This window comes from Mobula hypostoma, chromosome 8 (assembly GCF_963921235.1).
Source record: "Mobula hypostoma chromosome 8, sMobHyp1.1, whole genome shotgun sequence".
In the NCBI taxonomy this organism is placed as follows: Eukaryota; Metazoa; Chordata; class Chondrichthyes; order Myliobatiformes; family Myliobatidae; genus Mobula; species Mobula hypostoma.
Window position 1 is genome coordinate 147969611 of NC_086104.1, and position 105462 is coordinate 148075072.

Here is a 105462-nt window from a genome sequence, read left to right on the forward strand (position 1 = left end):
TGCACTTCATGGTTTTGTATGCTTGAAGCATGTTGTCAACCACCTGCATATAGTTTGGTGCTCTGTAGTTGCCAAGAAAAAAACTCAACAACCTTGAATGTCTTCCATGTGATTTTCTCCGGTCCCAGTGGAAATACTTCAGATTTCCTGTCATTGATAACCTGTTTGATTTGTGGACCAACAAAAAATGCTTTCCTTAATCTTGGCATCAGTTATTTTGGGAAACATCTGTCTCAAATATTGAAATTCTTCACGGAAATTTATAGCCTTTCTAAAAACCTGCCCTGTCATGCAGCATCTGCCCTCTTTAAGCATGCCCTAGACAAGATAGAAAACTTTTCAACTTATGTTGTGGACAACATTTTAATTGACTTGAATTATGAATTGAAATAACAAATAGAGGCAATTTTTTAAAAATGGTGCGTGATAGGGAAATTTCATAGTGATTTTCATGATCAGGAGCCCAAAATCCATAAGATACATCCGAGAATTCAGTAAGCAAAATCTTTATATTGTCCAGTGTAATTAAACTAATGAAACATACTGTATTCAATCAAATATCACAAAATATTGTAGTTATTGCCATTTTCAAATTTTTAAAAACTTATGGGAGATTTTGTGCAAAATCAAATTTCTGTAAATCCGTCCATTCATAATCCAAGCAGCTCCAATATTGAACTAAATTATTCTTCTTAACAAGACAGATGCACTATATGGACGCCTATTGATGGGCATAAGCTAAATGGAACATGTTACTTGAGTTCATTATAACAGGGACTGAAATTGCTTTACCTACTACAGTTAACAGGGCAGTGAAACAGGAGAAAAACCCTTATTCATCTTTTCCCCCTCAGATTTTTTTCTTGCACATGAATACATCATCCCGTTGCTGGGGAAATCACAAATTACGACAGTGTAGGTGGTTTTAAATCCAAATAGAAATTTACATTAACAGAGTAAAAAATCATCAAACCAGTAAATTCTTTGGGGGAGCATTCTGTCCTCTTTTGGCTCAAAAATGAAATTTAAGATCCAAGAACACTCTAATTTCTAAACAATGTTCTTCCCACCCCTTTACCAAATTACAGTGCCTTGACAACTTTTAGAAGTGCTAAATTTTATTCAGGCTGAAATCCTAGGCATCAGTGATAGTAGTGTTCCAAATTGTTGCTCCACGGTAATCAGCTGGGTCATGTTGTACCTTGCTCTAGATTAACCCAGTTACAAACATTTCAAAATCGAGATACACAAAGAAAAACTGGAAATATTTCACTTTGGAAATTAGATAAAACCATGAATGCCATTTTGCGGAACTCTTGGATAAACACCAAGTACCTTTGAAGGTGTAAAGAATTTATATAACAGCTTTTCTCTTGGGATATCTGAATAACTTTAGTCATGGGAAAAAAGGCGATCACACATAGAACAGTATAGGTACAGGCCTTTTGGCCCACAATATGTGTACTGACGATCATGCCAACCTGAATTAATCCCACCTGCCTGCATATGGTCCATTCCTCTTCTCCCTGCCTGTTCATGTGCCAGTACAAATGCTTAAGTTGTGATTTTATTTTTGTTATACAATTTCTCCAGTGCACTTCAAGCGCCTACTATTCCTGTAAATATACAAACTATTGCTTGTAATCTTAATTTTCCTGCTCTTGCCTTAAATTTACATCCTTAAGTACTGATATTTCTTTCTGGGGCAAAAAGACCATATGTACCATTTGTGGCTACAGGGGTCAGGGGGTATGGAGGGAAGGCTGGGTTCTGAGTTGGATGATCAGCCATGATCATAATAAATGGCGGTGCAGGCTCGAAGGGCCGAATGGCCTACTCCTGCACCTATTTTCTATGTACCAAGCATGAAGTCTCTCAGCTTTATACACTTCTATCAAGTTGCTTCTCAGCCTACTATACTCCAAAATTCCAAATCTATCCTCCTTCTCCTTATGGCAAATACCTTATTTCAAGTAACATCCTACTGAACCTTTTCTGCACCCTCTACACCTGTCCAATAATATGGTGACCGAAACTGAACTTGGGGCCCCAGATGATGCCTAACCAGAGTTTAATATTCAGTAGCCAACATGACTTAATTTTATACCCAATGCCCTCATTGATTTCACCATCATGCTGTTCTTCACTGTAGCTTTAAGGAGCCCAGCAAGCTTAAAGTGGGATTTACACACCCTTATCTATACAGGGCAGGAGGTGCTTGATAGGTTGGTTGGAAGGATTGCATGGAAGAACAACGATGTAAATTTAATCTCTCAAACAGCAAAGACATAGGACCGTAATATATAGGAGCAGAGTTATGTCATTAGCTCATCGAATCTGCTCTGCTATTCCATCATTGCTGATTCATTATCCCTCTTAATCACATTCTCCTGCCTTCTTCCCGCAACATTTGACAATAATCTGTTTAATGATATTGAGGAAAAAACATTAACCATGACCATGTTCCAGACCATTGTGTGTACCTAGAGAATTTACTGCTTCACGATCATTGGTTCCTTAAGGCTGATATCACCGGGGAGGGGCGGGTATAGTGGGGATAAGGTCCCACAACCTTCAGATGCTCTCAATGGCGCGCATCGCAAATACCGTCTGACAACCAAGTCCAGTTCCTGGCCTTCACGTGGCTTAGCTACTAAGCCCGGTTGGACAGTTTCTGAGAGAATGGGCCAAAGCAGGGTACCTAGACCTTAAACCACTTCGGGCAGATGGGGCTCATCAGCCAAGGTTGGCAGCTCATCTAGGTTAAATTTCAATCTGAAATGTCTGCTGTCTTGCGGCTATACCCACTCATGAGGGAAGTATTGGGAGTAAACCCTGAAGAAAAATCCAGTGCTGGAGTCCCTAAGGAAGTCCTATATTGAGTTGAACGCTGACTGACAACTCCTGTGATGCTACTAGTGCCAAACTGTATCGTTCTCTTCCATTCCTCAACAGAAGTACAGTATACTTGGATAAATCACTTCTCACAACCATGAGTGGGGCCTGTGCCGCACTACAGTTAGTAACATTCAGATGAGGGAAGAATGCAAAATAAACCACCATTCTCATGTTCCCAATACCCTATTAAAAGCCCTGTAGAGTGACTTCACATTGCCAAGTAACACAAAGGACTTTTTGAAACTTCCAGATTTCATTCCTATTCTGCGATGTTCTGTTCCTCAAGCTCCTCTTTCCTTCAGGTTCAGCCAGAACAGCTGTCACATTACTGACGGTGATAACGAGCCTGCTGCCTGATCGCATACAAGCAATGATTTGAAACACATGCTTAGCACAGTGCAGAACTGAGGGCAAGCAAAGCCATGCCATTATTCTCAACATGTTGCTGAACTGTTGCATCTCACCTCCAACACCCTCTCTCCACCCCCCCCCCCAAGATACAGAGCTGAGGCTTTGGAAGACAAGCCTCTTTCACTCTCAGGGGACATCACTCAGCAAAGGGAGGTCCCTATGAAAAAATTAATCACCATCTCAGGTGGAACAGCACAACTTTTGGTAAAAGTGTGTTCAAAGCTCAAGACTCCAAACCTGGCAGAAAATTCAAGAGCTCCCCATGCTTCAGGAAACAGATTACCTACAGTTCCTCCAAGCACCAGACAGGTACCACCCATTTCCCAAAATGCAATGGTAAGTGAACCAAAGTGCTCTCTTCCAGGCCAACACCCTCATTACCAAATTACTCAACCAGTTTCAACTGGCAGCCACACTGTTCACATACCCATTAGAATCCCCAGGTAGGGACTGTACTCCAAGCTACTTCACAGCAAGATATTACCAGGACAGGGCTGACATTTCAAGGGTGTTCTCAAAACCTCCTTGGTTAAAAAAAAAGTTCGACAACTTACTGGAATCTCAATTGGTGACCACTCAAAAACTGGATGAGCAGATTTCAGGATGACAGAGGTATTCTCCTCGTCCACCCACACAATAAAGCAAGTCCTGCCTCAATCCGTGTTGAGGTCTGCAGATCATATGATGGCCTCATTAACCACTCAAAACCCCCAAGAGATGGAGCAGAAGCAAGTTACCCCAAACCTAAATGGCTGCCCAAGAGGAGACTATGGTAATTACATAGCACACAATAATTCAGAGTAGTATGTTTTCAGTTTGATTGGGGAGGGGGGATGCACTACAAAGGAAACTGATCTTCAAGACATTTAAACCAGCCTAAATTAATGGAACCACTTGTTACCACTCCCAAGTAGGACTCCTCACTTTGAATGTGAACATTAGCAGCATTTTTGGTTTAAGCTTTAGAATACTCACTAGAAAGGTTCACATTAGACAACAGACCACTTGGAATTGTTGATTCATCACTGATCTCTCCAGAGTGATTATTGAAAAACTTGTCATTTTCAAACTACAACCCAATACTGACATTTAAAGTGAAATACAGATATTTCAACCTCACTAATTTAAGGCCACAAGTCCAAGCCCTTCTAAACCTGCCATCCTGATAACTCTCCCCCCCCAAAAAAAGTTTTTTTCAAAATAACCTCACAAGCAGTGTAAAATAATTAATTCAAGGACTAATAGGCAGGTAAAATGGGATTGACCAGTAAAAAGAAATGACTATTTTCCTGTGAGGAACCAACAGCAGTAAATTTCACATTCTCATGTGTGGCACCCTGTCAAAGGCCTTCTGAAAATCTAAGTAAACACCCACTGACTCTCCTTTGTCATTCCCGCATGTTATTTCCTCAAATAACTCCAACAGATTTCAGGCATGATTTTCCCTAAAGGATCCTATGCTGACTAAGGCATATTTTATTACGTGCCTCCAAGAACCCCAAAACACATCCTTAATAATGGTCGCTAAGCAGCCTATAACTTATGTGTTTTTCCTTCCTCCCTTAAAGAGGGGAGCCACATTTGCAATTTCCATTTCTCCAGAAACACTTAAAAATCTAGCGATTCTTGAAAAATGACTAGTAACGCCTCCACAATCTACTGAGCTATCTCTTTCAGAACCCTGGGGTGTCATCCATCTGACTTACATTCAACAGGTCAATGAGCCATGACTACTGACCAGGGCTAATTTCTGAATGCTAGGGTAGCAATTCCTTAACTCAAAGGCCTTGAGATTGATTGAACGGAAGGAGTAAAAGGGGATGTGACATGTCTTATAGAACTGCTGACACCTTACGAACACTTCTGTTAAGTTTAGAGGCTGCAAACTCTGAAGGTAATTGCCTGCAAAAGAAATTACATCCACCATGTGTTCCTAAGAAGCCAACTGTGCATAAGACTATAAGCACAAGAGATTCTGCAGATGCTGAAAATCTTGAGCAACACACACAAAATGCTGGTTGCACTCAGGTCAAGCAACATCTATGAAGAGGAATAAATGTCAACTGTTATAGGTGCCAGTTTACTTGTTAAGTTCCTCCAGCATTTTGTGTGCACTGTATAACTACAAGGATCTTCCAACACCCACAAAACCATTCCACCAAAAAATGTTTTCCAGTCTAAACTGCACAATCCTGTTTCAGCATTCTTCACAGAGGCTATTCCTGGAATGGTCCATTTCTCCACAGGGTAAAAGGTTGCAATTCTATCAGGATGCCCAATCCCAGTAATTGCTCCAAATCCGAACCTAATACATTTCTGAGAGAATTTGCAAATAAAGAAAAAAGATAAAAGCAAGACTGCAATCCTGCATGATGCCACTTCATTAACACCCTACAGTGAACCATGGGACACGAAAGTTATTAATAAACAATTGTATAAACAAAATCTGGCCCATTTTATATATTCCTCATTCTGGCCAAAAAACCATCCCTGATGTGCAGACAGTAATTGGCATCAATTACTCCCCAATTTTAGAATCCAATTTAAAGGAGATGTAAAACTAGTTAACATCTTACTGCAACACACAATGCAGGAGGAACTCAGCAGGTCAGGCAGCATCTATGGAGATGAATAAACAGTTGACATTCCAAGACCTTCCTTCAGGACTGGAAAGGAAGGGAGAAGATGCCAGAATAAAAAAGTTGAGGGAGGGGAAAAAAGACTAGCTAGAACATGATAGATGAAGCTGGATAGGTGGGGGAAAGGTAAAGGGCTGGAGAAGGAGGAATCTGATAGGAGAGAAAGAGAGGACAATGGGAGAAATGGAAGAAGGAGGGGCACCAAGAAGAGGTGATAGGGCAAGTGAGAAGTGCTTCGAGGCCAGAGTGGGGAATGAAAGAGGAGGGAAGGGGGATGGGAAAAAAATTACTGGAAGGAGAAATTGATGTTCATGCCATTAGATATAGGCTACCCAAACAGAATACAAGGTGTTTCTCTTCCACCCTGAGAATGACCTTATCGTGACAAAAGAGATTGCTGTGAACAGCCATGTCAGAATGGGATAAGAATTAAAATGATTTGCCACCAGGGAATTCCACTTTTGGCCAATGAAGCGCAGGTGCACAAAAAAGCTGTCCCCCATTTTACGTTGGGATTCACCAATGTAGAGGAAACTGCATCAGATTCAAGACAACCCTGACAGAATTGCAGATGAAGTGTTGCCTCACTTGGAAGGACTGTTTGGGGCTCTGACTGTCATATCCTAATGCACTTTCTTTGTCCTTCCCATGTCAATGGCCACCACACTCAGACATATAGGAATTAATATTTCCATGTGGTACAAAGTTTAACTTGCTCCTGATGTTGACCACAAAGAAAAAAGTTGGAAAATCAGAATTGTTGCTGCCACCACCCATCACCCCCACCCTCAATGCACCAGTGATTCCCAATTGTTACCTTCCACTGCTACAGCTCAGCCAACAATGAGAGTCCACACGAGCACTAGAGCCACCTGAACATTCAACTTCACAGACTCTGCTCCACATTGACAAGTACTGTACTGTGCAAATCTTAAGCATACTACCCATATATATGTGCCTAAGACTTTTGCACACAACTGTAGGTGGCAGCAAAAATTGTACTGCTTTGGTTTTCTCCAATTAGAGAGCAAAACTTACCTGGAATTCTGGTCCTGTTGACATCTTACAGGTTGATACTGGGAAAGGTACCAGAGGAAAATGGAGGTAAGCTGGAGCAAACAGTATCTAACCACCTCAGGTTCAAATGGATGAGGTCACGGCAGCTGTTGTGCTTTTGTTTTGCACATAAATAATTTTAGAAGAACTTGAGGCACAATCTTGAAATAGCACCAAACCAGTCCCCCCACCGCCGCATCCCAGAAAAATATGCTGAAGTCACAGCAGTGGTCAAAAAATCCTTCAGGATGCATCTCAAACCAAATTGGACTGGAACCTACATTCCACCCAGTGGCAATGCAGTTTTCAGCATTTAGTGACCAGAGACATTTCAATCACCTTGTTTTCCACAACAAGTTACTTTAAGTGGGGTCAAATCATAGTCTTCCATTGGTCTAACGAGATCAGCAAAAAGGATGTAATTTTTGCACTGGTGTCAATGGCAGGGAATTCACTGAATGCTAACAGGTCCAATTCAGATTTTAACTATCCAACTTAAATAAAAATCCAGCATGTACTGTTCAATTTTTGACATTGAATAAACCAGAGTAACTGTAGAAGGGCTCCCACCTGAAACTTCACACATTATATCTGCAATCACAACTCTGCCCATTATGACTGACCTAGATCACTTACACTGAGAAGCAATCAGATCCCAAATTTCTGCAGTTAAGTGTACCTCAAAGCTAAGCACCGCAAGTTCTGCATGCAGGCGGAAAAGAACATTGAGAAATGAAAGGCTGGGCGGAAATGAAACAGTAAACACAGATGGACTTCATCAAGTCCACTGGCGTCCCCTTGAAAACGCACAAGTTTATTAACACCGTGTAGAAAATACTTAAGATTTATATTCCATTACATCAAACATCAGTAAAACTTACCAGTATTAGACACGCTCTTTAATGCATTCCGTTAAAAAGAGTACATGGGATTTTCAAAAAGTACAGTTAATTCCAAAAAGAAAAGCACCAAAGGAGCTATTTTTATCATTTTTATTCAGTAGGTTTTTCTGGTGCCAGGAATGGCAGGGCAGCAATATTACAGTCGGTTGTTAAAACATCTGTATGCAACAAAAACCACCTGACCCACTGACCCAACTCTGACCTGGTCATGTCCTTTACACTCCAATGGGGCCGGATGGAGGAATCCGTGAGGTCAGAGAAGGAATGTTACAAGCATTAACAACAAGCTGTATGTAGATAAAAAGGGGGAGGGTGGGGGCGAGGCGGGGATAGAGAACATTACGGTAATGAGGGTACACAGTAAAACATTGCCATACCATGACTGAAGGACTTCTTCCTCAAAACCTCATCACAATGGAAGGCAAAGGAGTGGATTAAATGAAGATCTGATGCAGTAAAATGCTAATGTAGTAGCCCATAATTTGTAATGCAGAGACAACCTCCCTCCCCGCCAAATGACTAGCGATCATAAGTTGCAAATTTGGGTGGGGTTGGGTATAGGAGTAAAAACAATTCCCTGCGATAACGTGACTGGTGTGCGTTATAAATGGCACTGATTGAAGAGAGGAGGTGGGGAGGGGGCCAGAATGGGCCTCTCTCTTACAAGATACAAAGGCTACACTATCTTAACTAGGCAGGAATCGGATTCTTTCTTCACTGCACAGGTTTTAATTCACTTTGTCCTGGAATATATACAGGTTGTTGGTTGTGGCTACGGCAATGATATTTTCCTTGGGGTGCCAAGCTGTGTGGAGGATCTTCTTGTTGAAGTCCAGACTATCAACACTAATCTCGTCCTTCTTCCTCTTGCCGCCTGAACACACCCTACGTGGCTTCAGGATAGCCCGTGGTTTGCTGTTCTCTCTCGAAGCCTCTAGCGTAATGTCCCGTTTTGTGTTTCTGTCGAACATTCTGAAGAAATTGTTGTACGACCCAGTCATGACAACACTGGAAGGGGGGTAAAACATTCAACCATTAGTATCATTGAGTCAATACAAGAGGTTTTGCTGCAATCTCAAACTCTTGCTTGGCACATCGCAAGATTATTAACATATCACTGAGAAATTAGAGCCTTACAAATTCAGTTTTTTAAAAATCTGAGTGACTCTCATTAATTTTATGTCAGTCTCAAAGATCAGAATGGCTTGTTGGGACTCGCTGCATTAATGCATTGACCAAGCCTAGTACTGCAAATGCTGGCTACTGAATAACCTTCCAAGGCAAAGCTACAACCACACAGTATTCAGAATTCACAAAACCTGCAACACTTACTGCACCAAGTCTGTCGCCCTTCCAATTTATGGTAAATCAGCCATTTCCCATTTTTCTTTTCAACATGAATTCGCTCATACAATAGCTCAGTGTTAACCATGCTCCCAGCAATTCTTCACTAATGGATGCCATAATATGGAGCCAACATTTACATCAAGAGCAATGTTTGAAAATTTAGACAAAGTTTTCAGAATGAGCTACTGATCACTAATGATAGGTAACAGTAACTGCTCTAAACTTACATGATGGGCCCCATTGCAAGACACTTTGGAAACGTCAAGCCAAAGTGCAAAACACATGTGCGATCTGCAGCTCATGCCATGAACAAAACATCACTCTACACTCAGGCTCAAAATAGTTTTTTCCCCAGGCAAGTCAGTAAGGAAGAAAATCTTGAAATGTACTTAACAAATGGATCAAGTGCATAGAATTAAAACATTACATTAGATGACCACCCATTACATATTTAAAACATGAGTACAAAGAAGATTCTAGCCTGCAATCACCAACACTGGCATAACTTCACTTTCAGTAAATCTTGAACTCAGCAATCCCACCAGTATTTCCAGAACGACAAACCAATTCATTTGCTGTTCACAGGGACACAGCCAATCAGTTGATCTTTTCAAACATCCACTCAGTTAAGCCTTCTGATTATTAACCACCTTAATTTGCTGAAACCAAATTATAAAATTTTGAAACTTTTATCAGTGAGTCAGCTGAATACATGCCATGCACAATGGACAGTACTGATCTACAGGTTGAACTATTACTTAAATGTACAAAAGTAAAACCAGCATGCCAGACAAGTGATCTTTGCCTTTGTGACTCAACCTCTGCCATGAACCTGTTTACATCCCAAATTTACTGAACAAGTTTTATCATAGATTGAGGCCAATGTAAAAGACAAGACAGCTCCATCTTCCATTACTCAGTAAGCATCAACTGGCTACACCCTACCCCATCTGTTTTAGGATATAAAAATATTGAGTATCCAATCCCCCACATTTGTTAACTCTCACAAAATGGGAATCCAGCTTTCAATCACCAAACAAGATCACATTTCTTCTACCTACTCAGTAGGGAAAGAGAACATGATCTCAATAAAAGACATATTACTGCAGTACAGCATGTTGTAACCAGCCAAACCACTGGTATTCAATTGAAGCAGCCATCCTACCTAGTGGGAAGAGTCTCAGGTCTATGCTCTGTTCAGGAGTCAGACAAGCTGCCCATCCCCGGAAACTGTAGACATATCAAGCTTGATTACCAAGTCCGCAAAAAGGCACTAAACCAAATTTCATTACTGCTTTGGCAGAAAGAGTGGATGTGAAGAGCTGGGGAGTCTAAGACCAGAAGGCACAGCCTCAGAATAGAAAGACATCCCTTTAGAATAGAGATGAGGAGGAATTTCTTTAGCCAGAGAGAGGCATATGTGTGGAATTCATTTCCACAGACAGGGTGAAGGCCACGTTATTGGGTATACTGAAAGCAAAGATTGATAGGTTCTTAATTAGTAAAGAGTATCATAGGTTACAGGGAGAAGGCAGAAGGATTTGAGGGATAATAAATCAGCCATGATGGAATAGCAGAGTAGATTCCGATGGGCCAAATGGCCTAGCTCTTTTCCTATCTCCCAGTCTTACTGTAACCCTGAACAAGTGTCATATTTCAATGAAAACTACAAGCCATGAATATCTGAAACTAATCACTGTCAAGCACTGGATCACTGTACCTGAAGCGCAGAACACACAGCAATCACTGGTCCCATGACACAATTTACCAAAATAAATACCATCAGCAAGAACAATTGAAGATCTCATGGTAGAAGAATCAACTTTTACCTATCACATCCATTCCAACAACATTCGAACTTGTCAAAAATACAGTCGTTTTCGTATAGTGAGCAGAGTTTGCTTCGGAGGTATTCATGCACCTGTAGGAACAATCAACAATCAGCACTAGTGCAGCCACAGTGAAGACTCATCTTATACAAAATACAAGATCACAAATAATTTTTGGATAAGTGGACTGTTATTAAATCCTTTAATATACTGATAAAGCCAGGTGCAACATTTGAAAACCTTGGTTTTTTAGGTGGTGAAGGCATAGGGTTAAATAAACTCAAGGGAGTGGGATTATCAATAGGAAGAGTGTCAGAATTCTTCTTACAAAGCAAGTAAGGAAAATAAAAGTAAACCAATATGTCTTTTTTCCCAGGTAACGGAGAGAAATTGGTCTTGCTTCATCAGAATCCAATCAAATTTCCAAGTCACCCCAATACATTTGGGCAATTACAGCAAGTGAAACAACTCTTGCCCAATTAAGCTGCTGTCTCCATATTATCATCCCTTCAGTTTAACAAGATGCCTTAGGTCAAGCAAAAGTAATTAAGGAGCAACAGCACCAAAATTAAACCAGGTAATTTGCATCAGACACAGTAACATTAGACATTTGAAAGGATGTGCACCAACTTTTGCATGCACAGTGCAAATATCAAGGGATCATAATTGGCAGTGACACAATTTAAAGGCTGCAACTTCACAACTGTAAGGGATCCTTAGGACATAGGCTTTATGCTTCATGCTGCCCTAACCCAACCATTTTTTTAAGACACAGAATAGCTGATTTTGTACCTACACTCAGTGGCTACTTTATTAGGTACACCTGCTCCATAATTGCATTATCTTATCAGCCAATCGTATGACAGCAAATCAATGCAGAAAGCATGCAGGCATGGTCGAGAGGTTCAATTGTTGTTCAGACCAAATGTCATGTGGAGTGATTGTTGGCACCAGATGGGTGGCTGAGTGTCTCAGAAATTGATCTCTGGGATTTTCAAGCATTACAGTCTACGGTTTATAGAGAATGAAAACTGGTTGCATCACAGCTTTGAATAGAAAATTCTACAAATGGATATGGCCCAGTCCATCATGGATAAAGCTCTCCGCACAATTGAGCACATCTACATGGTGTTGTCTCAAGAAAGCAGCATACATCATCAAGGACCCACACCTCTTCTCACTGCGACCATTGGGAAGGTGCCACAGGAGTCTCAGGACTCACACCAGCAGGTTCAGGAACAGTTACTATACATCAACCATCAGGTTCTTAAACCAAAGGAAATAACTTCACTCAACTTCACTTGTCCCATCATTGAAATGTTACCACAACCTATGGGCTCACTTTCAAGGACGCTTCATCCTATGTTCTCAATATTTATTGCTCATTTCTTTTTGTCTTTTTCACACCGGTTGAATGCCCAAGATGGTGTGGCCTTTCATTGATTCTATTATGATTCTCATTCTATTATAGAATTATTGAGTTTGTCTGCAAGAAAATGAATCTCGGAGTTGTATATGATGACATGTGTACTTCGATAATACATTTACTTTGAACTTTGAAAAGCAAAACATTTAGTAAGTGGCAGTTCTGTGAGCAAAAATGCCTTGTTAATGGGAGAGGCTAGAGGAGAATGGCAAAACTGGTTTAAGCTGACAGGAAATTGTCAGTAACTCAGATAAGTGCACATTACAACAGTGGTGTGCAGAAGAGCATGTCTGAATGCACAAGTTGAACTTTGAAGTGGATGGGCTACAGCAGAAGACCACAGCGAGTTCTGCTTCTGGGTATAGGTCTAAGTTTGCTTCAGTTGATGGTACTTTTATCCAAGCCAGAAAGCTGTAAATGCTGCTCCATTTCAGTTGACAGTCTAAATCAATACTGAGGTAAAGATACAGAGTCAGAAATGCTGCCTTTTGTACATTAGATGGAGAATTCTCCTGTACTGTCTCATCACACAGACTGCCAAAAACAACAAAAAGGTAACCAGTTATTCATGTCACAACGGTCCATGGGATTGCGCAAGTTGTAAATGTTTGCCATGTTTGTGCATAGCTATCATATTTATTGTTTTATATGAGATATTAAGAGAGCAAGGAACTTTGCAATGCAAGTTTTCCTTGTGATAGCACAGAGGTTCCCAACTTTTTTTATGCCATGAGCCAATAGCATTAAGCAAGGTTGGGAACCCACGTGTAGTATTAAAATATAACCTATCACCCAAAACCAGATGCTACAATAGTGTAGCAGTTACTGCTACACTATTACAGTTCAGGGCAGAGTTCAGTGTTCAATTCCAACATGATCTGTATTGAGTCTGTACAGCCTCCTGTGGGTCTTCTCCAAGCACTCTGGTTTCCTCCCACAGACCGAAGACATACCAGTTAATAGGTCATTAAAAACTGCACAAGGCAGCATGAAAAGATACACATCTGTCTAGTGCATTTTGTGAATTAGTTGCCAAGTGGTCTTTTTGTGGCAAACAGTAAAATAATTTAGCTTTGATATAAAGAGATGCTGTAGCCACATACAAAAATATAAGGTTATGTTCTCATTCCCAGTTCCCAGCTATAACCAGCTGAGACGATTCCTGGTGCCAATGAAATTATAGAACAAGAGTGCCTAATACATCATTAGATACCTTGATCACTGGACAGTTCAGGACACATGGGAAAATAACACATTGGTTTAGCAGGTGCTGTTGGTCTGCTGCAGTTTTTGGTGGGAGGATAAAGATCAGCTTTATTTGTCAAATTTACAAAGTAAAATGCCCTGTCTGTGTCAATGACCAACACAGTCCGATGATGTGCTGGGGGAACTCTGCAACAGTTGCCATGCATCTGGCCCCAACATAGCATGCCTACAACTTAACAACCCTAACCAATACGTCTTTGGGAGGAGGAAGAAACCGGAGCACCCAGAGGAACCCATCAGCCTAAGGGCAGAACATATGACAGTGGTGAAACTGAACCCCAAATCGCTGATGTTGTTAAAGCATTTCGCTAACCACTACGCTACTGTGAGTGTAAGGGGTTTCTTTTTTTTTAATGCCACTGTGTAGTCTAACTAAAATGGCTTCTTTGTTATGTTATAATTGAAAGGGCTTCTTTGTTATGTTAACTGCTGAGAAAGTCCTCCCGCTAGCAGTTTGTTTAGATCACGTTACTGATAAGATGTTATGAACCAATTGGTATAGTTGTTATGCTTTTGGTGTGTCTGTAAGATATTGTATGTGCGGGGTTTTGGGCAGAAGGCGGGAGACAGAGACAGAGGATGGACCAGGTGCTGTGAGTCCGCTAATGGGGTTGGACCCTGAGCAGGAGTCCGAGTTCCAGGGTGAGGAGAGGAGACGGAGATGGACTTGTGTGGAGCGCCTGGTCGACCACCATTGTTGGTCCCAGGCGGCAGGTCGAGGTGGTCCAAGGGGTCACAGGGTGAAGAAGAAGGGTACTGAGCTCCAACTGTTTGTGCATGAAGAGATTGAACTTTGATAAGTGTGGTGCCTTTTATTTTCCTTTTATAAAATATATTTTATTCTCTATTAATTATATAGTTCTAGTAATATCTATAAACTGTAAATCATTTAATCGTATCTGGTGTGTACAAGATAAGAGGAATAGATAGAGTGGATAGCCAGCGTCTCTTCCCCAGGGCACCACTGCTCAATACAAGAGGACATGGCTTTAAGATAAGGGATGGGAAGTGGGAGATTAGAGGAAGGTTTTTTACTCAGAGAGTGGTTGGTGCATGGAATGCACTGCCTGAGTCAGTGGTGGAGGCAGATACACTAGTGAAGTTTAAGAAACTACTAGACAGGTATATGGAGAAATCTAAGGTGGGGGCTTATATGGGAGGCAGGGTTTGAGGGTCGGCACAACATTGTGGGCCGAAGGGCCTGTACTGTGCTGTACTATTCTATGTATGTTCTATGTATTGTCTGTTATTCAGGCGGGGATGGGTACCATCATACAGCATCCACACAAACTAATTACCCAGTTTGGCGGGGCCGAGGGCTGCTTCCCTAGATGACAGCAAGCCCAGCGACCCTGAGGCTGGCCGGGGGGGGGGGGGGGCTACATGGGTATATTCTGTATTGGCCCTTTCCCAAGTGCATGAATTGAAAAATGAAAAATCGAGCCTGGCATACAAGCCCTAATCACACAATTATCAAGCAAACAGCATACCAAACTGCCAACGCAAAATAACAGCAACTTGTGTACCTGGTACGTTTCCACAGGTCTGCTTTCCATATTTAAGTCCCAGATTTTCACTGATAAGTAATCTCGTGTCATCATGTAGCGACCACTATGACTGAATTTGACGTCTGATATAGAAGAAATTATTTCTGAGAAGAACGACCTGTTGCTGGGATCTTCAGGTTCTTCAAACACTGTTGGGGAGGAAAAGATGTTGAGATGGTCCAGAAAGTTCTTCCATTTTATATTCCACTTGGAAGCAACTAAACAATTGTCATCTTGATTAAACAGCATATTTAACACCTATTCAGTAAAATATTAAATTCAAGCCCATGAGTATCCCTATTTACAGCAAGAAATGTAAATAAATGCATGTTCGACAAAATAAAATAGCTAGAATCTCCTTATCAAATATTTGATAAGAAAACCAGAAACCAATGTTTTGGTCATAACATGCAGTCCCACAAGGCAGTGGACACTGTACTGTAAAGAATCTTAATCACTAGAAAATGCTCATTATTTTTAAGCCAGATTTTTGGATGCGCCCTCTCAGCGCTTAGATATCTTGTAAATAATAGGATTCCAATTGACAAACCAGGTATAGCTGAATTTTAGTTGTCACATCACCACCTTCAATATAAGAGATCCAAGTCAATGCCAAATTAAGCTCTAAAGCGGGGGGGGGGTGACAACCTGGGGTTCATGGACCCCTCAGTTAATGGTAGGGGTCCATGGCATAAAGGAGGTTGGGAACCCCTGCTTTAAAGGGTCAACCAAAGTTGCATCTCCATCGTGTGTCCACAGGGAATCTTTGAGTTCCTTTGGAGGATCAGCCATGATCACAGTGAATGGTGGTGCTGGCTCCAAGGGCTGAATGGCCTACTCCTACACCTATTGTCTATTTACAAGGAAAAATCAACTCTTTGCAGAAAGACATGGAGTGGTTGTGCATAAGGAAGGGAACTAGAATGGTGCAGATGTAACAGAGCATGGTGACGTGGATCAGAAGCAAGAAGCAGAAAGAAAATTTCCGCTGACAGCTATTTTTGGAGAGAGCAGGACAATGCAGAATACAGTTAGATCAATCCACTGGGGGGTGGGGGGAAGAACACAACATCGGCGAAAGAGAGCCAGCCTCGTCTGTGAAATAGTTTAGGAAACACAAGATGTAATGTCATAGTACCAATATTGTAATATTACTTCAGTCTGTGAAATGCAGGAAATTAACCTTGGGTCCCTGCTTTCTTTATATTAGGGGACAACCACTACAGAAACCAAAAACAAATGTACAAGATATAGAAACATTGAGAAATAAATCAAGTTTGTCAGTCAACAAATAGGTATTCTGGCTCCACTATTTGCCCGCAATAGATTGCAGCAGGTTGCTAAATGTCAGTGGTTACTGAACCACTTAATTTGTTGCAATTGTCCAATCAAAGGAGTTGATTTCTAAGCCATGTGAAAGGAGCATTCATTGAAATTACAAATCACTGAAGAATAAGTATCTGAGTCACTGACTTACATTTGGCATGTTTGTCACACAGGGCAGCTGCTCTCATGTCACACAGTCGAATGGTTCCCTTGCTACTGCTGTATACAAATGTGTTGCACTGATTGGGGTGGAACTCTGCTGCTGTAATCACTTCAGTCAACTCCTCCATGTTAGCAGGCTTGATATCTACAATATCTGAGAAAGGCCATCAAGGGTAATACTAGGATAACTGGCCACACAAAATGACAGCCTGGTCGGAGGATGGAAAAAGTTATCTTTTCAGCTTATGATTGCAACTGTCCCAAGAAATATCCTATTTCCATAAAATTATAGCAAAGTAAAATACACTATTAAAGCAAAAAAAGTCACTTCTGCAAGAGTCAACTCTGCAATGGACAATATTTAGAACAGGAAAAATATTAGCCCCAAGAAGGTTACCCATGTCTTTCATTATGGCTATCGCCTGCTAGTTAGTTGCAATCTGTTACCATAAAAGGCTTGGAGTCAGGCCCCAAATGAAAACTGCAACTACCCAAGTTTCGGAGAAATCTAATTCATTCTAATGGCCGCCCATCCCAAGCCACATATCAACTTGTGCCAGCAAGTCACGCTGCCTTTTTATTCCATAGAACTCTCCCATACCCAAGCCTACATTCTCCAAGATCTCAAGATTACCGCCGTCTGTAACATAAATTAACCACTATACTAATTTGACCAAATTTAGTTTTTCTCTGCAACCAAAATGTCATCGACCTGAAAAGTGAACTTACTTTGCAGATTCTGCCTGATCTGCTGAGCAATTTTCCATTTCCAATTACCTTTCCTTTGCAACAGAAACATTAAAAACCTTCTGCAGTTTGCTCAGATTTAGCTGTACATTGTATTGTTGCATGTGAAATAAAGACAAACTTCTTGGCAGAGCTGCCAAAACCTTCAGGTCAATAAAAGGAGCTGGTGTGGCAGCCCGCACACGCAGGACTCGAACTGCCATCGGGAGCCGTGAGCAGACACGCAGTAGCGCGTTTGGAACTACCCGCTCAGGGCAGACTTTCCGGGGACAGTCTGACGTCACGTCCGCCCCACAGGTTGCAGGGGCCCATGGGAGGGGAGATTCAAGCGTGCGATTTTGAATCAGTAAAGGCATTCTGAGTTCAGCTCTCTCTGCCTCCGTGTGTTTCTTTAGTAGCACGTTTGCGCGCGACTACATTGGTGACCCTGATGTTCCAGACGGCACCCGGAACCGGCCACTCAGCGACCAGCCATGAGTTTGAGCAACTCACACAGCGCAGTCTCTCTGAAGCTCCTGACTTTCTGGGTCACTCAGCCCCACGTTTGGTTCGAGCAGGCTGAGGCCCAGTTCAGTATCAGAGACATTACAGCCGACGCCACGCGGTACTACTACGTGGTCAACACGCTCAACCAGGAGACGGCAGGCCGGATCATCGACTTCCTACGCCAGCCACCAACGGAGGACAGGTACACTGAGCTTAAGGCGCTCCTGATCCGTACCTTCGGACTCTCCCGCTGCGAACGGGCCGCACGTCTCCTACACATGGACGGTCTGGACAACCACACGCTATCCGAGCTCATGCATAATATGCTGGCGCTCATGGACGGCCATAAGCCGTGCCTTTTATTTGAACAGTTGTTCCTCGAGCAAATGCCAGAGGACCTTCGCCTCCTCCTCACGAGTGAGGATTTCAGCAACCCACACAGGGTCGCAGCTAAAGCAGAAGTCCTTTGGCAGAGCAAGCAACATGGAGCAGCCTCCATTGGCCTAGCCACAATCGTGCGCCCCAAAGCCAAGACCCCGCGACCAAAGCTGTCGAGATCCACGGGGGAAAAAGGATGAAAGTTCGGAACAATGGTGCTTCTATCACCAAAGACGGGGCTCAGGTGTGTGCCGCTGCCGTCCACCATGTGCTTTTCAGGGAAACATCGGGGCCAGCCATTACTAATGGCTACGACGGCTGGCCAGGGAGACAGCCTCCTGTACCTCTGGGACCGACACTCCAGACGGCGCTTCCTGGTAGATACCGGAGGGGAAGTCAGCGTACTCCCCCCCTCAAACATGGACACTCATAACACAGTCCCAGGCCCCGAACTCACCGCTGCAAATGGCACCAGTATTCGGACGTACGGTCCGCGAACTATCTCACTGCATTTCAGGTCCAGCCGTTTCACTTGGACTTTCACGTTGGCAGCGGTGTCACAGCCACTACTAGAGGCAGATTTCCTACGAGCCAACTGCCTCCTGTTCGACCTAAAAGGCCGGTGTTTGGTCCACGCCAAGACGTTCCACACTCCCCAGCTTGGAGAAGCCAAGCTACCGGCCCTCCACCTGGATTCCGTGACCCTCTCAGGTAACAAATTCGCCAGGGTGTTGACGGAATTCCCCTCCAGTCACCCCGCAGTTCTCCACGGCCAACCCCAAGCACGGCGTGCAGCACCACATCCCCACGCAAGGACTGCCGCTGCACACCCGAGCTCGCAGGCTCTCACCCGACAAGCTCCACTTCGCCAAGGAGGAGTTCCGTAAGATGGAAGAGGTGGGAATCGTACACCGCTCAGACAGCCCGTGGGCATCCCCGCTGCACACGGTGCCCAAGTCCGCAGGAGGATGGAGGCCCTGCGGAGACTACAGAAGGCTCAACGACGCCACAACGGCCGACAGATACCCAGTACCCCACATCCAGGACTTCACAGTGAACCTGCACGGAGCGACCATCTTCTCGAAAATCGACCTGGTCAGGGGATACCATCAGATCCCAGTGCACGTCGTATGACGTGCCCAAGACAGCCCTCATCACCCCATTCGGCTTGTTCGAACTCCTAAGGATGCCATTCGGTCTCAAGAATGCAGCCCAAACTTTCCAAAGGCTCATGGACTCAGTGGGACGTGGCCTGGATTTCGTTTTCATTTACTTGGATGATATCCTGGTGGCCAGCTGTTCGCACCAAGAGCACGTGGCACATTTGCGCCAGCTCTGCCAATGCCTGAGCGACCACGGACTGGCAATCAATCCGGCGAAGTGCCAGTTCGGGCTGACGGAGATCGACTTCTTGGGCCACGGAGTCAACCGACATGGTGCAGTTCCCCTACCGGACAAGGTCCAGGCCATCCGCCAGTTCCCCAAGCCCAGCACGGTCAAGGGCCTGCAGGAGTTCGTAGGATGGCCAACTTTTATCATCAGTTTGTGCCGGTGAGGGCACGCATCATGAGACCCTTGTTCAGCCTGATGGCCGGTAAGGCCAAAGAAGTGGCACGGGACGTGGAGTCCACAGAGGCGTTCGGGCAGGCCAAGGAGGCGCTGGCAAAGGCGGCCCTCCTAGTGCACCCGAGAGTCGATGTACCCACGGCACTCACAGTCGACGCTTCCGACACGGCCGTCGGCGGAGTCCTGGAGCAGCTCGTTGAGGACCAGTGGCGACCACTCGCTTTCTTCAGCCGGCACCTATGGTCACCAGAGGTGAAGTACAGCACTTTCCACAGAGAGTTGCTAGCGCTGTACCTGGCTGTTTAGCATTTCCGGTACTTCCTCGAGGGAAGGGAGTTCACCATGTATATGGACCACAAGCCCCTCACCTTCGCACTGGCCAAGGTATCGGACCCATGGTCAGCTCGGCAGCAGAGGCACCCGTCCTTTATTTCAGAATTCACCACAGACGCCCACCACATCGCAGGGAAGAACAACGCTGTCGCTGACACACTATCTCGCCCCTGCCTCCACTCAGTAGGCATATCGTTCTCAGGAATAGACTCCGCAGCACTGGTGGAAGCACAACAGTCCAACACCGAGATCCCGGCTTACCGCACCGCCGTTTCGGGGCTCCAGTTGCAGGAAGTCTCCATCGGCCCGGCAGCGGATCGACTCCTGTGCGACGTGTCTACCGGCAAACCCCGACCCGTGGTACCAGCAGCACGGAGGCGCCGGGTGTACGACACACTGCACGACCTGGCCCACCCGCCCATCAAGCTGGTAGCGGACAGATTCGTCTGGCATGGTTTGCGCAAACAGGTCGGACTCTGGGCTAGGACATGCATACACCGCCAGATCGCCAAAGTCCAGTGGAACGTGAAGACTCCCCTCCAGCAGTTCCAGCCGACGCACAGGAGGTTCCAACACATCCACGTGGACATTGTCGGCCCCCTGCCAGTCTCCCGGGGTGCCAGGTATATCTTTACCATGGTAGAGGTTCACCAGGCGACCGGAAGCCATACCGCTCGCAGACACGTCCACTGAGTCCTGCGCCAGGACGCTCATTGCAAACTGAATCGCCATGTTCAGCCTCCCAATGGACATCACCTCCGACAGAGGGACGCCGCTTACGTCTGGTTTGTGGACAGCACTAGCACAGCTCCTGGGCACCCAGCTGCATCACATCACAGTGTACCATCCCCAGTCCAATGGTTTGGTACAGCGATTCCATCGGCATCTCAAGTCGGCCCTGATGGCGTGCCTCAGGGGCCCCAACTGGACAGATGAGCTTCCCTGGGTCCTACTGGGCATCCGCACAGCCCCCAGAGAGGATCTGGACACCTCCTCGGCGGAATTGGTCTACGGCGCCTCCCTGATGGTCCCAGGCGAGTTCGTACCAGAGGCCCGAGGTTCGGAAGAAACTCCAGCAGCGGTGCTAACGAGGCTGCGGGACAAGGTAGGGACCCTGGCACCGGTCCCGACCTCCAGGCATGGTTCCACGTCATGACCCCTAAAGACCTCCGAGACTGTGAGTATATTTTTATTCACAGGGGCATGCACAGCTCACCTCTACAGCGGCCATATGAGGGACCCTTCAAGTGATCCGGCACAATGGAACCACGTGTTGTGGAGGTGGGTGGCCGGGAAGAGACTTTTACAGTGGACCACCTCAAACTGGCGCACTTGGACATTGAGCAACCAGTGAGGGTACCTGCACCGTGCTGGCAAGGCTGACCACCCAGGCAAGCCACACAGACTGAGGGCTCCATCCCCCCGATGGACGTTTCTGGGGCGGGGGGGGGTGGCAGCCCGCACACGCCGGACTCGAACCGCCACTGGGAGCCGCGAGCAGACCTTCCGGGGTCAGTCTGACTTCACGTCCGCCCTGCGGGTCGCAGGGGCCCATGGGAGGGGAGATTTAAGTGCGCGATTTTGAATCAGTAAAGGCATTCTGAGTTCAGCTCTCTCTGCCTCCATGTGTTTGTTTAGTAATGCATTTGCGCGCGACTACACTGGCAGATTAAATGAGCCGTATATGACTTGCTTTATTCATCCAAAAGACAATTATCTGATAACACTCCTGAAGCTGTTCAAATCACAAACACAAAAGATTCTGCAGATAATGCAAATCTGGAGCAACACAGATGGAATGAGGTGAGACTCCTCAAACCTGATGGTATTAACATCGGTTTCTCTGATTTCCAGTAATATCTCCCTTCTCCTCTTTTCCCATTCCAGCTCCCCTCTTTCTCTTCTCCCCACATTTTGATTACCTCCCTCCTGTGCCCCTTCTCCTTCTGTCTGCCATGGTCTACTGCCCTCTCCTAAAATTTTCCTTCTTCAACCCTTTACCTATCACCTCCCAGCTTTTCACTTCATTCCCCCTCCCCCACCCACAGACCTATCTTCTCCATCACCTGGCCTCATCCTTCACCTGTCAGCATGTAATCCTTCCCCGCCCACCTCCCACCATCTCATTCCAGCTTCTGCCCCCTTCTTTCCCAATCCTGACGAAGTGTCCCGGCCTAAAACGCTGATTGTTTATTCCTCTCTATGGATGCTGCCATAGAAGCTGTTCAAGCCAGCTACTTCGCATTTTTGGGTATACACAATTGGTCTGGAAGAATCAAGAGTGTGCACAATTAATCCAGGGATCCTCAGCATTGTCCAGATATTTGATCACGGAAGATCAGCAGAACCATTAACCTGCCCTGACAGCCGTGCACCTACAAAATACTGGAAAGTCAGGCTGTGAATCGAATCAAATACTCACTATCTGGTTTAGGATACAAAGGGCAATGTGTTGAACAATACCAACAGAACATTACATGAAATAATCTTTAGCATGGAAGCCAAGGTCAGTAGCACTGTTGCCTGAAAAAAAGAAAGCTTTTGCCCAGAAAAGGATGAGTGCAAAATGATAAGGATACTAAAACTTCTGTCCGTGATTTCTAAATGCCACAGGTTAATCCTAAGGTCATCGGCTGATAAGTAAGTTTCATAGTCACTATTGACTGAAATAGAGTTTATATGATACGTGTGCGCATTAGCAAATATTCTTCGAGGACTTGCTTCAACCATCAAATCCATAGGTTTGAATACCGGCACCTGGGAAAGAGCAGAAAGAGGTTTTAAAAATTTTAAACGAAATAAACAGAATGGAGCAAGGTATATCACTATACAGTATAGTATAACCTTTCCACAGATGTTGCTTGACACGCCCAGTTTATCTAACATTGTTTTTATACTTTTCAGTAGTTCTTATTGAAAGAATTTCATTTCATGAGGGAGAATGGCAGACTGTAGCACAAGTGCAAGTTGTCCCATTGCTCAGGTTTTATAGAGAAACAGTGTAGTGGGTTCAGAAAACTAAGATTTAAAATTGAACTTGGACAAAAAAAGCATCATGCTTAGGGAGTCAAATTTAAAATTTCAGAAAAAGACTAGGTTGTTAAGAAGTTCCCACACGCAGAGAATATGGAATAATTTGCCTTGCAAGGATGTAATGTCTATCTCCTTGTGACAAAGTGGACGTAGGGAGAAAGGCACAGGCAACAAAGCAAGATAACAGGACTTACTATGGGTTACTACTACATCTGCACCAGACGGTTGAAGTAGTTTGGTATGGGCCCCCAATTCCTAAGAACTTTCTACAGGGGCACAATTGAGAGCATCCTGACTGGCTGCATCACCCGCTGTTATGGGAACTGTACCTCACTCAATTGCAGGACTTTGCAGAGAGTGGTGCAGACAGCCTAGTGCATCTGTAAAAGTGAGCTTCCTACTATTCAGGACATTTATAAAGGACAGTTTCTTCCACCAGGTCATCAGACTGATTAATTCATGATCATACAATTGTACTTCTATGTTATATTGACTGTCATGTTGTACATACTGTTCATTATAATTTACTATAAATTGCACTTTGCACATTTAGACGGAGACGTAAAGATTTTTACTCCTCATGTTTATGAAGGACGCAAGTAATAAAGTCAATTAAATTCAATTCCCTTTGGAAATGTTTGCTTATATCTCTGGTATACAGCTCTACACATCACAGCAATAGTAGTAGACCTTACTGGTCAGAGTCGACCATGGATGTTGCATCCTAACTGTTGCCCAGCAAGCTCCCTCTCTCCACTCAGATGATGAACCCATGGGAACGGCAGAGACCGATACAGTTTGGCACCAATGGCGGTGTTGCTAGTCAACGCTGAATTCAATTGTAGGACTGCCTTAGGGGCTCCAGCTCCAGATTTTTCCCTCGAGGTTTACTCCCAAAGCCTTTCCCATGAGTGGGTATAACTGCAAGGCAGTGGAGGTTTGAAAACCAAGTTTTCCTTCTCCTAGATAAGCTGCCAACCACAGCTGACGAGCCCCATCTGCCTGAAGCGACTGGTTTTAAGGAACCAGTAGCCTGCCTCTGCCCCTTCTTCTGGCACAGCAATAACATGCTTGTAAATCCAAGAAAAGAAACACCAAATATAACACAAGTGTTCTTACTCTGTTATAGGCACCAGCTATCAACAGAAATCAGATCCAGTGCAACCTTGCTGACCTTCATGAACGTGTTACTGAACGGATTAGTTTTGTTTCCGTCATCTCTAAATTTGATTACAGCACACAGTCCTGCCCTTCCACCCTCTATAAATATCACCCACTGCCAATATTCTAACTAGGACTGTTCCATTTGTCCATCTTGCTGCTGAATTACACTGGATCTCACTTAAATAACTCTGATTTAAAATTCTTATCGCCAAGTCTGCCCACAGGCTTACCTCTTCCACCCTAACTTCTTTCAGATCCACAAGGATTCTATACTCCAGTTCTGCCCTCCAATGTAACCCCAATTTTAAGCACAAGGTGAACCTGCAGATGCTGGAAACCTTGAGCATCACACACAAAATTCTGCAGGAACTCAGGTCAGACAGCTTCAATGGCGCTTAACAGCTGTTTATTCCCCTCTCATGAATTGCTAAGTTCCTTCAGCATTGTATATGTGTAGCCCCAAATTTAAGTGTGGTCCATCAGTGACCTTTAGCTACCAGGGCCCAGCAGTTCTCCACACCCCTTTCTCCCTTTAAAATACCTCGAACAAAGCTCATGGATCTTGCAGAACATACAGCACTGGAACAGTGCAATAAGTCTGTTAAACAAACTCATGCCATTTATATTTCACACGCCCCTTCTCAGTCTTCCTCCAGCAGTAAACCTTGCACCGCCCCGGATCCCTTCCTCCTTTCCTTTCTCCTATCAGATTCCTTTTCCTCCAGCACTATCGTTCCTACTCACCCGGCTTCTCTGGCAACTTCCAGCTTAACTGCTTGCACTCCCCGCCACCTTTTTATTCTGGCATCTTAACCCCTTTCCTCTCAGTCATGAAAAAAGGTTTATTCATTTCCATAGATGCTGTCTGACCTGCTGAGTTTGTCTAGCATTTTGTGTGTGTTGCTTTAGATTTCCAGCATCTGCAGGTTTCCTCTTGTATATCTCTCTACAGTATTCACCTCAAATGTTTCCTATCAAAAACAGTTGTCCAAGTTAAAACATTCTTTTTGATTCTTCAGTGATCTCACATCAGCGGAACCTGGCTTACTCCTGACTTGGAATCACTGCCTTTGTGTATTCTGTCAGATTCATTAATCAACTTAGGGCCCTACTGAGTTACTCCACAGCCCTTCTTTCACCGGAGAGCACATAAACAAGATTAGCAAGATACAGATCTTTGTGTCAAGAAAGTATGGGCCACCACTCAATGATATTGGTACCTGAAGTGTGAGCTTTCTTGGAAACATTAAAATCTGAAAGTTTCCTCCAAGATGCACGATCCCGACTTGGAAATACATTGCCTTATTTTAGTTACAAATCCTCACAACACTGTATTTAATAAACTTGCAAAATGCTCAAGAGTGGCTCGTTTTTTCAGTCAGTAAGGGTGGAAAATTAATGGCAGGCTTGCCAGTAGCGTCCTTACCCAATGAATCATTGAGCAAGTCATGCCTCAACCTTCTCCTTTCAAGACAGAGCTAGACTGTTCAACATTCCTTGATCCATATAACTTTGCACTGGTGCTTTCAATCTTGATATCATGAATGCTCCCCTTTTACAATACGGCATTCAGAGCTGTGCAGAGGAACAAGGATCTTTTGCGTCCTAGCATCATCTTGTTTGAAAAAGATCTACTGAATGTCCAAAATATTTCATTACCATAAAGGTGCCATATAGGGGCAATTGTTTATTTTCGGACTTCCGTCGCAGGATGCCCAAATTGGGACCTTCAGCCTCAGTATTAATAACACAGGGACTCCGTAGAAATGGATACCCCGAAACAGGACCAAAACTGCCATCCAAAATAGTCTTAGAATTTCCCTTTTAAAGAAAACTTACCCCAGATTTCACACTTCACCATCATCAAAAACACTAAAACATACACACTTCATAGAGAGAGTCAAGTGCACCAAGTTTCTGGGAGTTCACATCACAGATGACTTCACCTGATCCCTTAATATCATCTCCCTGAACAAGATGGCACAGCAGCGCCTCCACTTCTTAAGGAGATTGTGGCAAGCGAGGCAGCTCCCCGCACCCCCCCCCCACAGCCACCATCTTTAACACAATGTTATAGGAGCACCATTGAGAGTGCCGAGAGAAGTTGCACCTCCATCTGGTATAGGAGCAGCCAAGCTTCTGACTGGAAGTCCCTTCAAAGGGCTGTGAGAACAGCTGAGAGTATCATAGTGGTCTCCCTATCACCCATCACGGATATTTATCAGTGGTGCAGTGTACGCAGGGCCTTTAGTATTATTAAGGATCCCACCAATCCATCTAGCATCCTCTGACTTTTCACCATCAGGCAGGAGATTCAGTTGCATAAACGCATGAATGGCCAGGATGAGAAATAGTTTCTTCCCTCGGGTTTTTAGGCTTCTGAACTCCTTGCGGATTGAAAGTGTCACTGGTCAATCTGTTCTGTACCTTATAATATTCAATGTGTGCTCTTTACTTTGTTTATTTAGACAGTTCATCTGTAGATTTTATTCTTACTTTCCCAAGTTATTGTGTGTAGTGTGTACCACTGTGCTTTGCACCTGGTTCAGGGAACCATCTCGGTTGCCGGTATACGTGTATATGGGTAAATGACAATAAACTTGACTTGACATTTTTGTGCGCTGCAAAGCAATTTGTACTTAAGTGCTCACCTTAAGTGTAGTGACTGTGGCAGGATCCCTATACCGACCATCTTCCTCCTTCAAATTATATCCCTCTGGTCGTTTATCTCTTTCACTGATTTTCCACAACTTTATTGTTTTATCTGGCAAAATAAAATAAAAATGCATGAATAAATAGTGGCAACTGAGCCTGTAGCACACAAGTGTTGGAGTTAAACTTCTAAATGATCCAAGAGGAATATTTTTAAATGAGTTTAATTGTGAAATGCAGGCATCTTATCCAGACTGGCCATTTGCATGAACAAGTGTCTGTCTGAATCATTTAACGATACTAATCAGGCATGATAACCCCATTGCATCATAGCAGACGCTAGAAACAATGCTGCAATAAGTAATATCAGAGAATAAATGCACTAAAGATCAATGTCCAATAGTACAACTTGGAAACAGGACTTCAGCACGGCAGTGTTGTCTTTGAATCCAAACAGCTGAAAGATTAATTTAACTTTTATAGTATACTAGAGCAATGGTTTAAATTTACATAGATATTTTAGAGATGTGATAATCCTAAGTTATTTGCATACTATTTTTTCATAAATGCAGTGACTTATATTGTCAAAGTTGCTGCCGATTCTGCCAATTCCATTTTCAAATAAAACTGCAAAACAGACCCAGAAGAAGACGGTGCCAGCGAACAACGCAGCTAAGGGCGATATTCTTCAGACGTTTACAAACCTACTACTTTTATTTGGTTTACTTCATCTTTTTCTTTCAAATGTGGTTCTGCTCCTGTTGGAGCCTGTTCTCTATATTTTGGTGGTGTGTTTCTGAGCTGATTGAGTGATTAGCGCTTTGCTGTCTCCTAGCGAGTTTAGTGAGTTGAGCGAAGTGTGTGACCTGGAGGCCAAGAAGCCTGGAAAGTCCATGATGGACTTAATTTCTTGCCAATCCCCTCTGATAAAAGCGGTGACGAAGATTGAAATCAACAAGGATGAGAGCAGAAGGCAGGCTGGCGTTTAGTGCCGTCTACCTGTGTATGAATGGACTCTCTCCCTCGATGCTGCCGGAGTCCACGGGCCTTGGACAAGGCTTAACGAGTGCAGTTTGTGGACTGGACTCTGTAGTTCATATTATGACCTGCTTCTGGTTTCTGGTCATTCTTTTTTTTTGTCGCTGTTTTGTGTGTTTTTGATCAAGGTGGACTAGTGCTGCAGCCTGCAAATATGAGGAACGCGACGCTGGATTGACCAAAACTGAATATGCCTCAACCCTTTCCTAATCTTCGTGATTTGGTGTTTTGTATTCTGTGTCCCCCCCCCCCCCGCTTTTTTGACATTTGCGCTATTTATTTCTTTTTTGCACGTTGGGTGGTTGATGCATTTCTTTAAACAGGTTCCACGGTTTTCTGTTTTGTGGCTGTCTGTGGGCATCCGAATCTCAGGGTTGTGTACCGCATACATACTTGGATGATAAATGTCCTTTGCATATTTAATAGATCGAAAGGATTGTGGGAAGAAACCAGAACACTCGGAGCAAACCCAGGGAACGTGTACAAACTCCTTGCACACAGGGGCAGCAATTGTTCCTGGGTCGTCTGTACGGTAAAGCGTTGTGCTAAGCACTATGCTACTGTGCCACTTCATATAATTAGCCATTCTACCAGAAAAGTGACACCACGGTCAGTCTAATAATTCGTTGAGAGAGGTGTTACTGGTGATATGACTGATGTTACAAATATTTCCAAAGATAAGTAGATTGACAGCATTTCTCATTCTATAATGAGGAGTCACCAGCATTCAAGATTCTATCTTCCTATTTTTTTTTAATGTACTGTAATTTATAACGCAATTTATAACCCATGTAAAAAGGCATTTAGAAACCTTATGGACACCTCTGCAGCACGATAAAAATTCTTATTGAGACACATCTTGTTTCATTGCTGCTGGATTTTTGAGGCCATGACTTCCACTCACACTAACACAGAACATGCTGCAAAGCCCATTGTAGCAACTTGGAATTTCACTCCAATTCTGCTACCAATATCAATATTAAAAGGGACTAATAACTACCCAAGCTGGGACTGTCAGTCAGCAAAATCAGCCTAGACACAAATTCACTATGCCCTCTTGCAGCAAAATTACTATGAATTATTTGATTGAGAGTTCTAATTCCATGATTGCTGTCTGGATGGCATGCAGAACAAGGTTCTTCCACTGTACCTTGGTGCATGTGACAATAATAAACCAATTTACCAGCTGAGAAGTAGTGCCATATTAAGTGGCGTGGCTCAGGTGATGCACAGAGATGGGACCCAAATGTGCTCAAGTAGGAGGCGAGAGGGGGAAAGATTTAGTATAAACTTGAGGGCAATTTCTTGTTTTATATTAAGGGTGGCATGTATGTGGAATGAACTACAGCAGGAAATGGTTAAAATATGAATTTCTGAACAGCAGCTGGACAGATATACGAATAGTAAACATTCAGGAGATTATGGGCAGGTATATGGATAGGAAAGGTTCAAACAGTTATGGGCTGAATGCTGGCAAATGGGACTAGCATGGATGTGCAGTTGGACTGAAGGGCCTATTTCTACGCTGCATTACTCTGTGATCAAATATTACTCAAAACACAGAGGCTGCTCTGCACATTCTGCACCACACAAGTTCCCATGATTCTGAATATTTTGTCATCAGTCTTCTCCAGCCAATAAGAAAACAGAAGACAAAAAGAAAGTTCAAACTATAAGAATTTCTGCAATATTCTGCAGAAACAGAGCCTTTAAGTATTACAAACACTGGTGAAATCATTCATGAGGGAGGGAGAGAGAAGATGGCAGCGCGACACAGCCGTTCTGAATGAATATCGATATGTGTAACTAGGGGTGCCGTGCACAATCTGGATTTGACAGGGACAGCTGTGAGAAGCGCAGAGGAACATCTGGATTAACTTCTGAAATGCCTGCTTCGCAGCCTCTGCTACTGTGCGATCAAGAATCTCCGGAGACGAAGGCCCCAAATCCTCGGCTTTGCGTATCGCTTTTTGCCGGGGCCGGGGCCGGGGCCGAAACGCTCGGCAGAGATGGTGCTCAGTGTCAAGTAGCTGGTCGGAGGCTCAGAGTTTTTTGGATGGACTCGGAGTCGGACTGTGGTCGAATGCTTCTGGGATGCTGCATCGGCAAGTTGGCGGCGCTGGAGGTTTACCGTCTGCGTGAGATGATGGGACTTTCGACAGACTCTGAGACTTTTACTGTTCTTATCAAATTACGGTATTGCTTTGCACTGTTGTAACTATATGTTATAATTATGTGGTTTTTGTTAGTTTTTAAGTCGGTTTGTCATGTGTTTTCATGATATCATTCTGGAAAAACATTTTTATCATTTCTTAATGCATGCATTACTAAGACAATAAAAGGGGACTGCACATCCTCATAATCATAATAATAAATCATAATAATAATAATAATAATGAATCTGTTGTTGAACATTGCGAGTGTTGCTCAGACTGGAAGGATGCTGTCCTGAGCAAGAGAATGAAGAAGGAACTCACCATTTGTTGAGAGCAGGAACTGTGCAGCATTTTGCTGGGGTAACCATCTAATTTTATTGATCTTTTCTTCAATTTCTAAACTTTTCAGGTAGTCAAATTCTGGCTCATGACTCTGAAAAGTACTGTAAACATTATATTCACCTCTGCAATGAGGCTGGCTTTTGCTCTGCAAGAAAGAACAGAATAGATTTGAACACCACAACCATGATACATATCTACCCATGATAAAATTAACTACTTTGCTTTATCATAAAAAAAAATTATTATAACTGGATTCAAGGAATTCTGTTGGTCCTGGATAGTAATCCCTGTCAAACACACAAAAATGTGATTTGCTACATTGGTTGGAGTGCCTACTTTACACTGAACTTTAAAGTAATTGAGTACGCTTGCCTTTGGAAATGCTTGTATTTTTTTGGCAATACAATGCACAAATGCAAAGCCTATGATAAATTCCTTATGCATAGCAAGTGGTCATTTGGCACAAAGTCTATGCCAGTTTTTGGGATAATCCAATCGACTCCATTTTCCTGGAGCCTTGTGTGTCTTTCAAGACTACCCTGATTTTCCTACATTCTACACACTCTCCAGGCAATCCACAGTGGCCAATTAATCTATTAAGCAGCTCTTTTTTGTGATGTAGAAGGACATTGCAAAAGCACACAGCCACAGTGAAAATGTACAAACTCCATCCAGATGGCACTAGAGGTTAAGATCAAACCAAGGTTCTTGGAATCATGAGCAATAGCACTACTTGGCACTTCCTACTGTGCTGTGGCATCCTCCAGGAGTAATGCAGGGAGCAGCACCTATCACTATTCATGACCTCTTTTGACCTCACTAAATCCTTTGACTGTCAACTGGGAGACACAACCCCTTCAAATTTGATTGCCCAAAGAAATTCACTTTCTTACTTCATGTCATTCAAGCCACAATGCTAATCAATGGGTCCAATACAGCACATTTTGGCATGAAGCAGGCTCATGACATGTCTTTCAATATATCTTACTGCCATAGCAGGAAGAAATTCACCTTGAATAAAGCCTTTTGCTGGAACAGAGCTACTATACAGGACTATGGATCATCTCCATTCCCCACTTGTGTACTTGAAATACAGCGCACAATGCTTGCATCTGCAAATGTTCAGGCTGAGCTCCAAGTTTGCATTGATCTGCTCACTAAGAAACAGGAAAGGACAGACTCTACACTCAACATCCACTACGCAAAAGGTCTCTATTAATCGGCACCACAACATCACACAGTCAATAAAGGTTCTTGGCGAGGCCCTAGAAAACGCAGATCATTCCTAACAGCATAGGACAGAAATACATCAACACCTTCAGTGTGCCAGCAAAACATTTGGACAAGCAAGGGAAGGGATATTTGAAGTACATAGAATTCAGGTGAAAAGTCATGGTCTGCCTGTTGCAATCCTGTCCCCTTGCATGCTTTCCAACCTTTAAAAATACTAAATAGATACCACAAATGCCATCTCTTTAAAAACCATCCATAAGTAAACCAAGAAAGCAACCATTCCTTAGGGCAAAACTCACAATATTAAGACCCATATTCATTGGGCAAGCCATGTACTCTGCACTTTTGACACCATGAAACTGACACCATTTGGAGCTCCATTACAGGAAGAGATTACGAGATGTAGAGCGGAAATTATTCAAGGATGCTCTCAAAGCCTCCTTGGAACAATGCAACTTCTGCACCAACTCCCAGAAATCCCTGGGCCATGAGAACACAAAACAGCACACAAATTTAAACTTGTGCTTTGGGACTACAAGAAAGCCCTCCAGAATGAACATACCATCTAAAACTAGCCATCAAGCCAGTTCAGTACTTCTTGGACTGTTCTACAAGTTTGTGGGTCCTACATTGACCTTCGAATGCATAGAACCAGGGTGGAAGTAATTCATCTTTGTTTTTGATAGATAAAACAGAAGGTATCCATCCTGGCATACCCTGCTACTTGGCTAGAGAACAGCATAGTAATCCCACCTCCAGCAAACACTGCAGAAAATGAAGCATGACTAGCTTTAAAATATGTACATTAATCACAGATAAATAACCGCAAGAAAACACTGCCGTTGAAAGATACTGTTAAATCTCTGTCAGAAAATGAGCGAACAAAGGTTCTTCCTCTTTCTAATTAAAAGCATAACTGAATTAATTATCTAGTTTACCAATATACTGAGGGTATCACCTCAAAACCAAACAATGCACACATTCAGTCACCATACAACAAACTGAAAGTGCATATTGCTTACACACAGGAGTGTGCAGCATCATAGATGGTGATGAATCAGCATACAGGAGCGAGATCGAAAACTTGCTTGAGTGGTATCCTAACAACAATCTCTCAACTCACTGTCAGCAAGACCAAGGACCTGTCATGGACTCATCATACAAATAAAATTGTAAAGGAAGCACAATAGTGCCTCTGCTTCCTCAGGAGTCTGCAGGGATTCAGCACGACATCAAAAACCTTGACAAACTTCTATAGATGTGTAGTGGAAAGTGTATTGACTGGCTGCATTACAGAACATCAAAGGAAAAATCCTACAAAAACGCAGTGGATTTGGCCCAGCACATCACAGGTAAAGCCCTCGCATCCAATGAACACATTTGCATGAAACACGGTCATAGGAAAGCAGCATCCAAAGATCCTCACCACCCAAGCCATGCTCTTTTCCCATTGCTGCCATCAGGTAGAGGGCACAAGAGCATTAGCATTCGCACCATCAGGTTCAAGAACCATTACTACCCCTCAACCATCAAGCTCTTGAACAAAAGACGATAACTACACTCATCTATTGAGATGTTCCCAGAACTGATGTTCACACGTTAAGGGTTCATTATTATGTTTCACTCTGGAGAGAACAAAAAATTCCAACTGAATTTCTAGGTACCTATATTAAGCGGGGGTGGGAGGGTATTAACATTGGAGGGTGTTCATGGAACATAATGACTGCAGTGACCTGCCGGGTCAAGAGTGCTATTATGCTGTGAATTCTATGCTTTATTATGCAAAATACTGCCTCAACTCAAACATAAAAGCTCATGTTGCATATTACAATATGCAAAATATGCGTGGTGACAACGTGGATCAATGGATCATCATGGATATTCCTTGGAACATGCTACAGCACGTCTCCCGTGCTCAATCACAGAGCCACACCAAGGCCAACCACAATGTTACTTAATCGTATACCCAAGTATGTATAAGAAATAGTTAACTTCAACTTGTTGATGTGCCTCCCAGTTAATACTCACCTCCTGCTCCTGCTGGAATATGACGACTCTACCCCCCTTGTCCCCAGTTGCCAGTAGTTCTCCAGAGTGGTTGAATTCTACTGTGGAAATTACATCAGCTGTAAAAAAAAAGTAGACAAAACATTAGGATTAACCCACATACTTGAACTTCCACAAATGCACAACTTGCTTCATACATAGTCAGTATTTGTTTGGAAGAGTTTTGAGCCAAGTAACCAGATAAAGAACAAATCATCAGATTAGTCAGTCTTCATGCATCACTTGCCAAGTCAGTGAAGATACTCTTAAGAAGGGGTTCCCAATCTGGGGTCCACAAACCCCTCTGTTATTGGCTAGGCTAGGTTCCATGGCATAAAAAAGGCTGGTAATCCCTGATTAACTAACACACACACACACACACGTGACGTCTCTGTATTCCAATCTCATAGTACAAAAATAATCACCCACTGAACACTAAGGCATTACAATTTACAGGTGTACGGATACTTGCATTGAATTACTCACATTTCAGTACTACTACTTTCATTCAATTCAGTTAGTAACCCTGCAGGTTGAAGTTCGACACACAGACTTGGCAATAACACACTATATTCAAAATACTGGGGTCTGCAGAGTTTACTTATTTAGAGTTGCAATGCAGAACATACCTTCTGGCTCAACAGCCACACTGCCCAGAGACCCACCTACTTAACCCTAGCCTAATGCCAGGACAACTTACAACGACCAATTCACCTGCTAACTGGTACTTCTGTGGAATGTGGAAGGAAACCAGAACACCAGGAGAAAATCCATATGTATCATGGGGAGGACATACAATCTCCCCATACAACAGTAGGCTATTTGGCCCATTGAGCCTGCTCTGTCATTTCATTATGACTGATCTGTTTTTCCTCAACCCCAATCTCCTGCCTTCTCTCCATATCCCTTCATGCCCTGACCAACCAAGAATCTATCAACCTCTGCCTTAAATATACATACAGACTTGGCCCCCCACAGCTGCCTGTGGCAACGCATTCCACAGATTCACCACACTCTGGCTAAAGAAATTCCTTATCTATGTTCTAAAAGGACACCCCTCTATTCTGAGGCAGTGTTCTCAAGTCTTAGACTTTCCCACTATGGGAAAAATCCTCTCCACATCCACTCTATCAAGGCCTTTCACAATTCAATAGGTTTCGTGCTATAATAGATGCTATAAATTTTGCATTAGTCTTTCTAAATGCGCAACACAGTTTTTAGAAACATAGAAAACCTACAACACAATACAGGCCCTTCAGCCCACAAAGCTGTGCTGAACATGCCTTACCTTAGAAATTACCTAGGGTTACCCATAGCCCTCTATTTTTCTAAGCTCCATGTACCTATCTAGGAGTCTCTTAAAAGACCTTATCGTATCTGCCTCCACCACCGTTGCTAGCAGCCCATTCCACGCACTTACTGCTCTCTGTGTTAAAAACGTAACCCTGACATCTCCTCTGTACCTACTTCCAAGCATCTTAAAACTGTGCTAGCCATGTCAGCCCTGGGAAAAAGCCTTTGACTAGCCACACGATCAATGCCTCTCATAATCTTATACATCTCTATCAGGTCACCTCCCATCCCCCGTCGCTCCAAGGAGAAAAGGCCAAGTTCACTCAACCTATTCTCATAAGGCATACTCCCAATCTAGGCAACATCCTTGTAAATCTCCTCTGCACCCTTTCTATGGTCTCCACATCCTTCCTGTAGTGAGGCGACCAGAATTGAGTACAGTACTCTAAGTGGGGTCTGACCAGGGTCCTATATAGCCGCAACATTACCTCAGCTCTTAAACTTAATCTCACGATTGATGAAGGCCAATGCACCATATGCCTTCTTAACCACAGAGTCAACCTGTGTAACAGCTTTGAGTGTCCTATGAACTCGGACCCCAAGATCCCTCTGATCTTTCACACTGCCAAGAGTCTTACCATTAATACTATATACTGCCATATATTTGACCTACCAAAATGAACCACTTTACACTTATCTGGGTTGAACCCCATCTGCCACTTCTCAGCCTAGTTTTACATCCTATCAATGTCCCGCTGTAACCTCTGACAGCCCTTCACGCTATCCACAACACCCCCAACCTTTGTGTTATCAACAAATTTACTAACTCCTCCCTCACTTCTTCATCCAGATCATTTATAAAAATTACGATGCCTAGGAGTCCCGGAACAGATCCCTGAGGCACACCACTCGTGACTGACCTCCATGCAGAATATGATCCATCTACAACCACTCTTTGCCTTCTGTGGGGAAGCCGGTTCTGGATCCACAAAGCAATGTCACCTTGGATACCATGCCTCCTTACTTTCTCAATAAGCCTTGCATGGGGTACCTTATCAAATGTCTTGCTGAAATCCATATACAGTACATCTACTGCTCGACCTTCAATGTGTTTAGTCACATCCTCAAGAAAATTCAATCAGGCTCGTAAATTATGTTTTAATTTATTTATAGAAATTCAGCAGGATATAGGCCCTTCCAGCCCTTCGAGGTGTGCCATCCAGCAATTCCCCAATTTAATACTAACTTAACCATGGAACAATATACAATGACCAATTAGCCTAACAATTGATACATCTTTGGACTTTGGGAGGAAACCAGAGCACCCAGAGGAAACCCACGCGACCACGGGGAAAACATACAAACTCCTTACAGACAGCAGTGGGAATTGAACCTTGGTCACTGGTACTGTGAAGCGTTGTGCTATCCATTACGCTACCGTGCCCCCCCCCCCCGCTTTCTTCTGAACTCCAGTGAGTACAGGCCCAGAGCCACCAAATGTTCCTTTTAAGTTAACCCAGGGTTATTCTTGTAAACTTCCTCTGGACCCAATGTCAGTACATCCTTCCTTAGACACGAGGCCCAGAGCTACTAATGCCTGACCAATGCTTTATAAAACTTCAACATTGCATCCTTGCTTTTATATTCTTCTCCTCTGAAAATGAATGCTAACATTGCATTTGCCTTCCTTACTACCAACTCAAACCGCAAGTTAACCTTCAGGAAATCCTACGAGGAATCCCAAGTCTCACTGCACCTCCAATTTCTGAATTCGCTTCATGGTTAGAAAATAACCTGTGCCTTTATTCCTTTTACCAGAGTACATAGCCATACACTTCCCTGCACAGCATTTCATCTGTCACTTCTTTAGCCATTTTCCTAATCTGTCCAAATTGTGCAGAGTTCCCATTTTCTCAACACCTCCATCCATCTTTATATCATCTGCAAACTTCATTACGGTTATTCATTGATTCTATTGTGTTTCTCTGTATTTACTGTGAATGCCCAGAAGAAATTGAATCTCAGGGTTGTACTTTTTTAGATTATGAGGACACGCAGTCCTCTTTTATTTTCATTTAGTAGTGCATGCATTAAGAAATGATACAATTTGTTCCTCCAGAATGATATCACAGAAACACAGGACAAACCAAGACTAAAAAAAAACTGACAAAAACCACATATTTATAACATATAGTTACAAAAGTGCAAGCAATACTGTAATTTGATAGAAGAACAGACCATGGGCACAGTAAAAAAAAATCTCAAAGTCCCATCATCTCACGCAGACAGTTGAAGGAAGAAAACTCTTCCTGCAATGAGCTTCCAGCCCCGCAAACTTGCCAATGCAGCACCCGACCACAGTCTGACTCCGAGTCTGTCCAAAAACTTCGAGCCTCCGAACAGCTCTCCAACACCGAGCACCATCTCTGCCAAGTGCTTCAACCCCGGCCCCGGCAACAGGAAATAGGCAAAGCCGAGGATTTGGGGCCTTCCCCTCCGGAGATTCTCGATTGCACAGTAGCAGCAGCAGCGAAGCCGGCATTTCAAAAATTTCTCCAGATGTTCCTCCGTGCTTCTCACGGCTGTCTCCATCAAATTAGGATTGTGCACAACATCCTACTTCACAAATACGATATCAATTCAGCGCGGTCATGCGCGCTGCCTCGCATCGCCATCTTCTCCTCCCCCTCTGTACATGGTGACATACATGCAATTTGAACTTCGAACACGCAACATGAAAAATAGTAAATCCAACACTAACCAATGTGGAACACCACTAGTCACTAGTAGCTAACCAGAATAGGCCTCCTTTATTCCCACTGTCTTCTGCCAGACAGCCAATCTTCGATCCATGCTGGTATCTTTCCTGTAATACTATGGTCTCCTATTGTGTTTAGCAGCCTCATGTGAAGCATCTTGTCAAAGGCCTTCTAAAAATCCAAATAAATAACACCCACTATCCAATCTTGCCTATTATTCTCTCAAAGAATTTCAACAGACTTGTTAGGCAAGATTTGCCCTCAGGGAAAAAGTGCAGTAAGGTAAATCGGTTCAACTGCCATTCAGTAACAATTCAGCATCAGGAGCCTCAGCAAATATTTCTACCTCATCAGTATAATTAGTTTAAAAGCTCAACCAGTTGCATTCTGCAAGTTTTAACAATCTGGCTTTGAATGATTTTATTCAAAAATAGTTTAAGATTTCTGGCAGCTGGTTACTTTACCCCCTTACGGAACTTCCATTTCACAGGACAATATTGTTTAATTAAAATTCCCAGCAGTATACTGCACTGAGCCATCTAAATTCAGGGGAGCAGAACAAATAGGCCAGTGATCCAATACCCAAGACAAGAACTCAAATGGAAAGCACAGCACTTCATTTTGATCTGGTTGCTGAACAGAAAACAAGGTTTTCATGAAATTCATCTCTCACTACATAAGCAGCATTAAGGTAATTCATCATCATCATCGTGTCATGTCAATATGACATACGCGATCAGGTCTATTGACCATGACGGCTCTTGGCAAATATTTCTCCAGAAGTGGTTTGCCATTGCCGCCTTCTGGGCAGTGTCCTTATAAGACAGGTGACCCCAGCCATTATCAATACTCTTCGGAGACTGTCTGCCAAGTGTCAGTGTAACATTACGCCTTTGTACTATAATCGCAAAATAAATTTCATTCTCTATGACAGTGATAATAAACCTGATTCTGACGGCCATTCCTATGAATGCATGTACTCCCCTGCTCATCTTTCACTCAGACCATGCCATCTTTTTGCAGCCACTATTGGCCCTAACGTCTCACACTACCAGTATTAACAACAGTTACTTCCTTTCAAACATTTAGTTCTTGAACGAACCAGCAAAGGCCTGAACACCAGAGTTCAGCAATACTCTGACCACTTTTCCCTGCTGTGGACCATTCTTCGTTGTTCTAACCGTGTTGTTCTCCTAAAATATCTATATAATTTATGCTAAATATATGTATTTTCTTATGAATGCTGCTTAATTGATGTTTTGTCCTGCTGGGATGTATGGGATGTCTGGGGAGGGGTAACACCTCTGGTGAAGGGGTTTGACATGTCAATTCTAGGGCAGCTCACTCATCTTTGGTCCCCACCAGACACTCAGCTCTCACCTGTAGCTCCAAGTAGCTGTTTGCATGCAACAGCGGCCACACCCCAGTGAAGGCAGCCGGTAGCCTCATACCCCGGTGAGTTAGGAACCCACCTGTCCCAGCATGCGTTGTCAGCTCTGGCGGACTGCGTGCGCGAGATCCACAGTGAGATCCAACAGCCAGGAAGCCAGTACTACAATTCTCCATGGAGAGCAAAAGGCATGACAAGGCACAGAAGATGTCGTGGTCATCCACTGCAACCAAGGAAGACCCCAGTTTGTGATGTTTATTCGTACAACTGGACTTGGACTTCTGAGGTCAAGAGAGTGGAACTGCCCCAGTGCAATGGCTTTTCCACTTTAAAAACTCTCCTGCACAGGTCTCCTGTCATCAGACACAAAGGATAATCACCATGATGCAAGTAAGTTTTTCTTTGCATCTATGCATACATGTACTAGTGTCAATGACAATAAACTTAATTTTGACTTTTCGCTTACGCTTGGTCAGAACTTTAGCCAAGTTTCTAAATTTACTAAAAAAAAGTTTCCTCCAATTCAATATTGTTACCTGGAAATATTAACCACCTTCTCAAAGTACAAAACAGATTTTTCCCAAAAGACGCCCTCCTGTGACAAAATTAAACAGGTAAGACACACAGAGGTGGCACAGTGCTGTGTTGATCATGCAGAGACAAGAACATGACACAATGCAACATGGGGAAAAATATGAGATCAACCAATACTGCAGGAAAAAATAAAAAGAGGAAGTATTTGTTAAATGCTCAGAGATGAAAGGTGTTCAGTAGAACCCAGGTGTCCTTGTACACAAATCACCAACAGTTAACATGCAGGTAACACAAGCAATTAATAACGAAATGAGTTTATTGACCTTTACTGCAAGATCATTTCATAATGAGAAGTGACATCTTGCTCCAATGACAGGTCCCCAGTGAGACTACTAACATTGTGTACTGCTCTGCTTTCCCAACTCAAGGATTTACTGGAAGGAGCGCAGCAAAGACTCACCAGATTAATGCCAGAGATGGAAGGCTTGTTATACTAGGAAAGATTAAAACCCACTGGGTTAAACCCTCGAGCTTAGATAAGAGGAGATCTCATTAAAACATAAACTTCTTAAAGGCTTGACATGGTTGATGTTTACTTTGGCTAGGTTACGTAGCATCGGGGGATGTGGGGGCGGGGGTTACAGGCTCAAAAGAAAGGGATTGATACAGGTGAGAAGAAACTTCTTCAACCCAGAGAGTAGTGAATCTTTGGAATTCCATCTTCATGAGAAATGTGAAGCTGCTGGGTTTGATCAATTCTGGGATATTAAGAGAATTGAGAGATATGAGATTGGGTGTTAGAAGGCCCCTCCTGTATGAGAGATATACAGGATAGAGACATTAAGGCAAAAGATCAGCGGCGATTTTATTGAATAGTGGAAAAGTCTGAAGGGCCAAATGGCCTGCCCCTAATTTTATTTATCCTCTTGTGCAACATTTAACAGCCCTTTTAAAAAAAACACCCACCATTTTATACATTTTGGTATATTCTTATTCTTAAATGTTTTTTTAAAATCAGGTTCGAGTAAATAATTTCCACCAAATACTATTACATATTACAAAGCACTATTACATAAATTTAAAAAACAATTACAAACTGCAACTGAAAATACACTGAAAAATACAGCATAAAATTGTCAAAAGATTACTTGGGGAACTAGTTCAGAAACTAGTTTCCAATGATGATTTTTAGAAATTGAAAAATAATTTGTTGCACAGAACACCTCCCTTTGATATAGCCCATTACATCCTTCAATCCACCCTCTTCTCAGAGCTGATGATAGCTTGCTCCAAGACATGTTCGAAAAGGTCCTGAGTGACTCTGAGGTGAGTGCGGGACCTGCATAGTCCACCCACCTGTCCCAATTGTGAAAATTCTTCCAGTGAATTCTGTAAACTCCCAAAGAGATGATATTCAGAATCAGATTTAACATCACCGATGTCATGAAATTTGTTATTTTGCAGCAGCAGTACAGTGCAATATATTTTTTAAAAACTATAAATTAAAGTGATCCTTCAGGAAGTAGTGAGACATTGCAAGACTTAAAAGTCTCCTTGGAAAAACTGCAGTGTCTCCACAGACTTGTGAGAGAGAAACTTTGGGCATGACCATACAGAGTTGAGGTTGAGAATATGCGAAACACCAAATTCTATCACAGCAAGAGTAAGGATGGGAATGTGGTGGCCTGACCATCAAAGCCATCAAAATGGCTTAACCTGCGAGGAGAGATTGAGTCACCTGAGACTACTACTCGCTGGAATTCAGAAGAATGAGAGGGGATCTTATGGAAACATAAAAATTATGAAAGGGATAGATACGACTAAGGCAGTAAAGTTGTTTCCACTGTTACTTGAGACTAGAGCTAGAGGACATAGCTTCAAGATCTGGGGGAATAGATTTAGGATGGAAATTAGGAGAATCTGCTTTTCTCAGCGAGTAATGGAGCTGTGGAATTCTGTGTCCATAAAGCAGTAGAAGCTAACTTCATAAACTATATTTAAGACAAATGGCGAACTACTTCATTGATGTCAGGAATGGTCTATGTTTTCCAGGGTGCTGCGCTAAACCTTTATTGTTGGAGGGCAGTGTGGTGGACTGATGGCACATTGTTACAAGACCTTTATTCTGCTGAGGTCTATTCTCTGGTACACTTCAGTGAACTGGTGAACTGGGAACCCTGCCTCCAAACATTTGCTCAAGTATTGTCATGAAATTGCTGAATACTGATAAAGGTCACCTCTGGAAGCAGGGGCAAGGCAACATTTCAGCAGGTAGCTTGAAGAGAAACTGTAGCACTGCAGCGGGAAACAAAAAGATATGGGATGACAAATAGCTTTGTCTGGCACCTACACTAATACTGGAACCCACTGTGGATCTACTGGTCAAAATCTAGGTTGCATTCAATAATGTGACAAAAGTACACTGGAGATAAATTTCTGTGGGAAGCCAAAGGTGAGAATAATGCAGCCTCATTGCAGTAATGCACTACATAACTGATAAACTCATATTCGTTCAATAACATTCCCTGTCGAGCCCAGTTTTTGGACAAAGGGCTTTGCTCAGATCAACTTAAAATCTCTTTCCAAATCAAGGATTAACTTCCTTAATTTTTCATCAAAAAAATTGAAATTTCCCACCACTGGAATCATTTCTCCTCCTACTGTTCCATAGCAAAAACAAAAATACCTTTCACTAGGTGACCAAATCTATAAACGCTCATCTAGATGGAATCTGAATGGCTTTATACAGTGATAATACCTTAGACTTAGTCATCACTTCTACAAATATTATCTGCAACTCAGTACATCCTCGAAAAATAGTACTGAACTCCTTCCAAGACAACACTATAATCAGACTTTCCACACAACACTGATCCCCCAACTCCATTCACCAAATAGCTCTAATCATACACAACTGAAATTGATTGACCACCATTTTCATTCAGATGCAAAACTAATCTTGCTCCAACTCCAACAAATGATCAATCCAGTTTGAAGCATCCATCTACACACATTAAAATATGAAAAAGAAATTTACATCATTCACGAAGAATCCTTCTGTACAAACAGAGATGGAGGACCTTCATTGTTGTCCTACACACCAGTACATAAAAACTATAAGCAATTTCTATTGCAATCAGACAATATAGATTTTAAATATGGTACAAAATTTTGCACCTCCAAGAGATCTTTATTCTATTGGATTATGCAAGGCTTTCCAGCTGTACTCCCTGAAGGGGCACATGAACACTAGTAAGCTGGCCAGTGTTAGATGTCAAGTCCTCACCAAACAGCCAACATTCAAAACTTGCTAAAAGTATGGTTGTGTGGCACAGTTCTTACAGCGTTGCGAACTGGGTTCAATTTCTGCTGCTGTCCATAAGAAGTTTGTATATTCTTCCCAAGACTGCGTGGGATTCACCCACATTCCAAAGAGATATGGGTTAGTAGGGCAGTTCGTGCTCATTGGTGGGAAGGGCCTATTACTGTGCTGTATCTCTAAATAAATAAAACAAAAATAACTGCCACAGCCAAAGTAGTACATTTTAACCATCAAACAGAAACCCAGCAGGAATCAATCTTGTCTCAAGGGAGATAACTGCGTGGGATTCAGGAGATCGTAGGAAAATCCAATGGGATGATTGAAACTAGGAGGAGACAGTTTTTTTTTTAAATTTAATTTTATAACACTCCTGCTCTAAATGATCTCTGTTCAACCAAAAGGTATGGGTCGGAAGCCTAAAAGGAACTACTGACCGGCACAATGCGAGCAAAGTCTATCTCACAAACCTGTCAATAAAACATCAGGGAGGCAGTTGAGATTTCATAAGGCTTATTCCCCACTCGTACTCAAATCTGTATACCTCCCACATAAACGTCCACAGAATGGGAAACTTGTTGACCTCAAGTACATAATCACAAGGCAATTTTCCAGGCAAACTGCAGAACTCACAGTACTTGGATCACAACCCAGATTTTGAGCCAAGATCTGCAATCACATGTTTATCTTGCAACTCAAGACACAGACTGAAGGAAATAAGATTCAGAAGGGGGAGAAACATTACGAATGGCTGTAAAGAGAAAACTCTCCTATTTGCCTTCTCATTTAACTTAAGAGTATATGCATTTAGTGACACACTACTCTCAACCAAGAATCCCCTGAAAGCTCTGTCATATTCCACTGGCCGTTCTAAATTTAACGTTGAATAGCTTCAGAATTGAATATTTGCACTGCATTCTCTTCAACCAAATCTTCCAGTTTCCAGAAATTTCAAAAGCCTCTGAAAGCACAACATGTATAGAATACCAGATGGCAGCCTCTAGCAGTATTCTGTGAATATTATAAGCCAAGCTTCCTCTAACTGCAGGGAATGAATACTATAATATGTTTATTCTGTTGGTTATGTGGAACCAGTCTGGCATTTGATACAGGTCTTCAGACCAATGAGAGTGTTAATCTAATTTTTAAGAAACTGATTGCTTCTGCCTGATCTCCATGTTATCATTCAATCAGAAAAAATTATGCTGGGAAGATCAGGTTGACCTGCCTGCTTACGATTTAATGCGGATCGTTCTTTTGGGGGGCAGGGGGTTCTTGCTCAGAAATAAGTGATAACACAAGTACAACTACAATGTAATAGTAAAGAAGACTGGGGGGAAACTCAAGGGATACACCAAGTAAACCAAACTACAGAGACATTTGTTTTTGTTCCTTTTCACACCTTGAGCCACATTAAGGCAGCACTTTTGGCATTTCAATAGCATTTGACTGTTTTTTTAACAAGGTCGAGTTGCTTGCTTGACACTCAACCCAGCATGATGGAAAGCGTGCAAGGAATCGGCTGGATTGGAACGAAACCACTCGCCTTGAAGTCCGGTGCTGATGCCACTACACTGCCAGCCGGCTCACAGACCTATTTAGAACCTAGATAAATTTGGAAATTAGTTCTGATGAAGGGTCTTGGCCCGAATTGTCGACTTTTTATTGCCATCTATATATTTTGCCTGGCCCGCTGAACTCCTCCAGCACATTGTGTGTATTGCTCTAGATTTCCAGCACCTGCAGCATCCCTTGTGTCTAAGTTTGGAGACGGATATAAATTCACGTAGCTTGCAAATGTTGACCATCCTCAGTGCAGAAATATTAAATGCACTCCTAAACAGACTAACCTATTTGTATGAGGACCCCAAGTAGTAGATAGTTTAGCACTACTTGTCATAAAATCTTGGAAACAATAACCATTTCACTCATAATCAATAGCTTTCCTTTGTTTCCTCAGTTGAGAAGGCCCCATCTGCTGCAATGTCAAGGAAGACTGACATAGACAGCTGGTTATTTATAGCTGTTTAACTTGAGGCACTCCAGGACACGTCACTGCATTTACACAGAAACTCCTGACAATTGCCATATCACATTTCAAATTTGCATCCACAATACAGTTCACAGCTCAATATTACAACCAGGCATTGTTTTATCACCCCTGTATTAATTAGAATCCTGCAATCAGAAATCAAGGAGCACAATCAAATTTAATTTTTTGAGGGTTTGGTCATTCCAGAGCAGCATGTTTTCTCAATCAGCTGACTACCAAGCCTGGCATTGTAATTCTTGACCACAGATTGTGCTTAGCATCAATTCAATTCCCAAGTTTAAAACCTCATTATTATGCAACACTTTGTTTGAGAAGCTTATCAAGCAGACTAACAGCACAGCAGATTGATAGTTGCCATACAACAGCCACTTTTCAAATACAAGTTTACCCATATTGCAAAGACTGACAATCCATGAAGAAACATTTACAATGCCCACTGCCCAATGAGATTGGTGTATTTGGAGATATGCTCAGTTAGTGACTTTCAACAAGCTACTCCAATAAACCAACAATTAAAAAGTATCCATGCTGCGCCGGAAATTTTTCTTTAAAGAAAATACCTTTTTTTTACCTGCACTACCCTTTACTACATGCATTTTGAATTATATTTTATTAACTTATTCATAGCCAGCCGGTGATGTAGAGGCATCTGCAACAGACTTTGAGGCAAGCAGTCCCAGGTTTGAATCTGGCCAGCTCGCTGCTCGCTTTCCATTCGTGCTGGGTTGAGCGTTCAGTTCGCAACTCAGCCTCATAAAAAGCAGACAAAAATGATAAGAAAACTGCAAAGTTACCACATGAGGAGTCACAAGGCACTGAAAGGAACAACAACTTATTCATAGTATAACATCTTGGTTTGTGTGAGATATATGTTGTGTGGGTGCACCATGATCCGGAGGAACGTTGTTTTGTTTAGTTGCATATAGGTACAGTCAGATGACAATAAATTCGAACTTCAACTTAAGAGTTCTCCTTGTGACCCTGGTTTCCTCTGGGTGCTCCGGTTTCCATCCACATCCCAAAGACATATCGATTAGTAGGTTAATTGGTCACATGGGTGTAACTGAGCAGTGTGGGCTCGTTGGACCAGAAGGACCTGTTACCATGTTATATGTCCAATTAAATGAGAAGGCCAATTAAAACCAATTCCATAAACTACTTCCTAACATAACCCTGGGAGGTATTATTCATTCAATGATTGTTTTCCCTTTCAACACACACACAATGCTGGAGGAACTCAGCAGACCAGGCAGCATCTATGGAAAAGACACATTTCAGGCAGAGACTCCCTTTCTCCCCATCACACCAACACACATTTCTATTTCTTTTTAATGCGTAACTGATCATGGGATCCTAGCAAAAACAATTTTACCGTCAAATCTGACCCAAGTCTTGAAATTGCAGTCTGAAGTAATGGTACTGAAATGTTGGTATTCCGAGTGGTGATGTATTGTGTGCACAAGATGGCTCAGTGAAATGCAAACAAACAACAGCATAGATTGCCCTGAACAGAGAAACCCTCATGTACACAGTACGTAGTTAAAAACAGGTATTCTAAATGGAGGGGGAAATTGCTTAAAAACAGAATCTTTTATATAGCGAAGCATGCAGTGCCAAAAACAAGTCAGATATTTTAAATCTTAAATTTAGGTATTTTAAATATCATGAAGTTAAATAGAAATAGAAATGGTGGAGGAAGCCAGAATCAAAATCTTTCTTAGAACAGATCCCCTTATCACATAACTACCAACTGTGACTACTTGTCTACCATATTTACATAGCTCCATCATGGGTACTAGCCTCCGTAGTATCCAAGACATCAAGGAACAGTGCCTCAGGAAGGTGGCCTCTGTCATTAAGGACCCCCCAACACCCAGGACATGCCCTCTTTTCATTATTACCATCAGGGAAGAGGTACAGAAACCCAAAGGCACACACTCAACGATTCAGGAACAGCTTCTTCCCCTCTGCCAATCGAATTCTAAATGGACATTGAATCCATGAATACTACCTATTTTTAAAATTTCTATTTTTGCACTACTTATTTTAACTAGTTAATATATACACTTACTGTAATTCAGTTTTTCCCTAAATTTATCATGTATTGCAGTATTACTGCTGCCGGAATGTTAACAAATTTCACAACATATGCTGGTGATACTTTACCGAATTCTGAGATACAGTACTGTAATAGGTCCTTCTGGCCCACACTGCCCAATTACACCCATGTAACCAATTAAGCTACTAACCGGTCTGTGTTTCGGATGTGGTATGAAACCAGAGCACTCAGGAAACCCACAGTCACGGGGAGAACATTCAAACTCCTTAAAGACAATGGGGAGAATTGGACCCAGGTCGCTGACACTATGATAGCAGTTAGCATGACACAATGCTCCTGTGAACACAGACATAACTACCATACCCAAGCCCTGATCACAACCAAAATACCAACAAAATTAAGCTCACCAATACCCTAGCCTTGTCCACCATCTTGGTTAATGACCTGGAACAACATCAATTCCTGACATCTAATCTCTAGGTGGATGAACTGGCAAACATCTCCACAGGAGATAACAACCAACTTTTCGGCACCCAAGTTAAAATATCCACCACAAATTCCCAAATAAGTGCTGGAAAATTCAACAGATCAATCAGACTACATCTAGGGAAAGAGCGAGTTCACATTTCTGATCACTTGCCAGGAATATCTGAAGGGGAAAATGTGAGTAAAGTGAGTAAATCTGGTTCGGTTCTAATATCCCACTCAGGGTGCTAGCACTTTGTTTAAGTTCACGCACACATGGCCCACTTAAACTAGCAGCATAAGGATGGACCCTACATGTAATGGAGAAAAGGTAAATGCAAAGAGAAAAAAAAATTCAGAATGTTACTCTTGTATTTACCACTGCATTACTTTCAAATAACTGACCACAATGAAAAGTTACTTTTAATACATCAGTTGGAATCTTACTTAACATTGAATGCCAAAACCCTGAGAGCCATGCTGCCTTAGCAAAGGTACAACTTTTATTGCAAAAAATTGTTATTCTTTTCTGTGCCTTATGGTGCATCAGGTGGCAACCTTGCCATTGCTTTAGCATTTGGTCTGGTTTTTTTTTACAAGGTCGAGTTGCTAGCTCAACATTCAACCCAGCATGGATGGTAAGCATGCAAACAGCCAGCTGGATTCAAACTCAAAACTGAATGTCTTGAAGTCTGGTGCTGATGCCATGATACCACCGACTTGGGTTTGAAATGGTTCAAAAAGAGAAAAACAATGAAGCAGAATATTTCTGCGCTTCATGACCTGATTACATTAGACAACAAAGGTTTAGCTTCCTGAATACTTTTGGATGTAACTCATGGATTTTGGGCTGCTGATCATGAAAATCACCATGGAATTTCCCTATCATGCACCACTGGGGGGGAAAAAAAGCCTATTAGTTACTTCAATTCATAATTCAAGTTAGACTAATTTATGCCAAGATTAAGGAAAGTATTTTTGTTGGTACACAAATCAAACAGCCATCAATGATAGAACTTCTAGTGGGATTGGAGAAAATCTCATGGAAGACATTCAAGGATGTTCAAATTTTTCTTGGCAACTAGAGAGCACCAGATTACGTGCAGCTGGTTGACAACATGCTTCAAGTATACAAAATCATGAAGTGCAACATGTCACTAAAGATTCATTTTCTGCAATCCCTTTTAGACTTCTTTACTGCAAGTCTTGGCACTGTCAGTGGTGAGCACGGTGCAAGGTTTCACCAGGACAATGCAATCATGGAGAAACAGTATCAGTACAACTGGAATCCATCAATGCCGGCTGATTACTGTTAGACACTCTTGTGAGAAGCTTCAGACACCGAGTACAAATAAGAATCATCAACAAAATATTTTTAGCTTAGCTGAACTATTGCAAAGCATCAGCACTTATGCAATTAAATGCATATTTAATAAAAATTAATTTCTTGTTTCTCCAAATTCCTATGTGATACAAGTAATCTAAGATTATATTCATGTTCAGCTTCAAGCAGTCTTTCATAAGCAAAAAAAAATTTTCAGAAAGCAACACTTCCAAAAAAATTGTTGTCCAACGTTGTTTATTTCAAATCACTCCATACCAGCAAGAATTTCTTACAGTTGTTGAAAAGTATAGTCAACCAACAAAATCAACAGAGGACGGAGAACTTGGTGGTACTTGTTAAATAGTAGCTGTGGTTGAAGATATTAAAATGTTAATTACTCAGTAGAGGGAACAGGATTTTTCTTTTCAAACTGCTTGAAATTATAGCTGAAACATTATGAAACGGAAAATATGAATCATGACTCCCTCACGCCTCCAATTTAAACACAATATCCGGAATTCTGAAGTTAAAACATCTCTGTGGAGTCCAATGGAAACAAAATGCACATCACCATTCAACTAAATATTGATTAAGTAATTTGTGAAAAGTATCTCACTTTTGAAGTGCCCTGGACTGAAAGAAATGTAGCAGATTGCCTCCTTCACAAAACACCCGACTGACAACAAGCCATGCCAGTGATCGGGGCAAGGCTACTCAATCAGCTTAACTAGCAAAACATGCTCAGCAGTCGCCTGCTTGCAGAAGAAGATATGTACGACGTTACGCTGTCAAAAAAAACCCCCTACAACTTACCAAATATAAACAGCCCATACCTTGGTTATAGGGTGAAGTGGTCATCAGGGCATTTAGGCCAGAGAAAGATGATTTAATTGAATAGGAGAAATGACAGGGGAAGCATTTCATCTTCCGCAGTACACTGATACGCTGCTGGATTCTCATTTGTTAACACCACACCCCAAAACAAGGAGGAGGCCTTTAAATCTTTTTATACTGTTTCAATTAACAACAGTAGTTGTAGTCTCTTGTCTTGCAATGGCAATACATGTGGCATAATTGCAATAAAACAGTCCTTTACTCCCTCTTCATCTCCTGACCAGCTTGTTTTTTTTAAAGCAGCAATCCTTTCACTGGAGAAGTCTTTCAGAAAGGTGGGGGGGGGGCAGAGAGAGAAGAGGAAAACAGCCACCAGCGCTATCAAGATTTTTCTGTAAAATGCAGAATTCAGCCGTCTGCATCTGCAAGACCAGTATTCAAACCAGGAGCTGTTTAGAAACTGACATTTAGCTCTTTCTCCGCGACAATGCAAAATTAAAGAGACAATGGTTTTCCTGCAAAAAGAAAAGTCGATGGTTTTCTCCACCCCTTGAAGTGCCAACCTTTATGGCATTGAACACTGGGAGAGACAGCATAATCCTGCTGTGCTTACCAAGGTGAACATGACGTCAGCTCTATTCTCAGATCTCAGCCATTCCGTTTTTGCCTAATACTCATGCCAACACAAAAAGTTCATTATAATCAACAGAACATAACGCAATTTAGCAAAAAGGGTGCAATACTTCTATAACATACCCTAATAATTAATTTTTTTTTGCCTTTATAGAAAAGTGATGAAAACATAAGGCTTAAATGGTCAAACTACCAAAATCATTTTAACATTTAAATAAGCTTTAACTATTTCTCTACCAGGTTAAATTGAATCATATTTAATCAATTTCTAAAGTTTGGGAACTTACAGTTCAAATATATAGGAACTTGGATCAAGGGATTCTTGCTCATTTTCAAGACCATTTATAGGCCCTGCAAATTACATGTTATTTTCTCCCAATTACTTTAAACAGAATCAGCTATGCAATGTGTATTTTCTTATGTAATCAGAGGCTGGTTACACAGTCAGCACGTTAAATCAACACAATAATAAAATTAAGACATTTCACAGGCAGTGATTTTCCTTCCCAATGCCTAATTTCATATCAAATCTCCATCCTCAAGCATCCAGGACATCTTCAAGGAGCGATGTCTCAAAAACAGAGCATCTACTATTAAGGACTCCCACCCTTGTTCTCATTGCTACCAATAGGAAGGAAGCACAGGAACCCGAAGGCACACACTCAACGATTCAGGAACCAGCTTCTTCTCCTCTGCCATCAGATTTCTTAATGGACCCATGAACACAACCTCACTACTTTATTATTTTTGCAATACTTAATCAACACTGAAGGCATCTACCTTTGCACAAGAGCTGAATGCAAGGTGTTCAATATTGCTCACTTGTGTTCCAAGACCAATGTTAGGCAACCCCTCATTCACGAGATGCTGTTTCCAGACGATGCAGCATTGACGTCACACACTGAAGGCAGACTCCAACAACTGATGAACCTCTTCGCACATGCCTGCAAGGAACTTGAGCATAGTCTGAAGGCGACAAATGCCATGGCCCAGAGTGCAGAATCTCCCCCAAGCATTACTACTGATGGTTACTCTCTTGATGTAGTCGACCCCTTCATCTACCTTGAGTCGACTATCACCAGCTTCCTGTCCCTCGAAGCAGAGGTGAATAGCAGAATTGCCAAAGCTGCAGCTGTCATGGCCAGACCGAACAGTGCGGAACAAATGACAGCAACAAAGACCAAGCTGCGTGTGTGCTCAGCACACTCCTCTATGCCAGGCTTGGACATCGTACATCTGTCACCTACACTGCCTTGGGTGCATCTTGCACATCTGCTGGCAGGACAGAATCAACACAGAAGTTCTGCAGCGGGCTGAAACACGCACTACTCAGCCAGACACCTCAGATGGTTAGGCCACGTCAAATGGATGCATTCCCAAGGACATGCTGCATGGCGAGCTGAGGATTACCGCCCACAATGAAGACCATGCCTCCGCTACAGGGAGGTCTGCAAGTGTGACATGAAGCTGGCAGGCATCGACCTCAACACAAGGGAGGAAACAGTTGAAAGCCAGAGAGCATGGTGGGCTGCGGTCAAAAGCAGTGCACAATGTGCTGAGATAGCAAGGACCAACACACTCATCACCAAGAGACAGAAGAAAAGCCAGAGCTTCCTCAGACAGAGCACCTTCTTCCTTTACCTGCAGCTGCTGTGAAAGAGACTGTCACTCTAGAGTGGGGCTGAATGGCCACTCTGGAAAGTGCAAATAGTCCCAAGTCTACAACTCCAAGAACCCCCAGAAAAAGTGTCACACCATCATCTCTCGAGACGTACAGATGCCAATGACTTATTTAATCAGCTAATAATTCTTTTTTTTTGTACTGCATTGTACTGCTGCTGCAAAGGCAACAAATTTCACAACATGTGCTAGTGATATTAAAATTGACTCTGATTTACTAATAAAGTAAATTTGTATGTAATGAAAAGAACTCTTGTTTTGTAACAGCTTTCACCTCAAACAGGGGTTTCCAACCTAGGATCCACGGATATCTCAGTTAATTGTATGGGCCCATGGTACAAGAAAGGTTGGTAACCCCTGCTCGACAGCAACTGAAATACTTTTGAAGTGTTTTCAGCTTTGCAATGAGGGGACACTGGAGACCAATTAAGGCAAGCAAATTTATGTAATCACCAATAAAATGAGCATTTGAATTGCTTCAATGGTATTAAAACATGATTGCCTGAATTATGATACAAAAACAGAAAACAGCAGAAATATCTGGGCTGAATCTGCAGAGAAATAGCAGTCATTTCAAAGATCTTTCATCAGAAATGGATAGAGATGCATCCTTTTCCAGTGACAATAAATTTCACCCAAAACTTTTCCGCATTCCACGGACATTCACTGGCCTTCTGGCTATTTCCAGAAATTTCTGCTTTTACGAGAGAAAGTGCACCAAAAGTAACCAGAAATGATCTGCCCGATTAGAAAGACCTCTCCAATTCAAATTCCTCACTTCCAGTCACCAAAATAATCTAGGGGAGGAACTGAACAGACAAAAATTACAGAGATAAATTCAATCTGGGATAGTGTAACATGTACCTACAACATAGCTGTTCCTATTAATTGGTCCTCTAATGCAGCAGTGAGGGAGTGTTATATTGTCAATGCTACTTTTGAGTACCCTCAGGTGGACATAAAAGAGCAGTCAATATTAGTAACACATGATCTATTATGATGTAGTAAACTCCATTGCAGAAAACCAGTGATGTAAAACTCCAATAATTTAAGCCAGCCGGCCATTGGAAGTGATGCTAATTGCCTTCAACAACCCTTTAAATCAGGGGGTCCATTGACCCCTTGCTTAATGGTATAGGTCTATGGCATAAAAAAAGGTTGGGAACCCCTGCTCCAAATTGTGACTGAGGTGAGGTTATGATGGGAAAACATGGTCAATTCCTCCCTTCCAATTTGGAGACCAGCTTGCCTACCAGGACTAAACCCAGGAGCTTTACGTTTTGGTTAGTGAGGAAGTTGCACTGAAGCAAGGGTTAAATACAAGTAGCCTGGGGGCAGTTGTAGTCAAGTGAGACCTCTGAAGTGGGACTGCTAGGGACACCTCTACAGGGGTGACTGTAGCAGTGTATATTCAAGCCAAGTGAGGGAGGCCTCTGTAGTAAGACTTTGCTACAAAGTTCTTTGCAAAATATAGTGTCCCTTTACACAATGCGCTGGAAACAAACTAGATAGGAATAATGGAAGGATGTGAAATCCAATCAACAACTAAGGGGCAATTGCTTTACTAACTTGAAAACATCAATTGTCAGCTTGTTTCAAATGACTCTTAACACCTCCATTATGAATAGCATTTAATCTTGTGAGCAAGGGATTCAAACTAAATCTACAATTTACCAAATGAAACTGTAACTGATAAGGCAATTCTGCATAAAAACAGCAGTTTTCTGTTCAGACTTGAGAACAATGTGGATGACAAGGGCCATGATGCTGTCCTTGTGCACAAGTAAAATATATTTTAAAAAATGCTTGAGTCGTAAGAGGGCATGTGTTTGGAGGCCAGTTATGTTATTTTATTATCGGCAGCAACAGTTAGCACAGCAACACTCCAGAGCTTAGAGTTTACCATTGCTGCTTTAAATCATTGTAACTCATTCATTTTGGAGCAGTCAACTTCCTGGTAACAATTCTGTTTTTGAAATTTATTTAAAATTAAAATGTTCAATTTGCTAGACTTGGTGACTGAGGAGCCGTGCTGCATTGTTAATAAAGGAATGAGGTCCAATACTTTCATTCTTTCCAGTATGGGAACATGTGAAGTATGCCAACACAAAGGTGACTGCATTTCAAAAGTAATTCCATAGCTGTCAAATACCGCAAGATGAGAACTTTGATGCAATCTTTGTTTTTCAAAATACAGCACTAGGGTTATGGCCTTTGTTTCATTGTGCTGTAGCTCCCTTTTACTAAAGATGGATATTAATAGATGTAACAAGATATATTCAAAAGGCAATTACACAAAGGGTTGCTATTGAGACTAAAGCAAAGTAAAATACATTAAATGATTTAAAATCCTGACACAATTACTTGAAAATCCATCCTAACCTAATGACACACAAAAAAAATGCTCCTTACCCCACAGAGTTTCTCCAGAAGATCTAAAATAGGATGTCACTGTCATATGGGGAAGCCAAACTACTTTGGATGCTGGTAACACTTGAGTCACTGGCATATTATGAATGATCCTTTTCTGCAGATCGTCAGCTTGTGATGGAGAGGCTTGATGGCTCCTAAGACCCTGAGAGTGATGACATCTGGTGCTTAGCTCTTGTAGGGTCACCCATGATGGTAAGGATCAAAGGGGAGATTCCAGACGAAGAGAAATTCGAACAAGGCCTCTACCACGGAGCTGGCAAAAGATGATGATACATCACAACAGACCTTGAAGGCAGAGGAAGGCTGCAGCAGTGAAGGATCCTCAATCCATGCCAATGGAACCCTGATGCCAACCTGTCAAGAACCCTGCAGGGGCTGCCTTCTTATCAGCCTCCCCATACCAAACAAAGTCACACACGGGTGTCCTCCATTAAGGGAGTCCACCCTAACCTGCCAGGTATGTGAATCCTGGATCAGCGTTTACAGCCACCTGAGGACCCACAAATTGACAACCACTTAGGGGAACATCATACTCACCACAAATGATCACTACTATGAATGTCTGCATTCACAGCATTTTCGTATGGTCTCAGAATGCCGTAAAGCACTCATGTCTTCAAAAAAAATTGCTAATTTTTTTTATTATTTTGCTTAGCAGGATCACAAATTGGAAAGTAATGGAGCTTTTAATGAAAGAGTAAATGTTACTAGGATACAATATACACTCTGCTTTCTTCAATACAGAAGATCTTTTACATTTCACTTACAAGACAGTTCAATTCCCATCTACAAGATTAATCAAACACAACAGCATGTCAAACCAGTAATGACAAGGCAGTTCTCAGTCCTTTTGTTACATCCCCCCCCCAAACATACTTCCCCCATTTCCTCCCTTTTTCTGTCCTGAAAGCATGTGCCAGGGGAAAAATTACCTCCGGTGCTTAACACAATTTGCCTTTCTTGCTCATATCTGGGCAGTGTGACACCCATTCCTAGCAAGAGGGCACATCATGTGAATCCAATCCCTAAACACATCCCTGCCACCTTCCTCTAAAATCATTTTCAAGCAAAGGTTAATAGAAGGCTTTATTTCCACTTCATTCTCTCTAGGCCAATACCACCGCTGCCAAGATTAACAAATGCCACAGGATCTCAAAACAAATCTACTAAGTCTGCAATTTTCAGTATCACAACATGTGGGAAACTTGCCTGAATTATGAGGTAAGCTCTTGCTGTAAAATTGAACATTGGCATGAGGACTTTACCCTCCCTCTCCCAGTAACTTTGGAGTAGAAAGAACAGTGACTCTGAATGGAGAATATTCTCTTATTCAAGCTGAGAGCAAGCATACCAACAACATGGAAACAAAAAGCTACAGGACAATCACTTGAGTATTTGCACAATATCAGGTCCCACAGCATTACCCATGCTGGTCTAAATTTGCAGCCTCTTAAACTGGCACAGCCATTCCAGTATTGAGATCAGCTCTCTCCACAGAGTCTCAAAATGGTGAATCTGTTCTGGTACAGGAAACTAACACTCGGCCTGTATAATTATGAAGGCGCAATTTTATGATGCACAGAACAATCATGAATGCCTACCCTTTGAAGTTTTACGTGGCAATTTGTTAACCATCAGATGCTTAGCAGCAGCATTCTCCATGGAGATGAAAATTATATCAAACAATTATCTAAATGGGACTGATTTTAACAATCACAAACTAGTAGAAATGTAAACCTAATTCTAAAAGGAACATGCAATAAAACATACAAAAAAAAAATTGGAGAACAACAGCTCTCAAGGATGTAGTGTCCAAAATTCAAAGCTCAGTTCACTGCTAACATTATTTGTCTTGTTCTATGACAACCTACAACCCTTCAGCTGCATCTGACAAACCCATTTTCACTGTGATCCAGACAGAGGACATTACAAGGTTTTTGTTAAGCAGAGAAAAGAGGAGACAGTAAATGGAGAATAAAAGCATAAATCAGTGAGTATGAGTGAAGATCAGCTTTTAGAACAACCACACACAAAACAACCTGCTATGTGAAAAGCATCAGAGACCTATTGTTAACCCGACCCTACAAGTGAAACCTGAAAATACACACAGGCCTAGTTTATTTTCAGGTAGTGAAGCGGCTTTAATTACTTCATTTCCATTTTATTTTTGTATTTTTTTTGCACATCTCTTTGCTGAAGGCATTTAAACAGATGATTTTGAAACAAGAATGTGCTCCAAAACGCCATAATGCTACATCATGTTCATGTTCAATTGTCATTCAACTGTACACATGTATACAGCTAAACAAAACATTGTTCCTCCAGGGCCAAAGTGCAAAACATATTATAAACTGACACACACAGAACAGTCACAAAATAATATTAATACAAGTCCCCAAGTGGCATGGCCTGAAGACTGATGGCACATGGGATGTTGTCCTGGAGCCACGTTTCTGCAAGAACAAGCAAACCAGCAACTTTGATGTGTGTTGCTAGCATTTCCTTATCTTGCGCTGGCTCAGCTGCAGACAAAGACAATCCAGCTTGTCTTCCAGGAAGCAAATACCGGTGAGCTGGCCTGCAGGCACCAACTGCCAACCAGCACGAATTCCAGCTGCAAGTCTATTCTGTCCCATGCTGTCTTGGGCATCCCTTCCCTGGGTGGCTGCAGGAGGCGACATCTTGGCATGAGGGCCCAGTCCGCGAAACAAACAAGGCCATGTAGCTCTCCCGTACACCCTCAGGCCACCATCATTCTCGTCACTGAACCAATTGACAAACACTACAGTGACATGCAAAATATCAGCCCACCTGTTGATTTCACTGTGCTTATTTCCTCAAAGTTTTGATATTCCATAAAAAAGTTGACTATTTTAAGGCCATATCCTTGATAGCTATCACTCTCCTTTGCAGGCAAATGGTGAAATAGTACTATTTTCCAGCCACTGATAACAGCAGAATCTTAGTGCGTTTTCTTGGTGATCAATGCATTTCCGGCAATTGATTTTCAACTGACTGGATGATTTCAACAAAGCCCACAATGGAAGCAATGACCTAAATCCAGTGATCCGCTCTTAAGCCAATACTTAATTAATTACATTAATAAGCTCAAAAAGGATCTTTTACTGACTAGGTATCCAAGATTTTTGAAGAACTTCAAAAGGTTGATCCAATCTTTTTAAATTCATAGTGTTATTATCTTGCACAACTATTTATTTGAGATACAGCACAGAATAGGCCCTCCTGGCCCTTAAAACTGCCGCACCTAGCAAACCGATTTAATCTGAGCCTAATAATCATGGGACAATTTAGCTACCAACTGGACTGTTGGAGGAAACTGGAGCACCTGTAAGAAACCCTCGTGGTCACATGGAAAGCGTCCTAACTCCTTACAGGCAATGGCGGGAATTGAACCCGGGTCGCCTGTACTGTAGAGCGTTGTGCTAACCACTACGTTACCATAGCAGCCCAGTTCATTTAAGCTTGTTAACCCATGTTTGGCCTCAGCTTGTAGTGTACAGAGCCACTGCTGCAAAAAGCTAATTTTCCTGCCATTTATAACTGTGCATATAAGCATGATTCAAAGATTCGAAGTGTATTATCAAAGCATGGACAAGTTATACAACCTTGAGATTTGCCTACTTACAAGCAACCGCAAAGCCAGAAACTCGAAAAATCCTGGTTAAAAATAATAAAGATCAATCCTCAATGCACGGAGAAGGAGAAAAAAAAATAAATCATGCAAACAATAGAAGAAAGCATACCAACAGCATTTCCAAACAAATTGAATCCTTCGTTCCCTGGAGCAGCCAGAGTAGGCCCAAAGCCTCGGTATTAAGTTCATCACATTAGCAGGGCCAATTGTCACAAAGTGCATAGACACGAAGCACGGCAGCCAGGGGCAGTCTCACAGCCTCTGTGTCATGGGGAGAGGAGCCCCCAGTCTATCTGGGCCAGCATTTAAATTGTCTGAACAGCTGATCATACTTATGCCTATATGATAACCAACTTGAACATTAACAACCAGATGTCAAACAGTAGGACAACCCAGGTGCAGGGACAACCCAAGTTAACTCCAGCATGTGAGCTACAATTCAGCATGGGCCAAGGAAAGGACAGTGGAACAAAATAACACTTGGCTAAAACATGTTGGAAACTAGTATTAGGATTCCCAGTACTGGACATCATCCAACAATGCTGTGTCATACAAGCCCTGTTAGAATGAAAGGAGCACAGGACCAGATTTGCTAATGATATAGCTGAACTGAGTATCCATTAGTAAAGAATGGGAGACACCATAACAGCATTTGGCAATAAGTTAACAGGCTTATTGAAGGCAATGAGTAATCCAACTAAAAATCTTTAAAATGCCATTTGCTCAAGTTTCACAAGCCTTGAAGTGGAGAAGCTTGCTCACTGTCTTGGCAATGATCCTCCCTGGAGTGAAGGGAGAGGATCCGATGAGTGGGCAGATATGAGCTGAGTTATAATCCTGTGCGTGGGAATTGTTTGAAGTTTTATGAATTAGGCATTCTTTCAGCTCTAGTTTGTTTCTGGAGCAACATCTGTCACATCAGTCCAGGTTTGTCAGTGTGTTGCTATATAAATAACATCAGTGAAACCTATTTAACTGATGTGCTTTAAGTGTTCCACCATATGCTTTACTGATGTGATATTTTCTTTTCTACAGCATCTCAAACTTCTGCCACCACAATCATCTCCCACTGGCACTACAGTGCTAACAATGTTCTCTGTAGATCTTAGTATCCAGGACATCTTTAAGAAGAAAAGGCGGCATCCTTCACTAGGGGCCCCCAACCACCCAGGACATGTCCTCTTCTCATTGTTACTGTCAGGAATGATGTACAGAAGCCTGAAGGCACATACTCAGCGATTCAGGAACAATTATGGTGGACTTGTCTGTTACCTCAATTCTGTATGCACATCTGCACTTCCACTCCTTGGTTAGCAAGTTAGAAGTAAGAATGCTAACTAAGTCATTTATTTTGCTTCTACGACCTTTTGTGGAAAAGAGCACTGAGGACTCAGACCCTCGAGGGAAAGCAATCTGCATTATCGTAGCACCCAGAAGTGTCTGGCACCTCACTTAACTTACCATTCTTCATCTACAGCCCAGTAGGCATCAGCACACTGTTGGTTGTCCATCATATTCAACAATGACAGAGACCCTGTGCGGGAGAGTTTTTAAAGTAGGAAAGATGTTGCACTGGAGCAGTTCCACTCTGTCGACCTCAGAAGACCAGTTCCAGTGGTACGAGCCGTCTTCACAACTGAGGTCTTCGTTTATTGCACTAGATGACCATGACTTCTTTTGTGCCTTGTCATGCTCTTGGCTCTCCACAAAGCATTGCAAAATTGCCTTCCTGGCCATTGGATCTCGCTGTTGATCTCATCCGCCCAGTCCACAGAAGCTGGTTTCACACACTGGGATAGACATGTTCCTATCTCACAGGGGTATGAGAGGTCTCCCGGATAACTTCACCTAATTTAGCACGCCTGTTGAAGTGGGATGCACTAGAACATTAGTCAAGCCCCATCACTTCCTTACTCCAAACCTACAAGTGTATACTTTCAAGCTGAGATCAATGAAAGCACTTCTGGACATTTAGGCCAATTTTTGTAATCCAACTATTTTCACAGTAATAACCAAGAATCACATTTGGGTCATACTGTTATGCCTGCCCAATCCATACAGCACTCTGTTACTGAGAAAACCTTCAACTTAAAGTCATGCTGCTGACATGGATTGGATTTGATTTAGAAAAAAGCTTTAAATTTGAATTACAACATGCAGTAAATTTGTTTATGTTACTTTTATGCAATAAAATAACCCAAGGCACTTGAAAGGAAGATCAACATGGACCAAAAAATTGATCTGGAACTGCACCTCAATAGGTCAGAGGATTTAAAGAAAGATTTTCAGAGTTTACAGCCTTGATGATCACCTGGTTCTCTCCCTCTACTGATATGCAGAACAACCCAAGCAATTTCTGATTTCATTTCAGGAACTGAAGTAGGCAAGGAAGCGCTGAAGAGATGGGTAAACAGTGCAAGCCAAGATCAGGGAAGAACTCTGGATGACCTCAATGAAGTGTGGGAAATAGGAAGCTCGCCAGTGAAGTACTGGAATAATCAAATATAGAGATGATGATTGAACCACGGCAATGGAAGAACTAATCTACAATAAAGGGGCGGAAATGAGAAACTTAGGTGTTAGAACACATGCAAACAGATGCTCAAATTGAACATTAATGTTTCAAACAATCTTGTTCAGTTAGCAATTATTGAAAATGAATGAAGACATGGTAATGGCTTCAGTCTTCCCAATATCGGAGAGATTTCTGCTTGTGTTGCATTGTGGACAAGCAATATTACAGTTCTGAGAAAGTTGAGGAGCCAGGGGGTTGGAGCTTGATGGATCCAAGTGTAGTAGGGCAGCATGGTCGTGTCATGGTTAGCACAATACTTTATAGTACCAGTGACCTGGGTTCAATTCCTGCTGCTACCTGTAAGGAGTTTCTATGTTCGCATCGTGACTGGTTGGGCTTCCTCTGAGTGCTCCGGTTTCCTCCCACGGACCAAAGACATACCAGTTGGTAAGTTAATTGGTCATTGTAAGTTGTCCCATAATTAGGCTAAGATTACATTGGTGGAATGCTGGGTGGCATGGCTTGAAGGGCTGGAAGGCCTATTCCACACTGTGTATGTATATACAATATATAAATCAGATAAGAAAGTCAGCCTTCATTCTTTCTCCTGAGATGCTGGACTGTAATGCCCCACAAGTTAAAGAAATAGCATAAGCATGAAAATTTAGAAGCCTTATTTTGGCAAATACTGCCAACTGCCTCCAGATAAGAGAAAGCATTCACAGCTTGACGAACCTCACAGTATGTTTTCATATGTATAAACATCGGCACATTCCATGTATGCTCATAAATAAAGTGGTTATAAGAGCGGACCAAACAAAAACAGCAAAACTACAATACAGTCCAACATCTCAGGAGAAAGCATGAAGGCTGATTTTCTAATCAACCAGAGCCTGAATCTAGAGCTACAAAATAAATATCAGTATTTTCGAATGCATTTGGCACTAAAAATATTGACTAGGTAGTTATTAGTGAGGAAGAAAGCTCTAGCCTGCAGGAAGCTATTGGCAGACAGAAAAGTAGAAACTTGGGCAAAGAAATGTACAACAAATGGAAGGATTTCAACATGAATGGAGAAATAAAAGTAAAGTGCTCATGAACAGATCTCTGAAGGCAGGACAGGTAGACAACGTAACCTCGCACTCAGCACCAGCAAGACCAAAGAACTGATTGTGGACTTCAGAAAAGGCAATATGAGGGAAAACACACCAGTCCTCAGAAATGGAAAGAAGAAGCAATTTCAAGTTCCTGGGTGTCAATATCTTTGAGGATCTATCCTGGACCCAACATATCGATGCAGTTACAAAGAAGGCACGACACCGGCTATACTTAGATTGGAGTTTGTGGAGATTTGGTACATCATCAAAGACATTCACAGATTTCTACATGTGTACTGTGGAGAGCATTCTAACTAGCTGCATCAATGCACAGAGTTGAACTAGCTGCAGAGAGTTGAAAACTCAGTCCGCTCCATCATGGGCACTAATCTCCCCAACATTCAGGACATCTTCAAGAAGCGATGCCTCAAAAAGGTGGCATCCATCACCCAAGTTATGCCTTGTTCTCACTACTACTATCAGGAAGGAGGTGCAAACGCCCAAAGGCACTTCCGTGCCTCAGTAGTCCTCAGAGGCCTGATTCAGGAATAGCCTGTTCCCCTCTGCCATCCGATTTCTGAATGGACATTAAACTAACGAACACAACCTCTCTACTTTCTTATTATTCTATTATGAACTGCATTGTACTGCTGCTGCAAAGACAACAAATTTCACAACGTATGCTAGTGTTATTAAACCCGATTCTGAAGCAGTATACGGTGCACACAGTGCCTTAAACATAAGAAATACAGTGCCTTGAAAAAGTATTCAGCCCCCAAACCTTTGTTCACATTAATGAGTATTACAACCGGAGATTTTGATTAATTTAACCGATAAGTTTTGTTTGTGAATCACATGCTCTTCCCCCCCACCCCCCACAGTACAGACCAAGTAAAAAAACAGGGAAAATTGTAAAGCATGAAAAACTAAAATTTCAAAACCTGAAATGTCAGCAATTCAGAAGTATTCATCCCTTTGCTCTGTACTTAGTTGCAGCTATTACAGCTGGTAGTCTTTTTGGATAAGTCTCTATTAGCCTTGCACAACATGATGGTGATGGGACAAGATTTGCCCACCTTCCTTGTAAAATTGTTCACACTGTGCCCAAGATATTCAATCGTGTTAAGGTCAGGACTGCGGCCTTAACCAGACCAAACACGGACATCAATTTTCTTCACTTGAAGCCACTCCAAGGTTGCTTTTGTAGTGTGCTTTGACGAATGATGAAGATAGCTAGGACCCATGCGGGTGCCCATAGCTACACCTTTAGTTTTATCATTCCACCCCTACTTTTAAGCTTTCTTGGGGGGGGGGGGAAAGAGGAGAGGAGGCTAGAAGGTTTTTATCCAAGATCTCCTTCTATTTAGCAGCATTCATCATCCCATCAATCCTGACCAGATTTCTAGCCCCTGTTGCTGAAAAGCATCCCAATAGCTGATAAACAACAGGAATTCTGCAGATGCTGGAAATTCAAGCAACACACATAAAAGTTGCTGGTGAACGCAGCAGGCCAGGCAGCATCTCTAGGAAGAGGTACAGTCGACGTTTCAGGCCAAGACCCTTCGTCAGGACTAACTGAAGGAAGAGTGAGTAAGGGATTTGAAAGTTGGAGGGGGAGGGGGAGATCCAAAATGATAGGAGAAGGGGGGAGGGGGAGGGGGAGGGATGGAGCCAAGAGCTGGACAGGTGATAGGCAAAAGGGATACGAGAGGATCATGGGACAGGAGGTCCGGGAAGAAAGACGGGGGGGGGGGAACCCAGAGGATGGGCAAAGGGTATATTCAGAGGGACAGAGGGAGAAAAAGGAGAGTGAGAGAAAAAATGTGTGTATAAAAATAAGTAACAGATGGAGTACGAGGGGTAGGTGGGGCATTAGCGGAAGTTAGAGAAGTCGATGTTCATGCCATCAGGTTGGAGGCTACCCAGACGGAATATAAGGTGTTGTTCCTCCAACCTGAGTGTAGCTTCATCTTTACAGTAGAGGAGGCCGTGGATAGACATGTCAGAATGGGAATGGGATGTGGAATTAAAATGTGTGGCCACTGGGAGATCCTGCTTTCTCTGGCGGACAGAGCGTAATGTTCAGCAAAGCGGTCTCCCAGTCTGCGTCGGGTCTCACCCATATATAAAAGGCCACATCGGGAGCACCGGATGCAGTATATCACCCCAGTCGACTCACAGGTGAAGTGTTGCCTCACCTGGAAGGACTGTTTGGGACCCTGAATGGTGGTAAGGGAGGAAGTGTAAGGGCATGTGTAGCACTTGTTCTGCTTACACGGATAAGTGCCAGGAGGGAGATCAGTGGGGAGGGATGGGGGGGACGAATGGACTAGGGAGTCGCGTAGGGAGCGATCCCTGTGGAAAGCAGAGGGGGGTGGGGAGGGAAAGATGTGCTTAGTGGTGGGATCCCGTTGGAGGTGGCGGAAGTTACGGAGAATAATATGTTGGACCTGGAGGCTGGTGGGGTGGTAGGTGAGGACCAGGGGAACCCTATTCCTAGTGGGGTGGTGGGAGGATGGAGTGAGAGCAGATGTATGTGAAATGGGGGAGATGCGTTTAAGAGCAGAGTTGATAGTGGAGGAAGGGAAGCCCCTTTCTTTAAAAAAGGAAGACATCTCCCTCGTCCTAGAATGAAAAGCCTCATCCTGAGAGCAGATGCGGTGGAGACAGAGGAATTGCGAGAAGGGGATGGCGTTTTTGCAAGAGACAGGGTGAGAAGAGGAATAGTCCAGATAGCTGTGAGAGTCAGTAGGCTTATAGTAGACATCAGTAGATAAGCTGTCTCCAGAGACAGAGACAGAAAGATCTAGAAAGGGGAGGGAGGTGTCGGAAATGGACCAGGTAAACTTGAGGGCAGGGTGAAAGTTGGAGGCAAAGTTAATAAAGTCAACGAGTTCTGCATGCGTGCAGGAAGCAGTGCCAATGCAGTCGTCGATGTAGCGAAGGAAAAGTAGGGGACAGATACCAGAATAGGCCCGGAACATAGATTGTTCCACAAAGCCAACAAAAAGGCAGGCATAGCTAGGACCCATGCGGGTGCCCATAGCTACACCTTTAGTTTGAAGGAAGTGGGAGGAGCCAAAGGAGAAATTATTAAGAGTATGGACTAATTCCGCTAGACGGAGCAGAGTGGTGGTAGAGGGGAACCGATTAGGTCTGGAATCCAAAAAGAAGCGTAGAGCTTTGAGACCTTCCTGATGGGGGATGGAAGTATATAGGGACTGGACATCCATGGTGAAAATAAAAGTGGTGGGGGCCAGGGAACTTAAAATCATCGAAAAGTTTAAGAGCGTGAGAAGTGTCATGAACATAGGTCGGAAGGGATTGAACAAGGGGGGATAAAACTGTGTCGAGGTATGCAGAAACGAGTTCAGTGGGGCAGGAGCAAGCTGAGACAATAGGTCGGCCAGGACAGACAGGTTTGTGGATCTTGGGTAGGAGGTAGAAACGGGAAGTGCGAGGTGTGGGAACTATGAGGTTGGTAGCAGTGGATGGGAGATCCCCTGAGCGGATAAAGTCGATGATGGTGTGGGAGACAATGGCCTGGTGCTCCTTAGTGCGGTCACGATCGAGGGGTAAATAAGAGGAGGTATCCGTGAGTTGTCGCTGTGCCTCGGCTGATGTACAGAATTAATTTATGCCACACGTACCACTTAGTGTTGAGGCCAAAAAGTTCCACTTTAGTCTCATGTGACAAGACCTTCTTCCACATCTTTACAGTATCTTCCAAGTGACACTCTGAAAAGTCTTTACGGGCAAGGACATGCTTTTTTTTTAAGCCAAGGTTGCTTCTGTGCCACTCTTTTATAAATACCCTTTTTGTGGAAGGCTTTAAGAGACTGTGAAGCCATGAACTTCATCTCCAGTAACAGCTACCAACATCTGCAGCACATTGAGAGAGACTCTTAGCATCACAGTAGCCTCTCTTACAAGTGCCATTCTTATCTGGCAACTAAGCATAGAGGGGCAGACTGACCTAGGCAGTAGGACTGTGTTTTTATATTTTTTCCATTTTTTTTACACTATGAACTGCACTGAGATATGCTCACTACCTTTGAGATGGTCTTTTACCCTTTCCCAGATATTTGCTTTTCTCTTAATTCCTCAACTTGTCTTGAATGCTGTTCCGCCTTCCTTTTCAGTTGGTCTGTTAAACATCTACCATACTGTTGGGCCTTAGAGAGGGTGCGGTACTTATTCTTATGAATTAATTGAAAACAGGTGATCTTCCAATTTTCAACATCAACAAATATTGATGAACATCAACAAGTAACATTAACATGATGCACAATGCTTTGCAGATCAGCTCAAAAAAATCCTACCTCAATATATTTTAAATTTAGTAAATGAGATAGTAATGTGAAAATAGTTGTGGGGTTGAATACCTTTTCAAGGCACTGGGGCACACCTGATTTTACTAGCTAAGGTACAGAATATAAAGGAATGGGCTGGTCATGTCAGAAATACACAAACACAATTTAGTCCACCATTCGAGTGCCACATGCAAGGCAGATCGCCACATGAAGGCTGCGATCACACTGAAGTTAAGAGATTGCAGAACTGAATTTTATTAGATACACTTGAATTGCTAAAATGGAACAAAGGAAATAAAAGGGCAAGTTTAATTAGGTTTTGTAAATTTTCCAGTTACTTAGTTACAAGTCAATAGTTCTGAGATAATTCAATAAGACAATATACATATGAATTCACCTGAAGCACTAGCAAAGAGAAATCTCTCACCTATATGTGGTGATGGGGCACCGAAACACGGCCAGGAGTGCAAAAAAGAATTTGCACCAATTAAATGATAAAAATAATTAGATATGCCCTTGTAGTTCCATAAATTGCAAACTGACTCAGAGAGCTGGGAACTGGCATGAAGGAAGGCAGTTCTTTAACCAACTCAGATATGATGGCCAGACAAACTCCTCCTGTGCTGTTAATCTGTGATGGTCAAAAAGCAATACCTGCTTAGTATGAAGAGATTACTGCTGATTTAACCTAGTTCTAGTTGCTCTTGGGAGCCCTATAACTTCATTGAACTGCATTAAATACCACATAAATAGAGTTTTAGAAAGTGCCGTGCTACCTAATTTCAGTGTGATATCCTTGCCTGGTGAAAAGGTTTATGCACATATATATAGCTAAGGTGCCCAAGACATTAGCGTAGTACTGTAGTAATTTTATGTATCACACTGTACTGCTGCCGCAAAAAAATTTCATGACATATGTGAGTGATGATAAACCTAATTCTGATATGGGTCTCTGTTGTGGACCGAGAGTAGGAAGGGGGCAGAGGGAGAGAGGAATCACTGTTGGGAAAAAGGGAAGGGAGGAAGAAGCACCTGAAGGACATTCTGCAATGATCAATAAACCAGTTGTTTAGAATTACCCTTTCCTGGTGTCTCAAGGCTGGGTGCATCTGCACCTGTGCCACCACCCCACCCTGGCACGGCTTCTCCGCCACCTGTCCCACACATTTCCTGTGATGCTCCACCCTCATCAGTCCCAATATTCTTTGTTCCCTCCAGATTTACAAACTCAACCTCTGCTCCACATGAATAAACAGTACTGTGCAAAAGGTCTTAGGTACCCTAGTAATATATATGCGCCCAAGACTTTTGCACATTACTGTATATCCATTAATTTAAAAAGTATTGCCACACAAATCTCTACCATCTACAAATATCTTTACATCTGGACTAGATGTAGTCTAGTCTCTAGACCAGTGGTTCCCAACCTCCGGGCCGCAGACCGCCCACCTCTGATCTGGGCTGACATTTACGTGCCGGGCAGCACCTAATTAATTAGCTTGTTTATTTCGGCTTTTTTCTTAAAGATGTGCTGGGTGCGTTCCGGCTACCGCTGCACCCCTGCATGCTTCACGGCCCGGAGGTTGGGGACCACTGCTCTAGACCATGAGCCATACATTAGTTAATCCACTGAAGAATCCACACAGAGTGGCTGGAGACCCTTCTGGGAAGCATACTCCAGTAAGTGTTTTGGAACACAAGGTCCTTACTAGCAACCATCACAGCAAATGAACACAAGCTTCTCCATTCTGGGTTAGGCAGGACATTAAGAACAAAAAATCTCTCCTCTCACTAATTGGATAAAGTCACAACAGACCCCGGTAATGTCTCAAATTGCAACTATAGAGACCAGCTATACATATAGCAAAAGGCAAAATAACTATAAAATGAAAACAGAAAATCCTGTAAATATACTGTTGACCAGTATCACCAGACCCACACAACATATGACATCTTTTGCTTTAGTGCTCACATCACATATATAGGATAGACATGGACATAGAAGAGCACAGCACAGGAAAGGCCAGTTGGCCCATAATGTTGTGCCAAACCAGCTAAAAAGCAAATCAAAAACACCCAAACACTAATATTTCCTATCTACACAATGTCCATGTCCCTCCATCTTTCTCACATTCATGTACCCATCTAAATGTCGCTTAAAAGCATCTCATGTATTTGCTTCTATCACCATACCAGGCAGCGCATTCCAGGCACCCACTGTTTTGAGGTTTTAAAAAAAAACTTACCTTCAATGCATGCCCTCTGGTATTAGACATTTCAACCTTGGGAAATAGATACTCTGTTTACTCTATCTGTGCCCCTCATAATCTTATAAACCTCTATCAGATCTCCAGTCAGCCTCTGCTACTCCAGAGAGAACAACCCAACTTTATCCAGCCTCTCATGATAGCACATGCCCTCTAAACAGATAATCTAAAAGGATGGTCAAATTTATCTCTGCGGAAAATAAAAGTCCATAGTCTTTTAGATAAATACAAGAATATGCAGTCAAAGGAAGGATATGGATCACATTCAGGCAGAGAGTGATGTTTTGTAATTTGGTGTTGTGTCCAGCACAAAGGGCGACCAGCTCCTGTGCTATACTGTTCTCTAAGAATTCAACTGCCATTTCAGCAAACGTAAAAGGGAGCAATGACTCTGAACTAAGACTACGCAGTCTTGCTGCTTTTAATATTGGCCCTACTGCTTCAACTGCCTGTGGTTCAAATGGAGTAATCATGCAAAATTACTAACCATTTCCATTACAGTCAACTGCAAAGTTGCCACTTAGTTCTCTAGCAGCCTTCTTTCTGCATTTCAGGCATAAACTGCTCAGTTTACTCAACTTCTTAATACAACTTGTTAACGTGTAAATGGCGTTGGGTTACAGCTCGAGTACAGCATCCGTTTATGTCAATGCATTATAAAAGACATGCTGTTTTTCGGGAGAGGGTGAAGGTTTGTGAGAATATTACCACAAAATAAAGCTGTACACTTTGACACAGGGCACTAACTAAGAGGCTTAATTAAATTATACCCGCACTGAGGTTAAAAAGAAGGACTTATCACAGGTATCAAGAAACCAAAGATACAGAGTTCACGCAATTGCTAGAAATAAAAGTGAAAACAGATTTTTCACCCAGACAGTGGCAACAATTAAGGTCTCCGCCCAAAACATCGACTGTACTTTTTTTTCCTCCATAGATGCTGCCTGGCCTGTTGAGTTCCTCCAGCATTTTGGGTGTATTCCTTGGATTTCCAGCATCTGCATATTTTCTCTTGTTTATGAGCAATTCATAACTATTGAGTTTTTTTTCAGTCCCATGACCTTTAAGTAGTACTGATGATCCCTGACCTGTAGAGTCACAGGTGGGAAGGTATAGCCAAATGACCAGTAAATTTTAGTAGATTCTGTAGTAATTTAGTAATTTCATTCAATTTCCGATCCACCATTATATCCTTGGCTTTAAAATTACTACAAGGTTGTGTAATAACTACCTGTCAGTATGGCCAACCTTCCCTGCTTCAAGCTAACTTGCTACTGCTTCACATTTCAACTCATGAACACGTGGGAACCAACACTCAACATTGTAACACAGCATGCTGCACCAATAATGTTTGCAATTCATGGCACAGAACCTTACAGCTGGTTTGCGAGAGCCCAGGGAATATACCTCTGCAAGGCTGAATAGGTTTAAAATTAAGCCGCGATCACACTATCAAATATTGAAGGAACTTTCACTTAGACTGACCATTTTGTTAAATGAAGTAGCAAATTGTGGTGGAACCGTTTGAGAGATTTGTTAAATGCTTTGTAAACAATATTGCCATAAACAGGCATTTCAATAAAAATATCGCTCATGTTGTGTGGCACTACCATAAAGGTAAATGAGGTACATATCTATCAGCATCCAATTTCTTAGGTGAGTACATCCCTGACTCCAACCTTATCACAAGCAACAAGACCAAGTCTGGTTCCTGGTTTAATGACAAGATTAGAAGGACACACGAGGAGCAATATCTTATACACCTTAAAATTGAAGTGTTAATCTGGCAAATTATAACCTAGGACAGACAGGCAGGCACCAGGCTCAAGAAAAGGAAAATGGTCCCAGAGGCTCTGTAGTCCTAACGTATCGATTCAAGACTAGTGGTGAATAATTCAACAGCTCACACAGGAGGTTCCAAAAACACACCATTCACCACCTCCCTCCCCAGAATTTTATAGCAATTAAACAGAAAAATGTAAGGGAAGGAATACTTTCCAATGACCCTGATGTGCAGAGCTCTAATAACACAATACTATCCATCTGATTACCACCATGTTACACAACTCTATACATAAATGGTAGACAGTGCCTGCAATGTTTCCTATCTACAAATGGAATGATTGCAATTGCCAAACACACTCAAATCCATCACCTCTACTATTCTGGAGTACAAGAGCAGCAGCTATGTCACGTGCCACACTCTTCAACCTTTGATATAAAAATATCATCACATTCCTCCTTTTTGCTGAGTCAACATGTTGGGAGCAACACTCACAATAAGCTGGAGGAACTCAGCAGGTCGGGCAGCATCCGTGGAAACGATCAGTCAACATTTCAGGCTGGAAGCCTTCGTCAGGACTGTAGAGGGAAGGGGCAGAGGCCCTATAAAGAAGGTGGGGGGAGGGTGGGAAGGAGAAGGCTGGTAGGTTCCAGGTGAAAAACCAGGAAGGGGAAAGATAAAAGGGGTGGGGGAGGGGAAGCAGGGAGGTGATAGGCAGGAAAGGTGAAGGAAGAATAGGGGAAAGGTGAAGGAAGAATAGGGGAAAACACAATGGGTAGTAGAAGGAGGCGGAACCATGAGGGAGGTGATAGGCAGCTGGGGGAGGGGGCAGAGTGACATAGGGAGGCGGGGAGGGAAAAGTTGTTGAATTCTATATTCATACCAAGGGGCTGGAGACTGCCTAGACAGTATATGAGGTATTGCTCCTCCAACCTGAGTTTAGCCTCATCATGGCAGTAGAGGAGGCCATGTATGGTCAATTCCAAATGGGAATGTGAAGCAGAGCTGAAGTGGGTGGCAACCGGGAGATCCTGTCTGTTGTGGCGGACGGAGCGGAGGTGCTCGACGTAGCAGTCCCCCAATCTGCGTCGGGTTTCACTGATGTAGAGGAGGCCACACCGGGAGCACCCAATGCAATAGATGACCTCAACAGACCCTAATACCACTAGCACATCCCTGATCCCTGTGAACACCACTGGTCCGTCCCCAATCCCTGTGAACACCACTGGTCCATCCCCAATCCCTGTGAACACCACTGGTCCATCCCCAATCCCTGTGAACACACTGGTCTGTCACCGATCCCTGTGAACACCACCAGTCCATCCCCGATCATGATGCCTCACCTGGTAGGACTGTTAGGGGCCCTGAATGGTGGCAAGAGAGGAGGTGTAGGGACAGGTGTAGCACTTACGCTTACAGGGACAAGTGCCGGGTGGGAGATCCGTGGGGAGGGACGCGTGGATGTTGGGACTTTCACATCACCATGAGAAATACAACTGCTGCAGTTCAAGGTGGTAGTGCATAACCACCTTAGAGGACAATTAAGGATGGACAATAAGACCATAAGATATAGGGAGCAGGAGTAGGCCATTCAGCCCATTGAGTCTGCTCTGCCATTCAATCATGAGCTGATCCAATTCTTCCAGTCATCCCCACTCCCCTGCCTTCTCCCCATACCCTTTGATGCCCTGGCTAATCAAGAACCTATCTCTGCCTTAAATGCACCCAGTGATTTGGCCTCCACAGCCACTCGTGGCAACAAATTCCACATATTTACCACCCTGACTAAAGTAATTTCTCCACATCTCTGTTCAAAATGGACATCCTTCAATCCTGAAGTTATGCCCTGTTGTCCTAGACTTCCCCATCATGGGAAATAACTTTGCCATATATAATCTGCTTAGGCCTTTTAACATTCGGAATGTTTCAATAGTCAACTTTGTCAACTAAGATTGCATCCCTGGAGGCTTTTTTTAAAAATAAAGTTTTGCAATTGTTGGTTCAGCTGATGGATAAATCAATTACATTTCCAAAACAGATAAAGAGCCAATGTTTTGGGCCAAGACCCTTCATCAGGCGAGTTCTGCCTGATGCTAGCTGAAGGCACTGACAACATTTTTGCAGGCAGCTCACAACTACCAGAACTTCTGAACTATGATTACTGCAATCTGCACCCTGTAATTTCCCTTTAAGAAATGTACTTTTAAACCTTCCAAACGACCTAGCAATTGTATGATCTGCTGAAGGATTCGGCAAACTTGACTCAAGAGAACACAGGTATAGCCATCGCTGCAGGGGGTATGACACTGTGTCATGGCCCAAGAGCAGCGAACAAACCCATGCTCAGCTCCATTACTCCGCTCTAATTAAAGCACAGAGCCAGATTAAAACACTGATCACCAAGAATGGAAAACAAACTGATGTTTGATGCTGTCTGCCTGCATCTGACCTGTTTTCTCTTCTCTCTACTACCATTGGGTGGGATGCTCAGGAATCATGGGTCCCACGCCACCAGCTTCAGGAACAGTTGTTGCCCTGCATCAAAGGCTACTAGCCCATTTTCACTCGCCTCAGCACTGAACTGACTCAGCAGTCTGCAAACTCATTTTCGGGAACTCTGCAGTTCATGTTCTACATATTATTTGTTCACTTTTTTAAACAAAAACTATTTGCACAATTTGTCCTCTTTTGCATGTTGGATGCTTGTCAGTTTTTGTAGTGTCACTTCTTTGCAGATGATATTGTGTTCTTTTAGTGGTTGCCTGCAAGATGAATCCTCAAGGTTGTATATAGTATACACACTTTGATAATAAATTTGAACTTTGATCTGCTGAGTTTCTCCAGCATTTTTTGTGTGTTACTCTGGATTTCCAACACCTGCAGAAAATTTTGTTAACAAATTATACATCCAACTTCTATTCCACACTGAAGCATTTTATCTCAGCACGGTATGAGTTCTACAGCTAATCTCAATATCCATTCTTGACACAAGCAAGGAGATTCTTGTCCTCGATCACAAAGCACAACACTTGCTGCACATGGAGGGGGTGGTGAGGTGGAAAGAAGATCAGGCTCAGCTGTGCTCCTGCAACCTTTTGCTCTCCCCGTTCCCTACCTATCCTGTCAACACATAGCCATGATGGCTCAATGCCTAAGTACACTACACAGTGTGGCTACAAGCCACACATACCAGAAATATCCCTGGCCTGGGCCAAGCCAGTAAAGCTCAAGTAACAGTGAACACTATAAGCAAGAGAGCTGCTTGGATATTCTTTTGGGTGGAGGTGGAGATAAAGGGAAGGCAAGACAAAGCAGAGGACAGCAAAGGTAAGAAACATCAGACAAGGTGCCCTCGTCGTCGTGGCTATCCCTTGAGGTCGAGGATGATGGTCTTCGTTCTGAAGAAGTGGCCCACGGAGCAAAGACACCTGTGCGTGTATTTGTTTAACGTGTACTTGATGTTGCACTCCAAGAAGCACACGATACTTTACAAACCAACCAACTGATTCCAATGGCATGGAAACCACGACAATTGGAGCTGATGGATCTGTTGCAGCCTTCATCCGCCTTCACGGCTGTTGAGTTCGAAGTAACTTACAAAGTGCCCTATGTTTCCTGCCAACCAGAAGGATTGAAAGAGTTGAGAAGAATGAGGGAGAATCTCATTGACACCTATCAAATGCTGAAAAGCCTCAACAGAGTGGATGTGGAAAGGATTATTCCTAGGTGGGGGAGTCAAGGACCCATGGTCCATTTTATCATGTACCTCCAAGTACCCCAAAACCTCATCCTTATTAATTGACTCCAAACATCTTTATTAATAAATTATCAGCCTCAGAATTGAGAGATGTCCTTTATAACAGCAATGAGAAAAAAATTTCTTTAGCCAGAGGATGGTGAATCTGTGGAATTCATCGCCACAGACAGATGTGCAGGCCAAGTCATTGGGTATATTTAAGGCTGAGGTTGATAGGTTCTTGATTAGTCGGGGGCATGAAGGAACACAGGGAGAAGGCAGGGAACTGGGGCTGAGAGGGAAAATGGATCAGCCATGATGAAATAGTGGAGCAGACTCAATGGGCGAAAGTATTAGGAACTCTGTTCCTAAGTATTATGGTATCTAACCTTCCTGCATTTGAGGGATATCCTGTACCATTTAATTGGCAATGTGTATTTATGTAATGTTAATGAAATTTGGTGCAGTATCTGCTTCACCATTCTGTCATGGCAGATGTATTACCCCTCTCATCCCCATTCTCCTGCCTTCTCCCCATAAACTGACACCCTTACTAAGAACCTATCGATCTCCGCTTTAAATATACCCAATGACTTGGCCTCCACAGCCACCTGCGGTAATGAATTCCACAGATTCGCCACTTTCTGGCTAAAGAAATACCTCTATAGCCCATATTTACCCTCAACGAACAAGTTACCGACTCAATGCTACTCTAAGGTTTTCCCAACACACATACTTCTCTAACTTTCCCTTATTGTGCACAGATGGGAGTCTAAAAGACAGCATTGAAAAAATACAGAAATGAACAGTTGCACTGTCTATTCTTGCCAAACTAAAGCTTGCATCAAAGTATTCCTGTCACTTCACAGGAACACGATCAAAATAACCCCAATCCATATAACTAGTGGTGTTTAGTTGTGATCAAGATCACAGTTAAGGAGAGACATCAATTTTGTGCAAGTCATCAGCAGAGCATAAAAGCTGGAATTCATGGAGGACAGAACATGAGGGAAGCTCTTGGAGTACTCAATACAATGGAGGACAAAAATTGGGTTGGAGTAGGGTCACAGAGTCATACAACACAGAAACGGGCCCTCCACCTCAACTACTCCATTTCAACCAAGATTCCCGACTATGTCAGACTCATTTGCCCATGTTTGGCCCATATGCCTCTAAACCAGGGGTTCCCAACCCTTTTCTGCCATGGAGCCTTACTATTTACCGAGGAGTCCATGACACCGGGCAGGACCCCTGCTCTAAATCTTTTTATTATGTACCTGTCCAAGTATCTTTTATACATTATTAATGTACCTCCCTTAACTACATCGTCTGGAGGCTTGTTACTCATACTGAGTGCCACCTGGATGGGAAAATATTGCCCCTCAGGTTCCTATTAAATCTTTCCCCCTCACCTTAAACCCAGTCCTCTAGTTCTAGATTCCCCAACTCTTGGGGTGGGGGAGGGGGGAGACTCTGTATTCACCTTATGTCCCCCAAGATTTCATATACACAAGACCATAAAATATAGAAGTAGGCCATTCAGCCCATCGAGTCTGCTCCGCCACTCAATCATGGGCTGATCCAATTCTTCCGGTCATTTCCACTCCCCTGCCTTCACCCCATACCCTTTGATGCCCTGGCTAATCAAGAACCTCTCTATCTCTGCCTTAAATACACCCAATGACTTAGCCTCCACAGCCCCTCGTAGCAACAAATTCCACAGATTTACCATCCTCTGACTAAAGTAATTTCTCTGCATCTCAGTTTTAAATGGACGTCCTTCAATCCTGAATTCATGCCCTCTTGTCCTAGAATCCACTACCATGGATAATTTTGCCATATCTAATCTGTTCAGGCCTTTTAATATTCAGAATGTTTCTATGAGATCCCCCCCCACCGAACTCCAGGAAATACAGCCCAAGAGCTGCCAGACGTTCCTCATATGGTAACCCTTTCATTCCTGTAATCATTCTTGTGAATCTTCTCTGAATCCTCTCTAATGTCAGTATATCCTTTCTAAAATAAGGAGCCCAAAACTGCACACAATACTCCAAGTGTGGTCTCATGAGTGCCTTATAGAGCCTCAACATCACATCCCTGCTCTTATATTCTATATCTCTGGAAATGAATTGGCTGGCTGGTGGCATAGTGGCATCAGCGCCGGACTTCAGAGCGAAGGCGGCTCCCGAGTTCGAACCCAGCCGGCTCCCTGGCACACTTCCATCCATGCTGGGTTGAGCATCGAGCTAGCAACTCAACCTCGTTAAAAAAAAGTGCCTGCTACAGAAACATCAACAGCAAAAAGTTGATGGCCTATGCTCTCTCGAGTTTAAAAAGGCAATTTCATTTTTAGAAATGAATGCCAACATTGCATTTGCCTTCTTCACAACTGACTCAACCTGGAGGTTAACCTTTAGGGTATCTTGCACAAGGACTCCCAAGTCCATCTCTGCATTTTGAATTCTCTCCCCATCTAAATAATCGTCTGCCTGTTTATTTCTTCCACTGAAGTGCATGACCATACACCTTCCAACATTGTATTTAATTTGCCACTTCTTTGCCCATTCCCCTAAACTAAGTCTTTCTGCAGGCTTTTTGTTTCCTCAACACTACCCGCTCCTCCACCTGTCTTTGTATCATCAGTAAATTTAGCCATAAATCCATTAATACTATACTCCAAATCACTGACATACATCGTAAAAAGCAGCGGTCCCAACACCGACCCCTGTGGAACTCCACTGGCAACCGGCAGCCAGCCAGAAAAGAACCCCTTTATTCCCACTCTGTTTTCTGCCAACCAGCCAATTCTCTACCCATGCTAGTAACTTCCCTGTAATTCCATGGGCTCTTATCTTGCTAAGCAGCCTCATGTGTAGCATCTTGTCAAAGGAATTCTGAAAATCCAAGTACACCATGTCTACTGCATCTCCTTTGTCTTCACCACCAATCCTTTAGCAGAAACAGAGTTATAGAGTCATAAAACCATAGGCCATAAGGTATTGGAGCAGGATTAAGCCATCTGGGCCACTGCATCTGCTCTGCCATTTCATCATGGCCGATCTAATTTTGCTCTCAGCCCCAATCTTATGCCTTCTACCTGTATCCCTTCGTACCCTAACCTACCGAGAAGCTATCAATCTCTGCCTTAAATATACATTTATCATATCACCCTTGTTCTCCAACACTCTAATGAATAAATTCCAAGCCTGCTCAGCCTCTCTCCATGACTCAAAGTTGAGTTTACAATATATGCACAATTACATGTATGCACAAGTACAATAAAAACTTACTTGTATTAATGGAGACGCAGCATTGGAGACAACTTTGAAAAAAATGTTAAACTTAAATTATACAAGATTTAGAACAAGTCTATTGTAATGAAAAGTAGCCATGGTGTTGCTACACTGGGATAATGATTAAGGTTGTGCAAGACCCAAATGGCTGAAAGGAAGCAGATGCCCATGAAGCTGATGGTCACAACTGAAAATTTCAGAATCTGTGTTGCAATACAACAGAAAAACAATTCAATGGAACCTCAATGGAGAAACATTACATCATATTTGGGTTCTATTTACTTACAATCCGGAAGATAGGACAATGATACAGAATCACATAACATTCTCTAGATGCTGGAAATCCAAAGTAACACAAACAACATGCTGGAGGAACTCAGTAGGTCAGATAGCATTTATTGTGAGGAATAAAGAGCTGATCTTATGAGCCAGGACTCTTCATCAGGACTCAGCCTCAGCCCAAAACACCGACTCTTTATTCTTACGCATTGATGCTGTCTGACCTGCTGAGTTCTTCCTGCATTTTGTGTGTGTTAGATAGGACAGTAGGACATTTTCCCAAAAGGGCCAATAACTCAAATAGGCCATGAGACACAAGAACAGAATTAAGCTATTCGGCCCATCGACGCTGCTCCTCCATTCCATCATGGGTACTTTATTATCCCTCTGTAACCTTTAACTTGCTGATTAATCGAGAACCTATCACCCTCCGCATGTAGCAAAGAATTCACCATCCACTGGCACTGTTCTAAATGGATGTTCCTCAATTCTGGACTCCCCACCATAGGAAACATCCATTCCATGACCTCTCTAGCCAGATCTTTTGATAGGTTTCAAGGAGATCCCCCATCATTCTTCTAAATTCCAGCGAGTGCAGGCCCAGAGCCATCAAGTACCACCACTGGATAACCCTTTTATGTCTGGGATCATTCTCATGAATTTCCTCTGGATCCTCTCCAATACCAGCACATCCTTTCTCAGATAAAGAGTCTAAAACTGCTCACAATATTCCAAGTGCAGTCTGACCAACACCTTTGCTTTGTACTTGAGCCCTCTCGAAACGAATGTTAACATTGTATTTGCCTTCCTTACCACCAACTCAACCTGCAGGTTAACTTTTAGAGAATCCTGCACAAGGACTCCCAAGTCCCTTTGAACCTCAGATTTTTAAAATTTTCTCCCCATTTACAAAATAGTCATCACCTTTATTTCTTCTGCCAAAGGACATGACCAAGCACTTTCCTACATTATATTCCATCTGCCACTTCTTTGCCCATTCCCCCAATCTGTCCAAATCCTTCTGCACACACACTACTTCCCCAACACTACTTGCCCCTCCACCTATCGTCGTATTGTCTGCAAACTTGGCCACAAATCTATCAGTTCCTTCATCCAAATCATGAACATACAAAGTTAGAAGCAACAGCCCCAATACTGATCCCTGTGGCACATCACTAGTCATCTGCAGTCAACCAGGAAGGGGCCTCTTTATTCCCACTCTTTGCCTCCTGCCTTTCAGCCAACCTTCTATCCTTTCTAGTAGCTTTCCCATTATACCATGGGCTCTTATTTTGTTAAAGCAGCCTTCATGTATGGCACCTTGTCAAAGGCCTTCTGAAAATACAAATAAACATCCACAGATTCCCTGTTGTCCATCCTGCCTGTTATTTCCTCAAAGAATTCTAATCAATTTGTCAGGCAAGATTTCCCCTTAAGGAAACCATACCAACCATGGCCCATTTTATCATGTATATCCAAGTACCCAAAAACCTTATCCTTATTAATTGACTCCAAATATCTTTATTAATATATTAACATCTTTCTAACCATTAAAATCAGGCTATCTGGCCTATAATTTCCTTTCTTCTGTCTCCCTCCCTTCTTAAAGAGTGGAGTGACATTTGTAATTCTTCAGTCCTCTGTAACCATTTCAGAATCTAATGATTCTTGAAAGATCATTACTAATGCCTCCACAATCTCTTCAGCTACCTCTTTCAGAACCCAACTGGTCCAGGTGGCTTGTCTACCTTTCAGATTCCCAAGTACCTTCTTAATAACAGCAATGACACTCACTTCCGTCCCAACGCACTCACATTTCTGGCATTCTGTTTGTGTCTTTCACAGTAAAGACTGCTGGAAAATACTTTAGCTCTTCTGCCATTTCTTTGCCCCTCCCATTACTACCTCTCCAGACAACACACACAAAATGCTGATGGAACTCAGCAGGCCAGACAGCATCTATGGAAAAAACTACAGTCGATGTTTCGGGCCAAAACCCTTTCTCTCTAGTGCCATTTTCCAGCGGTTCAATATCCATTCTGGTCTCTTTTACTCCTTATATAACTGAAAATACATTTCTGTATCCTCAAATTATTGGCTAGCCTACCTTCATATTTCATCTTCTGTTCCCTCATGGGTTTTTCAGTTGCCTTCTATTGGTTTTTAAAAGACTCCCAATCCTCTTCCTTCCTTCTAGTTTTTGCTCTAGTATATGTTGTCTGTGACTTCCCTTGTCAGCCATGGTTGCCTCATCCTCCCTTTAGAACATTTCTTCCTCTTTGGAATGCGTCTTTCTTGTGCCTTCCAAATTTCCACCAGAAACACCAGTCATTGCTGTTCCGCCACAGAGCCAGTCTCAGTGCCAGAGATCTGTTCGCTGCACCTTCCCCTGGTAGGTTGCTCCCTCCCCAAACCATATCCAAATCAGTATACTATTTATGAGGGGAACAGCCACAGGAGTACTCTGCATTCTGCTTATTCCCTACCCCTCTCCTCACAGTCACCCAGGAACCCACCTTTTGCAATTTAGGAGTGACTGCCTCCCTGTAGCACCTATTTTTCACCTACTTATTCTACCGTATGAGCCAAAGATCGATGCATTTCATGGAGACTGGAGATCTCTCAAATTTCCCTCATCTCACACTAGGAACATGCCACTACCACAAGAACCATTCTCAGCGCACTAGCTTTGCGACAATAGGGGAAAAAAAACTTGCTAGAAACTTATTTTCTGACTTCGAACCCCTGTCTGTGCTTGCCCAAGCCTGATGGGCCAAATCCGATTAGCACCAGAGGTCTTTTAAAACCTCGCGCTGCGTTTCCAATGGAAAACCTCATACATTGATTGTTGCCCGACAAGGTTTTATCTTAATGACTTAAATTTTTTCCAGATAAGCTTCCACAGTGACAACTTAATCCATCCCTGCCTCTATTGTCCTGTACACTTCCCTTAATTTGAAGTGCGAGCCAGCAAGGTCCAAAAGCTTTAATAAAATGTTATTTTCACTGATTTTTTTTCCTTAGCTCAATTACACTGTCCTGAGGTTACAACATGGGCAAGGCAGGCAGCGGTGAGATGGAGCTGAGAAAACACAATGGGCAAGTACCATTTAGATTCATCATATTTACATTGAAACATACAGTGAAATGTGTCATTTGCATTAATAACCACAGACACAAGACAGCCCATGGGTGTCTCCACACACACCTGCATGACAGCATGCCTACACCATTAAGGTGCAGCACAGCAGTCTCAGGGTGGAGGAGCAACACCTTGTACTCTTGCCTGGGTATCTTCCAACTTGATGGCATGAATATTGATTCTCCTTCCAGTAAACAAATTCCACCCCCCGCAACTCTGACCTTTTACTTCTTCTCACCTGCCTTCCCGAGTCCCCTCCTCCCCTTTTTCTATCGGATTCTTTCTTCTCCAGGCCTTGACTTTCCCACCCACCTGGCTTTACCCAACACCTTCTAGCTAGCCTTTCCCCTACACCCCCCCGACTTTTTTATTCTGACATTTTCCTCCTTCCTTCTCAGTCCAGAAGAAGGGTCTCAGTCTCAAGTGTTGACAGTCTAATCTTTTCCACAGATGCTGCCTGGCCTGAGTTGCTCCAGCATTTCGAGCATGTTGCTCTCCAATAATAATAACTAAGAATCAAATTTGAAGAATGGATGAACATAGGCAACTACAAATCACCTGGATGGCTGGAATACTGAGCATCACATCGCACTGAGTGCAATTGGGGGTGGGGGGGGGGGGACACTGACCTCACGTACTTCCGGCAGCCTCAAGAAAGAGGAAAATTATGTTTGTTTTTCCTATTCAGAATTATTCAGCTTCATTGTTTGAGAAAAGAAAGCTTCTGGAACAATGCCCATTTCACAAAATGTTCATCAATACTGCTTCTATGGTTTTTTTGGTGGCAAAATTTGTTTCCTGCCTTAATTCTCAAAAGTAGAGAACAAAGTCCAACAAATTTCACAAAATACTTCTACAAGGAGAATAGCAAAAGACAAATTTTACACACATGATCTCAAGCTAATACATTTCCCATGGGAAAAAGAAAATTAATGCTGGATACCTTAAAGTTTTATCTTTACTTGTTCAGAAAATATCAACTCAGCTAAAGTGAAGATATTTCTACCTTTCCATCGCACCCAGGACCTTTGTATTTTGAGTGCAATTTTCAACTTGCTGTTCTTACATACAGAACTTACGTAATTGGGGCAGAGGAGCAACAGATGCTGAGGGGAGACTTGATAGAAGTTTACAAAGTTATGCAAGGCATAGATGCTCTCCCACACTCCCAGGCTGAAGCTTTTAATACTGGAGGACATTTATTTAATATGTAAAGGAGAAAGTACAGGGGACATATGCAAAGTGAGTTTTTTTTCTCTTACACAGTGTGGGGGGGGGGGCTTGAAAGGCACTGCCATGTGTGGTGGTGGAGGCAGATAGCACAGGAGAATTTGAGAGAGGTAGGCTCAGGAATATGCAGAGAAAGGAGAGGGATGGTCAACGTAGAGGGAAGAGGAATTAGCTTAATTAAAAGATATAGGTTTAATCAGTTCAGCACAGCATCATGGGTCAAAGGGCTTGTCTGGTACTGTACTGTTCTATGTACTGTGCCTATAAAAAGTATTCACCACCCACCCCTTGAAAGTTTTCATGTTTTATTGTTTTACAACAGTGAATGATAGTGGATTTAGTTTGGCTTTTATTGGCACTGATAAACAAAAAAGTCTCGAGAAAACAAAAGTGAAAACCAATTTCTAGAAATTGGTCTAAATTTATTACAATTATTAAACACAAAATAATTGATGGTATAATTACGCACCCCCTTCAAGTTGGCATTTAGTAGATGCACCTTTGGCAGTAATTACAGCCTTGAATCTGTGTGGATAAGTCCCTACTAGCCTTGCACATCTGGACACTTCAATTTTTCCCCCATCCAAAACTGCTCAAACTTTTGTCAGATTGCATGGGAATTGTGAGGGAACAGCCTTTTCAAGTCCAACCACAAATTCTCAATTGGATTGAGGTCTGGTTTCTGACTTGGCCATTTGAGGACATTAACTTTGTTGTTTTTAAGCTATTCCTGTTTAGCTCTGGCTTTATGCTTGGGGGTCATTGTCTTGTTGGACAACAAATCTTCTAAGGCACAGTTCTTTTGCAGACTGCATCAAGTTCTCCTCCAGGATTTCCCTGTATTTTGCTGCATTCATTTTCCCTCTACTTTCACAAGGCTTCCAAGGCCCGCTGCAGTGAAGCATCCCCACAGTATGATGCAGCCACCACCATGCTTCATGGTAGGGATGGTGTGCTTTTGATGATGTGCAGTGTTTGGCTTGTGCCAAGCACAGCGTTTAGCCCGATGACCAAAAAGCTCAATTTTGGTTTCATCAGATCATAGAACCTTCTTCTAGCTGACTTCAAAGTCTCTCACATGCCTTTTGGCAAATTCTAGCCAAGATTTCATGTGAGTTTCCACCCCCACCCCCAACAGTGACTTTCTCTTTGCCACTCTCCTATAAAGTTGCGACTGGTAAAGTACTACCCGGACAACAGTTGTATGCACAGGCTCTCCCATCTGCCACTGAAGTTTGTAACTCCTCCAGAGTTGTCATAGGTCTCTTGCTGGCCTCCTTCACTAGTCCCCTTCTTGCATGGTCACTCAGTTTTTAAAGACAGCCTGCTCGAGGCAAATTTACAGTTATGCCATATTCTTTCCATTTCTTGATGATTAGCTCAACTGTACTCCAAAGGAATATTCAGTGACTTGGAAATGTTCTTGTATCCATCTCCTGACTTGTGTTTTTCAATAAACTTTTTGTAGGGTTTCTTGGAGTGCTTTTTTGTCTTCATGATGTAGTTTTTGCCAGGACACTGACTCACCAGCAGTTGGACCTTCATAATACAGGTGATATTGAAACAGCTTGACTGCGCACTAGTGATCTCCATTTAACTATGTGACTCCTAAAACCAACCGGCTGCACCAGTGATGATTTGGTGTGTCATATTAAAGGGGGTGAATACTTACGCAATCAATTATTTTATGTTTTATATCTGCAATTAATTTAGATCACTTTATAGAGATCTGTTTTCACTTTGACACTAAAGAGCCTTTTTCTATTGATCAATGTCAAAAAGAGCCAAATTAAATCCACTGTGATTCAACGTTGCAAAATTATAAACCATGAAAATTTCCAAGGGGAAGCCTTTTTTTAAATATAGGCACTGTAACTCATTCATACAATAGCAGTTATACGGCTGGGGGGCTCATATGCAGGGAGCATTCTGATGTGTGTTCAAACCCAGAACTTGCACTGGGACACAGAGACTCTAATGAGACAGTGGGCATAAGTCCCCAATTGACTGTTGGGGAAAATCACTGACTGATGACTACTTAAAGAATAGGGGAAAGTACTTAGAACCTGGAGGTAATGCATCAGGAGCATACCACCTCAAAAACTACACACCTGGCTGCCCTGTCAGCCACTGCCTGCCCCTTTTGTGAATGTGGTTCTATCAGCCTTGTCTGCCACAAAACCAAGTCACCCTCACTCTGACCAGATTCCTTTCCTTTTATACCCTTTGTACATCCTTACATAAAGCATTATTAACCCAAAGTCAAATATTGAATATTACTATTAAAACGAAAGTGATAGCTTCCAAGATTCCAGTGGCACATGAAAGAAATCTGTCATTATCTTTGTCCATAAGTCACTGAAAAGACACAGAAGGATGCTTTTCAGACTAGTACCTTTGTCAGATCCACCAGCTTAGTCCCTCACCATTTCACTGCAATTCGAATACTGAATCACGTTACCAGTAACTGTAACCCCAACACACACAAGTAGTGAATACTGACTCCTAATGACTCACTTCATACAAAGGATTTTCAAGTGGCTTCTGGCACCTTTTCCAATCAGCAGCAAGATCTGTGATTAGCAAACCCTCAACAATTTGAAGTTTTCTGTCTAAACCCTAGGTCTTAAACATACCTGTCAAATTTTCTCTTCCAAAGAAAATAACCTTGTGAAGGATTTAAGAAATATTTTACTAGATACACCTGAAAGCATCTCAAATAAGAAATATGTTTGGAAAAAAATATTCTTAAATGCTGACATACTTTATCAATGTGAAAACTGCAGCCAGGTTTCAACTTGTAGAGCGCACACTCAAAATTAAAGTTGCGTAGGAATTGAGGTCTAGTCATAATCTAGCAAATTACATAACCAAAGAGAAAGGAAATTGTAAAACTGACCCGCCCAAAGAAAGACGCAACATAATTGTCACTGCTCTCACTGAACTCAAAATGCTAGCAAAAAAGTCTGCCACCCAACAAAGGAAATCTCAGTCCATTTGATTCATATTACAATAGCCTTGAGGTGTTCTACTGACTTACTGAAGCTACTTTACATCCCATCTACACTCTGGACTGCAGCAGCACACTGTACTTGCATTAATGACACTCCAGCCTCAAAACATCTATAAGCAAGAAGAGTAAGGTTACCCCATGGGCACAACCACATCCAAATTACACTCAATCCCGTTCAACACACTGCTGTTTGTTCAATGGCAGGTTAAAATTCTACAGTTAAAGTTCCAAGTACATGTATTACTGATGCGTCTTCTTCCCTGAGGCTGTGACACTGCTGAACCTCTCATCACATTGCTAAGCAGTATTGCATCCCTATTGTACTGTCTCAGTACTTTTATATTTGTGTGCTGTAGCACTTTTTTTAAATTTGCAGTTATTTTGTAAATAACACTTCTTTGCATTTCTGTTCAGATGCTAAATGCATTTCATTGCCTTCGTATCTGTACTCGGCACAATGACAATAAAGTTGAATCTAATCTAATATACTACTTGGGATTCATTTTCTTGCAGGCATTCATAGAAAAAATACAATAGAATTTTTCAAAAAACTATACATAAATAGACAAAATGACAACAAGCAAATGATGGCTAAATGTGCAAATATAAATAGTACTGAAAACAAGAATTTGAGAGTCCTAACCCCATTATCTCAACAAATGCAGCAATGAAGTAGAGCACCTTGAGGAAAATAAGGACGGGGAATAAGCATGACCTCGCCAAAATCGTTCCGACAATAAAATAACCATCTGGTAGGTTCCTAATTCAACACCTTACATTTCAGTTACCAACTTTTAGCATAGAATAAGAAAAAAACTCTAGTTTGTGGCATGTTTAATTAATATCTTCAAATCATTTCCCTCACTCTCTTCAGCAGTCTGTGGGTACTTTACATCTCATAAGCAGATTTGGGAGATCAAGGTCTGTAGCTGTCCTGTCAATTCTATTTTGTTTTACATCTACAGCTCATGTGAAATAAGCTGTTTCCATTCTCTTTTGCACACTGCCGAAATTCCTGTAGCAGCATGCCAAAATATTAGCACTGGAAACCAAACACTGGGCAGGAAAAAAGCTATTCCACATCAAAAGAAACAGATTGCAAGTCTGAAGATAATGAGAAATTGGTGTCTACTTAAAGGTTATTTGCCTACATTAAGTAACACATTCAAGCAAGGAAACACCATGAGAATATTTTAAAGTTTCTCAGCAGGACTATACACATCTGTACTCGTGTCATTCTACAGGTGCACAGTAGAGAGCATCATTAACAAGCTACATCACGGAAACCACACTGTAGCAAACAGGAAGGCTCTACAATTGACAGGTAGTCAAAACTGCCCAATGCATCACCAACAAAGCATCCAGCCTACCCACCATCAGGAACATATATACAGGAAGGTGCTGGTAAAGGGCCAGTAACATCATGGAAGATCCTACCCACTCTGCTCATGGACTGTTTGTTGCACTCTCATTAGGGAGGAGGCTACTTTGCATCCACTCAAAGCCCACTGGACTCAAAAAAAATTACTTTCCCCAAGCAGTAAGGCTAATCAACACCTCCACTCCTTCACGCCCACATCCTCCGCTACTTTATCATTACCTGTCCATCACCGTATGTACAAACACTCCTGTGTGCGACTTCATGGACATACAATCAATGTGTACAAGCTATCTTATGTATTTATATTTATTGCATTTTTGTTACGTTCTTTATCTTATGTTGTTTTCTGTGCTGCATTGGATCTGGAGTAACAATTATTGCGTTCTCCTTCACACTTGTGTATTGGAGATGACATTAAACAATCTTGATTGGCTACAAGGAAGATTGAACATCCAAATAGCTGGTCCACAATCAGTCAATCCAATTACTGTACTAAACCTGTCATTCTACAAACACTTGAATCTTTGCAGATCAGCACATGTCCACCATGCCAAATATGCTAAGGTATCTGCAAATTCTTCAATTGAAGCCATATTAACAGTGCTGGTCAATACTAGATACTACAGTCAAAAGCACATTTCAAAGCAGGACACCCCTGAATAAAGGGATGACAGTGCAACAACAATCAGATTTATTGACATCAAAACGGCTTGGCATGTGGTCAGTACTATTTCAGATGTAGCTACTGAACTATCAGAGTGGGACAGAAAAACATGTCATTTCATTACATCTGGTTTACCAAATTAATTTATTGGCTTCCAATGGTCAAATTAAACTAACATATTTATCGAACAGCTTAATTCCTGCATCATATTCTTCTGTTACAGATTTTCCCCGTCAACTCCAAGTATCAATAACAGAGCCACTGAATTTTATATAATCTTTTACTTAATTATTGCCTTCCAAAACCAGAGGCCAAATGTCACCTACCCAACAACACCTTGTGCAAGATGGTTCATTCACCCAATGGACCTTATTGGTCTGCAGTTAAACCACACCCTATGATTAGCAAATGAAGTATTGACAAAGCTAGTCATCAAAAAGACTTGTCGCAACAAGTACTGAAACTCCACCTGGAATGACATTGTGAAGTTTCACTCACAAGCATAAGTTTTCTTTAATCTACACCCATGTCAACTGCACGTTTCACTTTCTGTAACATATAGGATAAAATTTTGACTTTGGGAAGTATGGAGAAATAACATTTCAAACATCTTAATGCTGCAAGGAGAGAAGGAAAGGAATTCAAGTATTCTTGCTGGGTCATTTCTCTCATCTGGACTCCCACAGTTACCCCTTCATTCCAAGTTGCTTGAAATACTGCCATGATACCTACACTAGATTCCATTTTAAGGATGTACACAGGACTTGGATTTAAATGCAATACGCAGCCTCCCATAGTGCGGACAAACTCTAACAATTCTTCTCCGGTCCCATGACAGAATTACACCCTTTGCCCAGCTGAGCACACCAGAGATTAATGGCTTTGTGGCAGGTTTCAAAACCAAAGGGAAAACAAAAGCAAAAAGTGTTGTAAACACTCAATAGGTCAGGTAGCATCTGCGGGAAGGGAACACAGAAGCAGGTTCTCCCTTGTATTGAAACAGTGAAAGCGCATTCACAGAACCACAGAACAATGTGCTTGTTTCTGGAACTCTCACCCTCCATTATACCCTGGCAATAAAACTCAGGAGCACAAATTTTTGCCATGCAAAAATACTGATCACCTTGGACCTGATCCTTGGAAATGAACTTTTGCTCAACACTAATTTTTTTTCAAGTATATTTTCCATCTTAAGCTATTTTGTAAAATTTGATCTGCCTGTTAAAGGCTTGCCAGTCAAGTTTTCTGGATATTCTCTGGGTAAAAGGTACATGCATCAGCAAAGTACTCATGATCCTGTGTTGTTTCATGACATCGAGTACGGTACAGCATATCTCAGCATCTGTAGTCCTACCCTTATTGCACGCCTTGAACTGAGCCTTAGTGTTGCACTAGCTGAAACGCAACTTGGAAATAAAAGAATTCCTATAACAAGATACACATGCCGACAAACGGCATCTCCATGTTAAAATTACATTACCTGAACCATGTCTTTTAAGGAGACTGTATATTACCTCTAGTACAAATTTGGTCTATAGTGGGAACAACATTTTTTATTTAGAGATACAGCACAGTAACAGGCTCTTCCAGCTGAAAGAGCCTGCTCTGACCAATTATACAAATGTAACCAATTAACCCAAGTTGCATGTCTTTAGAATGTGGGAGAAAACCAGAGCAACCAGAGGAAACCTATGCAGTGACAGGGAGAATGTACAAACTCCGTACAGACAGCAGCACAATTGAACCCAGGTTATGGACACTGTAACAGAGCCCAACAAGTGCCAGATGACAGTCATTTAAAAAAAATTTAAGTAGAGAACAGTCAGTTTCACTGAAGAGACTTCAATCTCAGATTTGTAACTCTTCATGAACAATCAAATTCAGCAAACCAATGCTACACTAACCAATCTATTGTTTTGTACCCATGTCTTGCTCTGCCGGGTTGCTTGCACTCCCTAATGATTCCCAGAGTTAGTGTAAGCAGTAGTTTTCACCCCTGGCAGGTTCAGTCTTCCTAAACTGGTTGGAGGAGGATGACCAAACGAAACAGACACTGTGGTCCTCCAAGTAGGAAGTTAGGCACAGGATTAATCAATCACCTTGTGCCTTAAAGTAACAAAATGTTCTGGAAGCAGTATTGGCAATATCAAATATACTGTGCAAGATGGTTTTCCTGCCAGAAGCAAATAGGAGTGGAAAAATAACACTGTCCTAAATACCAGAGGTACATTTGATTGCAAGAACACAAAGCAGTGATCATGAGTTTAAATCTACACAAATTGAATTTTAAACCAAAAAAAAACATTCAATTTTGATCACATTAGAAACAAAGTGACTTTGAAAGTGATGGATTATCAGGAAAACAATAGCTAGCTCTCAAATAATCTCAAAAAATTCACTAAGCAGGGCAGTGGCCATCGGAATGGTGACTGTAATCTGGCCAGTATTTTTTTTTAAAAAGGATGGCAAGAATTGCAGGCTTTCAGGCCTAGTCTATATGCTCACCTCCTCCCTCAATTTTCCTAAAATCTGTAAAAAGTACAATACAAATATCTGCTGCAAAATCTCCAGTGCTACTAGTGACTGATATATGGTCAACACACACAAAATGCTGGAAAGATGCAGCAGATCAAGCAGCAACAATGGAGGAAAATGGATAGTCAACATTTCAGGCCAAGAACTTTCATTGAGACTGATCTGATGAACGGTCTTGGCCAAAATGTCAACTATTTATTTTCCTCCATTGATGCAGCCTGGACTGCTGAGTCCCTCCAGCATTGTGAGTGTATTGATCCAGATTTCCCGTATCCGAGATTTCTCATGTTTCCAAGTTATTAATGTCGTGCCTAAATATATTTCAGTTATTCAAGGTTGGGGCAAAGGACTAACGCATCTGAACACGGATGTTACATATGCCTTTTTCATCATGTAATGGCCCAGAGTAGTGGGGGGTAGAGGGAATCAATTCAATCCTCAGCCAGTATACTATGACAGTGTTTTAAAGTTGATTCACTGCCATTTATTCACCTTCTTGGTGGAAATGTATAGAAAAGACAAGGTTTTTTTTCATGTTTCAGACCAATCTTAGCACTACTTCATCACATAATTCTCCACAGAGCTGATGAATCTGGACCACTCAGTTATGAGAACAGATCAGAAGTTGTGCCACACCTGCCAGTGGCTTCTAAAGTGATAGGACATAAAATACAGATTAAATGTTCAGTTTCTAGCCTGTGCACTGTTCTCAGCTGGCATTAAAGATAGGGAACATCCAAGATCTATCCAGTATCCCGTCCAAAGACCACACATTGACCATTTAGTGGACATCAGATGAAAAGCGCCAGATTTAATCATGCTGATGCTCCTTCAAGTTTGAACAAACTCCTAATGACTATTGAGACTACCAAGAAACTATTCCAATAAAATGCATTACTAGATGTACACATATATAAAAGATGAAAATAAAAAAAACTCTTGCTTATTTGCTTTCTGCAATGCAGGTTTGTAATACATATGCAAATATATACTCAAGCCACATGACATTTTCAGAGTGCAGAAGCAACTTGGGGTCCTAATCAACTTCCAATGTTTGCGTATTGCATACGATTTAAAAATGTTTTTAAAAACCTGGCAGCTAATATAATGGAAGCAGCCATGTTTACATCATAAAATGGAGTTCAGAACGTTTATGCACAGGAATATTTTTAACTTTTATATATGCAGGACTGCCCACTCAAATATCAAAGCAACCCATTTAGCCAATTGAAAGTTGACCTAAGGAATTATTTCTGAGCTCCAATAATGGCTTCTTGGCTGATGGACAGCAAGTCCAGTATACTACTAAGCTAGAAATTAGGTGTCCTAAAAGAAGTCTTGTCCTAAATCAGACAAGTAAATATTAGAATTAGATTCAGTGCTGAGAGCTTAAGATGATTGGGCCAAAAAAAACATTGAAATTACGGTGAGCAAACTCATCCCATTATATTTAATATATATATATATATTAGACAAACACACACACCCCCACTCACTAACGTACATCTCCCCAACCCAGGGAAGAACAGCAATCAAAAGCCAAACTGGCTGAAGACATCTTCAACTCTGATTCAACTTGGTATTTTCCTAGTCTGAACAATCTGGTACTGCAAAATGTATTGAACTTAAATAGCTAAGTAGCTTAAACTTCCCGGAAGTACACAAAGCCACCAGTTTCTACAAATGAGTTGGGCAGATGCAGCGATAATGATTAACAATAATTGTTTATCTAGATAGAGTGCCATAGACATAAAAGTAAACTCAGTGGCCACTTTACTAGTTAACTCTTGTACCTAATAATATGGCCAATGTACGTTTGTGGTCTTCAGCTGCTGTAGCCAACCCCCTTCAAGGTTCGACTTGTTGGGCATTCAGAGATGCTCTTCTGCACACCACTGTTGTAATGCATGGTTACTTGAGTTACTGTTGCCTTCCTGCCAGCTTGAACTAGTCTGGACATTCTTCTCTGAACTCTCTCATTAACAAGGCATTTTCACCCACAGAACTGCCACTCACTAGACGTTGATATTGTTTTTCCACGCCATTCTGTGAACTCTAGAGACTGTTGTGCACAAAAATCCCAAGAGATCAGTGGTTACTGAGAAACTCAAACCACTCTGTCTGGCACCAACAATCATTCCACAGCCAAAGTCACTTAGATCACATTTCTTTGATGTGTGTTGCTTGAATTTCCAGCATCTGCAGAATTCCTGTTGTTTGCGTTTTTAGATCACATTTCTTCCCTATTCTGACATTTGTCTCTTTTGACGATGTCTGCATGGTTTTATGCTTTTTGAGTTGCTGCCACGAGTTGGCTGATTAGATATTGGCATTAACAAGATGTACAGATGTACCTAATAAAATGGCCACTGAGTGTATATTGGGAATTTTTGCAGAGAAAAGCTTCAGTATGAAAAAAAATGGACGAAAGGTACCTGAATTCTCCCCTTCTGCCACGATGGATTTCCAGAGAAATTTTATCGCCAAGTTTATTTAATGTATAATGTTCAACAAGGATTTAGTTTAGCCATTATGAATTCAGTAAGCTTGAATGACACTGTTAGCAATATCAGAATTTCAAAGCTCAAAAAGCTTTTGCACTCAACTAGCTTGGAATATTTTAATCTCAACTAAAGCAAATAGAAGTGTTGCCACACAAGTTCGAGTAATCTGGATTCAATCCGGATCTCCAATGATAGCGGTGCAAATCAGGTTTCCTCCAAGTGCTCCATTCTCCTTACACATCGCAAAGGTACGTGAATTAGAAGATTAATCATTCACTTTCACACACTACTGAATAGGTGGGGTAGCGGGGTAGAGATAGGTCTCTACCAAAGGAGGTGTAAGGTGCTCCATCCCTCTGCTAGCCTGCAGGTCACTCTTCGGCAAGGTATAGCACCTCCTTAGCTCCACCCTCGATCAGGGTCACATGAAGCCACTGGAGCAGGTAAATGGTGGTCATCACAAGTCCTGGCTATGCGGCTACTGATGCCAGGCAGACAATCTCTTAAATGTATTGCTAATGGCCGGGGTCACCCGTTTTGTAAAGACACTGCCCTGAAGAAGGCAACAGCAAACCACTTCTATAGAGTTAGCCAAGAACAATGATCGTGGAAAGACCATGATCGCCCATGTCATACAGCACAACTCATAATTAATACGCAAATGGAATTGATGTGAATGAGCAAAGGAAAAAAAAATGGGATCAGTGCAAATGATGTTTGATAGCCAGCATGCATGTGATACGTCAAAGGGCCCACTTCTCTACTATGGGCCTCAATGACATTAAAACTACATTTTGGTGTTTTAATGCAATTCGAGTAGACAGTACAATTTAGGGCTACCTTTATAAATCTTAAATCCAATTAATCCCATTAATGGGCAATTCCTTTCCAACACAATTAAAGAAAATGCTAGCAAGACTGACAGCATAGGCAAAACAGTAGCATAGTGGTTAGCTATTGCAGCACCAATAACCCACGTTCAATTCCACCACTGTCTGTATATCATCCCTGAGGTAAGTTACAAACTCTGGGTCCCCATTTCCTCCCACATTCCAAGGGCATATGGGTCAGGGTTAGTAAGCTGTGGGCCTGCGTTGATGGCATTACAAATGTGACTACGCCCACCATATCCTTGGAAAGCATGTGATTCTCAGTAGTCACCTGGTCAGACCGTCAATGACCTCATACACCACTGCAAGTGCCACAAGGATCTCAGCCTGGAAGGTCAACTGTTCATTTCCCTCCTGCCGGGCCTGCTGAGTTTCTCCAGCATTTTGTATGCAGTCAAGAATTCTAGAATCTTCAGAATCTCTAGTGTCCAGCAGTAATTTTAATTGCACATCATTAAGAGGAGCAACTGAGTGGGTGAACTATTTATTCCTTCAACAGTCCACACAAACCATTGCTAGAAAACAGACAACATTCCACTAATACAGAATGCTCCTAAAAGACAACCACACCAAACTAAAATGAGCAGAAATATTGTACTACCCATCAAATTTCAAATACTAGAGACACTTCCCTTTGAATATCTTCCTGAAAGTTGTCTATCCTACCAGATTTCAACCAGCGGAGCCAACTCCTTTGTCCAACTGGATAATACTTACTAGAAATATTCCACTGGAAGAGGTAACACAGCTGCGCCTGCCCTTACTCAGATAAAAGACATCCATAAATCATGACATTAGGCCATTTGGCCCATTAAGCCATTTCCACCATTCAATCATGGTTGACTTATTATCCCTCTCCTGCCCACCCATAACCTTTAATAACCCTTACTAATCAACAACCTACCAACCTTCACATTAAATATATCCAATGACATGGCCTTCACAGACGTCTGTAGCAATGAATTCCATAGGTTCGTCATCCTCTGGCTAAAAAAAAATTCCTCATCTCTGTAATAAAGAGACACCTTTCTATGCTGAGGCTGTCTCAAGGTCCTAAACTCACCCACTACTGGAACCATCCTCTCCACATCCACTCTAAGCTTTTCAACACTGGAGAGATTTCAATGAGATCCACTCCACTCATTCTTCTGAATTCCCAGAACCATCATTTGCTCCTCAAATGTTAACCCCTTCATTCCCGGGATCATCCTCATGAATCTCCTCTGGACCCTCTCCAATGTCAGCATATCCTTTAGAGTCAGAGAAAAGTACAGCACAGAAACAGGCCCTTCAGTCCATGTAGTCTCTTGGATACGAGTTTCAAAACTCCTCACAATACTCCAAATGTAGTCTGACCAATATCTTATAAAGCCTTGGCAACATATCCTTCCTTTTATATTACAGTCCTCTCAAAATGAATGCTAACATTGCAGTTCCCTTGTTTCCTACCAACTCAAACTGCAAGTTAACCTTTACTGAATCCTGCAATAGGACACCCAAGTCCATTTACACCTCCGATTTGTGAATTCGTACTGTTTAGAAAATAGTGTAAACCTTTACTCCCTCTACCAAAATGCATGATGATACACATTTCTAAACCATATTCCATTTGCCGCTTCTTTTTCCATTCTCCTAATCTGTTCATCCTTTTGCAAACTCTCTGCTTCCTCAACATTGTCTGCCACCCACTATCTTTATATCATTCACAAATTTAGACAATGCAAAAAAAAGTCTCAATATCAATCCCTGTGGTAGCCAATCACAAAAGGCTCTCTGTATTTCCACTCTTTGCCTCCTGTCTATTAACAATGCTGGAAGACTTAGTCCAAATCCTTTTCAAGAAAGAGTGCTAGAACCCTTACTGATCATCTTCGTCGACAATAGCCTTTGCAACATCTCAACAGCTGGGCATTTTGACAAGCCGACTTGACCCAAATGATAACCGTCATGCCAAGACAATTTATTTTGGAAAATGTAAATAAAATGCAAACTATTGTCACAGCTACTTTCCATGATCCCTTGCAGCTGCAGTTGACAAAGATATTGGTACCGCAACTTTGAATCAAATAGAACTATCGCTTAACTCTCATGAAATTTTGAGTGTATCCCATAATCACTCTTCCCCATCATAATCAGGTTTATTATCACTGACATACTTCAAAGAATTTGCTGCTCTGTGGAAGCAGTACAGTGCAATACATGAATTACAGTAATATTTCAAAAATTAAATTAGTGCAAAAGAGCAAGAATAGTGAAGCAGCGTTTGAGTTCATGAACGGTTCAGAAATTTAACAACAGAGAAGGAGCTATTCCTTAAATGTTGAGTGTGCCTTTGGGCTCCTGTAATATCTCCCTGATTATAATAATAAGAATAGAGCATGGCCTGGATGCTGGGTGCCCTTAATAACAGATGACGCCTTTTTAAGGCATTGCCTTTTGATGATTCCTTGATGGAGTGGAGGCTAGCGCTTAAATGCTTATACATTTAAAACAATCGGCTAGAAGTTTCTGCTTCAAGCCTCAAACAATCCTCTGGATTTGCGGTAAACCATTCAAACTGGTGTCAGACTGAGAAAGGTACAAGATGACGATCATCTGGGAACTTTGATATATTCAGATTAGGTATCTAGATCTGCACCATGTATCTAAAACTGGTTTGATAAAACAATCAGTAAAGGCACCAATTAGTTCATTACTTGCAGAACATAAAGCCCTGCATATTGCAAAGCAAACAGTCACGAAATGAAATGGAAATACTTCAACATAATCCCGATGGCAGATTATGAAGAAATCGCACAAATACTGAAAGTGAAATCATATTCTCATATCTTTCACTGGAAAGTATTCTACAAGTTATTCAAACAGATGAACACTCCAATCACTGACTATGTTTCCTCCTTTGCTTTGTGAAATTCAATCTAATCTTGTAAAATATCAATAAAGTTTGCTCCACAGATCAAGGTCCAAGGCCTGTAAAGACAAGACAAAGGCACCACCTTTACTTGTGTGCTTATGCAAGGACTTGTGGGTGAGGTTTTACAGGAGCTATACACTGAATGTACAAACCTACAGAAAAGTTCTTTTGAACTGGTCTACTTGCATCGTGAAAATGGACTGATGGGTCTATTTGTAAATACTGGGACTGTTGAAAAGGAATGAATTTAAATACAACCAGTCCTAGGTTACAATTGGGTTCTATCCCAGAGTGCTGTTCACAATCCAAACAAGTGAGAAATGAACATAATCAGTGCGTGAAACACCTGTGATGGAAGAGCGAAGTGCGGGAACAGGGTCAAAGCCAGTCTCGCTGTTTCAATGAGTGAACTTGCAGAGCAGCCCCAGCTCTGCTCAGCTTCTTCCAGCTCCTGATTGTTGCAGCTTGAGGGTGGGGAAAGGAGGCACAGGGAAATGTCCCAACCCCACCTTAGATACCTACAAACCTGCAACAACAGGCAAACCCAAACTGGTCTCCCATACAGGCAGACATAACCTAGGGTAGACCAGCATTGCAGAACATTAGATCATACTAATTTGAACCCAGTTCTTTCCAACTGCAAGCCAAAATATATCTCCTATACTATGAAGGATTAATGGCTAAGTGTATTCCTGAAGAAGTTGGTAACAGTCAGACCACACAACTCACTCAATCGATACAAGCACTGGAAAAAACTGTAGAAGGTTGTTAACTCAGCCAGCTCCATCACAGGCACTAGCCTTTAGAACAATGAGGCCACCTTCAAAAGTTGGTGCCTCAAAAAGGCACCATCCATCATTAAGCACTCTCCTTCACCCAGGACATGCCCACTTTTCATTGTTACTATAGAAGTGGTACAGGAGCCTGAAGTCACACACTCAACATTTCAGGACAGCTTCTTCCCCCGTGCCCTCAGACTTCTGAATGAATAACAAAGAATCCATGAAAATGACCTATCATTTTTCTTCTCTTTTTGCATTAATTTTTTTAATATATTCTTATTGTAATTTATTTTCTTTATTACGTAAGGCTGCAGAGAAACAGCAAACCTCACAACGTATGCCAATGATATTAAACCTGATTCTGATAATGAGCTCCGGAGGAATTCAACAGCTCAAGCGGCATCTATAGAGGGAATTATGGGCTGAGATTCTTCGCCTGGATTGGATGCCACAACATGCAGCAAATTGGACTGAGACACAACATTCAAAGACCCTTTTCTCATCTTTCAGCCCTGGGATCAGCCAGCAAACTGGTATGTAACACTGCACGCATGGCACTGACACTGTACGCATGGCAGTACTGAAGTGAAAGAAATCATTGTAATGGGTAACAAAATGAATCATGATTGCAATCAATTCTTAAAACACTGGCAATCTTACTTGGCTCATGAAGTTCCCGCCACTGTTTAAAAGCATGACCTGACATGGGCAGAGTACCAGCTGAGGGCTGTTACAAAATGATCTTCAGTTTATTGCTCCAGTTAACAATCCAATCTTGCTATTTACACCCAAACATCTCCCTTGCTGTCAAGATACAGTTTTTTTCCTCAAATCTACACTACTATGACAAACACTGAAACATGCTCAGAACACACAACCTGAAGCCAGGGGAACTTAGCAAACACACTAATGACTTAATGCGGAAATTAGAAGAGCACTGTTCTTACAGTTTAAATCCTGCTACATTCCCATATGCAGAGTTGAACTAGTTCCTCATTCAATACACTTTAACACCTTTTAAACCAATGACACTTCTGTAATCAACAGAATGGTTTCATTTAATATCAGAGAATGTATACAGTACACAACCTGAACCTCCTGCTCTCCGCAGACATCCATGAAACAGAAGAAAACACCAAGGAATAAATGACAGAAAAACTTTAGAATCCCCTCCCCCCCATGCACAAGCAGCAAAGCATCAACCCTACCCCTCCCCCTACTTGTTCCAGTAGGAAGCATCAGCCTTCTTCAAGCGAGCAGTAGTAAAGCCCCCAAAAGAGACCATGATCTAGGTCCATCAAAAGCTAGTCCATAACCCAGCACATTGACATGCCACAGGCTCTTTCTCCCTCACTAACAAGGGAGAGAGGTGTCACCCCTTCCACACTGAGAGGAGACCAACAGCTTGTTGTTTCGATGTTACAGTTTACAGTGTCACTTATTCAAGTTCAGCTGACTTGAAAACAACCCCCCCCCAATCTCATACATCTCAGAATTATGCAAAATACACTATTATCCAGGTCTGGAAATCAGTGATTTAGCAACTTAAGGTTCACACAGATAGAATACTACTCTTTATCCAAATACAACTCACTGAAATTGGAATGACACTGCCTGACATGTACAGAAATGAAAGGGCACTGGCTTTCAACAGCTCACTCATTACAAACAAGAATTTGGCCCTTAAACTGGCTCAGAAGGTTTGCAGCAATCAGTGGGAATCACTTCCGAGAAGCTGTATGTATTTTTGCTGGACAGCAAATCAAAGTGACAACAATGCGTTATTTCAATTAACTCAACCTATGCAAGGAACAAATGCAAGCAGCCATCATGAGTGCAGGAGCAAGGAGTGCCCGAGTACCCACAGGAAGCACTTCAGTACACAGCTCAACTTCATCAGTTAAAGGCCTACCACATATCTCAACTACTAAACACATCTCAAACGCTTAAAGAACAGATATTAGCATCTGGATCATCTCTTAGCTACACAATATGCATTCTCAGAGGCTCAGTACAGTACTTCCTCCCAAGCACATAATGCACGTATATAAAAAAAAGCGCACGAGAATACTCAACATTCAGCTTTTCACAATCACGTTAGTTCCCAAAGCAATTCATACATCATGTTGAAAATCTCAAGATCACTTGCCATCAAGTGCAAGAGAATGATACCGGGGGGGGGGGCGGAAGAGACAGAAACTGCAACACACGCTCCAACCATTCAACAAGAGAGAGAGAGAAAAAAAATCACAGTCAAAAGGCACTAGAAGCAACTAGGGAAGGAGAGGGGAAATGCAAATTTGAATCGCTCTACCTTCTGCAACATCATCGTCTATAGCTCCTTTCACCTGCGAGAAACACCACTGGATGTCATTGCCACCACTTCCAACTCCTGAATGAATGGAGAAAATTAAAATTAATGAACTAGTATATTACTGGAGAGGGGGGAAAGAGGGGAAACAAGCATATTAGATACTGGGGAGGGGTTGGGTGGGCGGGAGGAACACTCACAGGGCACCAGATCCTCCAAGCTTTACACAGTGGTAGGGGGAGGAGGTTCAATGCAATTAAAATTAAATCAATAGGCAGGTTTGGGAAGGAGGAGGGGAACTCCGGCAATTGCAGAATTGTGGTGGAAATGTTTCCTTCCAGACCCGGGCTGTTTGCCTGCCCTTTCAGCTTCAGTGCAGAGTCCGCAGGCCTAAAATGAGGTGACAGAGGGAGGGGAAGAGGTGCAGGTTGGAAAGCGATCCCGGCCAGGGGTTGGGGGCAGGATGGAGAGGCGGGGAGAGTCCACCCCCCCCTCCCGCTGCCCTTTTATTTCAGACTTCAAATTCTCACCTGCCATGGCGGAATCGGCTGGAAATGGAGGTCCTCTGTGTTAGCGCGGTGTCCGGTGATGTGGCCGAGGCCCAAGACTGAGAGGCCGGGCCACACTTGGCAGAGGATGGCGGCGGATAGCGTTTCCCGATGGCGCTGAAGTCGCCTCCCCCCGCTCGCTGAGCCCGCCGCCGCCGGACACCCCCCTTCAAAATGGCGGCGCGCCCGCCCCAGCCATCTTACAGTGACGTCACCCCTCTCCACCCGGCGGGCGGGCGGGCGGGAGGGGCCAGAGCTGGAGCGAAGGGGCGGGGCTAGCGAAGCAGCAAGGTTCCAGCGCATGTGCAGTTCCAACTGGGTCTGAAGGTATTTGTCACCAAGTAAATACTGTACATGCATTCATATACATCTCGTTATTTTATGTAGTAAATCTATATAATGCATTACATATAAATTTAACCTATAATATATTTTATTTATTGAACCAAAGAACATAATAATAGTACATTTTATATTTTATTTAATTTTAATACATCATAGTTTATTCATAATATATTAATACTTGGATTTTCAGAAGGTACCACACATGAGGCTGATTAACAAGTTAAGAGCCCATGGTATTAAAGGAAAGATACTAGCATGGATACAGCATTGCCAGATTGGTAGAAGGCAAAGAGTAGGAATAAGGAGGCAAACATGAGGAAATCCGTAGATGCTGGAAATTCAAGCAACACACACTCAAAATGCTGGTGGAACGCAGCAGGCAAGGCAGCATCTATAGAAAGAGGCACAGTCGACGTTTCGGGCCGAGGCCCCTTCGAAGGACAGCCTTTTCTGGTTGGCTGCTGGTGACTCGTGTTGTTCCACAGGGGTCAGTGTTGGGACCACTTCTTTTTACGTTATATGTCAATGACTTGGTTGATGGAATTGATGGCTTTGTGGCCAATAAGAAGATAGGTGGGGGGTGGGGCAGGTAGTTTTGAGGAAGTTGAAAGGACTTAGACAGATTCGGAAAATGGGCAAAGAAGTGGAAGATGGAATACAGTGTTGGGAAGTGTATGGTCATGAAATAAAAGGTTAAACTATTTTCTAAATGGAGAGAAAATTCAAAAATCTGAGTGCCAAGGTGCTTCACTTCCAGATGAGCTCCAATGCCTTCTGTGCTCATTTTGACCATCAGAACATGGAGGAATCATCGCGCACTCCCGTGTCTCCCGATGATCCTTTGCTCTTAGTATCTGAAGATGACATGTGGTCTGCCTTCAAGAGCACGAATACAAGGATGGCAAGGACGGAGTTCCTGGCTGAGTACTGACTGGCTGGTGTGTTCACAGATATCTTCAACCTCTTCAAGCAGGCTTCAATCATACCAGTGCCGAAGAAGGGTGTGCATCAATGTCTATAACCCAGCGGCACTTCCATCTACAGTGCTGAGGTGTTTTGCGAGCCTGATGTTAAAACTGATCAGGTCCTGTCTAAATGGTGACTTGGAACCATCCTATTTGCCACCTTGGCTCTTCACACAACCCTGGAACATCTGGACAGCAAAGGTGCATGCATCAGGGTGAACTTTATCGTTTACAGCTCAGGACTTAAAACCATCATCCCCTCGAAACTAATCAGAATACTCCAAGAACTGGGCTTCAGTATCCCCTTGTGCGATTGAATCCTGGATTTCCTCACTTGCAGACCCCAGTCAGTTCAGATTGGCAAAGACATTCTCCATCAGCACAGGTGCACCACAGGGCTACTGCTCAGCCCCCTGCTCTAGTGGCTTTATGACTGTGTGGCTAAGTACAGCTCTAACACCATATACAAGTGTGCTGATGACACCACTGTTGTAGGCTGAATCAAAGGTGATGATGAATCAGCATACAGGAGAGAGATTGAAAATTTGGCTGAATGGTATCATAACAACAACCTCTCATTCAGTCCAAGGAAGTCTCAATAAGACCAAGGAACTGATTGTAGACCAGAAGAGGGAGACTTATTGAAGGAAAGATGTTCTGCTTTGGAGAGGGTTCAAAGGAGGTTCACAAAAATGATTCTGGGATTGAAAGGCTTGTCTTATGAGGAGCATTTGATGGCTCTGAGCCTCTATTCACTGGGGTTCAGAAGAATGAGGGCTGACCTCATTGAAACCTATCTAATGTTGAAAGGCTATGACAGAGTGGATTTGGAGAGGATGGTTCCTTTGGTGGGGGAGTTTAAAACCAGAGGACACAGACTCAGAATAGAGGGGCATCCATTTGGAACATAAGAACATAAAAAATAGGAGCAGGAGTAGGCCATCTGGCCCATCAAGCCTGCTCCACCATTCAATAAGATCATGGCTGATCTGACCATGGACTCATCTCCACCTACCTGTCTTTTCCCCATAACCCTTCATTCCCCTACTATGCAAAAATCTATCCAACCTTGTCTTATTGAGGTAGCCTCCTCTGCTTCATTGGGCAAAGAATTCCACAGATTCACCTCTCTCTGGGAAATGCAGTTCCTCCTCATCTCTGTCCTAAATCTACTCCCCAAATCTTGAGCCTACGTCCTCCAGTTCTAGTTTCACCTACCAGTGGAAACGATCTTCCTGCCTCTATTTTATCTATCCCTTTCATAATTTTATATATTCCTGTAAGATCTCCTCTCGGACTTCTGAATTCCAGCAAGTGCAGTCCCAGGCAACTCAATCTCTCCTCAAAGTCTAACCCCCCTCATCTCTGGAATCAACCTGGTGAACCTCCTCCGCACCACTCCCTACTCTTAAATTCAATCCCTCTAGTAATGAAGGCCAACATTCCATTTGACTTCTTGGTAGCCTGCTGCGCCTACAAACCAATCTTATGTGATTCATGCACAAGCACTGCCAAGTCCCCTGCACAGCACTTACCGTTTAAATAATAATCTGATCTTGCATTTTTCCTTCCAAAGTAGATGACCTCGCATTTACTAACATTGTACTCCATCTGCCCACTTATTTAACCTATCTATATCTAACTGCAGACTCTCCGTATCCTCTGCAAAATTTGCTTTTCCACTCAATTTAGTGTCATCAGCAAACTTAGATACACTACACTCGGTCCCTTCTTCTAGATCGTTAATGTATATCGTGAATAGTTGCGGGCCCAGCATCAACCCCTATGGCACAACTGCTCACCAATGATTGCTGCAACATACATCAAAGTTGCTAGTGAATGCAGCAGGCCAAGCAGCATCTATAGGAAGAGGCGCAGTCGACGTTTCAGGCCGAGACCCTTCGTCAGGACCAATGATTGTCAGCCGGGGAAACACCCACGTATCCCAACTCTCTGCTTTCTATTGGTTAACCAATCCTCTATCCATGCTAATACATCACCCCCAACTCTATGCATCCTTATCTTATGGATAAGTCTTCTATGTGGCACCTTACCGAATGCTTTTTTGGAAATCCAAGTAAATAATACCCGTCTGTTCCCCTCTATCCATTGTGCTTGTTATATCCTTGAAAAACACCAATAAGTTTGTCAAACAGGACCTGCATCTGCCTGATGGATCCATTTCTTTCCAGATGCCTTGCTATTTCTTCTTTAATGATAGCTTCAAGCATTTTCCCAACTACAAATATTAAACTAACTGGCCTATCGTTACCTGCCTTTTGCCTACATCCTTTTTTGAACAGCAGCGTGACATTTATCTTCTTCCAATCTGCTGGAACCTGCCCAGAGTCCAGAGAATTTTGGTAAATTATCACCAAAGCCTCAACTATAACCTCTGCCATTTCTCTTAGTACCCTGGGATGCACTCCATCGGGACCAGGGGACTTGTCCATCTTTAGGCCCACAAGTTTGCTCAGCACTACCTCTTTAGTGATAGCTCTTGTATTGAGGTCCTCTCCTCCTATGGCATCCATGTAATCTGTCTTTGGCATGTTAGACGTGTCCTCCGCCGTGAAAACCAACACAAAATAGTCATTCAAAGCCTTGGGCATTTCCTCATTGCCCAATATCAATTCTCCCTTCTCGTCCTCCAAGGGACCTACATTCACTTTGGCCACCCTTTTCTGCTTTATATAATTATAAAAACTTTTACTGTCCATTTTTATATTTTGTGCTAGTTTGTTTTTATAATGTATCTTCCCTTTCTTTATTGCTCGCTTTGTGATTCTTTTTTTTGCTTTTTAAAGTTTTCCCAATCTTCCAGTTTCCCACTACTCTTGGCAACTTTGTACGCACGAACTTTTAGTTTGATGCCTTCCTTTATTTCCTTAGTTATCCATGGCTGGCTTTCTCCACCCATACTGTCTTTGCTTTTAACTGGAATATACTTTTGTTTAGCACTGTGAAAACTCTCTTTGAAAGTCTTCCACTGTTCCTCAACCATCCCAACATATAGCCTGTGTTCCCAGTCTAACCTATCCAACGCCTCCCTCATCCCGTTGTAGTTTCTCTTGTTTAGGCATAATACACTGGTTTTAGATCGAACTATTGCACCCTCCGTTTGTATGAGAAATCTAGTCATACTGTGATCACTTTCCAAGAGGATCCCTAACTAAATGATTGCTAATTTACCTGTCTCATTGCACAGGACCAGATCCAAGATAGCACATTCCCTTGTGGGTTCAGTAACATGCTGTTCAAAAAAGCCATCATGGATGTATTCTATGAAGTCCTCCTCAAGACTGCCTCGACTAACTCGATTTGCCCAATCTATGTGCAAGTTAAAGTCCCCCACAATAACTGCTGTTACATCTTTACATGTTTCAGATATCTTTTGGTTTATTGCCAGTGCCATTGTAATGTTATTATTCAGTGGCTGATAGACAACTCCCACCAGTGATCTTTTCCCTTTACTATTTCTAATCTCTACCCAGACAGATTCAGCATTCTGCTCCTTAGATCTTAAATCATCTCTCACTATCACCCTGATCTCATCCTTAATTATGAGTGTTACGCCACCTCCCTTACCTTCCTGCCTATCCTTCCGTATTACCTCATATCCTTGGATGTTTAATTTCCAATCCTCTCCACCCTACAACCATGTTTCTGTATTGGCTACTAATACCCCTTTATACTGATTTGTGCCACAAGTTCACTGACCCTGTTTTGAATACTATGGGCATTCGGATAAAGTGCCCTTATACTCATTATGCCTTTAAAATCTAGTAATCTTGGTCTCTTATGCACTTATTCGCACTCCACGCTTACTTTTCTCTTTTTTAACTTTTGCTTTTACTTCACCTTTATCCACACTTTTCTCTTTTACTTTATCCATGCTTCTCCAATCTGTTGAACCCAGCCCCCTGCTATTTTGTTTAAAGCCCTATCCGCGACCCTAGTTATGCAATTCGCCAGGATCCAGGTCCCATCACGGTTCAGGTGGAGCCCGTCCCATCGGAACAGCTCCCTCCTTCCCCAATACCGGTGCCAGTTTCCCATGAATTCAAACCCACTCCTCCCACACCAGTCCTTGAGCCACGCATATAACTCTCTAACCTTCTTAACCCTGTGCCAATTTGCATGCGGCTCAGGTAGAAATCCAGAGACTACCACCTTTTTGGTTCTGCTTTTTAATTTAGTCCCTAGCTGCTCAAATGCCCTCAGCAGAACCTCTTTCCTCAATGGAGAAGAGGAGGAATTTCTTTAGCCAGAAAGTGATGAATCTGCAGAATTCGTTGCCACTGGTAATTGTGGAAGCCAAGCCTTTGGGAATACTTAAGGCAGAGGTTGATAGATTCTTGATTAGTCAGGGCATGAATGGATACGGGAGAAGGGGGCAGAATGGAGCTGAGAGGGAAAGTGGATCAGCCATGATGAAGTGGCAGGGCAGACTTGATGGGCCAAATGGCCTAATTCTGCTCCTATATCTTTAGGTCCAATACACTTTCTGTGTTATATTTAAAACAAATAATGCATTATTT

The 105462-nt window shown here is 42.5% G+C and overlaps 1 protein-coding gene across 2 annotated transcripts; it reads right to left on the reverse strand.

Annotated features, from left to right (window-relative positions):
- Window positions 1-8198: 8198 nt before the first annotated feature.
- On the reverse strand, window positions 8199-99862 carry LOC134351035 (serine/threonine-protein phosphatase 2A 55 kDa regulatory subunit B alpha isoform). 2 transcript variants are annotated; one of them, XM_063057024.1, is made up of 10 exons: window positions 99594-99862; window positions 99067-99144; window positions 33966-34063; window positions 30684-30849; window positions 27168-27280; window positions 22899-23076; window positions 16799-16963; window positions 15301-15470; window positions 11083-11174; window positions 8199-8914 (listed from the first exon to the last, which is right to left on the reverse strand). In XM_063057024.1, exons 1-10 carry the CDS (start codon window positions 99598-99600, stop codon window positions 8635-8637), a joined length of 1347 nt encoding a protein of 448 aa, XP_062913094.1. In that variant the 5' UTR covers window positions 99601-99862; the 3' UTR covers window positions 8199-8634. The 2 variants fall into 2 exon arrangements, with proteins under 2 accessions (XP_062913094.1, XP_062913093.1); XM_063057023.1 differs by lacking the exons at window positions 99067-99144; window positions 99594-99862 and adding an exon at window positions 50013-50147.
- Window positions 99863-105462: the final 5600 nt, after the last annotated feature.

What these genes read in the sequence shown, in the direction of transcription:
- LOC134351035 (XM_063057023.1), bottom strand. Translation starts at nt 50,139, where the DNA reads ATGAGAATCCAGCAGCGTATCAGTGTACTGCGGAAGATGAAATGCTTC. An exon ending in CACTTCACCCTATAACCAAG is followed by an intron (nt 34,064 to 50,012) that starts GTATGGGCTGTT and finishes TTTTTTTTACAG; the next exon opens with CTGATGTAATTTCCACAGTA. An exon ending in GACCTGTGGAAACGTACCAG is followed by an intron (nt 11,175 to 15,300) that starts GTACACAAGTTG and finishes TTGTTCCTACAG; the next exon opens with GTGCATGAATACCTCCGAAG.